Consider the following 144,179-nt stretch of genomic DNA (forward strand, 5'->3'; position numbering starts at 1 on the left):
TGACCTGAAACAACATGAAATGTTGTAAAATTGCATTTGTAAGCATATGTAATGCAATTGAGCACATCTAACTTCACAGAATGAAGATATTGCAAAACCATCCAAATCAAGCTTCGTTCTCCTTGATATGCTTCCACACTGTACATAAGGTCATTCTCTATCATAGGTGAAGAGTTTACATGTGTATTTGCAAGTATACATTACATTTCATCAAACTCTTGAAACCAAGTCAGTTCTGACCTGAAACAACATGAAATGTTGTAAAATTGCATTTGAAAGCATATGTAATGCAGATGAGCACATCTATCTTTACAGAATGAAGATATTGCAAAACCATCCAAATCAAGCTTCGTTCTCCTTGATATGCTTCCACACTGTACATAAGGTCATTCTCTATCATAGGTGAAGAGTTTACATGTGTATTTGCAAGTATACATTACATTTCATCAAACTCTTGAAACCAAGTCAGTTCTGACCTGAAACAACATGAAATGTTGTAAAATTGCATTTGAAAGCATATGTAATGCATATGAGCACATCTAACTTTACAGAATGAAGATATTGCAAAACCATCCAAATCAAGCTTCTTTCTGCTTGATATGCTTCCACACTGTACTTAAGGGCATTTTCTATCATAGGTGAAGAGATTACATGTGTATTTGCAAGTTAACATTACATTTCATCAAACTCTTGAAACCAAGTCAGTTCTGACCTGAAACAACATGAAATGTTGTAAAATTGCATTTGTAAGCATATGTAATGCAATTGAGCACATCTATCTTTACAGAATGAAGATATTGGAAAACCATCCAAATCAAGCTTCTCTCAGCTTGATATGCTTCCACACTGTACATAAGGGCATTCTCTATCATAGGTGAAGAGTTTACATGTGTATTTGCAAGTATACATTATAATTAATCAAACTCTTGAAACCAAGTCAGTTCTGACCTGAAACACCATGAAATGTTGTAAAATTGCATTTGTAAGCATATGTAATACAGTTGAGCACATCTATCTTTACAGAATGAAGATATTGCAAAACCATCCAAATCAAGCTTCTCTCAGCTTGATATGCTTCCACACTGTACTTAAGGGCATTCTCTATCATAGGTGAAGAGTTTACATGTGTATTTGCAAGTATGCATTACAATTCACCAAACTCTTGAAACCAAGTCAGTTCTGACCTGAAACAACATGAAATGTTGTAAAATTGCATTTGTGAGCATATGTAATGCAATTGAGCACATCTAACTTCACAGAATGAAGATATTGCAAAACCATCCAAATCAAGCTTCTTTCTCCTTGATATGCTTCAACACTGTACATAAGGGCATTCTCTATCATAGGTGAAGAGTTTACATGTGTATTTGCAAGTATACATTACAATTAATCAAACTCTTGAAACCAAGTCAGTTCTGACCTGAAACACCATGAAATGTTGTAGAATTGCATTTGTAAGCATATGTAATGCAGTTGAGCACATCTATCTTTACAGAATGAAGATATTGCAAAACCATCCAAATCAAGCTTCGTTCTCCTTGATATGCTTCCACACTGTACATAAGGTCATTCTCTATCATAGGTGAAGAGTTTACATGTGTATTTGCAAGTATACATTACAATTCATCAAACTCTTGAAACCAAGTCAATTCTGACCTGAAACAACATGAAATGTTGTTAAATTGCATTTGTAAGCATATGTAATGCAGTTGAGCACATCCAACTTTACAGAATGAAGATATTGCAAAACCATCCTAATCAAGCTTCTTTCTCCTTGATATGCTTCCACACTGTACATAAGGTCATTCTCTATCATAGGTGAAGAGTTTACATGTGTATTTGCAAGTATACATTACATTTCATCAAACTCTTGAAACCAAGTTTGTTCTGACCTGAAACAACATGAAATGTTGTAAAATTGCATTTGTAAGCATATGTAATGCAGTTGAGCACATCTAGCTTTGCAGAATGAAGATATTGCAAAACCATCCAAATCAAGCTTCTCTCAGCTTGATATGCTTCCACACTGTACTTAAGGGTATTCTCTATCATAGGTGAAGAGTTTACATGTGTATTTACAAGTATACATTACATTTCATCAAACTCTTGAAACCAAGTCAGTTCTGACCTGAAACAACATGAAATGTTGTAAAATTGCATTTGAAAGCATATGTAATGCAGATGAGCACATCTAACTTTACAGAATGAAGATATTGCAAAACCATCCAAATCATGCTTCTTTCTGCTTGATATGCTTCCACACTGTACTTAAGGGCATTCTCTATCATAGGTGAAGAGTTTACATGTGTATTTGCAAGTTAACATTACAATTCATCAAACTCTTGAAACCAAGTCAGTTCTGACCTGAAACAACATGAAATGTTGTAAAATTGCATTTGTAAGCATATGTAATGCAGATGAGCACATCTAACTTTACAGAATGAATATATTGCAAAACCATCCAAATCAAGCGTCTTTCTGCTTGATATGCTTCCACACTGTACTTAAGGATATTCTCTATCATAGGTGAAGAGATTACATGTGTATTTGCAAGTTTACATTACATTTCATCAAACTCTTGAAACCAAGTCAGTTCTGACCTGAAACAACATGAAATGTTGTAAAATTGCATTTGTAAGCATATGTAATGCAATTGAGCACATCTAACTTCACAGAATGAAGATATTGCAAAACCATCCAAATCAAGCTTCGTTCTCCTTGATATGCTTCCACACTGTACATAAGGTCATTCTCTATCATAGGTGAAGAGTTTACATGTGTATTTGCAAGTATACATTACATTTCATCAAACTCTTGAAACCAAGTCAGTTCTGACCTGAAACAACAAGAAATGTTGTTAAATTGCATTTGTAAGCATATGTAATGCAATTGAGCACATCTAACTTTACAGAATGAAGATATTGCAAAACCATCCAAATCAATCTTCTTTCTCCTTGATATGCTTCCACACTGTACATAAGGGCATTCTCTATCATAGGTGAAGAGTTTACATGTGTATTTGCAAGTATACATTATAATTAATCAAACTTTTGAAACCAAGTCAGTTCTGACCTGAAACACCATGAAATGTTGTAAAATTGCATTTGTAAGCATATGTAATACAGTTGAGCACATCTATCTTTACAGAATGAAGATATTGCAAAACCATCCAAATCAAGCTTCTCTCAGCTTGATATGCTTCCACACTGTACTTAAGGGTATTCTCTATCATAGGTGAAGAGTTTACATGTGTATTTGCAAGTTAACATTACATTTCATCAAACTCTTGATACCAAGTCAGTTCTGACCTGAAACAACATGAAATGTTGTAAAATTGCATTTGTAAGCATATGTAATGCAATTGAGCACATCTAACTTCACAGAATGAAGATTTTGCAAAACCATCCAAATCAAGCTTCTTTCTCCTTGATATGCTTCCACACTGTACTTAAGGGCATTCTCTGTATAAGGTGAAGAGTTTACATGTGTATTTGCAAGTATACATTACATTTCATCAAACTCTTGAAACCAAGTCAGTTCTGACCTGAAACAACATGAAATGTTGTAAAATTGCATTTGAAAGCATATGTAATGCAGATGAGCACATCTAACTTTACAGAATGAAGATATTGCAAAACCATCCAAATCAAGCTTCTTTCTGCTTGATATGCTTCCACACTGTACTTAAGGGCATTCTCTATCATAGGTGAAGAGTTTACATGTGTATTTGCAAGTATACATTACAATTCATCAAACTCTTGAAACCAAGTCAGTTCTGACCTGAAACAACATGAAAAGTTGTAAAATTGCATTTGTAAGCATATGTAATGCAGATGAGCACATCTAACTTTACAGAATGAATATATTGCAAAACCATCCAAATCAAGCTTCTTTCTGCTTGATATGCTTCCACACTGTACTTAAGGATATTCTCTATCATAGGTGAAGAGATTACATGTGTATTTGCAAGTTTACATTACATTTCATCAAACTCTTGAAACCAAGTCAGTTCTGACCTGAAACAACATGAAATGTTGTAAAATTGCATTTGAAAGCATATGTAATGCAGATGAGCACATCTATCTTTACAGAATGAAGATATTGCAAAACCATCCAAATCAAGCTTCGTTCTCCTTGATATGCTTCCACACTGTACATAAGGTCATTCTCTATCATAGGTGAAGAGTTTACATGTGTATTTGCAAGTATACATTACATTTCATCAAACTCTTGAAACCAAGTCAGTTCTGACCTGAAACAACATGAAATGTTGTAAAATTGCATTTGTAAGCATATGTAATGCAATTGAGCACATCTATCTTTACAGAATGAAGATATTGGAAAACCATCCAAATCAAGCTTCTCTCAGCTTGATATGCTTCCACACTGTACATAAGGGCATTCTCTATCATAGGTGAAGAGTTTACATGTGTATTTGCAAGTATACATTATAATTAATCAAACTCTTGAAACCAAGTCAGTTCTGACCTGAAACACCATGAAATGTTGTAAAATTGCATTTGTAAGCATATGTAATACAGTTGAGCACATCTATCTTTACAGAATGAAGATATTGCAAAACCATCCAAATCAAGCTTCTCTCAGCTTGATATGCTTCCACACTGTACTTAAGGGCATTCTCTATCATAGGTGAAGAGTTTACATGTGTATTTGCAAGTATGCATTACAATTCACCAAACTCTTGAAACCAAGTCAGTTCTGACCTGAAACAACATGAAATGTTGTAAAATTGCATTTGTGAGCATATGTAATGCAATTGAGCACATCTAACTTCACAGAATGAAGATATTGCAAAACCATACAAATCAAGCTTCTTTCTCCTTGATATGCTTCAACACTGTACATAAGGGCATTCTCTATCATAGGTGAAGAGTTTACATGTGTATTTGCAAGTATACATTACAATTAATCAAACTCTTGAAACCACGTCAGTTCTGACCTGAAACACCATGAAATGTTGTAGAATTGCATTTGTAAGCATATGTAATGCAGTTGAGCACATCTATCTTTACAGAATGAAGATATTGCAAAACCATCCAAATCAAGCTTCGTTCTCCTTGATATGCTTCCACACTGTACATAAGGTCATTCTCTATCATAGGTGAAGAGTTTACATGTGTATTTGCAAGTATACATTACAATTCATCAAACTCTTGAAACCAAGTCAATTCTGACCTGAAACAACATGAAATGTTGTTAAATTGCATTTGTAAGCATATGTAATGCAGTTGAGCACATCCAACTTTACAGAATGAAGATATTGCAAAACCATCCTAATCAAGCTTCTTTCTCCTTGATATGCTTCCACACTGTACATAAGGTCATTCTCTATCATAGGTGAAGAGTTTACATGTGTATTTGCAAGTATACATTACATTTCATCAAACTCTTGAAACCAAGTTTGTTCTGACCTGAAACAACATGAAATGTTGTAAAATTGCATTTGTAAGCATATGTAATGCAGTTGAGCACATCTAGCTTTGCAGAATGAAGATATTGCAAAACCATCCAAATCAAGCTTCTCTCAGCTTGATATGCTTCCACACTGTACTTAAGGGTATTCTCTATCATAGGTGAAGAGTTTACATGTGTATTTGCAAGTATACATTACATTTCATCAAACTCTTGAAACCAAGTCAGTTCTGACCTGAAACAACATGAAATGTTGTAAAATTGCATTTGAAAGCATATGTAATGCAGATGAGCACATCTAACTTTACAGAATGAAGATATTGCAAAACCATCCAAATCAAGCTTCTTTCTGCTTGATATGCTTCCACACTGTACTTAAGGGCATTCTCTATCATAGGTGAAGAGTTTACATGTGTATTTGCAAGTTAACATTACAATTCATCAAACTCTTGAAACCAAGTCAGTTCTGACCTGAAACAACATGAAATGTTGTAAAATTGCATTTGTAAGCATATGTAATGCAGATGAGCACATCTAACTTTACAGAATGAATATATTGCAAAACCATCCAAATCAAGCGTCTTTCTGCTTGATATGCTTCCACACTGTACTTAAGGATATTCTCTATCATAGGTGAAGAGATTACATGTGTATTTGCAAGTTTACATTACATTTCATCAAACTCTTGAAACCAAGTCAGTTCTGACCTGAAACAACATGAAATGTTGTAAAATTGCATTTGTAAGCATATGTAATGCAATTGAGCACATCTAACTTCACAGAATGAAGATATTGCAAAACCATCCAAATCAAGCTTCGTTCTCCTTGATATGCTTCCACACTGTACATAAGGTCATTCTCTATCATAGGTGAAGAGTTTACATGTGTATTTGCAAGTATACATTACATTTCATCAAACTCTTGAAACCAAGTCAGTTCTGACCTGAAACAACAAGAAATGTTGTTAAATTGCATTTGTAAGCATATGTAATGCAATTGAGCACATCTAACTTTACAGAATGAAGATATTGCAAAACCATCCAAATCAATCTTCTTTCTCCTTGATATGCTTCCACACTGTACATAAGGGCATTCTCTATCATAGGTGAAGAGTTTACATGTGTATTTGCAAGTATACATTATAATTAATCAAACTTTTGAAACCAAGTCAGTTCTGACCTGAAACACCATGAAATGTTGTAAAATTGCATTTGTAAGCATATGTAATACAGTTGAGCACATCTATCTTTACAGAATGAAGATATTGCAAAACCATCCAAATCAAGCTTCTCTCAGCTTGATATGCTTCCACACTGTACTTAAGGGTATTCTCTATCATAGGTGAAGAGTTTACATGTGTATTTGCAAGTTAACATTACATTTCATCAAACTCTTGATACCAAGTCAGTTCTGACCTGAAACAACATGAAATGTTGTAAAATTGCATTTGTAAGCATATGTAATGCAATTGAGCACATCTAACTTCACAGAATGAAGATTTTGCAAAACCATCCAAATCAAGCTTCTTTCTCCTTGATATGCTTCCACACTGTACTTAAGGGCATTCTCTGTATAAGGTGAAGAGTTTACATGTGTATTTGCAAGTATACATTACATTTCATCAAACTCTTGAAACCAAGTCAGTTCTGACCTGAAACAACATGAAATGTTGTAAAATTGCATTTGAAAGCATATGTAATGCAGATGAGCACATCTAACTTTACAGAATGAAGATATTGCAAAACCATCCAAATCAAGCTTCTTTCTGCTTGATATGCTTCCACACTGTACTTAAGGGCATTCTCTATCATAGGTGAAGAGTTTACATGTGTATTTGCAAGTATACATTACAATTCATCAAACTCTTGAAACCAAGTCAGTTCTGACCTGAAACAACATGAAAAGTTGTAAAATTGCATTTGTAAGCATATGTAATGCAGATGAGCACATCTAACTTTACAGAATGAATATATTGCAAAACCATCCAAATCAAGCTTCTTTCTGCTTGATATGCTTCCACACTGTACTTAAGGATATTCTCTATCATAGGTGAAGAGATTACATGTGTATTTGCAAGTTTACATTACATTTCATCAAACTCTTGAAACCAAGTCAGTTCTGACCTGAAACAACATGAAATGTTGTAAAATTGCATTTGTAAGCATATGTAATGCAATTGAGCACATCTAACTTCACAGAATGAAGATATTGCAAAACCATCCAAATCAAGCTTCGTTCTCCTTGATATGCTTCCACACTGTACATAAGGTCATTCTCTATCATAGGTGAAGAGTTTACATGTGTATTTGCAAGTATACATTACATTTCATCAAACTCTTGAAACCAAGTCAGTTCTGACCTGAAACAACATGAAATGTTGTAAAATTGCATTTGAAAGCATATGTAATGCAGATGAGCACATCTATCTTTACAGAATGAAGATATTGCAAAACCATCCAAATCAAGCTTCGTTCTCCTTGATATGCTTCCACACTGTACATAAGGTCATTCTCTATCATAGGTGAAGAGTTTACATGTGTATTTGCAAGTATACATTACATTTCATCAAACTCTTGAAACCAAGTCAGTTCTGACCTGAAACAACATGAAATGTTGTAAAATTGCATTTGAAAGCATATGTAATGCATATGAGCACATCTAACTTTACAGAATGAAGATATTGCAAAACCATCCAAATCAAGCTTCTTTCTGCTTGATATGCTTCCACACTGTACTTAAGGGCATTTTCTATCATAGGTGAAGAGATTACATGTGTATTTGCAAGTTAACATTACATTTCATCAAACTCTTGAAACCAAGTCAGTTCTGACCTGAAACAACATGAAATGTTGTAAAATTGCATTTGTGAGCATATGTAATGCAATTGAGCACATCTAACTTCACAGAATGAAGATATTGCAAAACCATCCAAATCAAGCTTCTTTCTCCTTGATATGCTTCAACACTGTACATAAGGGCATTCTCTATCATAGGTGAAGAGTTTACATGTGTATTTGCAAGTATACATTACAATTAATCAAACTCTTGAAACCAAGTCAGTTCTGACCTGAAACACCATGAAATGTTGTAGAATTGCATTTGTAAGCATATGTAATGCAGTTGAGCACATCTATCTTTACAGAATGAAGATATTGCAAAACCATCCAAATCAAGCTTCGTTCTCCTTGATATGCTTCCACACTGTACATAAGGTCATTCTCTATCATAGGTGAAGAGTTTACATGTGTATTTGCAAGTATACATTACAATTCATCAAACTCTTGAAACCAAGTCAATTCTGACCTGAAACAACATGAAATGTTGTTAAATTGCATTTGTAAGCATATGTAATGCAGTTGAGCACATCCAACTTTACAGAATGAAGATATTGCAAAACCATCCTAATCAAGCTTCTTTCTCCTTGATATGCTTCCACACTGTACATAAGGTCATTCTCTATCATAGGTGAAGAGTTTACATGTGTATTTGCAAGTATACATTACATTTCATCAAACTCTTGAAACCAAGTTTGTTCTGACCTGAAACAACATGAAATGTTGTAAAATTGCATTTGTAAGCATATGTAATGCAGTTGAGCACATCTAGCTTTGCAGAATGAAGATATTGCAAAACCATCCAAATCAAGCTTCTCTCAGCTTGATATGCTTCCACACTGTACTTAAGGGTATTCTCTATCATAGGTGAAGAGTTTACATGTGTATTTGCAAGTATACATTACATTTCATCAAACTCTTGAAACCAAGTCAGTTCTGACCTGAAACAACATGAAATGTTGTAAAATTGCATTTGAAAGCATATGTAATGCAGATGAGCACATCTAACTTTACAGAATGAAGATATTGCAAAACCATCCAAATCAAGCTTCTTTCTGCTTGATATGCTTCCACACTGTACTTAAGGGCATTCTCTATCATAGGTGAAGAGTTTACATGTGTATTTGCAAGTTAACATTACAATTCATCAAACTCTTGAAACCAAGTCAGTTCTGACCTGAAACAACATGAAATGTTGTAAAATTGCATTTGTAAGCATATGTAATGCAGATGAGCACATCTAACTTTACAGAATGAATATATTGCAAAACCATCCAAATCAAGCGTCTTTCTGCTTGATATGCTTCCACACTGTACTTAAGGATATTCTCTATCATAGGTGAAGAGATTACATGTGTATTTGCAAGTTTACATTACATTTCATCAAACTCTTGAAACCAAGTCAGTTCTGACCTGAAACAACATGAAATGTTGTAAAATTGCATTTGTAAGCATATGTAATGCAATTGAGCACATCTAACTTCACAGAATGAAGATATTGCAAAACCATCCAAATCAAGCTTCGTTCTCCTTGATATGCTTCCACACTGTACATAAGGTCATTTTCTATCATAGGTGAAGAGTTTACATGTGTATTTGCAAGTATACATTACATTTCATCAAACTCTTGAAACCAAGTCAGTTCTGACCAGAAACAACATGAAATGTTGTAAAATTGCATTTGAAAGCATATGTAATGCAGATGAGCACATCTATCTTTACAGAATGAAGATATTGCAAAACCATCCAAATCAAGCTTCGTTCTCCTTGATATGCTTCCACACTGTACATAAGGTCATTCTCTATCATAGGTGAAGAGTTTACATGTGTATTTGCAAGTATACATTACATTTCATCAAACTCTTGAAACCAAGTCAGTTCTGACCTGAAACAACATGAAATGTTGTAAAATTGCATTTGAAAGCATATGTAATGCAGATGAGCACATCTAACTTTACAGAATGAAGATATTGCAAAACCATCCAAATCAAGCTTCTTTCTGCTTGATATGCTTCCACACTGTACTTAAGGGCATTCTCTATCATAGGTGAAGAGTTTACATGTGTATTTGCAAGTTAACATTACAATTCATCAAACTCTTGAAACCAAGTCAGTTCTGACCTGAAACAACATGAAATGTTGTAAAATTGCATTTGTAAGCATATGTAATGCAGATGAGCACATCTAACTTTACAGAATGAATATATTGCAAAACCATCCAAATCAAGCTTCTTTCTGCTTGATATGCTTCCACACTGTACTTAAGGATATTCTCTATCATAGGTGAAGAGATTACATGTGTATTTGCAAGTTTACATTACATTTCATCAAACTCTTGAAACCAAGTCAGTTCTGACCTGAAACAACATGAAATGTTGTAAAATTGCATTTGTAAGCATATGTAATGCAATTGAGCACATCTAACTTCACAGAATGAAGATATTGCAAAACCATCCAAATCAAGCTTCGTTCTCCTTGATATGCTTCCACACTGTACATAAGGTCATTCTCTATCATAGGTGAAGAGTTTACATGTGTATTTGCAAGTATACATTACATTTCATCAAACTCTTGAAACCAAGTCAGTTCTGACCAGAAACAACATGAAATGTTGTAAAATTGCATTTGAAAGCATATGTAATGCAGATGAGCACATCTATCTTTACAGAATGAAGATATTGCAAAACCATCCAAATCAAGCTTCGTTCTCCTTGATATGCTTCCACACTGTACATAAGGTCATTCTCTATCATAGGTGAAGAGTTTACATGTGTATTTGCAAGTATACATTACATTTCATCAAACTCTTGAAACCAAGTCAGTTCTGACCTGAAACAACAAGAAATGTTGTTAAATTGCATTTGTAAGCATATGTAATGCAATTGAGCACATCTAACTTTACAGAATGAAGATATTGCAAAACCATCCAAATCAATCTTCTTTCTCCTTGATATGCTTCCACACTGTACATAAGGGCATTCTCTATCATAGGTGAAGAGTTTACATGTGTATTTGCAAGTATACATTATAATTAATCAAACTCTTGAAACCAAGTCAGTTCTGACCTGAAACACCATGAAATGTTGTAATATTGCATTTGTAAGCATATGTAATACAGTTGAGCACATCTATCTTTACAGAATGAAGATATTGCAAAACCATCCAAATCAAGCTTCTCTCAGCTTGATATGCTTCCACACTGTACTTAAGGGTATTCTCTATCATAGGTGAAGAGTTTACATGTGTATTTGCAAGTTAACATTACATTTCATCAAACTCTTGATACCAAGTCAGTTCTGACCTGAAACAACATGAAATGTTGTAAAATTGCATTTGTAAGCATATGTAATGCAATTGAGCACATCTAACTTCACAGAATGAAGATATTGCAAAACCATCCAAATCAAGCTTCTTTCTCCTTGATATGCTTCCACACTGTACTTAAGGGCATTCTCTGTATAAGGTGAAGAGTTTACATGTGTATTTGCAAGTATACATTACATTTCATCAAACTCTTGAAACCAAGTCAGTTCTGACCTGAAACAACATGAAATGTTGTAAAATTGCATTTGAGAGCATATGTAATGCAGATGAGCACATCTAACTTTACAGAATGAAGATATTGCAAAACCATCCAAATCAAGCTTCTTTCTCCTTGATATGCTTCCACACTGTACATAAGGGCATTCTCTATCATAGGTGAAGAGTTTACATGTGTATTTGCAAGTATACATTACAATTAATCAAACTCTTGAAACCAAGTCAGTTCTGACCTGAAACACCATGAAATGTTGTAGAATTGCATTTGTAAGCATATGTAATGCAGTTGAGCACATCTATCTTTACAGAATGAAGATATTGCAAAACCATCCAAATCAAGCTTCGTTCTCCTTGATATGCTTCCACACTGTACATAAGGTCATTCTCTATCATAGGTGAAGAGTTTACATGTGTATTTGCAAGTATACATTACAATTCATCAAACTCTTGAAACCAAGTCAATTCTGACCTGAAACAACATGAAATGTTGTTAAATTGCATTTGTAAGCATATGTAATGCAGTTGAGCACATCCAACTTTACAGAATGAAGATATTGCAAAACCATCCTAATCAAGCTTCTTTCTCCTTGATATGCTTCCACACTGTACATAAGGTCATTCTCTATCATAGGTGAAGAGTTTACATGTGTATTTGCAAGTATACATTACATTTCATCAAACTCTTGAAACCAAGTTTGTTCTGACCTGAAACAACATGAAATGTTGTAAAATTGCATTTGTAAGCATATGTAATGCAGTTGAGCACATCTAGCTTTGCAGAATGAAGATATTGCAAAACCATCCAAATCAAGCTTCTCTCAGCTTGATATGCTTCCACACTGTACTTAAGGGTATTCTCTATCATAGGTGAAGAGTTTACATGTGTATTTGCAAGTATACATTACATTTCATCAAACTCTTGAAACCAAGTCAGTTCTGACCTGAAACAACATGAAATGTTGTAAAATTGCATTTGAAAGCATATGTAATGCAGATGAGCACATCTAACTTTACAGAATGAAGATATTGCAAAACCATCCAAATCAAGCTTCTTTCTGCTTGATATGCTTCCACACTGTACTTAAGGGCATTCTCTATCATAGGTGAAGAGTTTACATGTGTATTTGCAAGTTAACATTACAATTCATCAAACTCTTGAAACCAAGTCAGTTCTGACCTGAAACAACATGAAATGTTGTAAAATTGCATTTGTAAGCATATGTAATGCAGATGAGCACATCTAACTTTACAGAATGAATATATTGCAAAACCATCCAAATCAAGCGTCTTTCTGCTTGATATGCTTCCACACTGTACTTAAGGATATTCTCTATCATAGGTGAAGAGATTACATGTGTATTTGCAAGTTTACATTACATTTCATCAAACTCTTGAAACCAAGTCAGTTCTGACCTGAAACAACATGAAATGTTGTAAAATTGCATTTGTAAGCATATGTAATGCAATTGAGCACATCTAACTTCACAGAATGAAGATATTGCAAAACCATCCAAATCAAGCTTCGTTCTCCTTGATATGCTTCCACACTGTACATAAGGTCATTTTCTATCATAGGTGAAGAGTTTACATGTGTATTTGCAAGTATACATTACATTTCATCAAACTCTTGAAACCAAGTCAGTTCTGACCAGAAACAACATGAAATGTTGTAAAATTGCATTTGAAAGCATATGTAATGCAGATGAGCACATCTATCTTTACAGAATGAAGATATTGCAAAACCATCCAAATCAAGCTTCGTTCTCCTTGATATGCTTCCACACTGTACATAAGGTCATTCTCTATCATAGGTGAAGAGTTTACATGTGTATTTGCAAGTATACATTACATTTCATCAAACTCTTGAAACCAAGTCAGTTCTGACCTGAAACAACATGAAATGTTGTAAAATTGCATTTGAAAGCATATGTAATGCAGATGAGCACATCTAACTTTACAGAATGAAGATATTGCAAAACCATCCAAATCAAGCTTCTTTCTGCTTGATATGCTTCCACACTGTACTTAAGGATATTCTCTATCATAGGTGAAGAGTTTACATGTGTATTTGCAAGTTAACATTACAATTCATCAAACTCTTGAAACCAAGTCAGTTCTGACCTGAAACAACATGAAATGTTGTAAAATTGCATTTGTAAGCATATGTAATGCAATTGAGCACATCTAACTTCACAGAATGAAGATATTGCAAAACCATCCAAATCAAGCTTCGTTCTCCTTGATATGCTTCCACACTGTACATAAGGTCATTCTCTATCATAGGTGAAGAGTTTACATGTGTATTTGCAAGTATACATTACATTTCATCAAACTCTTGAAACCAAGTCAGTTCTGACCAGAAACAACATGAAATGTTGTAAAATTGCATTTGAAAGCATATGTAATGCAGATGAGCACATCTATCTTTACAGAATGAAGATATTGCAAAACCATCCAAATCAAGCTTCGTTCTCCTTGATATGCTTCCACACTGTACATAAGGTCATTCTCTATCATAGGTGAAGAGTTTACATGTGTATTTGCAAGTATACATTACATTTCATCAAACTCTTGAAACCAAGTCAGTTCTGACCTGAAACAACAAGAAATGTTGTTAAATTGCATTTGTAAGCATATGTAATGCAATTGAGCACATCTAACTTTACAGAATGAAGATATTGCAAAACCATCCAAATCAATCTTCTTTCTCCTTGATATGCTTCCACACTGTACATAAGGGCATTCTCTATCATAGGTGAAGAGTTTACATGTGTATTTGCAAGTATACATTATAATTAATCAAACTCTTGAAACCAAGTCAGTTCTGACCTGAAACACCATGAAATGTTGTAATATTGCATTTGTAAGCATATGTAATACAGTTGAGCACATCTATCTTTACAGAATGAAGATATTGCAAAACCATCCAAATCAAGCTTCTCTCAGCTTGATATGCTTCCACACTGTACTTAAGGGTATTCTCTATCATAGGTGAAGAGTTTACATGTGTATTTGCAAGTTAACATTACATTTCATCAAACTCTTGATACCAAGTCAGTTCTGACCTGAAACAACATGAAATGTTGTAAAATTGCATTTGTAAGCATATGTAATGCAATTGAGCACATCTAACTTCACAGAATGAAGATATTGCAAAACCATCCAAATCAAGCTTCTTTCTCCTTGATATGCTTCCACACTGTACTTAAGGGCATTCTCTGTATAAGGTGAAGAGTTTACATGTGTATTTGCAAGTATACATTACATTTCATCAAACTCTTGAAACCAAGTCAGTTCTGACCTGAAACAACATGAAATGTTGTAAAATTGCATTTGAAAGCATATGTAATGCAGATGAGCACATCTAACTTTACAGAATGAAGATATTGCAAAACCATCCAAATCAAGCTTCTTTCTCCTTGATATGCTTCCACACTGTACTTAAGGGCATTCTCTATCATAGGTGAAGAGTTTACATGTGTATTTGCAAGTATACATTACAATTCATCAAACTCTTGAAACCAAGTCAGTTCTGACCTGAAACAACATGAAAAGTTGTAAAATTGCATTTGTAAGCATATGTAATGCAGATGAGCACATCTAACTTTACAGAATGAATATATTGCAAAACCATCCAAATCAAGCTTCTTTCTGCTTGATATGCTTCCACACTGTACTTAAGGATATTCTCTATCATAGGTGAAGAGATTACATGTGTATTTGCAAGTTTACATTACATTTCATCAAACTCTTGAAACCAAGTCAGTTCTGACCTGAAACAACAAGAAATGTTGTTAAATTGCATTTGTAAGCATATGTAATGCAATTGAGCACATCTAACTTTACAGAATGAAGATATTGCAAAACCATCCAAATCAATCTTCTTTCTCCTTGATATGCTTCCACACTGTACATAAGGGCATTCTCTATCATAGGTGAAGAGTTTACATGTGTATTTGCAAGTATACATTATAATTAATCAAACTCTTGAAACCAAGTCAGTTCTGACCTGAAACACCATGAAATGTTGTAAAATTGCATTTGTAAGCATATGTAATACAGTTGAGCACATCTATCTTTACAGAATGAAGATATTGCAAAACCATCCAAATCAAGCTTCTCTCAGCTTGATATGCTTCCACACTGTACTTAAGGGTATTCTCTATCATAGGTGAAGAGTTTACATGTGTATTTGCAAGTTAACATTACATTTCATCAAACTCTTGATACCAAGTCAGTTCTGACCTGAAACAACATGAAATGTTGTAAAATTGCATTTGTAAGCATATGTAATGCAATTGAGCACATCTAACTTCACAGAATGAAGATATTGCAAAACCATCCAAATCAAGCTTCTTTCTCCTTGATATGCTTCCACACTGTACTTAAGGGCATTCTCTGTATAAGGTGAAGAGTTTACATGTGTATTTGCAAGTATACATTACATTTCATCAAACTCTTGAAACCAAGTCAGTTCTGACCTGAAACAACATGAAATGTTGTAAAATTGCATTTGAAAGCATATGTAATGCAGATGAGCACATCTAACTTTACAGAATGAAGATATTGCAAAACCATCCAAATCAAGCTTCTTTCTCCTTGATATGCTTCCACACTGTACTTAAGGGCATTCTCTATCATAGGTGAAGAGTTTACATGTGTATTTGCAAGTATACATTACAATTCATCAAACTCTTGAAACCAAGTCAGTTCTGACCTGAAACAACATGAAAAGTTGTAAAATTGCATTTGTAAGCATATGTAATGCAGATGAGCACATCTAACTTTACAGAATGAATATATTGCAAAACCATCCAAATCAAGCTTCTTTCTGCTTGATATGCTTCCACACTGTACTTAAGGATATTCTCTATCAAAGGTGAAGAGATTACATGTGTATTTGCAAGTTTACATTACATTTCATCAAACTCTTGAAACCAAGTCAGTTCTGACCTGAAACAACATGAAATGTTGTAAAATTGCATTTGAAAGCATATGTAATGCAGATGAGCACATCTATGTTTACAGAATGAAGATATTTCAATACCATCCAAATCAAGCTTCGTTCTCCTTGATATGCTTCCACACTGTACATAAGGTCATTCTCTATCATAGGTGAAGAGTTTACATGTGTATTTGCATGTATACATTACATTTCATCAAACTCTTGAAACCAAGTCAGTTCTGACCTGAAACAACATGAAATGTTGTAAAATTGCATTTGAAAGCATATGTAATGCAATTGAGCACATCTATCTTTACAGAATGAAGATATTGGAAAACCATCCAAATCAAGCTTCTCTCAGCTTGATATGCTTCCACACTGTACATAAGGGCATTCTCTATCATAGGTGAAGAGTTTACATGTGTATTTGCAAGTATACATTATAATTAATCAAACTCTTGAAACCAAGTCAGTTCTGACCTGAAACACCATGAAATGTTGTAAAATTGCATTTGTAAGCATATGTAATACAGTTGAGCACATCTATCTTTACAGAATGAAGATATTGCAAAACCATCCAAATCAAGCTTCTTTCTCCTTGATATGCTTCCACACTGTACTTAAGGGCATTCTCTGTATAAGGTGAAGAGTTTACATGTGTATTTGCAAGTATACATTACATTTCATCAAACTCTTGAAACCAAGTCAGTTCTGACCTGAAACAACATGAAATGTTGTAAAATTGCATTTGAAAGCATATGTAATGCAGATGAGCACATCTAACTTTACAGAATGAAGATATTGCAAAACCATCCAAATCAAGCTTCTTTCTCCTTGATATGCTTCCACACTGTACTTAAGGGCATTCTCTATCATAGGTGAAGAGTTTACATGTGTATTTGCAAGTATACATTACAATTCATCAAACTCTTGAAACCAAGTCAGTTCTGACCTGAAACAACATGAAAAGTTGTAAAATTGCATTTGTAAGCATATGTAATGCAGATGAGCACATCTAACTTTACAGAATGAATATATTGCAAAACCATCCAAATCAAGCTTCTTTCTGCTTGATATGCTTCCACACTGTACTTAAGGATATTCTCTATCATAGGTGAAGAGATTACATGTGTATTTGCAAGTTTACATTACATTTCATCAAACTCTTGAAACCAAGTCAGTTCTGACCTGAAACAACAAGAAATGTTGTTAAATTGCATTTGTAAGCATATGTAATGCAATTGAGCACATCTAACTTTACAGAATGAAGATATTGCAAAACCATCCAAATCAAGCTTCTTTCTCCTTGATATGCTTCCACACTGTACTTAAGGGCATTCTCTGTATAAGGTGAAGAGTTTACATGTGTATTTGCAAGTATACATTACATTTCATCAAACTCTTGAAACCAAGTCAGTTCTGACCTGAAACAACATGAAATGTTGTAAAATTGCATTTGAAAGCATATGTAATGCAGATGAGCACATCTAACTTTACAGAATGAAGATATTGCAAAACCATCCAAATCAAGCTTCTTTCTCCTTGATATGCTTCCACACTGTACTTAAGGGCATTCTCTATCATAGGTGAAGAGATTACATGTGTATTTGCAAGTTTACATTACATTTCATCAAACTCTTGAAACCAAGTCAGTTCTGACCTGAAACAACATGAAATGTTGTAAAATTGCATTTGAAAGCATATGTAATGCAGATGAGCACATCTATCTTTACAGAATGAAGATATTTCAAAACCATCCAAATCAAGCTTCGTTCTCCTTGATATGCTTCCACACTGTACATAAGGTCATTCTCTATCATAGGTGAAGAGTTTACATGTGTATTTGCATGTATACATTACATTTCATCAAACTCTTGAAACCAAGTCAGTTCTGACCTGAAACAACATGAAATGTTGTAAAATTGCATTTGAAAGCATATGTAATGCAATTGAGCACATCTATCTTTACAGAATGAAGATATTGGAAAACCATCCAAATCAAGCTTCTCTCAGCTTGATATGCTTCCACACTGTACATAAGGGCATTCTCTATCATAGGTGAAGAGTTTACATGTGTATTTGCAAGTATACATTATAATTAATCAAACTCTTGAAACCAAGTCAGTTCTGACCTGAAACACCATGAAATGTTGTAAAATTGCATTTGTAAGCATATGTAATACAGTTGAGCACATCTATCTTTACAGAATGAAGATATTGCAAAACCATCCAAATCAAGCTTCTCTCAGCTTGATATGCTTCCACACTGTACTTAAGGGCATTCTCTATCATAGGTGAAGAGTTTACATGTGTATTTGCAAGTATGCATTACAATTCACCAAACTCTTGAAACCAAGTCAGTTCTGACCTGAAACAACATGAAATGTTGTAAAATTGCATTTGTGAGCATATGTAATGCAATTGAGCACATCTAACTTCACAGAATGAAGATATTGCAAAACCATCCAAATCAAGCTTCTTTCTCCTTGATATGCTTCAACACTGTACATAAGGGCATTCTCTATCATAGGTGAAGAGTTTACATGTGTATTTGCAAGTATACATTACAATTAATCAAACTCTTGAAACCAAGTCAGTTCTGACCTGAAACACCATGAAATGTTGTAGAATTGCATTTGTAAGCATATGTAATGCAGTTGAGCACATCTATCTTTACAGAATGAAGATATTGCAAAACCATCCAAATCAAGCTTCGTTCTCCTTGATATGCTTCCACACTGTACATAAGGTCATTCTCTATCATAGGTGAAGAGTTTACATGTGTATTTGCAAGTTAACATTACAATTCATCAAACTCTTGAAACCAAGTCAGTTCTGACCTGAAACAACATGAAATGTTGTAAAATTGCATTTGAAAGCATATGTAATGCAGATGAGCACATCTATCTTTACAGAATGAAGATATTGCAAAACCATCCAAATCAAGCTTCTCTCAGCTTGATATGCTTCCACACTGTACTTAAGGGTATTCTCTATCATAGGTGAAGAGTTTACATGTGTATTTGCAAGTATCCATTACATTTCTTCAAACTCTTGAAACCAAGTCAGTTCTGACCTGAAACACCATGAAATGTTGTAGAATTGCATTTGTAAGCATATGTAATGCAGTTGAGCACATCTATCTTCATAGAATGAAGATATTGCAAAACCATCCAAATCAAGCTTCGTTCTCCTTGATATGCTTCCACACTGTACATAAGGTCATTCTCTATCATAGGTGAAGAGTTTACATGTGTATTTGCATGTATACATTACATTTCATCAAACTCTTGAAACCAAGTCAGTTCTGACCTGAAACAACATGAAATGTTGTAAAATTGCATTTGAAAGCATATGTAATGCAATTGAGCACATCTATCTTTACAGAATGAAGATATTGGAAAACCATCCAAATCAAGCTTCTCTCAGCTTGATATGCTTCCACACTGTACATAAGGGCATTCTCTATCATAGGTGAAGAGTTTACATGTGTATTTGCAAGTATACATTATAATTAATCAAACTCTTGAAACCAAGTCAGTTCTGACCTGAAACACCATGAAATGTTGTAAAATTGCATTTGTAAGCATATGTAATACAGTTGAGCACATCTATCTTTACAGAATGAAGATATTGCAAAACCATCCAAATCAAGCTTCTCTCAGCTTGATATGCTTCCACACTGTACTTAAGGGCATTCTCTATCATAGGTGAAGAGTTTACATGTGTATTTGCAAGTATGCATTACAATTCACCAAACTCTTGAAACCAAGTCAGTTCTGACCTGAAACAACATGAAATGTTGTAAAATTGCATTTGTGAGCATATGTAATGCAATTGAGCACATCTAACTTCACAGAATGAAGATATTGCAAAACCATCCAAATCAAGCTTCTTTCTCCTTGATATGCTTCAACACTGTACATAAGGGCATTCTCTATCATAGGTGAAGAGTTTACATGTGTATTTGCAAGTATACATTACAATTAATCAAACTCTTGAAACCAAGTCAGTTCTGACCTGAAACACCATGAAATGTTGTAGAATTGCATTTGTAAGCATATGTAATGCAGTTGAGCACATCTATCTTTACAGAATGAAGATATTGCAAAACCATCCAAATCAAGCTTCGTTCTCCTTGATATGCTTCCACACTGTACATAAGGTCATTCTCTATCATAGGTGAAGAGTTTACATGTGTATTTGCAAGTTAACATTACAATTCATCAAACTCTTGAAACCAAGTCAGTTCTGACCTGAAACAACATGAAATGTTGTAAAATTGCATTTGAAAGCATATGTAATGCAGATGAGCACATCTATCTTTACAGAATGAAGATATTGCAAAACCATCCAAATCAAGCTTCTCTCAGCTTGATATGCTTCCACACTGTACTTAAGGGTATTCTCTATCATAGGTGAAGAGTTTACATGTGTATTTGCAAGTATCCATTACATTTCTTCAAACTCTTGAAACCAAGTCAGTTCTGACCTGAAACACCATGAAATGTTGTAGAATTGCATTTGTAAGCATATGTAATGCAGTTGAGCACATCTATCTTCATAGAATGAAGATATTGCAAAACCATCCAAATCAAGCTTCGTTCTCCTTGATATGCTTCCACACTGTACATAAGGTCATTCTCTATCATAGGTGAAGAGTTTACATGTGTATTTGCAAGTATACATTACATTTCATCAAACTCTTGAAACCAAGTCAGTTCTGACCTGAAACAACATGAAATGTTGTAAAATTGCATTTGTAAGCATATGTAATGCAGTTGAGCACATCTATCTTTACAGAATGAAGATATTGCAAAACCATCCAAATCAAGCTTCTCTCAGCTTGATATGCTTCCACACTGTACTTAAGGGTATTCTCTATCATAGGTGAAGAGTTTACATGTGTATTTGCAAGTTAACATTACATTTCATCAAACTCTTGAAACCAAGTCAGTTCTGACCTGAAACAACATGAAATGTTGTAAAATTGCATTTGTAAGCATATGTAATGCAATTGAGCACATCTATCTTTACAGAATGAAGATATTGGAAAACCATCCAAATCAAGCTTCTCTCAGCTTGATATGCTTCCACACTGTACTTAAGGGTATTCTCTATCATAGGTGAAGAGTTTACATGTGTATTTGCAAGTTAACATTTACATTTCATCAAACTCTTGAAACCAAGTCAGTTCTGACCTGAAACAACATGAAATGTTGTAAAATTGCATTTGAAAGCATATGTAATGCAATTGAGCACATCTATCTTTACAGAATGAAGATATTGGAATACCATCCAAATCAAGCTTCTCTCAGCTTGATATGCTTCCACACTGTACTTAAGGGCATTCTCTGTATAAGGTGAAGAGTTTACATGTGTATTTGCAAGTATACATTACAATTCACCAAACTCTTGAAACCAAGTCAGTTCTGACCTGAAACAACATGAAATGTTGTTAAATTGCATTTGTAAGCATATGTAATGCAATTGAGCACATCTAACTTTACAGAATGAAGATATTGCAAAACCATCCAAATCAATCTTCTTTCTCCTTGATATGCTTCCACACTGTACATAAGGGCATTCTCTATCATAGGTGAAGAGTTTACATGTGTATTTGCAAGTATACATTATAATTAATCAAACTCTTGAAACCAAGTCAGTTCTGACCTGAAACACCATGAAATGTTGTAATATTGCATTTGTAAGCATATGTAATACAGTTGAGCACATCTATCTTTACAGAATGAAGATATTGCAAAACCATCCAAATCAAGCTTCTCTCAGCTTGATATGCTTCCACACTGTACTTAAGGGTATTCTCTATCATAGGTGAAGAGTTTACATGTGTATTTGCAAGTTAACATAACATTTCATCAAACTCTTGTTACCAAGTCAGTTCTGACCTGAAACAACATGAGATGTTGTTAAATTGCATTTGTAAGCATATGTAATGCAATTGAGCACATCTAACTTTACAGAATGAAGATATTGCAAAACCATCCAAATCAATCTTCTTTCTCCTTGATATGCTTCCACACTGTACTTAAGGGCATTCTCTGTATAAGGTGAAGAGTTTACATGTGTATTTGCAAGTTTACATTACATTTCATCAAACTCTTGAAACCAAGTCAGTTCTGACCTGAAACAACATGAAATGTTGTAAAATTGCATTTGAAAGCATATGTAATGCAGATGAGCACATCTAACTTTACAGAATGAAGATATTGGAAAACCATCCAAATCAAGCTTCTCTCAGCTTGATATGCTTCCACACTGTACTTAAGGGTATTCTCTATCATAGGTGAAGAGTTTACATGTGTATTTGCAAGTTAACATTACATTTCATCAAACTCTTGAAACCAAGTCAGTTCTGACCTGAAACACCATGAAATGTTGTAAAATTGCATTTGTAAGCATATGTAATACAGTTGAGCACATCTATCTTTACAGAATGAAGATATTGCAAAACCATCCAAATCAAGCTTCTCTCAGCTTGATATGCTTCCACACTGTACTTAAGGGCATTCTCTATCATAGGTGAAGAGTTTACATGTGTATTTGCAAGTATGCATTACAATTCACCAAACTCTTGAAACCAAGTCAGTTCTGACCTGAAACAACATGAAATGTTGTAAAATTGCATTTGTGAGCATATGTAATGCAATTGAGCACATCTAACTTCACAGAATGAAGATATTGCAAAACCATCCAAATCAAGCTTCTTTCTCCTTGATATGCTTCAACACTGTACTTAAGGGTATTCTCTATCATAGGTGAAGAGTTTACATGTGTATTTGCAAGTTAACATTACATTTCATCAAACTCTTGATACCAAGTCAGTTCTGACCTGAAACAACATGAAATGTTGTAAAATTGCATTTGTAAGCATATGTAATGCAATTGAGCACATCTAACTTTACAGAATGAATATATTGCAAAACCATCCAAATCAAGCTTCTTTCTGCTTGATATGCTTCCACACTGTACTTAAGGATATTCTCTATCATAGGTGAAGAGATTACATGTGTATTTGCAAGTTTACATTACATTTCATCAAACTCTTGAAACCAAGTCAGTTCTGACCTGAAACAACAAGAAATGTTGTTAAATTGCATTTGTAAGCATATGTAATGCAATTGAGCACATCTAACTTTACAGAATGAAGATATTGCAAAACCATCCAAATCAAGCTTCTTTCTCCTTGATATGCTTCCACACTGTACTTAAGGGCATTCTCTGTATAAGGTGAAGAGTTTACATGTGTATTTGCAAGTATACATTACATTTCATCAAACTCTTGAAACCAAGTCAGTTCTGACCTGAAACAACATGAAATGTTGTAAAATTGCATTTGAAAGCATATGTAATGCAGATGAGCACATCTAACTTTACAGAATGAAGATATTGCAAAACCATCCAAATCAAGCTTCTTTCTCCTTGATATGCTTCCACACTGTACTTAAGGGCATTCTCTATCATAGGTGAAGAGATTACATGTGTATTTGCAAGTTTACATTACATTTCATCAAACTCTTGAAACCAAGTCAGTTCTGACCTGAAACAACATGAAATGTTGTAAAATTGCATTTGAAAGCATATGTAATGCAGATGAGCACATCTATCTTTACAGAATGAAGATATTTCAAAACCATCCAAATCAAGCTTCGTTCTCCTTGATATGCTTCCACACTGTACATAAGGTCATTCTCTATCATAGGTGAAGAGTTTACATGTGTATTTGCATGTATACATTACATTTCATCAAACTCTTGAAACCAAGTCAGTTCTGACCTGAAACAACATGAAATGTTGTAAAATTGCATTTGAAAGCATATGTAATGCAATTGAGCACATCTATCTTTACAGAATGAAGATATTGGAAAACCATCCAAATCAAGCTTCTCTCAGCTTGATATGCTTCCACACTGTACATAAGGGCATTCTCTATCATAGGTGAAGAGTTTACATGTGTATTTGCAAGTATACATTATAATTAATCAAACTCTTGAAACCAAGTCAGTTCTGACCTGAAACACCATGAAATGTTGTAAAATTGCATTTGTAAGCATATGTAATACAGTTGAGCACATCTATCTTTACAGAATGAAGATATTGCAAAACCATCCAAATCAAGCTTCTCTCAGCTTGATATGCTTCCACACTGTACTTAAGGGCATTCTCTATCATAGGTGAAGAGTTTACATGTGTATTTGCAAGTATGCATTACAATTCACCAAACTCTTGAAACCAAGTCAGTTCTGACCTGAAACAACATGAAATGTTGTAAAATTGCATTTGTGAGCATATGTAATGCAATTGAGCACATCTAACTTCACAGAATGAAGATATTGCAAAACCATCCAAATCAAGCTTCTTTCTCCTTGATATGCTTCAACACTGTACATAAGGGCATTCTCTATCATAGGTGAAGAGTTTACATGTGTATTTGCAAGTATACATTACAATTAATCAAACTCTTGAAACCAAGTCAGTTCTGACCTGAAACACCATGAAATGTTGTAGAATTGCATTTGTAAGCATATGTAATGCAGTTGAGCACATCTATCTTTACAGAATGAAGATATTGCAAAACCATCCAAATCAAGCTTCGTTCTCCTTGATATGCTTCCACACTGTACATAAGGTCATTCTCTATCATAGGTGAAGAGTTTACATGTGTATTTGCAAGTTAACATTACAATTCATCAAACTCTTGAAACCAAGTCAGTTCTGACCTGAAACAACATGAAATGTTGTAAAATTGCATTTGAAAGCATATGTAATGCAGATGAGCACATCTATCTTTACAGAATGAAGATATTGCAAAACCATCCAAATCAAGCTTCTCTCAGCTTGATATGCTTCCACACTGTACTTAAGGGTATTCTCTATCATAGGTGAAGAGTTTACATGTGTATTTGCAAGTATCCATTACATTTCTTCAAACTCTTGAAACCAAGTCAGTTCTGACCTGAAACACCATGAAATGTTGTAGAATTGCATTTGTAAGCATATGTAATGCAGTTGAGCACATCTATCTTCATAGAATGAAGATATTGCAAAACCATCCAAATCAAGCTTCGTTCTCCTTGATATGCTTCCACACTGTACATAAGGTCATTCTCTATCATAGGTGAAGAGTTTACATGTGTATTTGCAAGTATACATTACATTTCATCAAACTCATGAAACCAAGTCAGTTCTGACCTGAAACAACATGAAATGTTGTAAAATTGCATTTGTAAGCATATGTAATGCAGTTGAGCACATCTATCTTTACAGAATGAAGATATTGCAAAACCATCCAAATCAAGCTTCTCTCAGCTTGATATGCTTCCACACTGTACTTAAGGGTATTCTCTATCATAGGTGAAGAGTTTACATGTGTATTTGCAAGTTAACATTACATTTCATCAAACTCTTGAAACCAAGTCAGTTCTGACCTGAAACAACATGAAATGTTGTAAAATTGCATTTGTAAGCATATGTAATGCAATTGAGCACATCTATCTTTACAGAATGAAGATATTGGAAAACCATCCAAATCAAGCTTCTCTCAGCTTGATATGCTTCCACACTGTACTTAAGGGTATTCTCTATCATAGGTGAAGAGTTTACATGTGTATTTGCAAGTTAACATTTACATTTCATCAAACTCTTGAAACCAAGTCAGTTCTGACCTGAAACAACATGAAATGTTGTAAAATTGCATTTGAAAGCATATGTAATGCAATTGAGCACATCTATCTTTACAGAATGAAGATATTGGAATACCATCCAAATCAAGCTTCTCTCAGCTTGATATGCTTCCACACTGTACTTAAGGGCATTCTCTGTATAAGGTGAAGAGTTTACATGTGTATTTGCAAGTATACATTACAATTCACCAAACTCTTGAAACCAAGTCAGTTCTGACCTGAAACAACATGAAATGTTGTTAAATTGCATTTGTAAGCATATGTAATGCAATTGAGCACATCTAACTTTACAGAATGAAAATATTGCAAAACCATCCAAATCAATCTTCTTTCTCCTTGATATGCTTCCACACTGTACATAAGGGCATTCTCTATCATAGGTGAAGAGTTTACATGTGTATTTGCAAGTATACATTATAATTAATCAAACTCTTGAAACCAAGTCAGTTCTGACCTGAAACACCATGAAATGTTGTAATATTGCATTTGTAAGCATATGTAATACAGTTGAGCACATCTATCTTTACAGAATGAAGATATTGCAAAACCATCCAAATCAAGCTTCTCTCAGCTTGATATGCTTCCACACTGTACTTAAGGGTATTCTCTATCATAGGTGAAGAGTTTACATGTGTATTTGCAAGTTAACATAACATTTCATCAAACTCTTGTTACCAAGTCAGTTCTGACCTGAAACAACATGAGATGTTGTTAAATTGCATTTGTAAGCATATGTAATGCAATTGAGCACATCTAACTTTACAGAATGAAGATATTGCAAAACCATCCAAATCAATCTTCTTTCTCCTTGATATGCTTCCACACTGTACTTAAGGGCATTCTCTGTATAAGGTGAAGAGTTTACATGTGTATTTGCAAGTTTACATTACATTTCATCAAACTCTTGAAACCAAGTCAGTTCTGACCTGAAACAACATGAAATGTTGTAAAATTGCATTTGAAAGCATATGTAATGCAGATGAGCACATCTAACTTTACAGAATGAAGATATTGGAAAACCATCCAAATCAAGCTTCTCTCAGCTTGATATGCTTCCACACTGTACTTAAGGGTATTCTCTATCATAGGTGAAGAGTTTACATGTGTATTTGCAAGTTAACATTACATTTCATCAAACTCTTGAAACCAAGTCAGTTCTGACCTGAAACACCATGAAATGTTGTAAAATTGCATTTGTAAGCATATGTAATGCAGTTGAGCACATCTAACTTCACAGAATGAAGATATTGCAAAACCATCCAAATCAAGCTTCTTTCTCCTTGATATGCTTCCACACTGTACTTAAGGGCATTCTCTATCATAGGTGAAGAGTTTGCATGTGTATTTGCAAGTATACATTACAATTCATCAAACTCTTGAAACCAAGTCAGTTCTGACCTGAAACAACATGAAAAGTTGTAAAATTGCATTTGTAAGCATATGTAATGCAGATGAGCACATCTAACTTTACAGAATGAATATATTGCAAAACCATCCAAATCAAGCTTCTTTCTGCTTGATATGCTTCCACACTGTACTTAAGGATATTCTCTATCATAGGTGAAGAGATTACATGTGTATTTGCAAGTTTACATTACATTTCATCAAACTCTTGAAACCAAGTCAGTTCTGACCTGAAACAACAAGAAATGTTGTTAAATTGCATTTGTAAGCATATGTAATGCAATTGAGCACATCTAACTTTACAGAATGAAGATATTGCAAAACCATCCAAATCAATCTTCTTTCTCCTTGATATGCTTCCACACTGTACATAAGGGCATTCTCTATCATAGGTGAAGAGTTTACATGTGTATTTGCAAGTATACATTATAATTAATCAAACTCTTGAAACCAAGTCAGTTCTGACCTGAAACACCATGAAATGTTGTAAAATTGCATTTGTAAGCATATGTAATACAGTTGAGCACATCTATCTTTACAGAATGAAGATATTGCAAAACCATCCAAATCAAGCTTCTCTCAGCTTGATATGCTTCCACACTGTACTTAAGGGTATTCTCTATCATAGGTGAAGAGTTTACATGTGTATTTGCAAGTTAACATTACATTTCATCAAACTCTTGATACCAAGTCAGTTCTGACCTGAAACAACATGAAATGTTGTAAAATTGCATTTGTAAGCATATGTAATGCAATTGAGCACATCTAACTTCACAGAATGAAGATATTGCAAAACCATCCAAATCAAGCTTCTTTCTCCTTGATATGCTTCCACACTGTACTTAAGGGCATTCTCTGTATAAGGTGAAGAGTTTACATGTGTATTTGCAAGTATACATTACATTTCATCAAACTCTTGAAACCAAGTCAGTTCTGACCTGAAACAACATGAAATGTTGTAAAATTGCATTTGAAAGCATATGTAATGCAGATGAGCACATCTAACTTTACAGAATGAAGATATTGCAAAACCATCCAAATCAAGCTTCTCTCAGCTTGATATGCTTCCACACTGTACTTAAGGGTATTCTCTATCATAGGTGAAGAGTTTACATGTGTATTTGCAAGTTAACATAACATTTCATCAAACTCTTGTTACCAAGTCAGTTCTGACCTGAAACAACATGAGATGTTGTTAAATTGCATTTGTAAGCATATGTAATGCAATTGAGCACATCTAACTTTACAGAATGAAGATATTGCAAAACCATCCAAATCAATCTTCTTTCTCCTTGATATGCTTCCACACTGTACTTAAGGGCATTCTCTGTATAAGGTGAAGAGTTTACATGTGTATTTGCAAGTTTACATTACATTTCATCAAACTCTTGAAACCAAGTCAGTTCTGACCTGAAACAACATGAAATGTTGTAAAATTGCATTTGAAAGCATATGTAATGCAGATGAGCACATCTAACTTTACAGAATGAAGATATTGGAAAACCATCCAAATCAAGCTTCTCTCAGCTTGATATGCTTCCACACTGTACTTAAGGGTATTCTCTATCATAGGTGAAGAGTTTACATGTGTATTTGCAAGTTAACATTACATTTCATCAAACTCTTGAAACCAAGTCAGTTCTGACCTGAAACACCATGAAATGTTGTAAAATTGCATTTGTAAGCATATGTAATACAGTTGAGCACATCTATCTTTACAGAATGAAGATATTGCAAAACCATCCAAATCAAGCTTCTCTCAGCTTGATATGCTTCCACACTGTACTTAAGGGCATTCTCTATCATAGGTGAAGAGTTTACATGTGTATTTGCAAGTATGCATTACAATTCACCAAACTCTTGAAACCAAGTCAGTTCTGACCTGAAACAACATGAAATGTTGTAAAATTGCATTTGTGAGCATATGTAATGCAATTGAGCACATCTAACTTCACAGAATGAAGATATTGCAAAACCATCCAAATCAAGCTTCTTTCTCCTTGATATGCTTCAACACTGTACTTAAGGGTATTCTCTATCATAGGTGAAGAGTTTACATGTGTATTTGCAAGTTAACATTACATTTCATCAAACTCTTGATACCAAGTCAGTTCTGACCTGAAACAACATGAAATGTTGTAAAATTGCATTTGTAAGCATATGTAATGCAATTGAGCACATCTAACTTTACAGAATGAATATATTGCAAAACCATCCAAATCAAGCTTCTTTCTGCTTGATATGCTTCCACACTGTACTTAAGGATATTCTCTATCATAGGTGAAGAGATTACATGTGTATTTGCAAGTTTACATTACATTTCATCAAACTCTTGAAACCAAGTCAGTTCTGACCTGAAACAACAAGAAATGTTGTTAAATTGCATTTGTAAGCATATGTAATGCAATTGAGCACATCTAACTTTACAGAATGAAGATATTGCAAAACCATCCAAATCAAGCTTCTTTCTCCTTGATATGCTTCCACACTGTACTTAAGGGCATTCTCTGTATAAGGTGAAGAGTTTACATGTGTATTTGCAAGTATACATTACATTTCATCAAACTCTTGAAACCAAGTCAGTTCTGACCTGAAACAACATGAAATGTTGTAAAATTGCATTTGAAAGCATATGTAATGCAGATGAGCACATCTAACTTTACAGAATGAAGATATTGCAAAACCATCCAAATCAAGCTTCTTTCTCCTTGATATGCTTCCACACTGTACTTAAGGGCATTCTCTATCATAGGTGAAGAGATTACATGTGTATTTGCAAGTTTACATTACATTTCATCAAACTCTTGAAACCAAGTCAGTTCTGACCTGAAACAACATGAAATGTTGTAAAATTGCATTTGAAAGCATATGTAATGCAGATGAGCACATCTATCTTTACAGAATGAAGATATTTCAAAACCATCCAAATCAAGCTTCGTTCTCCTTGATATGCTTCCACACTGTACATAAGGTCATTCTCTATCATAGGTGAAGAGTTTACATGTGTATTTGCATGTATACATTACATTTCATCAAACTCTTGAAACCAAGTCAGTTCTGACCTGAAACAACATGAAATGTTGTAAAATTGCATTTGAAAGCATATGTAATGCAATTGAGCACATCTATCTTTACAGAATGAAGATATTGGAAAACCATCCAAATCAAGCTTCTCTCAGCTTGATATGCTTCCACACTGTACATAAGGGCATTCTCTATCATAGGTGAAGAGTTTACATGTGTATTTGCAAGTATACATTATAATTAATCAAACTCTTGAAACCAAGTCAGTTCTGACCTGAAACACCATGAAATGTTGTAAAATTGCATTTGTAAGCATATGTAATACAGTTGAGCACATCTATCTTTACAGAATGAAGATATTGCAAAACCATCCAAATCAAGCTTCTCTCAGCTTGATATGCTTCCACACTGTACTTAAGGGCATTCTCTATCATAGGTGAAGAGTTTACATGTGTATTTGCAAGTATGCATTACAATTCACCAAACTCTTGAAACCAAGTCAGTTCTGACCTGAAACAACATGAAATGTTGTAAAATTGCATTTGTGAGCATATGTAATGCAATTGAGCACATCTAACTTCACAGAATGAAGATATTGCAAAACCATCCAAATCAAGCTTCTTTCTCCTTGATATGCTTCAACACTGTACATAAGGGCATTCTCTATCATAGGTGAAGAGTTTACATGTGTATTTGCAAGTATACATTACAATTAATCAAACTCTTGAAACCAAGTCAGTTCTGACCTGAAACACCATGAAATGTTGTAGAATTGCATTTGTAAGCATATGTAATGCAGTTGAGCACATCTATCTTTACAGAATGAAGATATTGCAAAACCATCCAAATCAAGCTTCGTTCTCCTTGATATGCTTCCACACTGTACATAAGGTCATTCTCTATCATAGGTGAAGAGTTTACATGTGTATTTGCAAGTTAACATTACAATTCATCAAACTCTTGAAACCAAGTCAGTTCTGACCTGAAACAACATGAAATGTTGTAAAATTGCATTTGAAAGCATATGTAATGCAGATGAGCACATCTATCTTTACAGAATGAAGATATTGCAAAACCATCCAAATCAAGCTTCTCTCAGCTTGATATGCTTCCACACTGTACTTAAGGGTATTCTCTATCATAGGTGAAGAGTTTACATGTGTATTTGCAAGTATCCATTACATTTCTTCAAACTCTTGAAACCAAGTCAGTTCTGACCTGAAACACCATGAAATGTTGTAGAATTGCATTTGTAAGCATATGTAATGCAGTTGAGCACATCTATCTTCATAGAATGAAGATATTGCAAAACCATCCAAATCAAGCTTCGTTCTCCTTGATATGCTTCCACACTGTACATAAGGTCATTCTCTATCATAGGTGAAGAGTTTACATGTGTATTTGCAAGTATACATTACATTTCATCAAACTCTTGAAACCAAGTCAGTTCTGACCTGAAACAACATGAAATGTTGTAAAATTGCATTTGTAAGCATATGTAATGCAGTTGAGCACATCTATCTTTACAGAATGAAGATATTGCAAAACCATCCAAATCAAGCTTCTCTCAGCTTGATATGCTTCCACACTGTACTTAAGGGTATTCTCTATCATAGGTGAAGAGTTTACATGTGTATTTGCAAGTTAACATTACATTTCATCAAACTCTTGAAACCAAGTCAGTTCTGACCTGAAACAACATGAAATGTTGTAAAATTGCATTTGTAAGCATATGTAATGCAATTGAGCACATCTATCTTTACAGAATGAAGATATTGGAAAACCATCCAAATCAAGCTTCTCTCAGCTTGATATGCTTCCACACTGTACTTAAGGGTATTCTCTATCATAGGTGAAGAGTTTACATTTGTATTTGCAAGTTAACATTTACATTTCATCAAACTCTTGAAACCAAGTCAGTTCTGACCTGAAACAACATGAAATGTTGTAAAATTGCATTTGAAAGCATATGTAATGCAATTGAGCACATCTATCTTTACAGAATGAAGATATTGGAATACCATCCAAATCAAGCTTCTCTCAGCTTGATATGCTTCCACACTGTACTTAAGGGCATTCTCTGTATAAGGTGAAGAGTTTACATGTGTATTTGCAAGTATACATTACAATTCACCAAACTCTTGAAACCAAGTCAGTTCTGACCTGAAACAACATGAAATGTTGTTAAATTGCATTTGTAAGCATATGTAATGCAATTGAGCACATCTAACTTTACAGAATGAAGATATTGCAAAACCATCCAAATCAATCTTCTTTCTCCTTGATATGCTTCCACACTGTACATAAGGGCATTCTCTATCATAGGTGAAGAGTTTACATGTGTATTTGCAAGTATACATTATAATTAATCAAACTCTTGAAACCAAGTCAGTTCTGACCTGAAACACCATGAAATGTTGTAATATTGCATTTGTAAGCATATGTAATACAGTTGAGCACATCTATCTTTACAGAATGAAGATATTGCAAAACCATCCAAATCAAGCTTCTCTCAGCTTGATATGCTTCCACACTGTACTTCAGGGTATTCTCTATCATAGGTGAAGAGTTTACATGTGTATTTGCAAGTTAACATAACATTTCATCAAACTCTTGTTACCAAGTCAGTTCTGACCTGAAACAACATGAGATGTTGTTAAATTGCATTTGTAAGCATATGTAATGCAATTGAGCACATCTAACTTTACAGAATGAAGATATTGCAAAACCATCCAAATCAATCTTCTTTCTCCTTGATATGCTTCCACACTGTACTTAAGGGCATTCTCTGTATAAGGTGAAGAGTTTACATGTGTATTTGCAAGTTTACATTACATTTCATCAAACTCTTGAAACCAAGTCAGTTCTGACCTGAAACAACATGAAATGTTGTAAAATTGCATTTGAAAGCATATGTAATGCAGATGAGCACATCTAACTTTACAGAATGAAGATATTGGAAAACCATCCAAATCAAGCTTCTCTCAGCTTGATATGCTTCCACACTGTACTTAAGGGTATTCTCTATCATAGGTGAAGAGTTTACATGTGTATTTGCAAGTTAACATTACATTTCATCAAACTCTTGAAACCAAGTCAGTTCTGACCTGAAACACCATGAAATGTTGTAAAATTGCATTTGTAAGCATATGTAATACAGTTGAGCACATCTATCTTTACAGAATGAAGATATTGCAAAACCATCCAAATCAAGCTTCTCTCAGCTTGATATGCTTCCACACTGTACTTAAGGGCATTCTCTATCATAGGTGAAGAGTTTACATGTGTATTTGCAAGTATGCATTACAATTCACCAAACTCTTGAAACCAAGTCAGTTCTGACCTGAAACAACATGAAATGTTGTAAAATTGCATTTGTGAGCATATGTAATGCAATTGAGCACATCTAACTTCACAGAATGAAGATATTGCAAAACCATCCAAATCAAGCTTCTTTCTCCTTGATATGCTTCAACACTGTACATAAGGGCATTCTCTATCATAGGTGAAGAGTTTACATGTGTATTTGCAAGTATACATTACAATTAATCAAACTCTTGAAACCAAGTCAGTTCTGACCTGAAACACCATGAAATGTTGTAGAATTGCATTTGTAAGCATATGTAATGCAGTTGAGCACATCTAACTTCACAGAATGAAGATATTGCAAAACCATCCAAATCAAGCTTCTTTCTCCTTGATATGCTTCCACACTGTACTTAAGGGCATTCTCTATCATAGGTGAAGAGTTTGCATGTGTATTTGCAAGTATACATTACAATTCATCAAACTCTTGAAACCAAGTCAGTTCTGACCTGAAACAACATGAAAAGTTGTAAAATTGCATTTGTAAGCATATGTAATGCAGATGAGCACATCTAACTTTACAGAATGAATATATTGCAAAACCATCCAAATCAAGCTTCTTTCTGCTTGATATGCTTCCACACTGTACTTAAGGATATTCTCTATCATAGGTGAAGAGATTACATGTGTATTTGCAAGTTTACATTACATTTCATCAAACTCTTGAAACCAAGTCAGTTCTGACCTGAAACAACAAGAAATGTTGTTAAATTGCATTTGTAAGCATATGTAATGCAATTGAGCACATCTAACTTTACAGAATGAAGATATTGCAAAACCATCCAAATCAATCTTCTTTCTCCTTGATATGCTTCCACACTGTACATAAGGGCATTCTCTATCATAGGTGAAGAGTTTACATGTGTATTTGCAAGTATACATTATAATTAATCAAACTCTTGAAACCAAGTCAGTTCTGACCTGAAACACCATGAAATGTTGTAAAATTGCATTTGTAAGCATATGTAATACAGTTGAGCACATCTATCTTTACAGAATGAAGATATTGCAAAACCATCCAAATCAAGCTTCTCTCAGCTTGATATGCTTCCACACTGTACTTAAGGGTATTCTCTATCATAGGTGAAGAGTTTACATGTGTATTTGCAAGTTAACATTACATTTCATCAAACTCTTGATACCAAGTCAGTTCTGACCTGAAACAACATGAAATGTTGTAAAATTGCATTTGTAAGCATATGTAATGCAATTGAGCACATCTAACTTCACAGAATGAAGATATTGCAAAACCATCCAAATCAAGCTTCTTTCTCCTTGATATGCTTCCACACTGTACTTAAGGGCATTCTCTGTATAAGGTGAAGAGTTTACATGTGTATTTGCAAGTATACATTACATTTCATCAAACTCTTGAAACCAAGTCAGTTCTGACCTGAAACAACATGAAATGTTGTAAAATTGCATTTGAAAGCATATGTAATGCAGATGAGCACATCTAACTTTACAGAATGAAGATATTGCAAAACCATCCAAATCAAGCTTCTTTCTCCTTGATATGCTTCCACACTGTACTTAAGGGCATTCTCTATCATAGGTGAAGAGTTTACATGTGTATTTGCAAGTATACATTACAATTCATCAAACTCTTGAAACCAAGTCAGTTCTGACCTGAAACAACATGAAAAGTTGTAAAATTGCATTTGTAAGCATATGTAATGCAGATGAGCACATCTTACTTTACAGAATTAATATATTGCAAAACCATCCAAATCAAGCTTCTTTCTGCTTGATATGCTTCCACACTGTACTTAAGGATATTCTCTATCATAGGTGAAGAGATTACATGTGTATTTGCAAGTATACATTACATTTCATCAAACTCTTGAAACCAAGTCAGTTCTGACCTGAAACAACATGAAATGTTGTAAAATTGCATTTGAAAGCATATGTAATGCAGATGAGCACATCTAACTTTACAGAATGAAGATATTGCAAAACCATCCAAATCAAGCTTCTCTCAGCTTGATATGCTTCCACACTGTACTTAAGGGCATTCTCTATCATAGGTGAAGAGTTTACATGTGTATTTGCAAGTATACATTACAATTCATCAAACTCTTGAAACCAAGTCAGTTCTGACCTGAAACAACATGAAAAGTTGTAAAATTGCATTTGTAAGCATATGTAATGCAGATGAGCACATCTTACTTTACAGAATGAATATATTGCAAAACCATCCAAATCAAGCTTCTTTCTGCTTGATATGCTTCCACACTGTACTTAAGGATATTCTCTATCATAGGTGAAGAGATTACATGTGTATTTGCAAGTTTACATTACATTTCATCAAACTCTTGAAACCAAGTCAGTTCTGACCTGAAACAACAAGAAATGTTGTTAAATTGCATTTGTAAGCATATGTAATGCAATTGAGCACATCTAACTTTACAGAATGAAGATATTGCAAAACCATCCAAATCAATCTTCTTTCTCCTTGATATGCTTCCACACTGTACATAAGGGCATTCTCTATCATAGGTGAAGAGTTTACATGTGTATTTGCAAGTATACATTATAATTAATCAAACTCTTGAAACCAAGTCAGTTCTGACCTGAAACAACATGAAATGTTGTAAAATTGCATTTGTAAGCATATGTAATGCAATTGAGCACATCTAACTTCACAGAATGAAGATATTGCAAAACCATCCAAATCAAGCTTCTTTCTCCTTGATATGCTTCCACACTGTACTTAAGGGCATTCTCTGTATAAGGTGAAGAGTTTACATGTGTATTTGCAAGTATACATTACATTTCATCAAACTCTTGAAACCAAGTCAGTTCTGACCTGAAACAACATGAAATGTTGTAAAATTGCATTTGAAAGCATATGTAATGCAGATGAGCACATCTAACTTTACAGAATGAAGATATTGCAAAACCATCCAAATCAAGCTTCTCTCAGCTTGATATGCTTCCACACTGTACTTAAGGGCATTCTCTATCATAGGTGAAGAGTTTACATGTGTATTTGCAAGTATACATTACAATTCATCAAACTCTTGAAACCAAGTCAGTTCTGACCTGAAACAACATGAAAAGTTGTAAAATTGCATTTGTAAGCATATGTAATGCAGATGAGCACATCTTACTTTACAGAATGAATATATTGCAAAACCATCCAAATCAAGCTTCTTTCTGCTTGATATGCTTCCACACTGTACTTAAGGATATTCTCTATCATAGGTGAAGAGATTACATGTGTATTTGCAAGTTTACATTACATTTCATCAAACTCTTGAAACCAAGTCAGTTCTGACCTGAAACAACAAGAAATGTTGTTAAATTGCATTTGTAAGCATATGTAATGCAATTGAGCACATCTAACTTTACAGAATGAAGATATTGCAAAACCATCCAAATCAATCTTCTTTCTCCTTGATATGCTTCCACACTGTACATAAGGGCATTCTCTATCATAGGTGAAGAGTTTACATGTGTATTTGCAAGTATACATTATAATTAATCAAACTCTTGAAACCAAGTCAGTTCTGACCTGAAACACCATGAAATGTTGTAAAATTGCATTTGTAAGCATATGTAATACAGTTGAGCACATCTATCTTTACAGAATGAAGATATTGCAAAACCATCCAAATCAAGCTTCTCTCAGCTTGATATGCTTCCACACTGTACTTAAGGGTATTCTCTATCATAGGTGAAGAGTTTACATGTGTATTTGCAAGTTAACATTACATTTCATCAAACTCTTGATACCAAGTCAGTTCTGACCTGAAACAACATGAAATGTTGTAAAATTGCATTTGTGAGCATATGTAATGCAATTGAGCACATCTAACTTCACAGAATGAAGATATTGCAAAACCATCCAAATCAAGCTTCTTTCTCCTTGATATGCTTCCACACTGTACTTAAGGGCATTCTCTGTATAAGGTGAAGAGTTTACATGTGTATTTGCAAGTATACATTACATTTCATCAAACTCTTGAAACCAAGTCAGTTCTGACCTGAAACAACATGAAATGTTGTAAAATTGCATTTGAAAGCATATGTAATGCAGATGAGCACATCTAACTTTACAGAATGAAGATATTGCAAAACCATCCAAATCAAGCTTCTTTCTCCTTGATATGCTTCCACACTGTACTTAAGGGCATTCTCTATCATAGGTGAAGAGTTTACATGTGTATTTGCAAGTATACATTACAATTCATCAAACTCTTGAAACCAAGTCAGTTCTGACCTGAAACAACATGAAAAGTTGTAAAATTGCATTTGTAAGCATATGTAATGCAGATGAGCACATCTAACTTTACAGAATGAATATAATGCAAAACCATCCAAATCAAGCTTCTTTCTGCTTGATATGCTTCCACACTGTACTTAAGGATATTCTCTATCATAGGTGAAGAGATTACATGTGTATTTGCAAGTTTACATTACATTTCATCAAACTCTTGAAACCAAGTCAGTTCTGACCTGAAACAACATGAAATGTTGTAAAATTGCATTTGAAAGCATATGTAATGCAGATGAGCACATCTATCTTTACAGAATGAAGATATTTCAATACCATCCAAATCAAGCTTCGTTCTCCTTGATATGCTTCCACACTGTACATAAGGTCATTCTCTATCATAGGTGAAGAGTTTACATGTGTATTTGCATGTATACATTACATTTCATCAAACTCTTGAAACCAAGTCAGTTCTGACCTGAAACAACATGAAATGTTGTAAAATTGCATTTGAAAGCATATGTAATGCAATTGAGCACATCTATCTTTACAGAATGAAGATATTGGAAAACCATCCAAATCAAGCTTCTCTCAGCTTGATATGCTTCCACACTGTACATAAGGGCATTCTCTATCATAGGTGAAGAGTTTACATGTGTATTTGCAAGTATACATTATAATTAATCAAACTCTTGAAACCAAGTCAGTTCTGACCTGAAACACCATGAAATGTTGTAAAATTGCATTTGTAAGCATATGTAATACAGTTGAGCACATCTATCTTTACAGAATGAAGATATTGCAAAACCATCCAAATCAAGCTTCTCTCAGCTTGATATGCTTCCACACTGTACTTAAGGGCATTCTCTATCATAGGTGAAGAGTTTACATGTGTATTTGCAAGTATGCATTACAATTCACCAAACTCTTGAAACCAAGTCAGTTCTGACCTGAAACAACATGAAATGTTGTAAAATTGCATTTGTGAGCATATGTAATGCAATTGAGCACATCTAACTTCACAGAATGAAGATATTGCAAAACCATCCAAATCAAGCTTCTTTCTCCTTGATATGCTTCAACACTGTACATAAGGGCATTCTCTATCATAGGTGAAGAGTTTACATGTGTATTTGCAAGTATACATTACAATTAATCAAACTCTTGAAACCAAGTCAGTTCTGACCTGAAACACCATGAAATGTTGTAGAATTGCATTTGTAAGCATATGTAATGCAGTTGAGCACATCTATCTTTACAGAATGAAGATATTGCATAACCATCCAAATCAAGCTTCGTTCTCCTTGATATGCTTCCACACTGTACATAAGGTCATTCTCTATCATAGGTGAAGAGTTTACATGTGTATTTGCAAGTTAACATTACAATTCATCAAACTCTTGAAACCAAGTCAGTTCTGACCTGAAACAACATGAAATGTTGTAAAATTGCATTTGAAAGCATATGTAATGCAGATGAGCACATCTATCTTTACAGAATGAAGATATTGCAAAACCATCCAAATCAAGCTTCTCTCAGCTTGATATGCTTCCACACTGTACTTAAGGGTATTCTCTATCATAGGTGAAGAGTTTACATGTGTATTTGCAAGTATCCATTACATTTCTTCAAACTCTTGAAACCAAGTCAGTTCTGACCTGAAACACCATGAAATGTTGTAGAATTGCATTTGTAAGCATATGTAATGCAGTTGAGCACATCTATCTTCATAGAATGAAGATATTGCAAAACCATCCAAATCAAGCTTCGTTCTCCTTGATATGCTTCCACACTGTACATAAGGTCATTCTCTATCATAGGTGAAGAGTTTACATGTGTATTTGCAAGTATACATTACATTTCATCAAACTCTTGAAACCAAGTCAGTTCTGACCTGAAACAACATGAAATGTTGTAAAATTGCATTTGTAAGCATATGTAATGCAGTTGAGCACATCTATCTTTACAGAATGAAGATATTGCAAAACCATCCAAATCAAGCTTCTCTCAGCTTGATATGCTTCCACACTGTACTTAAGGGTATTCTCTATCATAGGTGAAGAGTTTACATGTGTATTTGCAAGTTAACATTACATTTCATCAAACTCTTGAAACCAAGTCAGTTCTGACCTGAAACAACATGAAATGTTGTAAAATTGCATTTGTAAGCATATGTAATGCAATTGAGCACATCTATCTTTACAGAATGAAGATATTGGAAAACCATCCAAATCAAGCTTCTCTCAGCTTGATATGCTTCCACACTGTACTTAAGGGTATTCTCTATCATAGGTGAAGAGTTTACATGTGTATTTGCAAGTTAACATTACATTTCATCAAACTCTTGAAACCAAGTCAGTTCTGACCTGAAACAACATGAAATGTTGTAAAATTGCATTTGAAAGCATATGTAATGCAATTGAGCACATCTATCTTTACAGAATGAAGATATTGGAATACCATCCAAATCAAGCTTCTCTCAGCTTGATATGCTTCCACACTGTACTTAAGGGCATTCTCTGTATAAGGTGAAGAGTTTACATGTGTATTTGCAAGTATACATTACAATTCACCAAACTCTTGAAACCAAGTCAGTTCTGACCTGAAACAACATGAAATGTTGTAAAATTGCATTTGAAAGCATATGTAATGCAGATGAGCACATCTAACTTTACAGAATGAAGATATTGCAAAACCATCCAAATCAAGCTTCTTTCTCCTTGATATGCTTCCACACTGTACTTAAGGGCATTCTCTATCATAGGTGAAGAGTTTACATGTGTATTTGCAAGTATACATTACAATTCATCAAACTCTTGAAACCAAGTCAGTTCTGACCTGAAACAACATGAAAAGTTGTAAAATTGCATTTGTAAGCATATGTAATGCAGATGAGCACATCTAACTTTACAGAATGAATATATTGCAAAACCATCCAAATCAAGCTTCTTTCTGCTTGATATGCTTCCACACTGTACTTAAGGATATTCTCTATCATAGGTGAAGAGATTACATGTGTATTTGCAAGTTTACATTACATTTCATCAAACTCTTGAAACCAAGTCAGTTCTGACCTGAAACAACATGAAATGTTGTAAAATTGCATTTGAAAGCATATGTAATGCAGATGAGCACATCTATCTTTACAGAATGAAGATATTTCAAAACCATCCAAATCAAGCTTCGTTCTCCTTGATATGCTTCCACACTGTACATAAGGTCATTCTCTATCATAGGTGAAGAGTTTACATGTGTATTTGCATGTATACATTACATTTCATCAAACTCTTGAAACCAAGTCAGTTCTGACCTGAAACAACATGAAATGTTGTAAAATTGCATTTGAAAGCATATGTAATGCAATTGAGCACATCTATCTTTACAGAATGAAGATATAGGAAAACCATCCAAATCAAGCTTCTCTCAGCTTGATATGCTTCCACACTGTACATAAGGTCATTCTCTATCATAGGTGAAGAGTTTACATGTGTATTTGCAAGTTAACATTACAATTCATCAAACTCTTGAAACCAAGTCAGTTCTGACCTGAAACAACATGAAATGTTGTAAAATTGCATTTGAAAGCATATGTAATGCAGATGAGCACATCTATCTTTACAGAATGAAGATATTGCAAAACCATCCAAATCAAGCTTCTCTCAGCTTGATATGCTTCCACACTGTACTTAAGGGTATTCTCTATCATAGGTGAAGAGTTTACATGTGTATTTGCAAGTATCCATTACATTTCTTCAAACTCTTGAAACCAAGTCAGTTCTGACCTGAAACACCATGAAATGTTGTAGAATTGCATTTGTAAGCATATGTAATGCAGTTGAGCACATCTATCTTCATAGAATGAAGATATTGCAAAACCATCCAAATCAAGCTTCGTTCTCCTTGATATGCTTCCACACTGTACATAAGGTCATTCTCTATCATAGGTGAAGAGTTTACATGTGTATTTGCAAGTATACATTACATTTCATCAAACTCTTGAAACCAAGTCAGTTCTGACCTGAAACAACATGAAATGTTGTAAAATTGCATTTGTAAGCATATGTAATGCAGTTGAGCACATCTATCTTTACAGAATGAAGATATTGCAAAACCATCCAAATCAAGCTTCTCTCAGCTTGATATGCTTCCACACTGTACTTAAGGGTATTCTCTATCATAGGTGAAGAGTTTACATGTGTATTTGCAAGCTAACATTACATTTCATCAAACTCTTGAAACCAAGTCAGTTCTGACCTGAAACAACATGAAATGTTGTAAAATTGCATTTGTAAGCATATGTAATGCAATTGAGCACATCTATCTTTACAGAATGAAGATATTGGAAAACCATCCAAATCAAGCTTGTCTCAGCTTGATATGCTTCCACACTGTACTTAAGGGTATTCTCTATCATAGGTGAAGAGTTTACATGTGTATTTGCAAGTTAACATTACATTTCATCAAACTCTTGAAACCAAGTCAGTTCTGACCTGAAACAACATGAAATGTTGTAAAATTGCATTTGAAAGCATATGTAATGCAATTGAGCACATCTATCTTTACAGAATGAAGATATTGGAATACCATCCAAATCAAGCTTCTCTCAGCTTGATATGCTTCCACACTGTACTTAAGGGCATTCTCTGTATAAGGTGAAGAGTTTACGTGTGTATTTGCAAGTATACATTACAATTCACCAAACTCTTGAAACCAAGTCAGTTCTGACCTGAAACAACATGAAATGTTGTTAAATTGCATTTGTAAGCATATGTAATGCAATTGAGCACATCTAACTTTACAGAATGAAGATATTGCAAAACCATCCAAATCAATCTTCTTTCTCCTTGATATGCTTCCACACTGTACATAAGGGCATTCTCTATCATAGGTGAAGAGTTTACATGTGTATTTGCAAGTATACATTATAATTAATCAAACTCTTGAAACCAAGTCAGTTCTGACCTGAAACACCATGAAATGTTGTAAAATTGCATTTGTAAGCATATGTAATACAGTTGAGCACATCTATCTTTACAGAATGAAGATATTGCAAAACCATCCAAATCAAGCTTCTCTCAGCTTGATATGCTTCCACACTGTACTTAAGGGTATTCTCTATCATAGGTGAAGAGTTTACATGTGTATTTGCAAGTTAACATTACATTTCATCAAACTCTTGTTACCAAGTCAGTTCTGACCTGAAACAACATGAAATGTTGTAAAATTGCATTTGTAAGCATATGTAATGCAATTGAGCACATCTAACTTCACAGAATGAAGATATTGCAAAACCATCCAAATCAAGCTTCTTTCTCCTTGATATGCTTCCACACTGTACTTAAGGTCATTCTCTATCATAGGTGAAGAGTTTACATGTGTATTTGCAAGTATACATTACATTTCATCAAACTCTTGAAACCAAGTTTGTTCTGACCTGAAACAACATGAAATGTTGTAAAATTGCATTTGTAAGCATATGTAATGCAGTTGAGCACATCTAGCTTTGCAGAATGAAGATATTGCAAAACCATCCAAATCAAGCTTCTCTCAGCTTGATATGCTTCCACACTGTACTTAAGGGTATTCTCTATCATAGGTGAAGAGTTTACATGTGTATTTGCAAGTATACATTACATTTCATCAAACTCTTGAAACCAAGTCAGTTCTGACCTGAAACAACATGAAATGTTGTAAAATTGCATTTGAAAGCATATGTAATGCAGATGAGCACATCTAACTTTACAGAATGAAGATATTGCAAAACCATCCAAATCAAGCTTCTTTCTGCTTGATATGCTTCCACACTGTACTTAAGGGCATTCTCTATCATAGGTGAAGAGTTTACATGTGTATTTGCAAGTTAACATTACAATTCATCAAACTCTTGAAACCAAGTCAGTTCTGACCTGAAACAACATGAAATGTTGTAAAATTGCATTTGTAAGCATATGTAATGCAGATGAGCACATCTAACTTTACAGAATGAATATATTGCAAAACCATCCAAATCAAGCGTCTTTCTGCTTGATATGCTTCCACACTGTACTTAAGGATATTCTCTATCATAGGTGAAGAGATTACATGTGTATTTGCAAGTTAACATTACAATTCATCAAACTCTTGAAACCAAGTCAGTTCTGACCTGAAACAACATGAAATGTTGTAAAATTGCATTTGTAAGCATATGTAATGCAGATGAGCACATCTAACTTTACAGAATGAATATATTGCAAAACCATCCAAATCAAGCTTCTTTCTGCTTGATATGCTTCCACACTGTACTTAAGGATATTCTCTATCATAGGTGAAGAGATTACATGTGTATTTGCAAGTTTACATTACATTTCATCAAACTCTTGAAACCAAGTCAGTTCTGACCTGAAACAACATGAAATGTTGTAAAATTGCATTTGTAAGCATATGTAATGCAATTGAGCACATCTAACTTCACAGAATGAAGATATTGCAAAACCATCCAAATCAAGCTTCGTTCTCCTTGATATGCTTCCACACTGTACATAAGGTCATTCTCTATCATAGGTGAAGAGTTTACATGTGTATTTGCAAGTATACATTACATTTCATCAAACTCTTGAAACCAAGTCAGTTCTGACCAGAAACAACATGAAATGTTGTAAAATTGCATTTGAAAGCATATGTAATGCAGATGAGCACATCTATCTTTACAGAATGAAGATATTGCAAAACCATCCAAATCAAGCTTCTTTCTCCTTGATATGCTTCCACACTGTACTTAAGGGCATTCTCTGTATAAGGTGAAGAGTTTACATGTGTATTTGCAAGTATACATTACATTTCATCAAACTCTTGAAACCAAGTCAGTTCTGACCTGAAACAACATGAAATGTTGTAAAATTGCATTTGAAAGCATATGTAATGCAGATGAGCACATCTAACTTTACAGAATGAAGATATTGCAAAACCATCCAAATCAATCTTCTTTCTCCTTGATATGCTTCCACACTGTACATAAGGGCATTCTCTATCATAGGTGAAGAGTTTACATGTGTAGTTGCAAGTATACATTACAATTCATCAAACTCTTGAAACCAAGTCAGTTCTGACCTGAAACAACATGAAAAGTTGTAAAATTGCATTTGTAAGCATATGTAATGCAGATGAGCACATCTAACTTTACAGAATGAATATATTGCAAAACCATCCAAATCAAGCTTCTTTCTGCTTGATATGCTTCCACACTGTACTTAAGGATATTCTCTATCATAGGTGAAGAGATTACATGTGTATTTGCAAGTTTACATTACATTTCATCAAACTCTTGAAACCAAGTCAGTTCTGACCTGAAACAACAAGAAATGTTGTTAAATTGCATTTGTAAGCATATGTAATGCAATTGAGCACATCTAACTTTACAGAATGAAGATATTGCAAAACCATCCAAATCAATCTTCTTTCTCCTTGATATGCTTCCACACTGTACATAAGGGCATTCTCTATCATAGGTGAAGAGTTTACATGTGTATTTGCAAGTATACATTATAATTAATCAAACTCTTGAAACCAAGTCAGTTCTGACCTGAAACACCATGAAATGTTGTAAAATTGCATTTGTAAGCATATGTAATATAGTTGAGCACATCTATCTTTACAGAATGAAGATATTGCAAAACCATCCAAATCAAGCTTCTCTCAGCTTGATATGCTTCCACACTGTACTTAAGGGTATTCTCTATCATAGGTGAAGAGTTTACATGTGTATTTGCAAGTTAACATTACATTTCATCAAACTCTTGATACCAAGTCAGTTCTGACCTGAAACAACATGAAATGTTGTAAAATTGCATTTGTAAGCATATGTAATGCAATTGAGCACATCTAACTTTACAGAATGAAGATATTGCAAAACCATCCAAATCAAGCTTCTCTCAGCTTGATATGCTTCCACACTGTACTTAAGGGTATTCTCTATCATAGGTGAAGAGTTTACATGTGTATTTGCAAGTATACATTACATTTCATCAAACTCTTGAAACCAAGTCAGTTCTGACCTGAAACACCATGACATGTTGTAGAATTGCATTTGTAAGCATATGTAATGCAGTTGAGCACATCTATCTTTACAGAATGAAGATATTGCAAAACCATCCAAATCAAGCTTCTCTCAGCTTGATATGCTTCCACACTGTACTTAAGGGTATTCTCTATCATAGGTGAAGAGTTTACATGTGTATTTGCAAGTTAACATTACATTTCATCAAACTCTTGAAACCAAGTCAGTTCTGACCTGAAACAACATGAAATGTTGTAAAATTGCATTTGTAAGCATATGTAATGCAATTGAGCACATCTATCTTTACAGAATGAAGATATTGGAAAACCATCCAAATCAAGCTTGTCTCAGCTTGATATGCTTCCACACTGTACTTAAGGGTATTCTCTATCATAGGTGAAGAGTTTACATGTGTATTTGCAAGTTAACATTACATTTCATCAAACTCTTGAAACCAAGTCAGTTCTGACCTGAAACAACATGAAATGTTGTAAAATTGCATTTGAAAGCATATGTAATGCAATTGAGCACATCTATCTTTACAGAATGAAGATATTGGAATACCATCCAAATCAAGCTTCTCTCAGCTTGATATGCTTCCACACTGTACTTAAGGGCATTCTCTGTATAAGGTGAAGAGTTTACGTGTGTATTTGCAAGTATACATTACAATTCACCAAACTCTTGAAACCAAGTCAGTTCTGACCTGAAACAACATGAAATGTTGTAAAATTGCATTTGTGAGCATATGTAATACAATTGAGCACATCTAACTTCACAGAATGAAGATATTGCAAAACCATCCAAATCAAGCTTCTTTCTGCTTGATATGCTTCCACACTGTACTTAAGGATATTCTCTATCATAGGTGAAGAGATTACATGTGTATTTGCAAGTTTACATTACATTTCATCAAACTCTTGAAACCAAGTCAGTTCTGACCTGAAACAACATGAAATGTTGTAAAATTGCATTTGTAAGCATATGTAATGCAGATGAGCACATCTAACTTTACAGAATGAAGATATTGCAAAACCATCCAAATCAAGCTTCTTTCTGCTTGATATGCTTCCACACTGTACTTAAGGATATTCTCTATCATAGGTGAAGAGATTACATGTGTATTTGCAAGTTAACATTACATTTCATCAAACTCTTGAAACCAAGTCAGTTCTGACCTGAAACAACATGAAATGTTGTAAAATTGCATTTGTAAGCATATGTAATGCAATTGAGCACATCTATCTTTACAGAATGAAGATATTGGAAAACCATCCAAATCAAGCTTCTCTCAGCTTGATATGCTTCCACACTGTACTTAAGGGTATTCTCTATCATAGGTGAAGAGTTTACATGTGTATTTGCAAGTTAACATTACATTTCATCAAACTCTTGAAACCAAGTCAGTTCTGACCTGAAACAACATGAAATGTTGTAAAATTGCATTTGTAAGCATATGTAATGCAATTGAGCACATCTATCTTTACAGAATGAAGATATTGGAAAACCATCCAAATCAAGCTTCTCTCAGCTTGATATGCTTCCACACTGTACTTAAGGGTATTCTCTATCATAGGTGAAGAGTTTACATGTGTATTTGCAAGTTAACATTACATTTCATCAAACTCTTGAAACCAAGTCAGTTCTGACCTGAAACAACATGAAATGTTGTAAAATTGCATTTGTAAGCATATGTAATGCAATTGAGCACATCTATCTTTACAGAATGAAGATATTGGAATACCATCCAAATCAAGCTTCTCTCAGCTTGATATGCTTCCACACTGTACTTAAGGGCATTCTCTGTATAAGGTGAAGAGTTTACATGTGTATTTGCAAGTATACATTACAATTCACCAAACTCTTGAAACCAAGTCAGTTCTGACCTGAAACAACATGAAATGTTGTTAAATTGCATTTGTAAGCATATGTAATGCAATTGAGCACATCTAACTTTACAGAATGAATATATTGCAAAACCATGCAAATCAATCTTCTTTCTCCTTGATATGCTTCCACACTGTACATAAGGGCATTCTCTATCATAGGTGAAGAGTTTACATGTGTATTTGCAAGTATACATTATAATTAATCAAACTCTTGAAACCAAGTCAGTTCTGACCTGAAACACCATGAAATGTTGTAAAATTGCATTTGTAAGCATATGTAATACAGTTGAGCACATCTATCTTTACAGAATGAAGATATTGCAAAACCATCCAAATCAAGCTTCTCTCAGCTTGATATGCTTCCACACTGTACTTAAGGGTATTCTCTATCATAGGTGAAGAGTTTACATGTGTATTTGCAAGTTAACATTACATTTCATCAAACTCTTGATACCAAGTCAGTTCTGACCTGAAACAACATGAAATGTTGTAAAATTGCATTTGTAAGCATATGTAATGCAATTGAGCACATCTAACTTCACAGAATGAAGATATTGCAAAACCATCCAAATCAAGCTTCTTTCTCCTTGATATGCTTCCACACTGTACTTAAGGGCATTCTCTGTATAAGGTGAAGAGTTTACATGTGTATTTGCAAGTTTACATTACATTTCATCAAACTCTTGAAACCAAGTCAGTTCTGACCTGAAACAACATGAAATGTTGTAAAATTGCATTTGAAAGCATATGTAATGCAGATGAGCACATCTAACTTTACAGAATGAAGATATTGGAAAACCATCCAAATCAAGCTTCTCTCAGCTTGATATGCTTCCACACTGTACCTAAGGGTATTCTCTATCATAGGTGAAGAGTTTACATGTGTATTTGCAAGTTAACATTACATTTCATCAAACTCTTGAAACCAAGTCAGTTCTGACCTGAAACAACATGAAATGTTGTAAAATTGCATTTGTAAGCATATGTAATGCAATTGAGCACATCTAACTTCACAGAATGAAGATATTGCAAAACCATCCAAATCAAGCTTCTTTCTCCTTGATATGCTTCCACACTGTACTTAAGGGCATTCTCTGTATAAGGTGAAGAGTTTACATGTGTATTTGCAAGTATGCATTACAATTCACCAAACTCTTGAAACCAAGTCAGTTCTGACCTGAAACAACATGAAATGTTGTAAAATTGCATTTGTGAGCATATGTAATACAATTGAGCACATCTAACTTCACAGAATGAAGATATTGCAAAACCATCCAAATCAAGCTTCTTTCTGCTTGATATGCTTCCACACTGTACTTAAGGATATTCTCTATCATAGGTGAAGAGATTACATGTGTATTTGCAAGTTTACATTACATTTCATCAAACTCTTGAAACCAAGTCAGTTCTGACCTGAAACAACATGAAATGTTGTAAAATTGCATTTGAAAGCATATGTAATGCAGATGAGCACATCTAACTTTACAGAATGAAGATATTGGAAAACCATCCAAATCAAGATTCTCTCAGCTTGATATGCTTCCACACTGTACTTAAGGGTATTCTCTATCATAGGTGAAGAGTTTACATGTGTATTTGCAAGTTAACATTACATTTCATCAAACTCTTGAAACCAAGTCAGTTCTGACCTGAAACAACATGAAATGTTGTAAAATTGCATTTGTAAGCATATGTAATGCAATTGAGCACATCTAACTTCACAGAATGAAGATATTGCAAAACCATCCAAATCAAGCTTCTTTCTCCTTGATATGCTTCCACACTGTACTTAAGGGCATTCTCTGTATAAGGTGAAGAGTTTACATGTGTATTTGCAAGTATGCATTACAATTCACCAAACTCTTGAAACCAAGTCAGTTCTGACCTGAAACAACATGAAATGTTGTAAAATTGCATTTGTGAGCATATGTAATACAATTGAGCACATCTAACTTCACAGAATGAAGATATTGCAAAACCATCCAAATCAAGCTTCTTTCTGCTTGATATGCTTCCACACTGTACTTAAGGATATTCTCTATCATAGGTGAAGAGATTACATGTGTATTTGCAAGTTTACATTACATTTCATCAAACTCTTGAAACCAAGTCAGTTCTGACCTGAAACAACATGAAATGTTGTAAAATTGCATTTGTGAGCATATGTAATACAATTGAGCACATCTAACTTCACAGAATGAAGATATTGCAAAACCATCCAAATCAAGCTTCTTTCTGCTTGATATGCTTCCACACTGTACTTAAGGATATTCTCTATCATAGGTGAAGAGATTACATGTGTATTTGCAAGTTTACATTACATTTCATCAAACTCTTGAAACCAAGTCAGTTCTGACCTGAAACAACATGAAATGTTGTAAAATTGCATTTGAAAGCATATGTAATGCAGATGAGCACATCTAACTTTACAGAATGAAGATATTGGAAAACCATCCAAATCAAGATTCTCTCAGCTTGATATGCTTCCACACTGTACTTAAGGGTATTCTCTATCATAGGTGAAGAGTTTACATGTGTATTTGCAAGTTAACATTACATTTCATCAAACTCTTGAAACCAAGTCAGTTCTGACCTGAAACAACATGAAATGTTGTAAAATTGCATTTGTAAGCATATGTAATGCAATTGAGCACATCTAACTTCACAGAATGAAGATATTGCAAAACCATCCAAATCAAGCTTCTTTCTCCTTGATATGCTTCCACACTGTACTTAAGGGCATTCTCTGTATAAGGTGAAGAGTTTACATGTGTATTTGCAAGTATGCATTACAATTCACCAAACTCTTGAAACCAAGTCAGTTCTGACCTGAAACAACATGAAATGTTGTAAAATTGCATTTGTGAGCATATGTAATACAATTGAGCACATCTAACTTCACAGAATGAAGATATTGCAAAACCATCCAAATCAAGCTTCTTTCTGCTTGATATGCTTCCACACTGTACTTAAGGATATTCTCTATCATAGGTGAAGAGATTACATGTGTATTTGCAAGTTTACATTACATTTCATCAAACTCTTGAAACCAAGTCAGTTCTGACCTGAAACAACATGAAATGTTGTAAAATTGCATTTGTAAGCATATGTAATGCAGATGAGCACATCTAACTTTACAGAATGAAGATATTGCAAAACCATCCAAATCAAGCTTCTTTCTGCTTGATATACTTCCACACTGTACTTAAGGGCATTCTCTGTATAAGGTGAAGAGTTTACATGTGTATTTGCAAGTTTACATTACATTTCATCAAACTCTTGAAACCAAGTCAGTTCTGACCTGAAACAACATGAAATGTTGTAAAATTGCATTTGTAAGCATATGTAATGCAGATGAGCACATCTAACTTTACAGAATGAAGATATTGGAAAACCATCCAAATCAAGCTTCTCTCAGCTTGATATGCTTCCACACTGTACTTAAGGGTATTCTCTATCATAGGTGAAGAGTTTACATGTGTATTTGCAAGTTAACATTACATTTCATCAAACTCTTGAAACCAAGTCAGTTCTGACCTGAAACAACATGAAATGTTGTAAAATTGCATTTGTAAGCATATGTAATGCAATTGAGCACATCTAACTTCACAGAATGAAGATATTGCAAAACCATCCAAATCAAGCTTCTTTCTCCTTGATATGCTTCCACACTGTACTTAAGGGCATTCTCTGTATAAGGTGAAGAGTTTACATGTGTATTTGCAAGTATGCATTACAATTCACCAAACTCTTGAAACCAAGTCAGTTCTGACCTGAAACAACATGAAATGTTGTAAAATTGCATTTGAAAGCATATGTAATGCAGATGAGCACATCTAACTTTACAGAATGAAGATATTGGAAAACCATCCAAATCAAGCTTCTCTCAGCTTGATATGCTTCCACACTGTACTTAAGGGTATTCTCTATCATAGGTGAAGAGTTTACATGTGTATTTGCAAGTTAACATTACATTTCATCAAACTCTTGAAACCAAGTCAGTTCTGACCTGAAACAACATGAAATGTTGTAAAATTGCATTTGTAAGCATATGTAATGCAATTGAGCACATCTAACTTCACAGAATGAAGATATTGCAAAACCATCCAAATCAAGCTTCTTTCTGCTTGATATGCTTCCACACTGTACTTAAGGATATTCTCTATCATAGGTGAAGAGATTACATGTGTATTTGCAAGTTTACATTACATTTCATCAAACTCTTGAAACCAAGTCAGTTCTGACCTGAAACAACATGAAATGTTGTAAAATTGCATTTGTAAGCATATGTAATGCAGATGAGCACATCTAACTTTACAGAATGAAGATATTGCAAAACCATCCAAATCAAGCTTCTTTCTGCTTGATATGCTTCCACACTGTACTTAAGGATATTCTCTATCATAGGTGAAGAGATTACATGTGTATTTGCAAGTTAACATTACATTTCATCAAACTCTTGAAACCAAGTCAGTTCTGACCTGAAACAACATGAAATGTTGTAAAATTGCATTTGTGAGCATATGTAATACAATTGAGCACATCTAACTTCACAGAATGAAGATATTGCAAAACCATCCAAATCAAGCTTCTTTCTGCTTGATATGCTTCCACACTGTACTTAAGGATATTCTCTATCATAGGTGAAGAGATTACATGTGTATTTGCAAGTTTACAATACATTTCATGAAACTCTTGAAACCAAGTCAGTTCTGACCTGAAACAACATGAAATGTTGTAAAATTGCATTTGTAAGCATATGTAAAGCAGGTGAGCACATCTATCTTTACAGAATGAAGATATTGCAAAACCATCCAAATCAAGCTTCTTTCTGCTTGATATGCTTCCACACTGTACTTAAGGATATTCTCTATCATAGGTGAAGAGATTACATGTGTATTTGCAAGTTTACATTACATTTCATCAAACTCTTGAAACCAAGTCAGTTCTGACCTGAAACAACATGAAATGTTGTAGAATTGCATTTGTAAGCATATGTAATGCAGATGAGCACATCTAACTTTACAGAATGAAGATATTGCAAAACCATCCAAATCAAGCTTCTTTCTGCTTGATATGCTTCCACACTGTACTTAAGGATATTCTCTATCATAGGTGAAGAGATTACATGTGTATTTGCAAGTTAACATTACATTTCATCAAACTCTTGAAACCAAGTCAGTTCTGACCTGAAACAACATGAAATGTTGTAAAATTGCATTTGTGAGCATATGTAATACAATTGAGCACATCTAACTTCACAGAATGAAGATATTGCAAAACCATCCAAATCAAGCTTCTTTCTGCTTGATATGCTTCCACACTGTACTTAAGGATATTCTCTATCATAGGTGAAGATATTACATGTGTATTTGCAAGTTTACATTACATTTCATCAAACTCTTGAAACCAAGTCAGTTCTGACCTGAAACAACATGAAATGTTGTAAAATTGCATTTGTAAGCATATGTAATGCAGTTGAGCACATCTATCTTTACAGAATGAAGATATTGCAAAACCATCCAAATCAAGCTTCTTTCTGCTTGATATGCTTCCACACTGTACTTAAGGATATTCTCTATCATAGGTGAAGAGATTACATGTGTATTTGCAAGTTAACATTACATTTCATCAAACTCTTGAAACCAAGTCAGTTCTGACCTGAAACAACATGAAATGTTGTAAAATTGCATTTGTAAGCATATGTAATGCAATTGAGCTCATCTATCTTTACAGAATGAAGATATTGGAAAACCATCCAAATCAAGCTTCTCTCAGCTTGATATGCTTCCACACTGTACTTAAGGGTATTCTCTATCATAGGTGAAGAGTTTACATGTGTATTTGCAAGTTAACATTACATTTCATCAAACTCTTGAAACCAAGTCAGTTCTGACCTGAAACAACATGAAATGTTGTAAAATTGCATTTGTAAGCATATGTAATGCAATTGAGCACATCTATCTTTACAGAATGAAGATATTGGAATACCATCCAAATCAAGCTTCTCTCAGCTTGATATGCTTCCACACTGTACTTAAGGGCATTCTCTGTATAAGGTGAAGAGTTTACATGTGTATTTGCAAGTATACATTACAATTCACCAAACTCTTGAAACCAAGTCAGTTCTGACCTGAAACACCATGAAATGTTGTAAAATTGCATTTGTAAGCATATGTAATACAGTTGAGCACATCTATCTTTACAGAATGAAGATATTGCAAAACCATCCAAATCAAGCTTCTCTCAGCTTGATATGCTTCCACACTGTACTTAAGGGCATTCTCTGTATAAGGTGAAGAGTTTACATGTGTATTTGCAAGTTTACATTACATTTCATCAAACTCTTGAAACCAAGTCAGTTCTGACCTGAAACAACATGAAATGTTGTAAAATTGCATTTGAAAGCATATGTAATGCAGATGAGCACATCTAACTTTACAGAATGAAGATATTGCAAAACCATCCAAATCAAGCTTCTCTCAGCTTGATATGCTTCCACACTGTACTTAAGGGTATTCTCTATCATAGGTGAAGAGTTTACATGTGTATTTGCAAGTTAACATTACATTTCATCAAACTCTTGAAACCAAGTCAGTTCTGACCTGAAACAACATGAAATGTTGTAAAATTGCATTTGTAAGCATATGTAATGCAGTTGAGCACATCTATCTTTACAGAATGAAGATATTGCAAAACCATCCAAATCAAGCTTCTTTCTGCTTGATATGCTTCCACACTGTACTTAAGGATATTCTCTATCATAGGTGAAGAGATTACATGTGTATTTGCAAGTTAACATTACATTTCATCAAACTCTTGAAACCAAGTCAGTTCTGACCTGAAACAACTTGAAATGTTGTAAAATTGCATTTGTAAGCATATGTAATGCAATTGAGCTCATCTATCTTTACAGAATGAAGATATTGGAAAACCATCCAAATCAAGCTTCTCTCAGCTTGATATGCTTCCACACTGTACTTAAGGGTATTCTCTATCATAGGTGAAGAGTTTACATGTGTATTTGCAAGTTAACATTACATTTCATCAAACTCTTGAAACCAAGTCAGTTCTGACCTGAAACAACATGAAATGTTGTAAAATTGCATTTGTAAGCATATGTAATGCAATTGAGCACATCTATCTTTACAGAATGAAGATATTGGAATACCATCCAAATCAAGCTTCTCTCAGCTTGATATGCTTCCACACTGTACTTAAGGGCATTCTCTGTATAAGGTGAAGAGTTTACATGTGTATTTGCAAGTATACATTACAATTCACCAAACTCTTGAAACCAAGTCAGTTCTGACCTGAAACAACATGAAATGTTGTTAAATTGCATTTGTAAGCATATGTAATGCAATTGAGCACATCTAACTTTACAGAATGAATATATTGCAAAACCATGCAAATCAATCTTCTTTCTCCTTGATATGCTTCCACACTGTACATAAGGGCATTCTCTATCATAGGTGAAGAGTTTACATGTGTATTTGCAAGTATACATTATAATTAATCAAACTCTTGAAACCAAGTCAGTTCTGACCTGAAACACCATGAAATGTTGTAAAATTGCATTTGTAAGCATATGTAATACAGTTGAGCACATCTATCTTTACAGAATGAAGATATTGCAAAACCATCCAAATCAAGCTTCTCTCAGCTTGATATGCTTCCACACTGTACTTAAGGGCATTCTCTGTATAAGGTGAAGAGTTTACATGTGTATTTGCAAGTTTACATTACATTTCATCAAACTCTTGAAACCAAGTCAGTTCTGACCTGAAACAACATGAAATGTTGTAAAATTGCATTTGAAAGCATATGTAATGCAGATGAGCACATCTAACTTTACAGAATGAAGATATTGGAAAACCATCCAAATCAAGCTTCTCTCAGCTTGATATGCTTCCACACTGTACTTAAGGGTATTCTCTTTCATAGGTGAAGAGTTTACATGTGTATTTGCAAGTTAACATTACATTTCATCAAACTCTTGAAACCAAGTCAGTTCTGACCTGAAACAACATGAAATGTTGTAAAATTGCATTTGTAAGCATATGTAATGCAATTGAGCACATCTAACTTCACAGAATGAAGATATTGCAAAACCATCCAAATCAAGCTTCTTTCTCCTTGATATGCTTCCACACTGTACTTAAGGGCATTCTCTGTATAAGGTGAAGAGTTTACATGTGTATTTGCAAGTATGCATTACAATTCACCAAACTCTTGAAACCAAGTCAGTTCTGACCTGAAACAACATGAAATGTTGTAAAATTGCATTTGTGAGCATATGTAATACAGTTGAGCACATCTATCTTTACAGAATGAAGATATTGCAAAACCATCCAAATCAAGCTTCTCTCAGCTTGATATGCTTCCACACTGTACTTAAGGGCATTCTCTGTATAAGGTGAAGAGTTTACATGTGTATTTGCAAGTTTACATTACATTTCATCAAACTCTTGAAACCAAGTCAGTTCTGACCTGAAACAACATGAAATGTTGTAAAATTGCATTTGAAAGCATATGTAATGCAGATGAGCACATCTAACTTTACAGAATGAAGATATTGGAAAACCATCCAAATCAAGCTTCTCTCAGCTTGATATGCTTCCACACTGTACTTAAGGGTATTCTCTATCATAGGTGAAGAGTTTACATGTGTATTTGCAAGTTAACATTACATTTCATCAAACTCTTGAAACCAAGTCAGTTCTGACCTGAAACAACATGAAATGTTGTAAAATTGCATTTGTAAGCATATGTAATGCAGTTGAGCACATCTATCTTTACAGAATGAAGATATTGCAAAACCATCCAAATCAAGCTTCTTTCTGCTTGATATGCTTCCACACTGTACTTAAGGATATTCTCTATCATAGGTGAAGAGATTACATGTGTATTTGCAAGTTAACATTACATTTCATCAAACTCTTGAAACCAAGTCAGTTCTGACCTGAAACAACTTGAAATGTTGTAAAATTGCATTTGTAAGCATATGTAATGCAATTGAGCTCATCTATCTTTACAGAATGAAGATATTGGAAAACCATCCAAATCAAGCTTCTCTCAGCTTGATATGCTTCCACACTGTACTTAAGGGTATTCTCTATCATAGGTGAAGAGTTTACATGTGTATTTGCAAGTTAACATTACATTTCATCAAACTCTTGAAACCAAGTCAGTTCTGACCTGAAACAACATGAAATGTTGTAAAATTGCATTTGTAAGCATATGTAATGCAATTGAGCACATCTATCTTTACAGAATGAAGATATTGGAATACCATCCAAATCAAGCTTCTCTCAGCTTGATATGCTTCCACACTGTACTTAAGGGCATTCTCTGTATAAGGTGAAGAGTTTACATGTGTATTTGCAAGTATACATTACAATTCACCAAACTCTTGAAACCAAGTCAGTTCTGACCTGAAACAACATGAAATGTTGTTAAATTGCATTTGTAAGCATATGTAATGCAATTGAGCACATCTAACTTTACAGAATGAATATATTGCAAAACCATGCAAATCAATCTTCTTTCTCCTTGATATGCTTCCACACTGTACATAAGGGCATTCTCTATCATAGGTGAAGAGTTTACATGTGTATTTGCAAGTATACATTATAATTAATCAAACTCTTGAAACCAAGTCAGTTCTGACCTGAAACACCATGAAATGTTGTAAAATTGCATTTGTAAGCATATGTAATACAGTTGAGCACATCTATCTTTACAGAATGAAGATATTGCAAAACCATCCAAATCAAGCTTCTCTCAGCTTGATATGCTTCCACACTGTACTTAAGGGCATTCTCTGTATAAGGTGAAGAGTTTACATGTGTATTTGCAAGTTTACATTACATTTCATCAAACTCTTGAAACCAAGTCAGTTCTGACCTGAAACAACATGAAATGTTATAAAATTGCATTTGAAAGCATATGTAATGCAGATGAGCACATCTAACTTTACAGAATGAAGATATTGGAAAACCATCCAAATCAAGCTTCTCTCAGCTTGATATGCTTCCACACTGTACTTAAGGGTATTCTCTTTCATAGGTGAAGAGTTTACATGTGTATTTGCAAGTTAACATTACATTTCATCAAACTCTTGAAACCAAGTCAGTTCTGACCTGAAACAACATGAAATGTTGTAAAATTGCATTTGTAAGCATATGTAATGCAATTGAGCACATCTAACTTCACAGAATGAAGATATTGCAAAACCATCCAAATCAAGCTTCTTTCTCCTTGATATGCTTCCACACTGTACTTAAGGGCATTCTCTGTATAAGGTGAAGAGTTTACATGTGTATTTGCAAGTATGCATTACAATTCACCAAACTCTTGAAACCAAGTCAGTTCTGACCTGAAACAACATGAAATGTTGTAAAATTGCATTTGTGAGCATATGTAATACAATTGAGCACATCTAACTTCACAGAATGAAGATATTGCAAAACCATCCAAATCAAGCTTCTTTCTGCTTGATATGCTTCCACACTGTACTTAAGGATATTCTCTATCATAGGTGAAGAGATTACATGTGTATTTGCAAGTTTACATTACATTTCATCAAACTCTTGAAACCAAGTCAGTTCTGACCTGAAACAACATGAAATGTTGTAAAATTGCATTTGTAAGCATATGTAATGCAGATGAGCACATCTAACTTCACAGAATGAAGATATTGCAAAACCATCCAAATCAAGCTTCTTTCTGCTTGATATGCTTCCACACTGTACTTAAGGATATTCTCTATCATAGGTGAAGAGATTACATGTGTATTTGCAAGTTTACATTACATTTCATCAAACTCTTGAAAACAAGTCAGTTCTGACCTGAAACAACATGAAATGTTGTAAAATTGCATTTGTAAGCATATGTAATGCAGTTGAGCACATCTATCTTTACAGAATGAAGATATTGCAAAACCATCCAATTCAAGCTTCTTTCTGCTTGATATGCTTCCACACTGTACTTAAGGATATTCTCTATCATAGGTGAAGAGATTACATGTGTATTTGCAAGTTAACATTACATTTCATCAAACTCTTGAAACCAAGTCAGTTCTGACCTGAAACAACATGAAATGTTGTAAAATTGCATATGTAATGCAATTGAGCTCATCTATCTTTACAGAATGAAGATATTGGAAAACCATCCAAATCAAGCTTCTCTCAGCTTGATATGCTTCCACACTGTACTTAAGGGCATTCTCTGTATAAGGTGAAGAGTTTACATGTGTATTTGCAAGTATACATTACAATTCACCAAACTCTTGAAACCAAGTCAGTTCTGACCTGAAACAACATGAAATGTTGTTAAATTGCATTTGTAAGCATATGTAATGCAATTGAGCACATCTAACTTTACAGAATGAATATATTGCAAAACCATGCAAATCAATCTTCTTTCTCCTTGATATGCTTCCACACTGTACATAAGGGCATTCTCTATCATAGGTGAAGAGTTTACATGTGTATTTGCAAGTATACATTATAATTAATCAAACTCTTGAAACCAAGTCAGTTCTGACCTGAAACACCATGAAATGTTGTAAAATTGCATTTGTAAGCATATGTAATGCAATTGAGCACATCTAACTTCACAGAATGAAGATATTGCAAAACCATCCAAATCAAGCTTCTTTCTCCTTGATATGCTTCCTCACTGTACTTAAGGGCATTCTCTGTATAAGGTGAAGAGTTTACATGTGTATTTGCAAGTTTACATTACATTTCATCAAACTCTTGAAACCAAGTCAGTTCTGACCTGAAACAACATGAAATGTTGTAAAATTGCATTTGAAAGCATATGTAATGCAGATGAGCACATCTAACTTTACAGAATGAAGATATTGGAAAACCATCCAAATCAAGCTTCTCTCAGCTTGATATGCTTCCACACTGTACTTAAGGGTATTCTCTATCATAGGTGAAGAGTTTACATGTGTATTTGCAAGTTAACATTACATTTCATCAAACTCTTGAAACCAAGTCAGTTCTGACCTGAAACAACATGAAATGTTGTAAAATTGCATTTGTAAGCATATGTAATGCAATTGAGCACATCTAACTTCACAGAATGAAGATTTTGCAAAACCATCCAAATCAAGCTTCTTTCTCCTTGATATGCTTCCACACTGTACTTAAGGGCATTCTCTGTATAAGGTGAAGAGTTTACATGTGTATTTGCAAGTATGCATTACAATTCACCAAACTCTTGAAACCAAGTCAGTTCTGACCTGAAACAACATGAAATGTTGTAAAATTGCATTTGTGAGCATATGTAATACAATTGAGCACATCTAACTTCACAGAATGAAGATATTGCAAAACCATCCAAATCAAGCTTCTTTCTGCTTGATATGCTTCCACACTGTACTTAAGGATATTCTCTATCATAGGTGAAGAGATTACATGTGTATTTGCAAGTTTACATTACATTTCATCAAACTCTTGAAACCAAGTCAGTTCTGACCTGAAACAACATGAAATGTTGTAAAATTGCATTTGTAAGCATATGTAATGCAGATGAGCACATCTAACTTTACAGAATGAAGATATTGCAAAACCATCCAAATCAAGCTTCTTTCTGCTTGATATGCTTCCACACTGTACTTAAGGATATTCTCTATCATAGGTGAAGAGATTACATGTGTATTTGCAAGTTAACATTACATTTCATCAAACTCTTGAAACCAAGTCAGTTCTGACCTGAAACAACATGAAATGTTGTAAAATTGCATTTGTAAGCATATGTAATGCAATTGAGCACATCTATCTTTACAGAATGAAGATATTGGAAAACCATCCAAATCAAGCTTCTCTCAGCTTGATATGCTTCCACACTGTACTTAAGGGTATTCTCTATCATAGGTGAAGAGTTTACATGTGTATTTGCAAGTTAACATTACATTTCATCAAACTCTTGAAACCAAGTCAGTTCTGACCTGAAACAACATGAAATGTTGTAAAATTGCATTTGTAAGCATATGTAATGCAATTGAGCACATCTATCTTTACAGAATGAAGATATTGGAATACCATCCAAATCAAGCTTCTCTCAGCTTGATATGCTTCCACACTGTACTTAAGGGCATTCTCTGTATAAGGTGAAGAGTTTACATGTGTATTTGCAAGTATACATTACAATTCACCAAACTCTTGAAACCAAGTCAGTTCTGACCTGAAACAACATGAAATGTTGTTAAATTGCATTTGTAAGCATATGTAATGCAATTGAGCACATCTAACTTTACAGAATGAAGATATTGCAAAACCATCCAAATCAATTTTCTTTCTCCTTGATATGCTTCCACACTGTACATAAGGGCATTCTCTATCATAGGTGAAGAGTTTACATGTGTATTTGCAAGTATACATTATAATTAATCAAACTCTTGAAACCAAGTCAGTTCTGACCTGAAACACCATGAAATGTTGTAAAATTGCATTTGTAAGCATATGTAATGCAATTGAGCACATCTAACTTCACAGAATGAAGATATTGCAAAACCATCCAAATCAAGCTTCTTTCTCCTTGATATGCTTCCTCACTGTACTTAAGGGCATTCTCTGTATAAGGTGAAGAGTTTACATGTGTATTTGCAAGTTTACATTACATTTCATCAAACTCTTGAAACCAAGTCAGTTCTGACCTGAAACAACATGAAATGTTGTAAAATTGCATTTGAAAGCATATGTAATGCAGATGAGCACATCTAACTTTACAGAATGAAGATATTGGAAAACCATCCAAATCAAGCTTCTCTCAGCTTGATATGCTTCCACACTGTACTTAAGGGTATTCTCTATCATAGGTGAAGAGTTTACATGTGTATTTGCAAGTTAACATTACATTTCATCAAACTCTTGAAACCAAGTCAGTTCTGACCTGAAACAACATGAAATGTTGTAAAATTGCATTTGTAAGCATATGTAATGCAATTGAGCACATCTATCTTTACAGAATGAAGATATTGGAAAACCATCCAAATCAAGCTTCTTTCTGCTTGATATGCTTCCACACTGTACTTAAGGATATTCTCTATCATAGGTGAAGAGATTACATGTGTATTTGCAAGTTTACATTACATTTCATCAAACTCTTGAAACCAAGTCAGTTCTGACCTGAAACAACATGAAATGTTGTAAAATTGCATTTGTAAGCATATGTAATGCAGATGAGCACATCTAACTTCACAGAATGAAGATATTGCAAAACCATCCAAATCAAGCTTCTTTCTGCTTGATATGCTTCCACACTGTACTTAAGGATATTCTCTATCATAGGTGAAGAGATTACATGTGTATTTGCAAGTTTACATTACATTTCATCAAACTCTTGAAAACAAGTCAGTTCTGACCTGAAACAACATGAAATGTTGTAAAATTGCATTTGTAAGCATATGTAATGCAGTTGAGCACATCTATCTTTACAGAATGAAGATATTGCAAAACCATCCAAATCAAGCTTCTTTCTGCTTGATATGCTTCCACACTGTACTTAAGGATATTCTCTATCATAGGTGAAGAGATTACATGTGTATTTGCAAGTTAACATTACATTTCATCAAACTCTTGAAACCAAGTCAGTTCTGACCTGAAACAACATGAAATGTTGTAAAATTGCATATGTAATGCAATTGAGCTCATCTATCTTTACAGAATGAAGATATTGGAAAACCATCCAAATCAAGCTTCTCTCAGCTTGATATGCTTCCACACTGTACTTAAGGGCATTCTCTGTATAAGGTGAAGAGTTTACATGTGTATTTGCAAGTATACATTACAATTCACCAAACTCTTGAAACCAAGTCAGTTCTGACCTGAAACAACATGAAATGTTGTTAAATTGCATTTGTAAGCATATGTAATGCAATTGAGCACATCTAACTTTACAGAATGAATATATTGCAAAACCATGCAAATCAATCTTCTTTCTCCTTGATATGCTTCCACACTGTACATAAGGGCATTCTCTATCATAGGTGAAGAGTTTACATGTGTATTTGCAAGTATACATTATAATTAATCAAACTCTTGAAACCAAGTCAGTTCTGACCTGAAACACCATGAAATGTTGTAAAATTGCATTTGTAAGCATATGTAATGCAATTGAGCACATCTAACTTCACAGAATGAAGATATTGCAAAACCATCCAAATCAAGCTTCTTTCTCCTTGATATGCTTCCTCACTGTACTTAAGGGCATTCTCTGTATAAGGTGAAGAGTTTACATGTGTATTTGCAAGTATACATTACATTTCATCAAACTCTTGAAACCAAGTCAGTTCTGACCTGAAACAACATGAAATGTTGTAAAATTGCATTTGAAAGCATATGTAATGCAGATGAGCACATCTAACTTTACAGAATGAAGATATTGGAAAACCATCCAAATCAAGCTTCTCTCAGCTTGATATGCTTCCACACTGTACTTAAGGGTATTCTCTATCATAGGTGAAGAGTTTACATGTGTATTTGCAAGTTAACATTACATTTCATCAAACTCTTGAAACCAAGTCAGTTCTGACCTGAAACAACATGAAATGTTGTAAAATTGCATTTGTAAGCATATGTAATGCAATTGAGCACATCTAACTTCACAGAATGAAGATATTGCAAAACCATCCAAATCAAGCTTCTTTCTCCTTGATATGCTTCCACACTGTACTTAAGGGCATTCTCTGTATAAGGTGAAGAGTTTACATGTGTATTTGCAAGTATGCATTACAATTCACCAAACTCTTGAAACCAAGTCAGTTCTGACCTGAAACAACATGAAATGTTGTAAAATTGCATTTGTGAGCATATGTAATACAATTGAGCACATCTAACTTCACAGAATGAAGATATTGCAAAACCATCCAAATCAAGCTTCTTTCTGCTTGATATGCTTCCACACTGTACTTAAGGATATTCTCTATCATAGGTGAAGAGATTACATGTGTATTTGCAAGTTAACATTACATTTCATCAAACTCTTGAAACCAAGTCAGTTCTGACCTGAAACAACATGAAATGTTGTAAAATTGCATTTGTAAGCATATGTAATGCAATTGAGCACATCTATCTTTACAGAATGAAGATATTGGAATACCATCCAAATCAAGCTTCTCTCAGCTTGATATGCTTCCACACTGTACTTAAGGGCATTCTCTGTATAAGGTGAAGAGTTTACATGTGTATTTGCAAGTATACATTACAATTCACCAAACTCTTGAAACCAAGTCAGTTCTGACCTGAAACAACATGAAATGTTGTTAAATTGCATTTGTAAGCATATGTAATGCAATTGAGCACATCTAACTTTACAGAATGAAGATATTGCAAAACCATCCAAATCAATTTTCTTTCTCCTTGATATGCTTCCACACTGTACATAAGGGCATTCTCTATCATAGGTGAAGAGTTTACATGTGTATTTGCAAGTATACATTATAATTAATCAAACTCTTGAAACCAAGTCAGTTCTGACCTGAAACACCATGAAATGTTGTAAAATTGCATTTGTAAGCATATGTAATGCAATTGAGCACATCTAACTTCACAGAATGAAGATATTGCAAAACCATCCAAATCAAGCTTCTTTCTCCTTGATATGCTTCCTCACTGTACTTAAGGGCATTCTCTGTATAAGGTGAAGAGTTTACATGTGTATTTGCAAGTTTACATTACATTTCATCAAACTCTTGAAACCAAGTCAGTTCTGACCTGAAACAACATGAAATGTTGTAAAATTGCATTTGAAAGCATATGTAATGCAGATGAGCACATCTAACTTTACAGAATGAAGATATTGGAAAACCATCCAAATCAAGCTTCTCTCAGCTTGATATGCTTCCACACTGTACTTAAGGGTATTCTCTATCATAGGTGAAGAGTTTACATGTGTATTTGCAAGTTAACATTACATTTCATCAAACTCTTGAAACCAAGTCAGTTCTGACCTGAAACAACATGAAATGTTGTAAAATTGCATTTGTAAGCATATGTAATGCAATTGAGCACATCTAACTTCACAGAATGAAGATATTGCAAAACCATCCAAATCAAGCTTCTTTCTCCTTGATATGCTTCCACACTGTACTTAAGGGCATTCTCTGTATAAGGTGAAGAGTTTACATGTGTATTTGCAAGTATGCATTACAATTCACCAAACTCTTGAAACCAAGTCAGTTCTGACCTGAAACAACATGAAATGTTGTAAAATTGCATTTGTGAGCATATGTAATACAATTGAGCACATCTAACTTCACAGAATGAAGATATTGCAAAACCATCCAAATCAAGCTTCTTTCTGCTTGATATGCTTCCACACTGTACTTAAGGATATTCTCTATCATAGGTGAAGAGATTACATGTGTATTTGCAAGTTTACATTACATTTCATCAAACTCTTGAAACCAAGTCAGTTCTGACCTGAAACAACATGAAATGTTGTAAAATTGCATTTGTAAGCATATGTAATGCAGATGAGCACATCTAACTTTACAGAATGAAGATATTGCAAAACCATCCAAATCAAGCTTCTTTCTGCTTGATATGCTTCCACACTGTACTTAAGGATATTCTCTATCATAGGTGAAGAGATTACATGTGTATTTGCAAGTTAACATTACATTTCATCAAACTCTTGAAACCAAGTCAGTTCTGACCTGAAACAACATGAAATTTTGTAAAATTGCATTTGTAAGCATATGTAATGCAATTGAGCACATCTATCTTTACAGAATGAAGATATTGGAAAACCATCCAAATCAAGCTTCTCTCAGCTTGATATGCTTCCACACTGTACTTAAGGGCATTCTCTGTATAAGGTGAAGAGTTTACATGTGTATTTGCAAGTATACATTACAATTCACCAAACTCTTGAAACCAAGTCAGTTCTGACCTGAAACAACATGAAATGTTGTTAAATTGCATTTGTAAGCATATGTAATGCAATTGAGCACATCTAACTTTACAGAATGAAGATATTGCAAAACCATCCAAATCAATCTTCTTTCTCCTTGATATGCTTCCACACTGTACATAAGGGCATTCTCTATCATAGGTGAAGAGTTTACATGTGTATTTGCAAGTATACATTATAATTAATCAAACTCTTGAAACCAAGTCAGTTCTGACCTGAAACACCATGAAATGTTGTAAAATTGCATTTGTAAGCATATGTAATACAGTTGAGCACATCTATCTTTACAGAATGAAGATATTGCAAAACCATCCAAATCAAGCTTCTCTCAGCTTGATATGCTTCCACACTGTACTTAAGGGTATTCTCTATCATAGGTGAAGAGTTTACATGTGTATTTGCAAGTTAACATTACATTTCATCAAACTCTTGATACCAAGTCAGTTCTGACCTGAAACAACATGAAATGTTGTAAAATTGCATTTGTAAGCATATGTAATGCAATTGAGCACATCTAACTTCACAGAATGAAGATATTGCAAAACCATCCAAATCAAGCTTCTTTCTCCTTGATATGCTTCCACACTGTACTTAAGGGCATTCTCTGTATAAGGTGAAGAGTTTACATGTGTATTTGCAAGTATACATTACAATTCACCAAACTCTTGAAACCAAGTCAGTTCTGACCTGAAACAACATGAAATGTTGTTAAATTGTATTTGTAAGCATATGTAATGCAATTGAGCACATCTAACTTTACAGAATGAAGATATTGCAAAACCATCCAAATCAATCTTCTTTCTCCTTGATATGCTTCCACACTGTACATAAGGGCATTCTCTATCATAGGTGAAGAGTTTACATGTGTATTTGCAAGTATACATTATAATTAATCAAACTCTTGAAACCAAGTCAGTTCTGACCTGAAACACCATGAAATGTTGTAAAATTGCATTTGTAAGCATATGTAATGCAATTGAGCACATCTAACTTCACAGAATGAAGATATTGCAAAACCATCCAAATCAAGCTTCTTTCTCCTTGATATGCTTCCTCACTGTACTTAAGGGCATTCTCTGTATAAGGTGAAGAGTTTACATGTGTATTTGCAAGTTTACATTACATTTCATCAAACTCTTGAAACCAAGTCAGTTCTGACCTGAAACAACATGAAATGTTGTAAAATTGCATTTGAAAGCATATGTAATGCAGATGAGCACATCTAACTTTACAGAATGAAGATATTGGAAAACCATCCAAATCAAGCTTCTCTCAGCTTGATATGCTTCCACACTGTACTTAAGGGTATTCTCTATCATAGGTGAAGAGTTTACATGTGTATTTGCAAGTTAACATTACATTTCATCAAACTCTTGAAACCAAGTCAGTTCTGACCTGAAACAACATGAAATGTTGTAAAATTGCATTTGTAAGCATATGTAATGCAATTGAGCACATCTAACTTCACAGAATGAAGATATTGCAAAACCATCCAAATCAAGCTTCTTTCTCCTTGATATGCTTCCACACTGTACTTAAGGGCATTCTCTGTATAAGGTGAAGAGTTTACATGTGTATTTGCAAGTATGCATTACAATTCACCAAACTCTTGAAACCAAGTCAGTTCTGACCTGAAACAACATGAAATGTTGTAAAATTGCATTTGTGAGCATATGTAATACAATTGAGCACATCTAACTTCACAGAATGAAGATATTGCAAAACCATCCAAATCAAGCTTCTTTCTGCTTGATATGCTTCCACACTGTACTTAAGGATATTCTCTATCATAGGTGAAGAGATTACATGTGTATTTGCAAGTTTACATTACATTTCATCAAACTCTTGAAACCAAGTCAGTTCTGACCTGAAACAACATGAAATGTTGTAAAATTGCATTTGTAAGCATATGTAATGCAGATGAGCACATCTAACTTTACAGAATGAAGATATTGCAAAACCATCCAAATCAAGCTTCTTTCTGCTTAATATGCTTCCACACTGTACTTAAGGATATTCTCTATCATAGGTGAAGAGATTACATGTGTATTTGCAAGTTAACATTACATTTCATCAAACTCTTGAAACCAAGTCAGTTCTGACCTGAAACAACATGAAATGTTGTAAAATTGCATTTGTAAGCATATGTAATGCAATTGAGCACATCTAACTTCACAGAATGAAGATATTGCAAAACCATCCAAATCAAGCTTCTTTCTCCTTGATATGCTTCCACACTGTACTTAAGGGCATTCTCTGTATAAGGTGAAGAGTTTACATGTGTATTTGCAAGTATACATTACAATTCACCAAACTCTTGAAACCAAGTCAGTTCTGACCTGAAACAACATGAAATGTTGTTAAATTGTATTTGTAAGCATATGTAATGCAATTGAGCACATCTAACTTTACAGAATGAAGATATTGCAAAACCATCCAAATCAATCTTCTTTCTCCTTGATATGCTTCCACACTGTACATAAGGGCATTCTCTATCATAGGTGAAGAGTTTACATGTGTATTTGCAAGTATACATTATAATTAATCAAACTCTTGAAACCAAGTCAGTTCTGACCTGAAACACCATGAAATGTTGTAAAATTGCATTTGTAAGCATATGTAATGCAATTGAGCACATCTAACTTCACAGAATGAAGATATTGCAAAACCATCCAAATCAAGCTTCTTTCTCCTTGATATGCTTCCACACTGTACTTAAGGGCATTCTTTGTATAAGGTGAAGAGTTTACATGTGTATTTGCAAGTTTACATTACATTTCATCAAACTCTTGAAACCAAGTCAGTTCTGACCTGAAACAACATGAAATGTTGTAAAATTGCATTTGAAAGCATATGTAATGCAGATGAGCACATCTAACTTTACAGAATGAAGATATTGGAAAACCATCCAAATCAAGCTTCTCTCAGCTTGATATGCTTCCACACTGTACTTAAGGGTATTCTCTATCATAGGTGAAGAGTTTACATGTGTATTTGCAAGTTAACATTACATTTCATCAAACTCTTGAAACCAAGTCAGTTCTGACCTGAAACAACATGAAATGTTGTAAAATTGCATTTGTAAGCATATGTAATGCAGTTGAGCACATCTAACTTCACAGAATGAAGATATTGCAAAACCATCCAAATCAAGCTTCTTTCTCCTTGATATGCTTCCACACTGTACTTAAGGGTATTCTCTATCATAGGTGAAGAGTTTACATGTGTATTTGCAAGTTTACATTACATTTCATCAAACTCTTGAAACCAAGTCAGTTCTGACCTGAAACAACATGAAATGTTGTAAATTTGCATTTGAAAGCATATGTAATGCAGATGAGCACATCTAACTTTACAGAATGAAGATATTGGAAAACCATCCAAATCAAGCTTCTCTCAGCTTGATATGCTTCCACACTGTACTTAAGGGTATTCTCTATCATAAGTGAAGAGTTTACATGTGTATTTGCAAGTTAACATTACATTTCATCAAACTCTTGAAACCAAGTCAGTTCTGACCTGAAACAACATGAAATGTTGTAAAATTGCATTTGTAAGCATATGTAATGCAATTGAGCACATCTAACTTCACAGAATGAAGATATTGCAAAACCATCCAAATCAAGCTTCTTTCTCCTTGATATGCTTCCACACTGTACTTAAGGGCATTCTCTATCATAGGTGAAGAGTTTACATGTGTATTTGCAAGTTAACATTACATTTAATCAAACTCTTGATACCAAGTCAGTTCTGACCTGAAACAACATGAAATGTTGTTAAATTGTATTTGTAAGCATATGTAATGCAATTGAGCACATCTAACTTTACAGAATGAAGATATTGCAAAACCATCCAAATCAATCTTCTTTCTCCTTGATATGCTTCCACACTGTACATAAGGGCATTCTCTATCATAGGTGAAGAGTTTACATGTGTATTTGCAAGTATACATTATAATTAATCAAACTCTTGAAACCAAGTCAGTTCTGACCTGAAACACCATGAAATGTTGTAAAATTGCATTTGTAAGCATATGTAATGCAATTGAGCACATCTAACTTCACAGAATGAAGATATTGCAAAACCATCCAAATCAAGCTTCTTTCTCCTTGATATGCTTCCTCACTGTACTTAAGGGCATTCTCTGTATAAGGTGAAGAGTTTACATGTGTATTTGCAAGTTTACATTACATTTCATCAAACTCTTGAAACCAAGTCAGTTCTGACCTGAAACAACATGAAATGTTGTAAAATTGCATTTGAAAGCATATGTAATGCAGATGAGCACATCTAACTTTACAGAATGAAGATATTGGAAAACCATCCAAATCAAGCTTCTCTCAGCTTGATATGCTTCCACACTGTACTTAAGGGTATTCTCTATCATAGGTGAAGAGTTTACATGTGTATTTGCAAGTTAACATTACATTTCATCAAACTCTTGAAACCAAGTCAGTTCTGACCTGAAACAACATGAAATGTTGTAAAATTGCATTTGTAAGCATATGTAATGCAATTGAGCACATCTAACTTCACAGAATGAAGATATTGCAAAACCATCCAAATCAAGCTTCTTTCTCCTTGATATGCTTCCACACTGTACTTAAGGGCATTCTCTGTATAAGGTGAAGAGTTTACATGTGTATTTGCAAGTATGCATTACAATTCACCAAACTCTTGAAACCAAGTCAGTTCTGACCTGAAACAACATGAAATGTTGTAAAATTGCATTTGTGAGCATATGTAATACAATTGAGCACATCTAACTTCACAGAATGAAGATATTGCAAAACCATCCAAATCAAGCTTCTTTCTGCTTGATATGCTTCCACACTGTACTTAAGGATATTCTCTATCATAGGTGAAGAGATTACATGTGTATTTGCAAGTTTACATTACATTTCATCAAACTCTTGAAACCAAGTCAGTTCTGACCTGAAACAACATGAAATGTTGTAAAATTGCATTTGTAAGCATATGTAATGCAGATGAGCACATCTAACTTTACAGAATGAAGATATTGCAAAACCATCCAAATCAAGCTTCTTTCTGCTTAATATGCTTCCACACTGTACTTAAGGATATTCTCTATCATAGGTGAAGAGATTACATGTGTATTTGCAAGTTAACATTACATTTCATCAAACTCTTGAAACCAAGTCAGTTCTGACCTGAAACAACATGAAATGTTGTAAAATTGCATTTGTAAGCATATGTAATGCAATTGAGCACATCTAACTTCACAGAATGAAGATATTGCAAAACCATCCAAATCAAGCTTCTTTCTCCTTGATATGCTTCCACACTGTACTTAAGGGCATTCTCTGTATAAGGTGAAGAGTTTACATGTGTATTTGCAAGTATGCATTACAATTCACCAAACTCTTGAAACCAAGTCAGTTCTGACCTGAAACAACATGAAATGTTGTAAAATTGCATTTGTGAGCATATGTAATACAATTGAGCACATCTAACTTCACAGAATGAAGATATTGCAAAACCATCCAAATCAAGCTTCTTTCTGCTTGATATGCTTCCACACTGTACTTAAGGATATTCTCTATCATAGGTGAAGAGATTACATGTGTATTTGCAAGTTTACATTACATTTCATCAAACTCTTGAAACCAAGTCAGTTCTGACCTGAAACAACATGAAATGTTGTAAAATTGCATTTGTAAGCATATGTAATGCAGATGAGCACATCTAACTTTACAGAATGAAGATATTGCAAAACCATCCAAATCAAGCTTCTTTCTGCTTAATATGCTTCCACACTGTACTTAAGGATATTCTCTATCATAGGTGAAGAGATTACATGTGTATTTGCAAGTTAACATTACATTTCATCAAACTCTTGAAACCAAGTCAGTTCTGACCTGAAACAACATGAAATGTTGTAAAATTGCATTTGTAAGCATATGTAATGCAATTGAGCACATCTAACTTCACAGAATGAAGATATTGCAAAACCATCCAAATCAAGCTTCTTTCTCCTTGATATGCTTCCACACTGTACTTAAGGGCATTCTCTGTATAAGGTGAAGAGTTTACATGTGTATTTGCAAGTATACATTACAATTCACCAAACTCTTGAAACCAAGTCAGTTCTGACCTGAAACAACATGAAATGTTGTTAAATTGTATTTGTAAGCATATGTAATGCAATTGAGCACATCTAACTTTACAGAATGAAGATATTGCAAAACCATCCAAATCAATCTTCTTTCTCCTTGATATGCTTCCACACTGTACATAAGGGCATTCTCTATCATAGGTGAAGAGTTTACATGTGTATTTGCAAGTATACATTATAATTAATCAAACTCTTGAAACCAAGTCAGTTCTGACCTGAAACACCATGAAATGTTGTAAAATTGCATTTGTAAGCATATGTAATGCAATTGAGCACATCTAACTTCACAGAATGAAGATATTGCAAAACCATCCAAATCAAGCTTCTTTCTCCTTGATATGCTTCCACACTGTACTTAAGGGCATTCTTTGTATAAGGTGAAGAGTTTACATGTGTATTTGCAAGTTTACATTACATTTCATCAAACTCTTGAAACCAAGTCAGTTCTGACCTGAAACAACATGAAATGTTGTAAAATTGCATTTGAAAGCATATGTAATGCAGATGAGCACATCTAACTTTACAGAATGAAGATATTGGAAAACCATCCAAATCAAGCTTCTCTCAGCTTGATATGCTTCCACACTGTACTTAAGGGTATTCTCTATCATAGGTGAAGAGTTTACATGTGTATTTGCAAGTTAACATTACATTTCATCAAACTCTTGAAACCAAGTCAGTTCTGACCTGAAACAACATGAAATGTTGTAAAATTGCATTTGTAAGCATATGTAATGCAATTGAGCACATCTAACTTCACAGAATGAAGATATTGCAAAACCATCCAAATCAAGCTTCTTTCTCCTTGATATGCTTCCACACTGTACTTAAGAGTATTCTCTATCATAGGTGAAGAGATTACATGTGTATTTGCAAGTTTACATTACATTTCATCAAACTCTTGAAACCAAGTCAGTTCTGACCTGAAACAACATGAAATGTTGTAAAATTGCATTTGTAAGCATATGTAATGCAGTTGAGCACATCTATCTTTACAGAATGAAGATATTGCAAAACCATCCAAATCAAGCTTCTCTCAGCTTGATATGCTTCCACACTGTACTTAAGGGTATTCTCTATCATAGGTGAAGAGTTTACATGTGTATTTGCAAGTTTACATTACATTTCATCAAACTCTTGAAACCAAGTCAGTTCTGACCTGAAACAACATGAAATGTTGTAAATTTGCATTTGAAAGCATATGTAATGCAGATGAGCACATCTAACTTTACAGAATGAAGATATTGGAAAACCATCCAAATCAAGCTTCTCTCAGCTTGATATGCTTCCACACTGTACTTAAGGGTATTCTCTATCATAAGTGAAGAGTTTACATGTGTATTTGCAAGTTAACATTACATTTCATCAAACTCTTGAAACCAAGTCAGTTCTGACCTGAAACAACATGAAATGTTGTAAAATTGCATTTGTAAGCATATGTAATGCAATTGAGCACATCTAACTTCACAGAATGAAGATATTGCAAAACCATCCAAATCAAGCTTCTTTCTCCTTGATATGCTTCCACACTGTACTTAAGGGCATTCTCTATCATAGGTGAAGAGTTTACATGTGTATTTGCAAGTTAACATTACATTTAATCAAACTCTTGATACCAAGTCAGTTCTGACCTGAAACAACATGAAATGTTGTAAAATTGCATTTGTAAGCATATGTAATGCAATTGAGCACATCTAACTTCACAGAATGAAGATATTGCAAAACCATCCAAATCAAGCTTCTTTCTCCTTGATATGCTTCCACACTGTACTTAAGGGCATTCTCTGTATAAGGTGAAGAGTTTACATGTGTATTTGCAAGTTTACATTACATTTCATCAAACTCTTGAAACCAAGTCAGTTCTGACCTGAAACACCATGAAATGTTGTAAAATTGCATTTGTAAGCATATGTAATGCAATTGAGCACATCTAACTTCACAGAATGAAGATATTGCAAAACCATCCAAATCAAGCTTCTTTCTCCTTGATATGCTTCCACACTGTACTTAAGGGCATTCTTTGTATAAGGTGAAGAGTTTACATGTGTATTTGCAAGTTTACATTACATTTCATCAAACTCTTGAAACCAAGTCAGTTCTGACCTGAAACAACATGAAATGTTGTAAAATTGCATTTGAAAGCATATGTAATGCAGATGAGCACATCTAACTTTACAGAATGAAGATATTGGAAAACCATCCAAATCAAGCTTCTCTCAGCTTGATATGCTTCCACACTGTACTTAAGGGTATTCTCTATCATAGGTGAAGAGTTTACATGTGTATTTGCAAGTTAACATTACATTTCATCAAACTCTTGAAACCAAGTCAGTTCTGACCTGAAACAACATGAAATGTTGTAAAATTGCATTTGTAAGCATATGTAATGCAATTGAGCACATCTAACTTCACAGAATGAAGATATTGCAAAACCATCCAAATCAAGCTTCTTTCTCCTTGATATGCTTCCACACTGTACTTAAGAGTATTCTCTATCATAGGTGAAGAGATTACATGTGTATTTGCAAGTTTACATTACATTTCATCAAACTCTTGAAACCAAGTCAGTTCTGACCTGAAACAACATGAAATGTTGTAAAATTGCATTTGTAAGCATATGTAATGCAGTTGAGCACATCTATCTTTACAGAATGAAGATATTGCAAAACCATCCAAATCAAGCTTCTCTCAGCTTGATATGCTTCCACACTGTACTTAAGGGTATTCTCTATCATAGGTGAAGAGTTTACATGTGTATTTGCAAGTTTACATTACATTTCATCAAACTCTTGAAACCAAGTCAGTTCTGACCTGAAACAACATGAAATGTTGTAAATTTGCATTTGAAAGCATATGTAATGCAGATGAGCACATCTAACTTTACAGAATGAAGATATTGGAAAACCATCCAAATCAAGCTTCTCTCAGCTTGATATGCTTCCACACTGTACTTAAGGGTATTCTCTATCATAAGTGAAGAGTTTACATGTGTATTTGCAAGTTAACATTACATTTCATCAAACTCTTGAAACCAAGTCAGTTCTGACCTGAAACAACATGAAATGTTGTAAAATTGCATTTGTAAGCATATGTAATGCAATTGAGCACATCTAACTTCACAGAATGAAGATATTGCAAAACCATCCAAATCAAGCTTCTTTCTCCTTGATATGCTTCCACACTGTACTTAAGGGCATTCTCTATCATAGGTGAAGAGTTTACATGTGTATTTGCAAGTTAACATTACATTTAATCAAACTCTTGATACCAAGTCAGTTCTGACCTGAAACAACATGAAATGTTGTAAAATTGCATTTGTAAGCATATGTAATGCAGTTGAGCACATCTATCTTTACAGAATGAAGATATTGCAAAACCATCCAAATCAAGCTTCTCTCAGCTTGATATGCTTCCACACTGTACTTAAGGGTATTCTCTATCATAGGTGAAGAGTTTACATGTGTATTTGCAAGTTTACATTACATTTCATCAAACTCTTGAAACCAAGTCAGTTCTGACCTGAAACAACATGAAATGTTGTAAATTTGCATTTGAAAGCATATGTAATGCAGATGAGCACATCTAACTTTACAGAATGAAGATATTGGAAAACCATCCAAATCAAGCTTCTCTCAGCTTGATATGCTTCCACACTGTACTTAAGGGTATTCTCTATCATAAGTGAAGAGTTTACATGTGTATTTGCAAGTTAACATTACATTTCATCAAACTCTTGAAACCAAGTCAGTTCTGACCTGAAACAACATGAAATGTTGTAAAATTGCATTTGTAAGCATATGTAATGCAATTGAGCACATCTAACTTCACAGAATGAAGATATTGCAAAACCATCCAAATCAAGCTTCTTTCTCCTTGATATGCTTCCACACTGTACTTAAGGGCATTCTCTATCATAGGTGAAGAGTTTACATGTGTATTTGCAAGTTAACATTACATTTAATCAAACTCTTGATACCAAGTCAGTTCTGACCTGAAACAACATGAAATGTTGTAAAATTGCATTTGTAAGCATATGTAATGCAATTGAGCACATCTAACTTCACAGAATGAAGATATTGCAAAACCATCCAAATCAAGCTTCTTTCTCCTTGATATGCTTCCACACTGTACTTAAGGGCATTCTCTGTATAAGGTGAAGAGTTTACATGTGTATTTGCAAGTTTACATTACATTTCATCAAACTCTTGAAACCAAGTCAGTTCTGACCTGAAACAACATGAAATGTTGTAAAATTGCATTTGAAAGCATATGTAATGCAGATGAGCACATCTAACTTTACAGAATGAAGATATTGGAAAACCATCCAAATCAAGCTTCTTTCTCCTTGATATGCTTCCACACTGTACTTAAGGGCATTCTCTGTATAAGGTGAAGAGTTTACATGTGTATTTGCAAGTTTACATTACATTTCATCAAACTCTTGAAACCAAGTCAGTTCTGACCTGAAACAACATGAAATGTTGTAAAATTGCATTTGAAAGCATATGTAATGCAGATGAGCACATCTAACTTTACAGAATGAAGATATTGGAAAACCATCCAAATCAAGCTTCTCTCAGCTTGATATGCTTCCACACTGTACTTAAGGGTATTCTCTATCATAGGTGAAGAGTTTACATGTGTATTTGCAAGTTAACATTACATTTCATCAAACTCTTGAAACCAAGTCAGTTCTGACCTGAAACAACATGAAATGTTGTAAAATTGCATTTGTAAGCATATGTAATGCAATTGAGCACATCTAACTTCACAGAATGAAGATTTTGCAAAACCATCCAAATCAAGCTTCTTTCTCCTTGATATGCTTCCACACTGTACTTAAGGGCATTCTCTGTATAAGGTGAAGAGATTACATGTGTATTTGCAAGTATGCATTACAATTCACCAAACTCTTGAAACCAAGTCAGTTCTGACCTGAAACAACATGAAATGTTGTAAAATTGCATTTGTGAGCATATGTAATACAATTGAGCACATCTAACTTCACAGAATGAAGATATTGCAAAACCATGCAAATCAAGCTTCTTTCTGCTTGATATGCTTCCACACTGTACTTAAGGATATTCTCTATCATAGGTGAAGAGATTACATGTGCATTTGCAAGTTTACATTACATTTCATCAAACTCTTGAAACCAAGTCAGTTCTGACCTGAAACAACATGAAATGTTGTAAAATTGCATTTGTAAGCATATGTAATGCAGATGAGCACATCTAACTTTACAGAATGAAGATATTGCAAAACCATCCAAATCAAGCTTCTTTCTGCTTGATATGCTTCCACACTGTACTTAAGGATATTCTCTATCATAGGTGAAGAGATTACATGTGTATTTGCAAGTTAACATTACATTTCATCAAACTCTTGAAACCAAGTCAGTTCTGACCTGAAACAACATGAAATGTTGTAAAATTGCATTTGTAAGCATATGTAATGCAATTGAGCACATCTATCTTTACAGAATGAAGATATTGGAAAACCATCCAAATCAAGCTTCTCTCAGCTTGATATGCTTCCACACTGTACTTAAGGGTATTCTCTATCATAGGTGAAGAGTTTACATGTGTATTTGCAAGTTAACATTACATTTCATCAAACTCTTGAAACCAAGTCAGTTCTGACCTGAAACAACATGAAATGTTGTAAAATTGCATTTGTAAGCATATGTAATGCAATTGAGCACATCTATCTTTACAGAATGAAGATATTGGAATACCATCCAAATCAAGCTTCTCTCAGCTTGATATGCTTCCACACTGTACTTAAGGGCATTCTCTGTATAAGGTGAAGAGTTTACATGTGTATTTGCAAGTATACATTACAATTCACCAAACTCTTGAAACCAAGTCAGTTCTGACCTGAAACAACATGAAATGTTGTTAAATTGCATTTGTAAGCATATGTAATGCAATTGAGCACATCTAACTTTACAGAATGAAGATATTGCAAAACCATCCAAATCAATCTTCTTTCTCCTTGATATGCTTCCACACTGTACATAAGGGCATTCTCTATCATAGGTGAAGAGTTTACATGTGTATTTGCAAGTATACATTATAATTAATCAAACTCTTGAAACCAAGTCAGTTCTGACCTGAAACACCATGAAATGTTGTAAAATTGCATTTGTAAGCATATGTAATGCAATTGAGCACATCTAACTTCACAGAATGAAGATATTGCAAAACCATCCAAATCAAGCTTCTTTCTCCTTGATATGCTTCCACACTGTACTTAAGGGCATTCTTTGTATAAGGTGAAGAGTTTACATGTGTATTTGCAAGTTTACATTACATTTCATCAAACTCTTGAAACCAAGTCAGTTCTGACCTGAAACAACATGAAATGTTGTAAAATTGCATTTGAAAGCATATGTAATGCAGATGAGCACATCTAACTTTACAGAATGAAGATATTGGAAAACCATCCAAATCAAGCTTCTCTCAGCTTGATATGCTTCCACACTGTACTTAAGGGTATTCTCTATCATAGGTGAAGAGTTTACATGTGTATTTGCAAGTTAACATTACATTTCATCAAACTCTTGAAACCAAGTCAGTTCTGACCTGAAACAACATGAAATGTTGTAAAATTGCATTTGTAAGCATATGTAATGCAATTGAGCACATCTAACTTCACAGAATGAAGATATTGCAAAACCATCCAAATCAAGCTTCTTTCTCCTTGATATGCTTCCACACTGTACTTAAGAGTATTCTCTATCATAGGTGAAGAGATTACATGTGTATTTGCAAGTTTACATTACATTTCATCAAACTCTTGAAACCAAGTCAGTTCTGACCTGAAACAACATGAAATGTTGTAAAATTGCATTTGTAAGCATATGTAATGCAGTTGAGCACATCTATCTTTACAGAATGAAGATATTGCAAAACCATCCAAATCAAGCTTCTCTCAGCTTGATATGCTTCCACACTGTACTTAAGGGTATTCTCTATCATAGGTGAAGAGTTTACATGTGTATTTGCAAGTTTACATTACATTTCATCAAACTCTTGAAACCAAGTCAGTTCTGACCTGAAACAACATGAAATGTTGTAAATTTGCATTTGAAAGCATATGTAATGCAGATGAGCACATCTAACTTTACAGAATGAAGATATTGGAAAACCATCCAAATCAAGCTTCTCTCAGCTTGATATGCTTCCACACTGTACTTAAGGGTATTCTCTATCATAAGTGAAGAGTTTACATGTGTATTTGCAAGTTAACATTACATTTCATCAAACTCTTGAAACCAAGTCAGTTCTGACCTGAAACAACATGAAATGTTGTAAAATTGCATTTGTAAGCATATGTAATGCAATTGAGCACATCTAACTTCACAGAATGAAGATATTGCAAAACCATCCAAATCAAGCTTCTTTCTCCTTGATATGCTTCCACACTGTACTTAAGGGCATTCTCTATCATAGGTGAAGAGTTTACATGTGTATTTGCAAGTTAACATTACATTTAATCAAACTCTTGATACCAAGTCAGTTCTGACCTGAAACAACATGAAATGTTGTAAAATTGCATTTGTAAGCATATGTAATGCAATTGAGCACATCTAACTTCACAGAATGAAGATATTGCAAAACCATCCAAATCAAGCTTCTTTCTCCTTGATATGCTTCCACACTGTACTTAAGGGCATTCTCTGTATAAGGTGAAGAGTTTACATGTGTATTTGCAAGTTTACATTACATTTCATCAAACTCTTGAAACCAAGTCAGTTCTGACCTGAAACAACATGAAATGTTGTAAAATTGCATTTGAAAGCATATGTAATGCAGATGAGCACATCTAACTTTACAGAATGAAGATATTGGAAAACCATCCAAATCAAGCTTCTTTCTCCTTGATATGCTTCCACACTGTACTTAAGGGCATTCTCTGTATAAGGTGAAGAGTTTACATGTGTATTTGCAAGTTTACATTACATTTCATCAAACTCTTGAAACCAAGTCAGTTCTGACCTGAAACAACATGAAATGTTGTAAAATTGCATTTGAAAGCATATGTAATGCAGATGAGCACATCTAACTTTACAGAATGAAGATATTGGAAAACCATCCAAATCAAGCTTCTCTCAGCTTGATATGCTTCCACACTGTACTTAAGGGTATTCTCTATCATAGGTGAAGAGTTTACATGTGTATTTGCAAGTTAACATTACATTTCATCAAACTCTTGAAACCAAGTCAGTTCTGACCTGAAACAACATGAAATGTTGTAAAATTGCATTTGTAAGCATATGTAATGCAATTGAGCACATCTAACTTCACAGAATGAAGATTTTGCAAAACCATCCAAATCAAGCTTCTTTCTCCTTGATATGCTTCCACACTGTACTTAAGGGCATTCTCTGTATAAGGTGAAGAGATTACATGTGTATTTGCAAGTATGCATTACAATTCACCAAACTCTTGAAACCAAGTCAGTTCTGACCTGAAACAACATGAAATGTTGTAAAATTGCATTTGTGAGCATATGTAATACAATTGAGCACATCTAACTTCACAGAATGAAGATATTGCAAAACCATGCAAATCAAGCTTCTTTCTGCTTGATATGCTTCCACACTGTACTTAAGGATATTCTCTATCATAGGTGAAGAGATTACATGTGCATTTGCAAGTTTACATTACATTTCATCAAACTCTTGAAACCAAGTCAGTTCTGACCTGAAACAACATGAAATGTTGTAAAATTGCATTTGTAAGCATATGTAATGCAGATGAGCACATCTAACTTTACAGAATGAAGATATTGCAAAACCATCCAAATCAAGCTTCTTTCTGCTTGATATGCTTCCACACTGTACTTAAGGATATTCTCTATCATAGGTGAAGAGATTACATGTGTATTTGCAAGTTAACATTACATTTCATCAAACTCTTGAAACCAAGTCAGTTCTGACCTGAAACAACATGAAATGTTGTAAAATTGCATTTGTAAGCATATGTAATGCAATTGAGCACATCTATCTTTACAGAATGAAGATATTGGAAAACCATCCAAATCAAGCTTCTCTCAGCTTGATATGCTTCCACACTGTACTTAAGGGTATTCTCTATCATAGGTGAAGAGTTTACATGTGTATTTGCAAGTTAACATTACATTTCATCAAACTCTTGAAACCAAGTCAGTTCTGACCTGAAACAACATGAAATGTTGTAAAATTGCATTTGTAAGCATATGTAATGCAATTGAGCACATCTATCTTTACAGAATGAAGATATTGGAATACCATCCAAATCAAGCTTCTCTCAGCTTGATATGCTTCCACACTGTACTTAAGGGCATTCTCTGTATAAGGTGAAGAGTTTACATGTGTATTTGCAAGTATACATTACAATTCACCAAACTCTTGAAACCAAGTCAGTTCTGACCTGAAACAACATGAAATGTTGTTAAATTGCATTTGTAAGCATATGTAATGCAATTGAGCACATCTAACTTTACAGAATGAAGATATTGCAAAACCATCCAAATCAATCTTCTTTCTCCTTGATATGCTTCCACACTGTACATAAGGGCATTCTCTATCATAGGTGAAGAGTTTACATGTGTATTTGCAAGTATACATTATAATTAATCAAACTCTTGAAACCAAGTCAGTTCTGACCTGAAACACCATGAAATGTTGTAAAATTGCATTTGTAAGCATATGTAATGCAATTGAGCACATCTAACTTCACAGAATGAAGATATTGCAAAACCATCCAAATCAAGCTTCTTTCTCCTTGATATGCTTCCACACTGTACTTAAGGGCATTCTTTGTATAAGGTGAAGAGTTTACATGTGTATTTGCAAGTTTACATTACATTTCATCAAACTCTTGAAACCAAGTCAGTTCTGACCTGAAACAACATGAAATGTTGTAAAATTGCATTTGAAAGCATATGTAATGCAGATGAGCACATCTAACTTTACAGAATGAAGATATTGGAAAACCATCCAAATCAAGCTTCTCTCAGCTTGATATGCTTCCACACTGTACTTAAGGGTATTCTCTATCATAGGTGAAGAGTTTACATGTGTATTTGCAAGTTAACATTACATTTCATCAAACTCTTGAAACCAAGTCAGTTCTGACCTGAAACAACATGAAATGTTGTAAAATTGCATTTGTAAGCATATGTAATGCAATTGAGCACATCTAACTTCACAGAATGAAGATATTGCAAAACCATCCAAATCAAGCTTCTTTCTCCTTGATATGCTTCCACACTGTACTTAAGAGTATTCTCTATCATAGGTGAAGAGATTACATGTGTATTTGCAAGTTTACATTACATTTCATCAAACTCTTGAAACCAAGTCAGTTCTGACCTGAAACAACATGAAATGTTGTAAAATTGCATTTGTAAGCATATGTAATGCAGTTGAGCACATCTATCTTTACAGAATGAAGATATTGCAAAACCATCCAAATCAAGCTTCTCTCAGCTTGATATGCTTCCACACTGTACTTAAGGGTATTCTCTATCATAGGTGAAGAGTTTACATGTGTATTTGCAAGTTTACATTACATTTCATCAAACTCTTGAAACCAAGTCAGTTCTGACCTGAAACAACATGAAATGTTGTAAATTTGCATTTGAAAGCATATGTAATGCAGATGAGCACATCTAACTTTACAGAATGAAGATATTGGAAAACCATCCAAATCAAGCTTCTCTCAGCTTGATATGCTTCCACACTGTACTTAAGGGTATTCTCTATCATAAGTGAAGAGTTTACATGTGTATTTGCAAGTTAACATTACATTTCATCAAACTCTTGAAACCAAGTCAGTTCTGACCTGAAACAACATGAAATGTTGTAAAATTCCATTTGTAAGCATATGTAATGCAATTGAGCACATCTAACTTCACAGAATGAAGATATTGCAAAACCATCCAAATCAAGCTTCTTTCTCCTTGATATGCTTCCACACTGTACTTAAGGGCATTCTCTATCATAGGTGAAGAGTTTACATGTGTATTTGCAAGTTAACATTACATTTAATCAAACTCTTGATACCAAGTCAGTTCTGACCTGAAACAACATGAAATGTTGTAAAATTGCATTTGTAAGCATATGTAATGCAATTGAGCACATCTAACTTCACAGAATGAAGATATTGCAAAACCATCCAAATCAAGCTTCTTTCTCCTTGATATGCTTCCACACTGTACTTAAGGGCATTCTCTGTATAAGGTGAAGAGTTTACATGTGTATTTGCAAGTTTACATTACATTTCATCAAACTCTTGAAACCAAGTCAGTTCTGACCTGAAACAACATGAAATGTTGTAAAATTGCATTTGAAAGCATATGTAATGCAGATGAGCACATCTAACTTTACAGAATGAAGATATTGGAAAACCATCCAAATCAAGCTTCTCTCAGCTTGATATGCTTCCACACTGTACTTAAGGGTATTCTCTATCATAGGTGAAGAGTTTACATGTGTATTTGCAAGTTAACATTACATTTCATCAAACTCTTGAAACCAAGTCAGTTCTGACCTGAAACAACATGAAATGTTGTAAAATTGCATTTGTAAGCATATGTAATGCAATTGAGCACATCTAACTTCACAGAATGAAGATTTTGCAAAACCATCCAAATCAAGCTTCTTTCTCCTTGATATGCTTCCACACTGTACTTAAGGGCATTCTCTGTATAAGGTGAAGAGATTACATGTGTATTTGCAAGTATGCATTACAATTCACCAAACTCTTGAAACCAAGTCAGTTCTGACCTGAAACAACATGAAATGTTGTAAAATTGCATTTGTGAGCATATGTAATACAATTGAGCACATCTAACTTCACAGAATGAAGATATTGCAAAACCATCCAAATCAAGCTTCTTTCTGCTTGATATGCTTCCACACTGTACTTAAGGGTATTCTCTATCATAGGTGAAGAGTTTACATGTGTATTTGCAAGTATGCATTACAATTCACCAAACTCTTGAAACCAAGTCAGTTCTGACCTGAAACACCATGAAATGTTGTAAAATTGCATTTGTAAGCATATGTAATACAGTTGAGCACATCTATCTTTACAGAATGAAGATATTGCAAAACCATCCAAATCAAGCTTCTCTCAGCTTGATATGCTTCCACACTGTACTTAAGGGTATTCTCTATCATAGGTGAAGAGTTTACATGTGTATTTGCAAGTTAACATTACATTTCATCAAACTCTTGATACCAAGTCAGTTCTGACCTGAAACAACATGAAATGTTGTAAAATTGCATTTGTAAGCATATGTAATGCAATTGAGCACATCTAACTTCACAGAATGAAGATATTGCAAAACCATCCAAATCAAGCTTCTTTCTCCTTGATATGCTTCCACACTGTACTTAAGGGCATTCTCTGTATAAGGTGAAGAGTTTACATGTGTATTTGCAAGTTTACATTACATTTCATCAAACTCTTGAAACCAAGTCAGTTCTGACCTGAAACAACATGAAATGTTGTAAAATTGCATTTGAAAGCATATGTAATGCAGATTAGCACATCTAACTTTACAGAATGAAGATATTGGAAAACCATCCAAATCAAGCTTCTCTCAGCTTGATATGCTTCCACACTGTACTTAAGGGTATTCTCTATCATAGGTGAAGAGTTTACATGTGTATTTGCAAGTTAACATTACATTTCATCAAACTCTTGAAACCAAGTCAGTTCTGACCTGAAACAACATGAAATGTTGTAAAATTGCATTTGTAAGCATATGTAATGCAATTGAGCACATCTAACTTCACAGAATGAAGATTTTGCAAAACCATCCAAATCAAGCTTCTTTCTCCTTGATATGCTTCCACACTGTACTTAAGGGCATTCTCTGTATAAGGTGAAGAGTTTACATGTGTATTTGCAAGTATGCATTACAATTCACCAAACTCTTGAAACCAAGTCAGTTCTGACCTGAAACACCATGAAATGTTGTAAAATTGCATTTGTAAGCATATGTAATACAGTTGAGCACATCTATCTTTACAGAATGAAGATATTGCATAACCATCCAAATCAAGCTTCTCTCAGCTTGATATGCTTCCACACTGTACTTAAGGGTATTCTCTATCATAGGTGAAGAGTTTACATGTGTATTTGCAAGTTAACATTACATTTCATCAAACTCTTGAAACCAAGTCAGTTCTGACCTGAAACAACATGAAATGTTGTAAAATTGCATTTGTAAGCATATGTAATGCAATTGAGCACATCTAACTTCACAGAATGAAGATTTTGCAAAACCATCCAAATCAAGCTTCTTTCTCCTTGATATGCTTCCACACTGTACTTAAGGGCATTCTCTGTATAAGGTGAAGAGATTACATGTGTATTTGCAAGTATGCATTACAATTCACCAAACTCTTGAAACCAAGTCAGTTCTGACCTGAAACAACATGAAATGTTGTAAAATTGCATTTGTGAGCATATGTAATACAATTGAGCACATCTAACTTCACAGAATGAAGATATTGCAAAACCATGCAAATCAAGCTTCTTTCTGCTTGATATGCTTCCACACTGTACTTAAGGATATTCTCTATCATAGGTGAAGAGATTACATGTGCATTTGCAAGTTTACATTACATTTCATCAAACTCTTGAAACCAAGTCAGTTCTGACCTGAAACAACATGAAATGTTGTAAAATTGCATTTGTAAGCATATGTAATGCAGATGAGCACATCTAACTTTACAGAATGAAGATATTGCAAAACCATCCAAATCAAGCTTCTTTCTGCTTGATATGCTTCCACACTGTACTTAAGGATATTCTCTATCATAGGTGAAGAGATTACATGTGTATTTGCAAGTTAACATTACATTTCATCAAACTCTTGAAACCAAGTCAGTTCTGACCTGAAACAACATGAAATGTTGTAAAATTGCATTTGTAAGCATATGTAATGCAATTGAGCACATCTATCTTTACAGAATGAAGATATTGGAAAACCATCCAAATCAAGCTTCTCTCAGCTTGATATGCTTCCACACTGTACTTAAGGGTATTCTCTATCATAGGTGAAGAGTTTACATGTGTATTTGCAAGTTAACATTACATTTCATCAAACTCTTGAAACCAAGTCAGTTCTGACCTGAAACAACATGAAATGTTGTAAAATTGCATTTGTAAGCATATGTAATGCAATTGAGCACATCTATCTTTACAGAATGAAGATATTGGAATACCATCCAAATCAAGCTTCTCTCAGCTTGATATGCTTCCACACTGTACTTAAGGGCATTCTCTGTATAAGGTGAAGAGTTTACATGTGTATTTGCAAGTATACATTACAATTCACCAAACTCTTGAAACCAAGTCAGTTCTGACCTGAAACAACATGAAATGTTGTTAAATTGCATTTGTAAGCATATGTAATGCAATTGAGCACATCTAACTTTACAGAATGAAGATATTGCAAAACCATCCAAATCAATCTTCTTTCTCCTTGATATGCTTCCACACTGTACATAAGGGCATTCTCTATCATAGGTGAAGAGTTTACATGTGTATTTGCAAGTATACATTATAATTAATCAAACTCTTGAAACCAAGTCAGTTCTGACCTGAAACACCATGAAATGTTGTAAAATTGCATTTGTAAGCATATGTAATGCAATTGAGCACATCTAACTTCACAGAATGAAGATATTGCAAAACCATCCAAATCAAGCTTCTTTCTCCTTGATATGCTTCCACACTGTACTTAAGGGCATTCTTTGTATAAGGTGAAGAGTTTACATGTGTATTTGCAAGTTTACATTACATTTCATCAAACTCTTGAAACCAAGTCAGTTCTGACCTGAAACAACATGAAATGTTGTAAAATTGCATTTGAAAGCATATGTAATGCAGATGAGCACATCTAACTTTACAGAATGAAGATATTGGAAAACCATCCAAATCAAGCTTCTCTCAGCTTGATATGCTTCCACACTGTACTTAAGGGTATTCTCTATCATAGGTGAAGAGTTTACATGTGTATTTGCAAGTTAACATTACATTTCATCAAACTCTTGAAACCAAGTCAGTTCTGACCTGAAACAACATGAAATGTTGTAAAATTGCATTTGTAATCATATGTAATGCAATTGAGCACATCTAACTTCACAGAATGAAGATATTGCAAAACCATCCAAATCAAGCTTCTTTCTCCTTGATATGCTTCCACACTGTACTTAAGAGTATTCTCTATCATAGGTGAAGAGATTACATGTGTATTTGCAAGTTTACATTACATTTCATCAAACTCTTGAAACCAAGTCAGTTCTGACCTGAAACAACATGAAATGTTGTAAAATTGCATTTGTAAGCATATGTAATGCAGTTGAGCACATCTATCTTTACAGAATGAAGATATTGCAAAACCATCCAAATCAAGCTTCTCTCAGCTTGATATGCTTCCACACTGTACTTAAGGGTATTCTCTATCATAGGTGAAGAGTTTACATGTGTATTTGCAAGTTTACATTACATTTCATCAAACTCTTGAAACCAAGTCAGTTCTGACCTGAAACAACATGAAATGTTGTAAATTTGCATTTGAAAGCATATGTAATGCAGATGAGCACATCTAACTTTACAGAATGAAGATATTGGAAAACCATCCAAATCAAGCTTCTCTCAGCTTGATATGCTTCCACACTGTACTTAAGGGTATTCTCTATCATAAGTGAAGAGTTTACATGTGTATTTGCAAGTTAACATTACATTTCATCAAACTCTTGAAACCAAGTCAGTTCTGACCTGAAACAACATGAAATGTTGTAAAATTGCATTTGTAAGCATATGTAATGCAATTGAGCACATCTAACTTCACAGAATGAAGATATTGCAAAACCATCCAAATCAAGCTTCTTTCTCCTTGATATGCTTCCACACTGTACTTAAGGGCATTCTCTATCATAGGTGAAGAGTTTACATGTGTATTTGCAAGTTAACATTACAATTCATCAAACTCTTGAAACCAAGTCAGTTCTGACCTGAAACAACATGAAATGTTGTAAAATTGCATTTGTAAGCATATGTAATGCAGATGAGCACATCTAACTTTACAGAATGAAGATATTGCAAAACCATCCAAATCAAGCTTCTTTCTGCTTGATATGCTTCCACACTGTACTTAAGGGTATTCTCTATCATAGGTGAAGAGTTAACATGTGTATTTGCAAGTTAACATTACATTTCATCAAACTCTTGAAACCAAGTCAGTTCTGACCTGAAACAACATGAAATGTTGTAAAATTGCATTTGTAAGCATATGTAATGCAGATGAGCACATCTAACTTTACAGAATGAAGATATTGCAAAACCATCCAAATCAAGCTTCTTTCTGCTTGATATGCTTCCACACTGTACTTAAGGATATTCTCTATCATAGGTGAAGAGATTACATGTGTATTTGCAAGTTTACATTACATTTCATCAAACTCTTGAAACCAAGTCAGTTCTGACCTGAAACAACATGAAATGTTGTAAAATTGCATTTGTAAGCATATGTAATGCAATTGAGCACATCTAACTTCACAGAATGAAGATATTGCAAAACCATCCAAATCAAGCTTCTTTCTCCTTGATATGCTTCCACACTGTACTTAAGAGTATTCTCTATCATAGGTGAAGAGATTACATGTGTATTTGCAAGTTTACATTACATTTCATCAAACTCTTGAAACCAAGTCAGTTCTGAACTGAAACAACATGAAATGTTGTAAAATTGCATTTGTAAGCATATGTAATGCAGTTGAGCACATCTATCTTTACAGAATGAAGATATTGCAAAACCATCCAAATCAAGCTTCTCTCAGCTTGATATGCTTCCACACTGTACTTAAGGGTATTCTCTATCATAGGTGAAGAGTTTACATGTGTATTTGCAAGTTTACATTACATTTCATCAAACTCTTGAAACCAAGTCAGTTCTGACCTGAAACAACATGAAATGTTGTAAAATTGCATTTGAAAGCATATGTAATGCAGATGAGCACATCTAACTTTACAGAATGAAGATATTGGAAAACCATCCAAATCAAGCTTCTCTCAGCTTGATATGCTTCCACACTGTACTTAAGGGTATTCTCTATCATAGGTGAAGAGTTTACATGTGTATTTGCAAGTTAACATTACATTTCATCAAACTCTTGAAACCAAGTCAGTTCTGACCTGAAACAACATGAAATGTTGTAAAATTGCATTTGTAAGCATATGTAATGCAATTGAGCACATCTAACTTCACAGAATGAAGATATTGCAAAACCATCCAAATCAAGCTTCTTTCTCCTTGATATGCTTCCACACTGTACTTAAGGGCATTCTCTGTATAAGGTGAAGAGTTTACATGTGTATTTGCAAGTTTACATTACAATTCATCAAACTCTTGAAACCAAGTCAGTTCTGACCTGAAACACCATGAAATGTTGTAGAATTGCATTTGTAAGCATATGTAATGCAGTTGAGCACATCTATCTTTACAGAATGAAGATATTGCAAAACCATCCAAATCAAGCTTCGTTCTCCTTGATATGCTTCCACACTGTACATAAGGTCATTCTCTATCATAGGTGAAGAGTTTACATGTGTATTTGCAAGTATACATTACATTTCATCAAACTCTTGAAACCAAGTCAGTTCTGACCTGAAACAACATGAAATGTTGTAAAATTGCATATGAAAGCATATGTAATGCAGATGAGCACATCTAACTTTACAGAATGAAGATATTGCAAAACCATCCAAATCAAGCTTCTTTCTGCTTGATATGCTTCCACACTGTACTTAAGGGTATTCTCTATCATAGGTGAAGAGTTTACATGTGTATTTGCAAGTTAACATTACATTTCATCAAACTCTTGAAACCAAGTCAGTTCTGACCTGAAACAACATGAAATGTTGTAAAATTGCATTTGTAAGCATATGTAATGCAATTGAGCACATCTAACTTTAAAGAATGAAGATATTGGAAAACAATCCAAATCAAGCTTCTCTCAGCTTGATATGCTTCCACACTGTACTTAAGGGTATTCTCTATCATAGGTGAAGAGTTTACATGTGTATTTGCAAGTTAACATTACATTTCATCAAACTCTTGAAACCAAGTCAGTTCTGACCTGAAACAACATGAAATGTTGTAAAATTGCATTTGTAAGCATATGTAATGCAATTGAGCACATCTAACTTCACAGAATGAAGATATTGCAAAACCATCCAAATCAAGCTTCTTTCTCCTTGATATGCTTCCACACTGTACTTAAGGGCATTCTCTATCATAGGTGAAGAGTTTACATGTGTATTTGCAAGATAAAATTACAATTCATCAAACTCTTGAAACCAAGTCAGTTCTGACCTGAAACAACATGAAATGTTGTAAAATTGCATTTGTAAGCATATGTAATGCAGATGAGCACATCTAACTTTACAGAATGAAGATATTGCAAAACCATCCAAATCAAGCTTCTTTCTGCTTGATATGCTTCCACACTGTACTTAAGGGTATTCTCTATCATAGGTGAAGAGTTAACATGTGTATTTGCAAGTTAACATTACATTTCATCAAACTCTTGAAACCAAGTCAGTTCTGACCTGAAACAACATGAAATGTTGTAAAATTGCATTTGTAAGCATATGTAATGCAGATGAGCACATCTAACTTTACAGAATGAAGATATTGCAAAACCATCCAAATCAAGCTTCTTTCTGCTTGATATGCTTCCACACTGTACTTAAGGATATTCTCTATCATAGGTGAAGAGATTACATGTGTATTTGCAAGTTTACATTACATTTCATCAAACTCTTGAAACCAAGTCAGTTCTGACCTGAAACAACATGAAATGTTGTAAAATTGCATTTGTAAGCATATGTAATGCAATTGAGCACATCTAACTTCACAGAATGAAGATATTGCAAAACCATCCAAATCAAGCTTCTTTCTCCTTGATATGCTTCCACACTGTACTTAAGAGTATTCTCTATCATAGGTGAAGAGATTACATGTGTATTTGCAAGTTTACATTACATTTCATCAAACTCTTGAAACCAAGTCAGTTCTGAACTGAAACAACATGAAATGTTGTAAAATTGCATTTGTAAGCATATGTAATGCAGTTGAGCACATCTATCTTTACAGAATGAAGATATTGCAAAACCATCCAAATCAAGCTTCTCTCAGCTTGATATGCTTCCACACTGTACTTAAGGGTATTCTCTATCATAGGTGAAGAGTTTACATGTGTATTTGCAAGTTTACATTACATTTCATCAAACTCTTGAAACCAAGTCAGTTCTGACCTGAAACAACATGAAATGTTGTAAAATTGCATTTGAAAGCATATGTAATGCAGATGAGCACATCTAACTTTACAGAATGAAGATATTGGAAAACCATCCAAATCAAGCTTCTCTCAGCTTGATATGCTTCCACACTGTACTTAAGGGTATTCTCTATCATAGGTGAAGAGTTTACATGTGTATTTGCAAGTTAACATTACATTTCATCAAACTCTTGAAACCAAGTCAGTTCTGACCTGAAACAACATGAAATGTTGTAAAATTGCATTTGTAAGCATATGTAATGCAATTGAGCACATCTAACTTCACAGAATGAAGATATTGGAAAACCATCCAAATCAAGCTTCTTTCTCCTTGATATGCTTCCACACTGTACTTAAGGGCATTCTCTGTATAAGGTGAAGAGTTTACATGTGTATTTGCAAGTTTACATTACATTTCATCAAACTCTTGAAACCAAGTCAGTTCTGACCTGAAACACCATGAAATGTTGTAGAATTGCATTTGTAAGCATATGTAATGCAGTTGAGCACATCTATCTTTACAGAATGAAGATATTGCAAAACCATCCAAATCAAGCTTCGTTCTCCTTGATATGCTTCCACACTGTACATAAGGTCATTCTCTATCATAGGTGAAGAGTTTACATGTGTATTTGCAAGTATACATTACATTTCATCAAACTCTTGAAACCAAGTCAGTTCTGACCTGAAACAACATGAAATGTTGTAAAATTGCATATGAAAGCATATGTAATGCAGATGAGCACATCTAACTTTACAGAATGAAGATATTGCAAAACCATCCAAATCAAGCTTCTTTCTGCTTGATATGCTTCCACACTGTACTTAAGGGCATTCTCTATCATAGGTGAAGAGTTTACATGTGTATTTGCAAGTTAACATTACAATTCATCAAACTCTTGAAACCAAGTCAGTTCTGACCTGAAACAACATGAAATGTTGTAAAATTGCATTTGTAAGCATATGTAATGCAGATGAGCACATCTAACTTTACAGAATGAAGATATTGCAAAACCATCCAAATCAAGCTTCTTTCTGCTTGATATGCTTCCACACTGTACTTAAGGATATTCTCTATCATAGGTGAAGAGATTACATGTGTATTTGCAAGTTTACATTACATTTCATCAAACTCTTGAAACCAAGTCAGTTCTGACCTGAAACAACATGAAATGTTGTAAAATTGCATTTGAAAGCATATGTAATGCAGATGAGCACATCTAACTTTACAGAATGAAGATATTGGAAAACCATCCAAATCAAGCTTCTCTCAGCTTGATATGCTTCCACACTGTACTTAAGGGTATTCTCTATCATAGGTGAAGAGTTTACATGTGTATTTGCAAGTTAACATTACATTTCATCAAACTCTTGAAACCAAGTCAGTTCTGACCTGAAACAACATGAAATGTTGTAAAATTGCATTTGTAAGCATATGTAATGCAATTGAGCACATCTAACTTCACAGAATGAAGATATTGCAAAACCATCCAAATCAAGCTTCTTTCTCCTTGATATGCTTCCACACTGTACTTAAGGGCATTCTCTGTATAAGGTGAAGAGTTTACATGTGTATTTGCAAGTTTACATTACAATTCATCAAACTCTTGAAACCAAGTCAGTTCTGACCTGAAACACCATGAAATGTTGTAGAATTGCATTTGTAAGCATATGTAATGCAGTTGAGCACATCTATCTTTACAGAATGAAGATATTGCAAAACCATCCAAATCAAGCTTCGTTCTCCTTGATATGCTTCCACACTGTACATAAGGTCATTCTCTATCATAGGTGAAGAGTTTACATGTGTATTTGCAAGTATACATTACATTTCATCAAACTCTTGAAACCAAGTCAGTTCTGACCTGAAACAACATGAAATGTTGTAAAATTGCATATGAAAGCATATGTAATGCAGATGAGCACATCTAACTTTACAGAATGAAGATATTGCAAAACCATCCAAATCAAGCTTCTTTCTGCTTGATATGCTTCCACACTGTACTTAAGGGTATTCTCTATCATAGGTGAAGAGTTTACATGTGTATTTGCAAGTTAACATTACATTTCATCAAACTCTTGAAACCAAGTCAGTTCTGACCTGAAACAACATGAAATGTTGTAAAATTGCATTTGTAAGCATATGTAATGCAATTGAGCACATCTAACTTTACAGAATGAAGATATTGGAAAACAATCCAAATCAAGCTTCTCTCAGCTTGATATGCTTCCACACTGTACTTAAGGGTATTCTCTATCATAGGTGAAGAGTTTACATGTGTATTTGCAAGTTAACATTACATTTCATCAAACTCTTGAAACCAAGTCAGTTCTGACCTGAAACAACATGAAATGTTGTAAAATTGCATTTGTAAGCATATGTAATGCAATTGAGCACATCTAACTTCACAGAATGAAGATATTGCAAAACCATCCAAATCAAGCTTCTTTCTCCTTGATATGCTTCCACACTGTACTTAAGGGCATTCTCTATCATAGGTGAAGAGTTTACATGTGTATTTGCAAGATAAAATTACAATTCATCAAACTCTTGAAACCAAGTCAGTTCTGACCTGAAACAACATGAAATGTTGTAAAATTGCATTTGTAAGCATATGTAATGCAGATGAGCACATCTAACTTTACAGAATGAAGATATTGCAAAACCATCCAAATCAAGCTTCTTTCTGCTTGATATGCTTCCACACTGTACTTAAGGGTATTCTCTATCATAGGTGAAGAGTTAACATGTGTATTTGCAAGTTAACATTACATTTCATCAAACTCTTGAAACCAAGTCAGTTCTGACCTGAAACAACATGAAATGTTGTAAAATTGCATTTGTAAGCATATGTAATGCAGATGAGCACATCTAACTTTACAGAATGAAGATATTGCAAAACCATCCAAATCAAGCTTCTTTCTGCTTGATATGCTTCCACACTGTACTTAAGGATATTCTCTATCATAGGTGAAGAGATTACATGTGTATTTGCAAGTTTACATTACATTTCATCAAACTCTTGAAACCAAGTCAGTTCTGACCTGAAACAACATGAAATGTTGTAAAATTGCATTTGTAAGCATATGTAATGCAATTGAGCACATCTAACTTCACAGAATGAAGATATTGCAAAACCATCCAAATCAAGCTTCTTTCTCCTTGATATGCTTCCACACTGTACTTAAGAGTATTCTCTATCATAGGTGAAGAGATTACATGTGTATTTGCAAGTTTACATTACATTTCATCAAACTCTTGAAACCAAGTCAGTTCTGAACTGAAACAACATGAAATGTTGTAAAATTGCATTTGTAAGCATATGTAATGCAGTTGAGCACATCTATCTTTACAGAATGAAGATATTGCAAAACCATCCAAATCAAGCTTCTCTCAGCTTGATATGCTTCCACACTGTACTTAAGGGTATTCTCTATCATAGGTGAAGAGTTTACATGTGTATTTGCAAGTTTACATTACATTTCATCAAACTCTTGAAACCAAGTCAGTTCTGACCTGAAACAACATGAAATGTTGTAAAATTGCATTTGAAAGCATATGTAATGCAGATGAGCACATCTAACTTTACAGAATGAAGATATTGGAAAACCATCCAAATCAAGCTTCTCTCAGCTTGATATGCTTCCACACTGTACTTAAGGGTATTCTCTATCATAGGTGAAGAGTTTACATGTGTATTTGCAAGTTAACATTACATTTCATCAAACTCTTGAAACCAAGTCAGTTCTGACCTGAAACAACATGAAATGTTGTAAAATTGCATTTGTAAGCATATGTAATGCAATTGAGCACATCTAACTTCACAGAATGAAGATATTGGAAAACCATCCAAATCAAGCTTCTTTCTCCTTGATATGCTTCCACACTGTACTTAAGGGCATTCTCTGTATAAGGTGAAGAGTTTACATGTGTATTTGCAAGTTTACATTACATTTCATCAAACTCTTGAAACCAAGTCAGTTCTGACCTGAAACACCATGAAATGTTGTAGAATTGCATTTGTAAGCATATGTAATGCAGTTGAGCACATCTATCTTTACAGAATGAAGATATTGCAAAACCATCCAAATCAAGCTTCGTTCTCCTTGATATGCTTCCACACTGTACATAAGGTCATTCTCTATCATAGGTGAAGAGTTTACATGTGTATTTGCAAGTATACATTACATTTCATCAAACTCTTGAAACCAAGTCAGTTCTGACCTGAAACAACATGAAATGTTGTAAAATTGCATATGAAAGCATATGTAATGCAGATGAGCACATCTAACTTTACAGAATGAAGATATTGCAAAACCATCCAAATCAAGCTTCTTTCTGCTTGATATGCTTCCACACTGTACTTAAGGGCATTCTCTATCATAGGTGAAGAGTTTACATGTGTATTTGCAAGTTAACATTACAATTCATCAAACTCTTGAAACCAAGTCAGTTCTGACCTGAAACAACATGAAATGTTGTAAAATTGCATTTGTAAGCATATGTAATGCAGATGAGCACATCTAACTTTACAGAATGAAGATATTGCAAAACCATCCAAATCAAGCTTCTTTCTGCTTGATATGCTTCCACACTGTACTTAAGGATATTCTCTATCATAGGTGAAGAGATTACATGTGTATTTGCAAGTTTACATTACATTTCATCAAACTCTTGAAACCAAGTCAGTTCTGACCTGAAACAACATGAAATGTTGTAAAATTGCATTTGTAAGCATATGTAATGCAGTTGAGCACATCTATCTTTACAGAATGAAGATATTGCAAAACCATCCAAATCAAGCTTCTCTCAGCTTGATATGCTTCCACACTGTACTTAAGGGTATTCTCTATCATAGGTGAAGAGTTTACATGTGTATTTGCAAGTTAACATTACATTTCATCAAACTCTTGAAACCAAGTCAGTTCTGACCTGAAACAACATGAAATGTTGTAAAATTGCATTTGTAAGCATATGTAATGCAATTGAGCACATCTATCTTTACAGAATGAAGATATTGGAAAACCATCCAAATCAAGCTTCTCTCAGCTTGATATGCTTCCACACTGTACTTAAGGGCATTCTCTGTATAAGGTGAAGAGTTTACATGTGTATTTGCAAGTATACATTACAATTCACCAAACTCTTGAAACCAAGTCAGTTCTGACCTGAAACAACATGAAATGTTGTTAAATTGCATTTGTAAGCATATGTAATGCAATTGAGCACATCTAACTTTACAGGTTGAAGATATTGCAAAACCATCCAAATCAAGCGTCTTTCTCCTTGATATGCTTCCACACTGTACTTAAGGGCATTCTCTGTATAAGGTGAAGAGTTTACATGTGTATTTGCAAGTTAACATTACATTTCATCAAACTCTTGAAACCAAGTCAGTTCTGACCTGAAACAACATGAAATGTTGTAAAATTGCATTTGTAAGCATATGTAATGCAATTGAGCACATCTAACTTCACAGAATGAAGATATTGCAAAACCATCCAAATCAAGCTTCTTTCTCCTTGATATGCTTCCACACTGTACTTAAGGGCATTCTCTATCATAGGTGAAGAGTTTACATGTGTATTTGCAAGTTAAAATTACAATTCATCAAACTCTTGAAACCAAGTCAGTTCTGACCTGAAACAACATGAAATGTTGTAAAATTGCATTTGTAAGCATATGTAATGCAATTGAGCACATCTAACTTTACAGAATGAAGATATTGCAAAACCATCCAAATCAAGCTTCTTTCTCCTTGATATGCTTCAACACTGTACATAAGGGCATTCTCTATCATAGGTGAAGAGTTTACATGTGTATTTGCAAGTATACATTATAATTAAACTCTTGAAACCATGTCAGTTCTGACCTGAAACAACATGAAATGTTGTAAAATTGCATTTGTAAGCATATGTAATACAGTTGAGCACATCTATCTTTACAGAATGAAGATACTGCAAAACCATCCAAATCAAGCTTCTCTCAGCTTGATATGCTTCCACACTGTACTTAAGGGTATTCTCTATCATAGGTGAAGAGTTTACATGTGTATTTGCAAGTTAACATTACATTTCATCAAACTCTTGATACCAAGTCAGTTCTGACCTGAAACAACATGAAATGTTGTAAAATTGCATTTGTAAGCATATGTAATGCAATTGAGCACATCTAACTTCACAGAATGAAGATATTGCAAAACCATCCAAATCAAGCTTCTTTCTCCTTGATATGCTTCCACACTGTACTTAAGAGCATTCTCTGTATAAGGTGAAGAGTTTACATGTGTATTTGCAAGTTTACATTACATTTCATCAAACTCTTGAAACCAAGTCAGTTCTGACCTGAAACAACATGAAATGTTGTAAAATTGCATTTGAAAGCATATGTAATGCAGATGAGCACATCTAACTTTACAGAATGAATATATTGGAAAACCATCCAAATCAAGCTTCTCTCAGCTTGATATGCTTCCACACTGTACTTAAGGGTTTTCTCTATCATAGGTGAAGAGTTTACATGTGTATTTGCAAGTTAACATTACAATTCATCAAACTCTTGAAACCAAGTCAGTTCTGACCTGAAATAACATGAAATGTTGTAAAATTGCATTTGTAAGCATATGTAATGCAGATGAGCACATCTAACTTTACAGAATGAAGATATTGCAAAACCATCCAAATCAAGCTTCTTTCTGCTTGATATGCTTCCACACTGTACTTAAGGGTATTCTCTATCATAGGTGAAGAGTTAACATGTGTATTTGCAAGTTAACATTACATTTCATCAAACTCTTGAAACCAAGTCAGTTCTGACCTGAAACAACATGAAATGTTGTAAAATTGCATTTGTAAGCATATGTAATGCAATTGAGCACATCTAACTTCACAGAATGAAGATATTGCAAAACCATCCAAATCAAGCTTCTTTCTCCTTGATATGCTTCCACACTGTACTTAAGAGCATTCTCTATCATAGGTGAAGAGATTACATGTGTATTTGCAAGTTTACATTACATTTCATCAAACTCTTGAAACCAAGTCAGTTCTGATCTGAAACAACATGAAATGTTGTAAAATTGCATTTGTAAGCATATGTAATGCAGTTGAGCACATCTATCTTTACAGAATGAAGATATTGCAAAACCATCCAAATCAAGCTTCTCTCAGCTTGATATGCTTCCACACTGTACTTAAGGGTATTCTCTATCATAGGTGAAGAGTTTACATGTGTATTTGCAAGTTAACATTACATTTCATCAAACTCTTGAAACCAAGTCAGTTCTGACCTGAAACAACATGAAATGTTGTAAAATTGCATTTGTAAGCATATGTAATGCAATTGAGCACATCTATCTTTACAGAATGAAGATATTGGAAAACCATCCAAATCAAGCTTCTCTCAGCTTGATATGCTTCCACACTGTACTTAAGGGTATTCTCTATCATAGGTGAAGAGTTTACATGTGTATTTGCAAGTTAACATTACAATTCATCAAACTCTTGAAACCAAGTCAGTTCTGACCTGAAATAACATGAAATGTTGTAAAATTGCATTTGTAAGCATATGTAATGCAGATGAGCACATCTAACTTTACAGAATGAAGATATAGCAAAACCATCCAAATCAAGCTTCTTTCTGCTTGATATGCTTCCACACTGTACTTAAGGGTATTCTCTATCATAGGTGAAGAGATTACAATGTGTATTTGCAAGTTTACATTACATTTCATCAAACTCTTGAATCCAAGTCAGTTCTGACCTGAAACAACATGAAATGTTGTAAAATTGCATTTGTAAGCATATGTAATGCAATTGAGCACATCTAACTTCACAGAATGAAGATATTGCAAAACCATCCAAATCAAGCTTTTTTCTGCTTGATATACTTCCACACTGTACATAAGGTCATTCTCTATCATAGGTGAATAGTTTACATGTGTATTTGCAAGTATACATTATAATTAATCAAACTCTTGAAACCAAGTCAGTTCTGACCTGAAACACCATGAAATGTTGTAGAATTGCATTTGTAAGCATATGTAATGCAGTTGAGCACATCTATCTTTACAGAATGAAGATATTGCAAAACCATCCAAATCAAGCTTCGTTCTCCTTGATATGCTTCCACACTGTACATAAGGTCATTCTCTATCATAGGTGAAGAGTTTACATGTGTATTTGCAAGTATACATTACATTTCATCAAACTCTTGAAACCAAGTCAGTTCTGACCTGAAACAACATGAAATGTTGTAAAATTGCATTTGAAAGCATATGTAATGCAGATGAGCACATCCAACTTTACAGAATGAAGATATTGCAAAACCATCCAAATCAAGCTTCTTTCTGCTTGATATGCTTCCACACTGTACTTAAGGGCATTCTCTATCATAGGTGAAGAGTTTACATGTGTATTTGCAAGTTAACATTACAATTCATCAAACTCTTGAAACCAAGTCAGTTCTGACCTGAAACAACATGAAATGTTGTAAAATTGCATTTGTAAGCATATGTAATGCAGATGAGCACATCTAACTTTACAGAATGAAGATATTGCAAAACCATCCAAATCAAGCTTCTTTCTGCTTGATATGCTTCCACACTGTACTTAAAGGTATTCTCTATCATAGGAGAAGAGTTAACATGTGTATTTGCAAGTTAACATTACATTTCATCAAACTCTTGAAACCAAGTCAGTTCTGACCTGAAACAACATGAAATGTTGTAAAATTGCATTTGTAAGCATATGTAATGCAGATGAGCACATCTAACTTTACAGAATGAAGATATTGCAAAACCATCCAAATCAAGCTTCTTTCTGCTTGATATGCTTCCACACTGTACTTAAGGATATTCTCTATCATAGGTGAAGAGATTACATGTGTATTTGCAAGTTTACATTACATTTCATCAAACTCTTGAAACCAAGTCAGTTCTGACCTGAAACAACATGAAATGTTGTAAAATTGCATTTGTAAGCATATGTAATGCAGATGAGCACATCTAACTTTACAGAATGAAGATATTGCAAAACCATCCAAATCAAGCTTCTTTCTGCTTGATATGCTTCCACACTGTACTTAAGGGTATTCTCTATCATAGGTGAAGAGTTAACATGTGTATTTGCAAGTTAACATTACATTTCATCAAACTCTTGAAACCAAGTCAGTTCTGACCTGAAACAACATGAAATGTTGTAAAATTGCATTTGTAAGCATATGTAATGCAATTGAGCACATCTATCTTTACAGAATGAAGATATTGGAAAACCATCCAAATCAAGCTTCTCTCAGCTTGATATGCTTCCACACTGTACTTAAGGGTATTCTCTATCATAGGTGAAGAGTTTACATGTGTATTTGCAAGTTAACATTACAATTCATCAAACTCTTGAAACCAAGTCAGTTCTGACCTGAAACAACATGAAATGTTGTAAAATTGCATTTGTAAGCATATGTAATGCAATTGAGCACATCTAACTTCACAGAATGAAGATATTGCAAAACCATCCAAATCAAGCTTTTTTCTGCTTGATATACTTCCACACTGTACATAAGGTCATTCTCTATCATAGGTGAATAGTTTACATGTGTATTTGCAAGTATACATTACAATTAATCAAACTCTTGAAACCAAGTCAGTTCTGACCTGAAACACCATGAAATGTTGTAAAATTGCATTTGTAAGCATATGTAATGCAGTTGAGCACATCTATCTTTACAGAATGAAGATATTGCAAAACCATCCAAATCAAGCTTCACTCAGCTTGATATGCTTCCACACTGTACTTAAGGGTATTCTCTATCATAGGTGAAGAGATTACATGTGTATTTGCAAGTTAACATTACAATTCATCAAACTCTTGAAACCAAGTCAGTTCTGACCTGAAATAACATGAAATGTTGTAAAATTGCATTTGTAAGCATATGTAATGCAGATGAGCACATCTAACTTTACAGAATGTAGATATTGCAAAACCATCCAAATCAAGCTTCTTTCTGCTTGATATGCTTCCACACTGTACTTAAGGGTATTCTCTATCATAGGTGAAGAGTTAACATGTGTATTTGCAAGTTAACATTACATTTCATCAAACTCTTGAATCCAAGTCAGTTCTGACCTGAAACAACATGAAATGTTGTAAAATTGCATTTGTAAGCATATGTAATGCAGATGAGCACATCTAACTTTACAGAATGAAGATATTGCAAAACCATCCAAATCAAGCTTCTTTCTGCTTGATATGCTTCCACACTGTACTTAAGGATATTCTCTATCATAGGTGAAGAGATTACATGTGTATTTGCAAGTTTACATTACATTTCAACAAACTCTTGAAACCAAGTCAGTTCTGACCTGAAACAACATGAAATGTTGTAAAATTGCATTTGTAAGCATATGTAATGCAATTGAGCACATCTAACTTCACAGAATGAAGATATTGCAAAACCATCCAAATCAAGCTTCTTTCTCCTTGATATGCTTCCACACTGTACTTAAGAGCATTCTCTATCATAGGTGAAGAGATTACATGTGTATTTGCAAGTTTACATTACATTTCATCAAACTCTTGAAACCAAGTAAGTTCTGACCTGAAACAACATGAAATGTTGTAAAATTGCATTTGTAAGCATATGTAATGCAGTTGAGCACATCTATCTTTACAGAATGATGATATTGCAAAACCATCCAAATCAAGCTTCTTTCTCCTTGATATGCTTCAACACTGTTCATAAGGGCATTCTCTGTATAAGGTGAAGAGTTTACATGTGTATTTGCAAGTTTACATTACATTTCATCAAACTCTTGAAACCAAGTCAGTTCTGACCTGAAACAACATGAAATGTTGTAATATTGCATTTGAAAGCATATGTAATGCAGATGAGCACATCTAACTTTACAGAATGAAGATATTGGAAAACCATCCAAATCAAGCTTCTCTCAGCTTGATATGCTTCCACACTGTACTTAAGGGTATTCTCTATCATAGGTGAAGAGTTTACATGTGTATTTGCAAGTTAACATTACATTTCATCAAACTCTTGAAACCAAGTCAGTTCTGACCTGAAACAACATGAAATGTTGTAAAATTGCATTTGTAAGCATATGTAATGCAATTGAGCACATCTATCTTTACAGAATGAAGATATTGGAAAACCATCCAAATCAAGCTTCTCTCAGCTTGATATGCTCCCACACTGTACATAAGGTCATTCTCTATCATAGGTGAAGAGTTTACATGTGTATTTGCAAGTATACATTACATTTCATCAAACTCTTGAAACCAAGTCAGTTCTGACCTGAAACAACATGAAATGTTGTAAAATTGCATTTGAAAGCATATGTAATGCAGATGAGCACATCTAACTTTACAGAATGAAGATATTGCAAAACCATCCAAATCAAGCTTCTTTCTGCTTGATATGCTTCCACACTGTACTTAAGTGCATTCTCTATCATAGGTGAAGAGTTTACATGTGTATTTGCAAGTTAACATTACATTTCATCAAACTCTTGAAACCAAGTCAGTTCTGACCTGAAACAACATGAAATGTTGTAAAATTGCATTTGTAAGCATATGTAATGCAATTGAGCACATCTAACTTCACAGAATGAAGATATTGCAAAACCATCCAAATCAAGCTTCTTTCTGCTTGATATGCTTCCACACTGTACTTAAGAGCATTCTCTGTATAAGGTGAAGAGATTACATGTGTATTTGCAAGTATACATTACAATTCATCAAACTCTTGAAACCAAGTCAGTTCTGACCTGAAACAACATGAAATGTTGTAAAATTGCATTTGAAAGCATATGTAATGCAGATGAGCACATCTAACTTTACAGAATGAAGATATTGCAAAACCATCCAAATCAAGCTTCTTTCTGCTTGATATGCTTCCACACTGTACTTAAGTGCATTCTCTATCATAGGTGAAGAGTTTACATGTGTATTTGCAAGTTAACATTACATTTCATCAAACTCTTGAAACCAAGTCAGTTCTGACCTGAAACAACATGAAATGTTGTAAAATTGCATTTGTAAGCATATGTAATGCAATTGAGCACATCTAACTTCACAGAATGAAGATATTGCAAAACCATCCAAATCAAGCTTCTTTCTGCTTGATATGCTTCCACACTGTACTTAAGAGCATTCTCTGTATAAGGTGAAGAGATTACATGTGTATTTGCAAGTATACATTACAATTCACGAAACTCTTGAAACCAAGTCAATTCTGACCTGAAACAACATGAAATGTTGTAAAATTGCATTTGTAAGCATATGTAATGCAGTTGAGCACATCTAACTTTACAGAATGAAGATATTGCAAAACCATCAAAATCAAGCTTCTTTCTGCTTGATATACTTCCACACTGTACATAAGGTCATTCTCTATCATAGGTGAATAGTTTACATGTGTATTTGCAAGTATACATTACAATTAATCAAACTCTTGAAACCAAGTCAGTTCTGACCTGAAACACCATGAAATGTTGTAGAATTGCATTTGTAAGCATATGTAATGCAGTTGAGCACATCTATCTTTACAGAATGAAGATATTGCAAAACCATCCAAATCAAGCTTCGTTCTCCTTGATATGCTTCCACACTGTACATAAGGTCATTCTCTATCATAGGTGAAGAGTTTACATGTGTATTTGCAAGTATACATTACATTTCATCAAACTCTTGAAACCAAGTCAGTTCTGACCTGAAACAACATGAAATGTTGTAAAATTGCATTTGAAAGCATATGTAATGCAGATGAGCACATCCAACTTTACAGAATGAAGATATTGCAAAACCATCCAAATCAAGCTTCTTTCTGCTTGATATGCTTCCACACTGTACTTAAGGGCATTCTCTATCATAGGTGAAGAGTTAAAATGTGTATTTGCAAGTTAACATTACATTTCATCAAACTCTTGAATCCAAGTCAGTTCTGACCTGAAACAACATGAAATGTTGTAAAATTGCATTTGTAAGCATATGTAATGCAGATGAGCACATCTATCTATACAGAATGAAGATATTGGAAAACCATCCAAATCAAGCTTCTTTCTGCTTGATATGCTTCCACACTGTACTTAAGGATATTCTCTATCATAGGTGAAGAGATTACATGTGTATTTGCAAGTTTACATTACATTTCATCAAACTCTTGAAACCAAGTCAGTTCTGACCTGAAACAACATGAAATGTTGTAAAATTGCATTTGTAAGCATATGTAATGCAATTGAGCACATCTAACTTCACAGAATGAAGATATTGCAAAACCATCCAAATCAAGCTTCTTTCTCCTTGATATGCTTCCACACTGTACTTAAGAGCATTCTCTATCATAGGTGAAGAGATTACATGTGTATTTGCAAGTTTACATTACATTTCATCAAACTCTTGAAACCAAGTAAGTTCTGACCTGAAACAACATGAAATGTTGTAAAATTGCATTTGTAAGCATATGTAATGCAGTTGAGCACATCTATCTTTACAGAATGAAGATATTGCAAAACCATCCCAATCAAGCTTCTTTCTCCTTGATATGCTTCAACACTGTACATAAGGGCATTCTCTGTATAAGGTGAAGAGTTTACATGTGTATTTGTAAGTTTACATTACATTTCATCAAACTCTTGAAACCAAGTCAGTTCTGACCTGAAACAACATGAAATGTTGTAATATTGCATTTGAAAGCATATGTAATGCAGATGAGCACATCTAACTTTACAGAATGAAGATATTGCAAAACCATCCAAATCAAGCTTCTCTCAGCTTGATATGCTTCCACACTGTACTTAAGGGTATTCTCTATCATAGGTGAAGAGTTTACATGTGTATTTGCAAGTATACATTACAATTAATCAAACTCTTGAAACCAAGTCAGTTCTGACCTGAAACACCATGAAATGTTGTAGAATTGCATTTGTAAGCATATGTAATGCAGATGAGCACATCTAACTTTACAGAATGAAGATATTGCAAAACCATCCAAATCAAGCTTCTTTCTGCTTGATATGCTTCCACACTGTACTTAAAGGTATTCTCTATCATAGGAGAAGAGTTAACATGTGTATTTGCAAGTTAACATTACATTTCATCAAACTCTTGAAACCAAGTCAGTTCTGACCTGAAACAACATGAAATGTTGTAAAATTGCATTTGTAAGCATATGTAATGCAGATGAGCACATCTAACTTTACAGAATGAAGATATTGCAAAACCATCCAAATCAAGCTTCTTTCTGCTTGATATGCTTCCACACTGTACTTAAGGATATTCTCTATCATAGGTGAAGAGATTACATGTGTATTTGCAAGTTTACATTACATTTCATCAAACTCTTGAAACCAAGTCAGTTCTGACCTGAAACAACATGAAATGTTGTAAAATTGCATTTGTAAGCATATGTAATGCAGATGAGCACATCTAACTTTACAGAATGAAGATATTGCAAAACCATCCAAATCAAGCTTCTTTCTGCTTGATATGCTTCCACACTGTACTTAAGGGTATTCTCTATCATAGGTGAAGAGTTAACATGTGTATTTGCAAGTTAACATTACATTTCATCAAACTCTTGAAACCAAGTCAGTTCTGACCTGAAACAACATGAAATGTTGTAAAATTGCATTTGTAAGCATATGTAATGCAATTGAGCACATCTATCTTTACAGAATGAAGATATTGGAAAACCATCCAAATCAAGCTTTTCTCAGCTTGATATGCTTCCACACTGTACTTAAGGGTATTCTCTATCATAGGTGAAGAGTTTACATGTGTATTTGCAAGTTAACATTACAATTCATCAAACTCTTGAAACCAAGTCAGTTCTGACCTGAAACAACATGAAATGTTGTAAAATTGCATTTGTAAGCATATGTAATGCAATTGAGCACATCTAACTTCACAGAATGAAGATATTGCAAAACCATCCAAATCAAGCTTTTTTCTGCTTGATATACTTCCACACTGTACATAAGGTCATTCTCTATCATAGGTGAATAGTTTACATGTGTATTTGCAAGTATACATTACAATTAATCAAACTCTTGAAACCAAGTCAGTTCTGACCTGAAACACCATGAAATGTTGTAAAATTGCATTTGTAAGCATATGTAATGCAGTTGAGCACATCTATCTTTACAGAATGAAGATATTGCAAAACCATCCAAATCAAGCTTCACTCAGCTTGATATGCTTCCACACTGTACTTAAGGGTATTCTCTATCATAGGTGAAGAGATTACATGTGTATTTGCAAGTTAACATTACAATTCATCAAACTCTTGAAACCAAGTCAGTTCTGACCTGAAATAACATGAAATGTTGTAAAATTGCATTTGTAAGCATATGTAATGCAGATGAGCACATCTAACTTTACAGAATGTAGATATTGCAAAACCATCCAAATCAAGCTTCTTTCTGCTTGATATGCTTCCACACTGTACTTAAGGGTATTCTCTATCATAGGTGAAGAGTTAACATGTGTATTTGCAAGTTAACATTACATTTCATCAAACTCTTGAATCCAAGTCAGTTCTGACCTGAAACAACATGAAATGTTGTAAAATTGCATTTGTAAGCATATGTAATGCAGATGAGCACATCTAACTTTACAGAATGAAGATATTGCAAAACCATCCAAATCAAGCTTCTTTCTGCTTGATATGCTTCCACACTGTACTTAAGGATATTCTCTATCATAGGTGAAGAGATTACATGTGTATTTGCAAGTTTACATTACATTTCAACAAACTCTTGAAACCAAGTCAGTTCTGACCTGAAACAACATGAAATGTTGTAAAATTGCATTTGTAAGCATATGTAATGCAATTGAGCACATCTAACTTCACAGAATGAAGATATTGCAAAACCATCCAAATCAAGCTTCTTTCTCCTTGATATGCTTCCACACTGTACTTAAGAGCATTCTCTATCATAGGTGAAGAGATTACATGTGTATTTGCAAGTTTACATTACATTTCATCAAACTCTTGAAACCAAGTAAGTTCTGACCTGAAACAACATGAAATGTTGTAAAATTGCATTTGTAAGCATATGTAATGCAGTTGAGCACATCTATCTTTACAGAATGATGATATTGCAAAACCATCCAAATCAAGCTTCTTTCTCCTTGATATGCTTCAACACTGTTCATAAGGGCATTCTCTGTATAAGGTGAAGAGTTTACATGTGTATTTGCAAGTTTACATTACATTTCATCAAACTCTTGAAACCAAGTCAGTTCTGACCTGAAACAACATGAAATGTTGTAATATTGCATTTGAAAGCATATGTAATGCAGATGAGCACATCTAACTTTACAGAATGAAGATATTGGAAAACCATCCAAATCAAGCTTCTCTCAGCTTGATATGCTTCCACACTGTACTTAAGGGTATTCTCTATCATAGGTGAAGAGTTTACATGTGTATTTGCAAGTTAACATTACATTTCATCAAACTCTTGAAACCAAGTCAGTTCTGACCTGAAACAACATGAAATGTTGTAAAATTGCATTTGTAAGCATATGTAATGCAATTGAGCACATCTATCTTTACAGAATGAAGATATTGGAAAACCATCCAAATCAAGCTTCTCTCAGCTTGATATGCTCCCACACTGTACATAAGGTCATTCTCTATCATAGGTGAAGAGTTTACATGTGTATTTGCAAGTATACATTACATTTCATCAAACTCTTGAAACCAAGTCAGTTCTGACCTGAAACAACATGAAATGTTGTAAAATTGCATTTGAAAGCATATGTAATGCAGATGAGCACATCTAACTTTACAGAATGAAGATATTGCAAAACCATCCAAATCAAGCTTCTTTCTGCTTGATATGCTTCCACACTGTACTTAAGTGCATTCTCTATCATAGGTGAAGAGTTTACATGTGTATTTGCAAGTTAACATTACATTTCATCAAACTCTTGAAACCAAGTCAGTTCTGACCTGAAACAACATGAAATGTTGTAAAATTGCATTTGTAAGCATATGTAATGCAATTGAGCACATCTAACTTCACAGAATGAAGATATTGCAAAACCATCCAAATCAAGCTTCTTTCTGCTTGATATGCTTCCACACTGTACTTAAGAGCATTCTCTGTATAAGGTGAAGAGATTACATGTGTATTTGCAAGTATACATTACAATTCACGAAACTCTTGAAACCAAGTCAATTCTGACCTGAAACAACATGAAATGTTGTAAAATTGCATTTGTAAGCATATGTAATGCAGTTGAGCACATCTAACTTTACAGAATGAAGATATTGCAAAACCATCAAAATCAAGCTTCTTTCTGCTTGATATACTTCCACACTGTACATAAGGTCATTCTCTATCATAGGTGAATAGTTTACATGTGTATTTGCAAGTATACATTACAATTAATCAAACTCTTGAAACCAAGTCAGTTCTGACCTGAAACACCATGAAATGTTGTAGAATTGCATTTGTAAGCATATGTAATGCAGTTGAGCACATCTATCTTTACAGAATGAAGATATTGCAAAACCATCCAAATCAAGCTTCGTTCTCCTTGATATGCTTCCACACTGTACATAAGGTCATTCTCTATCATAGGTGAAGAGTTTACATGTGTATTTGCAAGTATACATTACATTTCATCAAACTCTTGAAACCAAGTCAGTTCTGACCTGAAACAACATGAAATGTTGTAAAATTGCATTTGAAAGCATATGTAATGCAGATGAGCACATCCAACTTTACAGAATGAAGATATTGCAAAACCATCCAAATCAAGCTTCTTTCTGCTTGATATGCTTCCACACTGTACTTAAGGGCATTCTCTATCATAGGTGAAGAGTTAAAATGTGTATTTGCAAGTTAACATTACATTTCATCAAACTCTTGAATCCAAGTCAGTTCTGACCTGAAACAACATGAAATGTTGTAAAATTGCATTTGTAAGCATATGTAATGCAGATGAGCACATCTATCTATACAGAATGAAGATATTGGAAAACCATCCAAATCAAGCTTCTTTCTGCTTGATATGCTTCCACACTGTACTTAAGGATATTCTCTATCATAGGTGAAGAGATTACATGTGTATTTGCAAGTTTACATTACATTTCATCAAACTCTTGAAACCAAGTCAGTTCTGACCTGAAACAACATGAAATGTTGTAAAATTGCATTTGTAAGCATATGTAATGCAATTGAGCACATCTAACTTCACAGAATGAAGATATTGCAAAACCATCCAAATCAAGCTTCTTTCTCCTTGATATGCTTCCACACTGTACTTAAGAGCATTCTCTATCATAGGTGAAGAGATTACATGTGTATTTGCAAGTTTACATTACATTTCAACAAACTCTTGAAACCAAGTCAGTTCTGACCTGAAACAACATGAAATGTTGTAAAATTGCATTTGTAAGCATATGTAATGCAATTGAGCACATCTAACTTCACAGAATGAAGATATTGCAAAACCATCCAAATCAAGCTTCTTTCTCCTTGATATGCTTCCACACTGTACTTAAGAGCATTCTCTATCATAGGTGAAGAGATTACATGTGTATTTGCAAGTTTACATTACATTTCATCAAACTCTTGAAACCAAGTAAGTTCTGACCTGAAACAACATGAAATGTTGTAAAATTGCATTTGTAAGCATATGTAATGCAGTTGAGCACATCTATCTTTACAGAATGATGATATTGCAAAACCATCCAAATCAAGCTTCTTTCTCCTTGATATGCTTCAACACTGTTCATAAGGGCATTCTCTGTATAAGGTGAAGAGTTTACATGTGTATTTGCAAGTTTACATTACATTTCATCAAACTCTTGAAACCAAGTCAGTTCTGACCTGAAACAACATGAAATGTTGTAATATTGCATTTGAAAGCATATGTAATGCAGATGAGCACATCTAACTTTACAGAATGAAGATATTGGAAAACCATCCAAATCAAGCTTCTCTCAGCTTGATATGCTTCCACACTGTACTTAAGGGTATTCTCTATCATAGGTGAAGAGTTTACATGTGTATTTGCAAGTTAACATTACATTTCATCAAACTCTTGAAACCAAGTCAGTTCTGACCTGAAACAACATGAAATGTTGTAAAATTGCATTTGTAAGCATATGTAATGCAATTGAGCACATCTATCTTTACAGAATGAAGATATTGGAAAACCATCCAAATCAAGCTTCTCTCAGCTTGATATGCTCCCACACTGTACATAAGGTCATTCTCTATCATAGGTGAAGAGTTTACATGTGTATTTGCAAGTATACATTACATTTCATCAAACTCTTGAAACCAAGTCAGTTCTGACCTGAAACAACATGAAATGTTGTAAAATTGCATTTGAAAGCATATGTAATGCAGATGAGCACATCTAACTTTACAGAATGAAGATATTGCAAAACCATCCAAATCAAGCTTCTTTCTGCTTGATATGCTTCCACACTGTACTTAAGTGCATTCTCTATCATAGGTGAAGAGTTTACATGTGTATTTGCAAGTTAACATTACATTTCATCAAACTCTTGAAACCAAGTCAGTTCTGACCTGAAACAACATGAAATGTTGTAAAATTGCATTTGTAAGCATATGTAATGCAATTGAGCACATCTAACTTCACAGAATGAAGATATTGCAAAACCATCCAAATCAAGCTTCTTTCTGCTTGATATGCTTCCACACTGTACTTAAGAGCATTCTCTGTATAAGGTGAAGAGATTACATGTGTATTTGCAAGTATACATTACAATTCACGAAACTCTTGAAACCAAGTCAATTCTGACCTGAAACAACATGAAATGTTGTAAAATTGCATTTGTAAGCATATGTAATGCAGTTGAGCACATCTAACTTTACAGAATGAAGATATTGCAAAACCATCAAAATCAAGCTTCTTTCTGCTTGATATACTTCCACACTGTACATAAGGTCATTCTCTATCATAGGTGAATAGTTTACATGTGTATTTGCAAGTATACATTACAATTAATCAAACTCTTGAAACCAAGTCAGTTCTGACCTGAAACACCATGAAATGTTGTAGAATTGCATTTGTAAGCATATGTAATGCAGTTGAGCACATCTATCTTTACAGAATGAAGATATTGCAAAACCATCCAAATCAAGCTTCGTTCTCCTTGATATGCTTCCACACTGTACATAAGGTCATTCTCTATCATAGGTGAAGAGTTTACATGTGTATTTGCAAGTATACATTACATTTCATCAAACTCTTGAAACCAAGTCAGTTCTGACCTGAAACAACATGAAATGTTGTAAAATTGCATTTGAAAGCATATGTAATGCAGATGAGCACATCCAACTTTACAGAATGAAGATATTGCAAAACCATCCAAATCAAGCTTCTTTCTGCTTGATATGCTTCCACACTGTACTTAAGGGCATTCTCTATCATAGGTGAAGAGTTAAAATGTGTATTTGCAAGTTAACATTACATTTCATCAAACTCTTGAATCCAAGTCAGTTCTGACCTGAAACAACATGAAATGTTGTAAAATTGCATTTGTAAGCATATGTAATGCAGATGAGCACATCTATCTATACAGAATGAAGATATTGGAAAACCATCCAAATCAAGCTTCTTTCTGCTTGATATGCTTCCACACTGTACTTAAGGATATTCTCTATCATAGGTGAAGAGATTACATGTGTATTTGCAAGTTTACATTACATTTCATCAAACTCTTGAAACCAAGTCAGTTCTGACCTGAAACAACATGAAATGTTGTAAAATTGCATTTGTAAGCATATGTAATGCAATTGAGCACATCTAACTTCACAGAATGAAGATATTGCAAAACCATCCAAATCAAGCTTCTTTCTCCTTGATATGCTTCCACACTGTACTTAAGAGCATTCTCTATCATAGGTGAAGAGATTACATGTGTATTTGCAAGTTTACATTACATTTCATCAAACTCTTGAAACCAAGTAAGTTCTGACCTGAAACAACATGAAATGTTGTAAAATTGCATTTGTAAGCATATGTAATGCAGTTGAGCACATCTATCTTTACAGAATGAAGATATTGCAAAACCATCCCAATCAAGCTTCTTTCTCCTTGATATGCTTCAACACTGTACATAAGGGCATTCTCTGTATAAGGTGAAGAGTTTACATGTGTATTTGTAAGTTTACATTACATTTCATCAAACTCTTGAAACCAAGTCAGTTCTGACCTGAAACAACATGAAATGTTGTAATATTGCATTTGAAAGCATATGTAATGCAGATGAGCACATCTAACTTTACAGAATGAAGATATTGCAAAACCATCCAAATCAAGCTTCTCTCAGCTTGATATGCTTCCACACTGTACTTAAGGGTATTCTCTATCATAGGTGAAGAGTTTACATGTGTATTTGCAAGTATACATTACAATTAATCAAACTCTTGAAACCAAGTCAGTTCTGACCTGAAACACCATGAAATGTTGTAGAATTGCATTTGTAAGCATATGTAATGCAATTGAGCACATCTATCTTTACAGAATGAAGATATTGGAAAACCATCCAAATCAAGCTTCTTTCTGCTTGATATGCTTCCACACTGTACTTAAGGTCATTCTCTATCATAGGTGAAGAGTTTACATGTGTATTTGCAAGTTAACATTACAATTCATCAAACTCTTGAAACCAAGTCAGTTCTGACCTGAAACAACATGAAATGTTGTAAAATTGCATTTGTAAGCATATGTAATGCAGATGAGCACATCTAACTTTACAGAATGAAGATATTGCAAAACCATCCAAATCAAGCTTCTTTCTGCTTGATATGCTTCCACACTGTACTTAAGAGCATTCTCTGTATAAGGTGAGGAGATTACATGTGTATTTGCAAGTATACATTACAATTCACGAAACTCTTGAAACCAAGTCAATTCTGACCTGAAACAACATGAAATGTTGTAAAATTGCATTTGTAAGCATATGTAATGCAATTGAGCACATCTAACTTCACAGAATGAAGATATTGCAAAACCATCCAAATCAAGCTTCTTTCTCCTTGATATGCTTCCACACTGTACTTAAGTGCATTCTCTATCATAGGTGAAGAGATTACATGTGTATTTGCAAGTTTACATTACATTTCATCAAACTCTTGAAACCAAGTAAGTTCTGACCTGAAACAACATGAAATGTTGTAAAATTGCATTTGTAAGCATATGTAATGCAGTTGAGCACATCTATCTTTACAGAATGAAGATATTGCAAAACCATCCAAATCAAGCTTCTTTCTCCTTGATATGCTTCAACACTGTACATAAGGGCATTCTCTGTATAAGGTGAAGAGTTTACATGTGTATTTGCAAGTTTACATTACATTTCATCAAACTCTTGAAACCAAGTCAGTTCTGACCTGAAACAACATGAAATGTTGTAATATTGCATTTGAAAGCATATGTAATGCAGATGAGCACATCTAACTTTACAGAATGAAGATATTGGAAAACCATCCAAATCAAGCTTCTCTCAGCTTGATATGCTTCCACACTGTACTTAAGGGTATTCTCTGTCATAGGTGAAGAGTTTACATGTGTATTTGCAAGTTAACATTACATTTCATCAAACTCTTGAAACCAAGTCAGTTCTGACCTGAAACAACATGAAATGTTGTAAAATTGCATTTGTAAGCATATGTAATGCAATTGAGCACATCTATCTTTACAGAATGAAGATATTGGAAAACCATCCAAATCAAGCTTCTCTCAGCTTGATATGCTCCCACACTGTACATAAGGTCATTCTCTATCATAGGTGAAGAGTTTACATGTGTATTTGCAAGTATACATTACATTTCATCAAACTCTTGAAACCAAGTCAGTTCTGACCTGAAACAACATGAAATGTTGTAAAATTGCATTTGTAAGCATATGTAATGCAGATGAGCACATCTAACTTTACAGAATGAAGATATAGCAAAACCATCCAAATCAAGCTTCTTTCTGCTTGATATGCTTCCACACTGTACTTAAGGGTATTCTCTATCATAGGTGAAGAGATTACATGTGTATTTGCAAGTTTACATTACATTTCATCAAACTCTTGAATCCAAGTCAGTTCTGACCTGAAACAACATGAAATGTTGTAAAATGCATTTGTAAGCATATGTAATGCAATTGAGCACATCTAACTTCACAGAATGAAGATATTGCAAAACCATCCAAATCAAGCTTTTTTCTGCTTGATATACTTCCACACTGTACATAAGGTCATTCTCTATCATAGGTGAATAGTTTACATGTGTATTTGCAAGTATACATTATAATTAATCAAACTCTTGAAACCAAGTCAGTTCTGACCTGAAACACCATGAAATGTTGTAGAATTGCATTTGTAAGCATATGTAATGCAGTTGAGCACATCTATCTTTACAGAATGAAGATATTGCAAAACCATCCAAATCAAGCTTCGTTCTCCTTGATATGCTTCCACACTGTACATAAGGTCATTCTCTATCATAGGTGAAGAGTTTACATGTGTATTTGCAAGTATACATTACATTTCATCAAACTCTTGAAACCAAGTCAGTTCTGACCTGAAACAACATGAAATGTTGTAAAATTGCATTTGAAAGCATATGTAATGCAGATGAGCACATCCAACTTTACAGAATGAAGATATTGCAAAACCATCCAAATCAAGCTTCTTTCTGCTTGATATGCGTCCACACTGTACTTAAGGGCATTCTCTATCATAGGTGAAGAGTTTACATGTGTATTTGCAAGTTAACATTACAATTCATCAAACTCTTGAAACCAAGTCAGTTCTGACCTGAAACAACATGAAATGTTGTAAAATTGCATTTGTAAGCATATGTAATGCAGATGAGCACATCTAACTTTACAGAATGAAGATATTGCAAAACCATCCAAATCAAGCTTCTTTCTGCTTGATATGCTTCCACACTGTACTTAAAGGTATTCTCTATCATAGGAGAAGAGTTAACATGTGTATTTGCAAGTTAACATTACATTTCATCAAACTCTTGAAACCAAGTCAGTTCTGACCTGAAACAACATGAAATGTTGTAAAATTGCATTTGTAAGCATATGTAATGCAGATGAGCACATCTAACTTTACAGAATGAAGATATTGCAAAACCATCCAAATCAAGCTTCTTTCTGCTTGATATGCTTCCACACTGTACTTAAGGATATTCTCTATCATAGGTGAAGAGATTACATGTGTATTTGCAAGTTTACATTACATTTCATCAAACTCTTGAAACCAAGTCAGTTCTGACCTGAAACAACATGAAATGTTGTAAAATTGCATTTGTAAGCATATGTAATGCAGATGAGCACATCTAACTTTACAGAATGAAGATATTGCAAAACCATCCAAATCAAGCTTCTTTCTGCTTGATATGCTTCCACACTGTACTTAAGGGTATTCTCTATCATAGGTGAAGAGTTAACATGTGTATTTGCAAGTTAACATTACATTTCATCAAACTCTTGAAACCAAGTCAGTTCTGACCTGAAACAACATGAAATGTTGTAAAATTGCATTTGTAAGCATATGTAATGCAATTGAGCACATCTATCTTTACAGAATGAAGATATTGGAAAACCATCCAAATCAAGCTTCTCTCAGCTTGATATGCTTCCACACTGTACTTAAGGGTATTCTCTATCATAGGTGAAGAGTTTACATGTGTATTTGCAAGTTAACATTACAATTCATCAAACTCTTGAAACCAAGTCAGTTCTGACCTGAAACAACATGAAATGTTGTAAAATTGCATTTGTAAGCATATGTAATGCAGATGAGCACATCTAACTTTACAAAATGAAGATATTGCAAAACCATCCAAATCAAGCTTCTTTCTGCTTGATATGCTTCCACACTGTACTTAAGGATATTCTCTATCATAGGTGAAGAGATTACATGTGTATTTGCAAGTTTACATTACATTTCAACAAACTCTTGAAACCAAGTCAGTTCTGACCTGAAACAACATGAAATGTTGTAAAATTGCATTTGTAAGCATATGTAATGCAATTGAGCACATCTAACTTCACAGAATGAAGATATTGCAAAACCATCCAAATCAAGCTTCTTTCTCCTTGATATGCTTCCACACTGTACTTAAGAGCATTCTCTATCATAGGTGAAGAGATTACATGTGTATTTGCAAGTTTACATTACATTTCATCAAACTCTTGAAACCAAGTAAGTTCTGACCTGAAACAACATGAAATGTTGTAAAATTGCATTTGTAAGCATATGTAATGCAGTTGAGCACATCTATCTTTACAGAATGATGATATTGCAAAACCATCCAAATCAAGCTTCTTTCTCCTTGATATGCTTCAACACTGTTCATAAGGGCATTCTCTGTATAAGGTGAAGAGTTTACATGTGTATTTGCAAGTTTACATTACATTTCATCAAACTCTTGAAACCAAGTCAGTTCTGACCTGAAACAACATGAAATGTTGTAATATTGCATTTGAAAGCATATGTAATGCAGATGAGCACATCTAACTTTACAGAATGAAGATATTGGAAAACCATCCAAATCAAGCTTCTCTCAGCTTGATATGCTTCCACACTGTACTTAAGGGTATTCTCTATCATAGGTGAAGAGTTTACATGTGTATTTGCAAGTTAACATTACATTTCATCAAACTCTTGAAACCAAGTCAGTTCTGACCTGAAACAACATGAAATGTTGTAAAATTGCATTTGTAAGCATATGTAATGCAATTGAGCACATCTATCTTTACAGAATGAAGATATTGGAAAACCATCCAAATCAAGCTTCTCTCAGCTTGATATGCTCCCACACTGTACATAAGGTCATTCTCTATCATAGGTGAAGAGTTTACATGTGTATTTGCAAGTATACATTACATTTCATCAAACTCTTGAAACCAAGTCAGTTCTGACCTGAAACAACATGAAATGTTGTAAAATTGCATTTGAAAGCATATGTAATGCAGATGAGCACATCTAACTTTACAGAATGAAGATATTGCAAAACCATCCAATTCAAGCTTCTTTCTGCTTGATATGCTTCCACACTGTACTTAAGAGCATTCTCTGTATAAGGTGAAGAGATTACATGTGTATTTGCAAGTATACATTACAATTCACGAAACTCTTGAAACCAAGTCAATTCTGACCTGAAACAACATGAAATGTTGTAAAATTGCATTTGTAAGCATATGTAATGCAGTTGAGCACATCTAACTTTACAGAATGAAGATATTGCAAAACCATCAAAATCAAGCTTCTTTCTGCTTGATATACTTCCACACTGTACATAAGGTCATTCTCTATCATAGGTGAATAGTTTACATGTGTATTTGCAAGTATACATTACAATTAATCAAACTCTTGAAACCAAGTCAGTTCTGACCTGAAACACCATGAAATGTTGTAGAATTGCATTTGTAAGCATATGTAATGCAGTTGAGCACATCTATCTTTACAGAATGAAGATATTGCAAAACCATCCAAATCAAGCTTCGTTCTCCTTGATATGCTTCCACACTGTACATAAGGTCATTCTCTATCATAGGTGAAGAGTTTACATGTGTATTTGCAAGTATACATTACATTTCATCAAACTCTTGAAACCAAGTCAGTTCTGACCTGAAACAACATGAAATGTTGTAAAATTGCATTTGAAAGCATATGTAATGCAGATGAGCACATCCAACTTTACAGAATGAAGATATTGCAAAACCATCCAAATCAAGCTTCTTTCTGCTTGATATGCTTCCACACTGTACTTAAGGGCATTCTCTATCATAGGTGAAGAGTTAAAATGTGTATTTGCAAGTTAACATTACATTTCATCAAACTCTTGAATCCAAGTCAGTTCTGACCTGAAACAACATGAAATGTTGTAAAATTGCATTTGTAAGCATATGTAATGCAGATGAGCACATCTATCTTTACAGAATGAAGATATTGGAAAACCATCCAAATCAAGCTTCTTTCTGCTTGATATGCTTCCACACTGTACTTAAGGATATTCTCTATCATAGGTGAAGAGATTACATGTGTATTTGCAAGTTTACATTACATTTCATCAAACTCTTGAAACCAAGTCAGTTCTGACCTGAAACAACATGAAATGTTGTAAAATTGCATTTGTAAGCATATGTAATGCAATTGAGCACATCTAACTTCACAGAATGAAGATATTGCAAAACCATCCAAATCAAGCTTCTTTCTCCTTGATATGCTTCCACACTGTACTTAAGAGCATTCTCTATCATAGGTGAAGAGATTACATGTGTATTTGCAAGTTTACATTACATTTCATCAAACTCTTGAAACCAAGTAAGTTCTGACCTGAAACAACATGAAATGTTGTAAAATTGCATTTGTAAGCATATGTAATGCAGTTGAGCACATCTATCTTTACAGAATGAAGATATTGCAAAACCATCCCAATCAAGCTTCTTTCTCCTTGATATGCTTCAACACTGTACATAAGGGCATTCTCTGTATAAGGTGAAGAGTTTACATGTGTATTTGTAAGTTTACATTACATTTCATCAAACTCTTGAAACCAAGTCAGTTCTGACCTGAAACAACATGAAATGTTGTAATATTGCATTTGAAAGCATATGTAATGCAGATGAGCACATCTAACTTTACAGAATGAAGATATTGCAAAACCATCCAAATCAAGCTTCTCTCAGCTTGATATGCTTCCACACTGTACTTAAGGGTATTCTCTATCATAGGTGAAGAGTTTACATGTGTATTTGCAAGTATACATTACAATTAATCAAACTCTTGAAACCAAGTCAGTTCTGACCTGAAACACCATGAAATGTTGTAGAATTGCATTTGTAAGCATATGTAATGCAATTGAGCACATCTATCTTTACAGAATGAAGATATTGGAAAACCATCCAAATCAAGCTTCTTTCTGCTTGATATGCTTCCACACTGTACTTAAGGTCATTCTCTATCATAGGTGAAGAGTTTACATGTGTATTTGCAAGTTAACATTACAATTCATCAAACTCTTGAAACCAAGTCAGTTCTGACCTGAAACAACATGAAATGTTGTAAAATTGCATTTGTAAGCATATGTAATGCAGATGAGCACATCTAACTTTACAGAATGAAGATATTGCAAAACCATCCAAATCAAGCTTCTTTCTGCTTGATATGCTTCCACACTGTACTTAAGAGCATTCTCTGTATAAGGTGAAGAGATTACATGTGTATTTGCAAGTATACATTACAATTCACGAAACTCTTGAAACCAAGTCAATTCTGACCTGAAACAACATGAAATGTTGTAAAATTGCATTTGTAAGCATATGTAATGCAATTGAGCACATCTAACTTCACAGAATGAAGATATTGCAAAACCATCCAAATCAAGCTTCTTTCTCCTTGATATGCTTCCACACTGTACTTAAGTGCATTCTCTATCATAGGTGAAGAGATTACATGTGTATTTGCAAGTTTACATTACATTTCATCAAACTCTTGAAACCAAGTAAGTTCTGACCTGAAACAACATGAAATGTTGTAAAATTGCATTTGTAAGCATATGTAATGCAGTTGAGCACATCTATCTTTACAGAATGAAGATATTGCAAAACCATCCAAATCAAGCTTCTTTCTCCTTGATATGCTTCAACACTGTACATAAGGGCATTCTCTGTATAAGGTGAAGAGTTTACATGTGTATTTGCAAGTTTACATTACATTTCATCAAACTCTTGAAACCAAGTCAGTTCTGACCTGAAACAACATGAAATGTTGTAATATTGCATTTGAAAGCATATGTAATGCAGATGAGCACATCTAACTTTACAGAATGAAGATATTGGAAAACCATCCAAATCAAGCTTCTCTCAGCTTGATATGCTTCCACACTGTACTTAAGGGTATTCTCTGTCATAGGTGAAGAGTTTACATGTGTATTTGCAAGTTAACATTACATTTCATCAAACTCTTGAAACCAAGTCAGTTCTGACCTGAAACAACATGAAATGTTGTAAAATTGCATTTGTAAGCATATGTAATGCAATTGAGCACATCTATCTTTACAGAATGAAGATATTGGAAAACCATCCAAATCAAGCTTCTCTCAGCTTGATATGCTCCCACACTGTACATAAGGTCATTCTCTATCATAGGTGAAGAGTTTACATGTGTATTTGCAAGTATACATTACATTTCATCAAACTCTTGAATCCAAGTCAGTTCTGACCTGAAACAACATGAAATGTTGTAAAATTGCATTTGTAAGCATATGTAATGCAGATGAGCACATCTATCTTTACAGAATGAAGATATTGGAAAACCATCCAAATCAAGCTTCTTTCTGCTTGATATGCTTCCACACTGTACTTAAGGATATTCTCTATCATAGGTGAAGAGATTACATGTGTATTTGCAAGTTTACATTACATTTCATCAAACTCTTGAAACCAAGTCAGTTCTGACCTGAAACAACATGAAATGTTGTAAAATTGCATTTGTAAGCATATGTAATGCAATTGAGCACATCTAACTTCACAGAATGAAGATATTGCAAAACCATCCAAATCAAGCTTCTTTCTCCTTGATATGCTTCCACACTGTACTTAAGAGCATTCTCTATCATAGGTGAAGAGATTACATGTGTATTTGCAAGTTTACATTACATTTCATCAAACTCTTGAAACCAAGTAAGTTCTGACCTGAAACAACATGAAATGTTGTAAAATTGCATTTGTAAGCATATGTAATGAAGTTGAGCACATCTATCTTCACAGAATGAAGATATTGCAAAACCATCCCAATCAAGCTTCTTTCTCCTTGATATGCTTCAACACTGTACATAAGGGCATTCTCTGTATAAGGTGAAGAGTTTACATGTGTATTTGCAAGTTTACATTACATTTCATCAAACTCTTGAAACCAAGTCAGTTCTGACCTGAAACAACATGAAATGTTGTAATATTGCATTTGAAAGCATATGTAATGCAGATGAGCACATCTAACTTTACAGAATGAAGATATTGCAAAACCATCCAAATCAAGCTTCTCTCAGCTTGATATGCTTCCACACTGAACTTAAGGGTATTCTCTATCATAGGTGAAGAGTTTACATGTGTATTTGCAAGTATACATTACATTTCATCAAACTCTTGAAACCAAGTCAGTTCTGACCTGAAACAACATGAAATGTTGTAAAATTGCATTTGTAAGCATATGTAATGCAATTGAGCACATCTATCTTTACAGAATGAAGATATTGGAAAACCATCCAAATCAAGCTTCTCTCAGCTTGATATGCTCCCACACTGTACATAAGGTCATTCTCTATCATAGGTGAAGAGTTTACATGTGTATTTGCAAGTATACATTACATTTCATCAAACTCTTGAAACCAAGTCAGTTCTGACCTGAAACAACATGAAATGTTGTAAAATTGCATTTGAAAGCATATGTAATGCAGATGAGCACATCTAACTTTACAGAATGAAGATATTGCAAAACCATCCAAATCAAGCTTCTTTCTGCCTGATATGCTTCCACACTGTACTTAAGGATATTCTCTATCATAGGTGAAGAGATTACATGTGTATTTGCAAGTTTACATTACATTTCATCAAACTCTTGAAACCAAGTCAGTTCTGACCTGAAACAACATGAAATGTTGTAAAATTGCATTTGTAAGCATATGTAATGCAATTGAGCACATCTAACTTCACAGAATGAAGATATTGCAAAACCATCCAAATCAAGCTTCTTTCTCCTTGATATGCTTCCACACTGTACATAAGGTCATTCTCTATCATAGGTGAAGAGTTTACATGTGTATTTGCAAGTATACATTACATTTCATCAAAATCTTGAAACCAAGTCAGTTCTGACCTGAAACAACATGAAATGTTGTAAAATTGCATTTGTAAGCATATGTAATGCAATTGAGCACATCTAACTTCACAGAATGAAGATATTGCAAAACCATCCAAATCAAGCTTCTTTCTCCTTGATATGCTTCCACACTGTACTTAAGAGCATTCTCTATCATAGGTGAAGAGATTACATGTGTATTTGCAAGTTTACATTACATTTCATCAAACTCTTGAAACCAAGTCAGTTCTGATCTGAAACAACATGAAATGTTGTAAAATTGCATTTGTAAGCATATGTAATGCAGTTGAGCACATCTATCTTTACAGAATGAAGATATTGCAAAACCATCCAAATCAAGCTTCTCTCAGCTTGATATGCTTCCACACTGTACTTAAGGGTATTCTCTATCATAGGTGAAGAGTTAACATGTGTATTTGCAAGTTAACATTACATTTCATCAAACTCTTGAATCCAAGTCAGTTCTGACCTGAAACAACATGAAATGTTGTAAAATTGCATTTGTAAGCATATGTAATGCAGATGAGCACATCTATCTTTACAGAATGAAGATATTGGAAAACCATCCAAATCAAGCTTCTTTCTGCTTGATATGCTTCCACACTGTACTTAAGGATATTCTCTATCATAGGTGAAGAGATTACATGTGTATTTGCAAGTTTACATTACATTTCATCAAACTCTTGAAACCAAGTCAGTTCTGACCTGAAACAACATGAAATGTTGTAAAATTGCATTTGTAAGCATATGTAATGCAATTGAGCACATCTAACTTCACAGAATGAAGATATTGCAAAACCATCCAAATCAAGCTTCTTTCTCCTTGATATGCTTCCACACTGTACTTAAGAGCATTCTCTATCATAGGTGAAGAGATTACATGTGTATTTGCAAGTTTACATTACATTTCATCAAACTCTTGAAACCAAGTAAGTTCTGACCTGAAACAACATGAAATGTTGTAAAATTGCATTTGTAAGCATATGTAATGAAGTTGAGCACATCTATCTTCACAGAATGAAGATATTGCAAAACCATCCCAATCAAGCTTCTTTCTCCTTGATATGCTTCAACACTGTACATAAGGGCATTCTCTGTATAAGGTGAAGAGTTTACATGTGTATTTGCAAGTTTACATTACATTTCATCAAACTCTTGAAACCAAGTCAGTTCTGACCTGAAACAACATGAAATGTTGTAATATTGCATTTGAAAGCATATGTAATGCAGATGAGCACATCTAACTTTACAGAATGAAGATATTGCAAAACCATCCAAATCAAGCTTCTCTCAGCTTGATATGCTTCCACACTGAACTTAAGGGTATTCTCTATCATAGGTGAAGAGTTTACATGTGTATTTGCAAGTATACATTACATTTCATCAAACTCTTGAAACCAAGTCAGTTCTGACCTGAAACAACATGAAATGTTGTAAAATTGCATTTGTAAGCATATGTAATGCAATTGAGCACATCTATCTTTACAGAATGAAGATATTGGAAAACCATCCAAATCAAGCTTCTCTCAGCTTGATATGCTCCCACACTGTACATAAGGTCATTCTCTATCATAGGTGAAGAGTTTACATGTGTATTTGCAAGTATACATTACATTTCATCAAACTCTTGAAACCAAGTCAGTTCTGACCTGAAACAACATGAAATGTTGTAAAATTGCATTTGAAAGCATATGTAATGCAGATGAGCACATCTAACTTTACAGAATGAAGATATTGCAAAACCATCCAAATCAAGCTTCTTTCTGCTTGATATGCTTCCACACTGTACTTAAGTGCATTCTCTATCATAGGTGAAGAGTTTACATGTGTATTTGCAAGTTAACATTACATTTCATCAAACTCTTGAAACCAAGTCAGTTCTGACCTGAAACAACATGAAATGTTGTAAAATTGCATTTGTAAGCATATGTAATGCAATTGAGCACATCTAACTTCACAGAATGAAGATATTGCAAAACCATCCAAATCAAGCTTCTTTCTCCTTGATATGCTTCCACACTGTACTTAAGTGCATTCTCTATCATAGGTGAAGAGATTACATGTGTATTTGCAAGTTTACATTACATTTCATCAAACTCTTGAAACCAAGTAAGTTCTGACCTGAAACAACATGAAATGTTGTAAAATTGCATTTGTAAGCATATGTAATGCAGTTGAGCACATCTATCTTTACAGAATGAAGATATTGCAAAACCATCCAAATCAAGCTTCTTTCTCCTTGATATGCTTCAACACTGTACATAAGGGCATTCTCTGTATAAGGTGAAGAGTTTACATGTGTATTTGCAAGTTTACATTACATTTCATCAAACTCTTGAAACCAAGTCAGTTCTGACCTGAAACAACATGAAATGTTGTAAAATTGCATTTGAAAGCATATGTAATGCAGATGAGCACATCTAACTTTACAGAATGAAGATATTGCAAAACCATCCAAATCAAGCTTCTTTCTGCTTGATATGCTTCCACACTGTACTTAAGGATATTCTCTATCATAGGTGAAGAGATTACATGTGTATTTGCAAGTTTACATTACATTTCATCAAACTCTTGAAACCAAGTCAGTTCTGACCTGAAACAACATGAAATGTTGTAAAATTGCATTTGTAAGCATATGTAATGCAATTGAGCACATCTAACTTCACAGAATGAAGATATTGCAAAACCATCCAAATCAAGCTTCTTTCTCCTTGATATGCTTCCACACTGTACATAAGGTCATTCTCTATCATAGGTGAAGAGTTTACATGTGTATTTGCAAGTATACATTACATTTCATCAAAATCTTGAAACCAAGTCAGTTCTGACCTGAAACAACATTAAATGTTGTAAAATTGCATTTGTAAGCATATGTAATGCAGATGAGCACATCTAACTTTACAGAATGAAGATATTGCAAAACCATCCAAATCAAGCTTCTTTCTGCTTGATATGCTTCCACACTGTACTTAAGAGCATTCTCTGTATAAGGTGAAGAGATTACATGTGTATTTGCAAGTATACATTACAATTCACGAAACTCTTGAAACCAAGTCAATTCTGACCTGAAACAACATGAAATGTTGTAAAATTGCATTTGTAAGCATATGTAATGCAATTGAGCACATCTAACTTCACAGAATGAAGATATTGCAAAACCATCCAAATCAAGCTTCTTTCTCCTTGATATGCTTCCACACTGTACTTAAGTGCATTCTCTATCATAGGTGAAGAGATTACATGTGTATTTGCAAGTTTACATTACATTTCATCAAACTCTTGAAACCAAGTAAGTTCTGACCTGAAACAACATGAAATGTTGTAAAATTGCATTTGTAAGCATATGTAATGCAGTTGAGCACATCTATCTTTACAGAATGAAGATATTGCAAAACCATCCAAATCAAGCTTCTTTCTCCTTGATATGCTTCAACACTGTACATAAGGGCATTCTCTGTATAAGGTGAAGAGTTTACATGTGTATTTGCAAGTTTACATTACATTTCATCAAACTCTTGAAACCAAGTCAGTTCTGACCTGAAACAACATGAAATGTTGTAATATTGCATTTGAAAGCATATGTAATGCAGATGAGCACATCTAACTTTACAGAATGAAGATATTGGAAAACCATCCAAATCAAGCTTCTCTCAGCTTGATATGCTTCCACACTGTACTTAAGGGTATTCTCTGTCATAGGTGAAGAGTTTACATGTGTATTTGCAAGTTAACATTACATTTCATCAAACTCTTGAAACCAAGTCAGTTCTGACCTGAAACAACATGAAATGTTGTAAAATTGCATTTGTAAGCATATGTAATGCAATTGAGCACATCTATCTTTACAGAATGAAGATATTGGAAAACCATCCAAATCAAGCTTCTCTCAGCTTGATATGCTCCCACACTGTACATAAGGTCATTCTCTATCATAGGTGAAGAGTTTACATGTGTATTTGCAAGTATACATTACATTTCATCAAACTCTTGAAACCAAGTCAGTTCTGACCTGAAACAACATGAAATGTTGTAAAATTGCATTTGAAAGCATATGTAATGCAGATGAGCACATCTAACTTTACAGAATGAAGATATTGCAAAACCATCCAAATCAAGCTTCTTTCTGCCTGATATGCTTCCACACTGTACTTAAGGATATTCTCTATCATAGGTGAAGAGATTACATGTGTATTTGCAAGTTTACATTACATTTCATCAAACTCTTGAAACCAAGTCAGTTCTGACCTGAAACAACATGAAATGTTGTAAAATTGCATTTGTAAGCATATGTAATGCAATTGAGCACATCTAACTTCACAGAATTAAGATATTGCAAAACCATCCAAATCAAGCTTCTTTCTCCTTGATATGCTTCCACACTGTACATAAGGTCATTCTCTATCATAGGTGAAGAGTTTACATGTGTATTTGCAAGTATACATTACATTTCATCAAAATCTTGAAACCAAGTCAGTTCTGACCTGAAACAACATGAAATGTTGTAAAATTGCATTTGTAAGCATATGTAATGCAATTGAGCACATCTAACTTCACAGAATGAAGATATTGCAAAACCATCCAAATCAAGCTTCTTTCTCCTTGATATGCTTCCACACTGTACTTAAGAGCATTCTCTATCATAGGTGAAGAGATTACATGTGTATTTGCAAGTTTACATTACATTTCATCAAACTCTTGAAACCAAGTCAGTTCTGATCTGAAACAACATGAAATGTTGTAAAATTGCATTTGTAAGCATATGTAATGCAGTTGAGCACATCTATCTTTACAGAATGAAGATATTGCAAAACCATCCAAATCAAGCTTCTCTCAGCTTGATATGCTTCCACACTGTACTTAAGGGTATTCTCTATCATAGGTGAAGAGTTAACATGTGTATTTGCAAGTTAACATTACATTTCATCAAACTCTTGAATCCAAGTCAGTTCTGACCTGAAACAACATGAAATGTTGTAAAATTGCATTTGTAAGCATATGTAATGCAGATGAGCACATCTATCTTTACAGAATGAAGATATTGGAAAACCATCCAAATCAAGCTTCTTTCTGCTTGATATGCTTCCACACTGTACTTAAGGATATTCTCTATCATAGGTGAAGAGATTACATGTGTATTTGCAAGTTTACATTACATTTCATCAAACTCTTGAAACCAAGTCAGTTCTGACCTGAAACAACATGAAATGTTGTAAAATTGCATTTGTAAGCATATGTAATGCAATTGAGCACATCTAACTTCACAGAATGAAGATATTGCAAAACCATCCAAATCAAGCTTCTTTCTCCTTGATATGCTTCCACACTGTACTTAAGAGCATTCTCTATCATAGGTGAAGAGATTACATGTGTATTTGCAAGTTTACATTACATTTCATCAAACTCTTGAAACCAAGTAAGTTCTGACCTGAAACAACATGAAATGTTGTAAAATTGCATTTGTAAGCATATGTAATGAAGTTGAGCACATCTATCTTCACAGAATGAAGATATTGCAAAACCATCCCAATCAAGCTTCTTTCTCCTTGATATGCTTCAACACTGTACATAAGGGCATTCTCTGTATAAGGTGAAGAGTTTACATGTGTATTTGCAAGTTTACATTACATTTCATCAAACTCTTGAAACCAAGTCAGTTCTGACCTGAAACAACATGAAATGTTGTAATATTGCATTTGAAAGCATATGTAATGCAGATGAGCACATCTAACTTTACAGAATGAAGATATTGCAAAACCATCCAAATCAAGCTTCTCTCAGCTTGATATGCTTCCACACTGAACTTAAGGGTATTCTCTATCATAGGTGAAGAGTTTACATGTGTATTTGCAAGTATACATTACATTTCATCAAACTCTTGAAACCAAGTCAGTTCTGACCTGAAACAACATGAAATGTTGTAAAATTGCATTTGTAAGCATATGTAATGCAATTGAGCACATCTATCTTTACAGAATGAAGATATTGGAAAACCATCCAAATCAAGCTTCTCTCAGCTTGATATGCTCCCACACTGTACATAAGGTCATTCTCTATCATAGGTGAAGAGTTTACATGTGTATTTGCAAGTATACATTACATTTCATCAAACTCTTGAAACCAAGTCAGTTCTGACCTGAAACAACATGAAATGTTGTAAAATTGCATTTGAAAGCATATGTAATGCAGATGAGCACATCTAACTTTACAGAATGAAGATATTGCAAAACCATCCAAATCAAGCTTCTTTCTGCCTGATATGCTTCCACACTGTACTTAAGGATATTCTCTATCATAGGTGAAGAGATTACATGTGTATTTGCAAGTTTACATTACATTTCATCAAACTCTTGAAACCAAGTCAGTTCTGACCTGAAACAACATGAAATGTTGTAAAATTGCATTTGTAAGCATATGTAATGCAATTGAGCACATCTAACTTCACAGAATGAAGATATTGCAAAACCATCCAAATCAAGCTTCTTTCTCCTTGATATGCTTCCACACTGTACATAAGGTCATTCTCTATCATAGGTGAAGAGTTTACATGTGTATTTGCAAGTATACATTACATTTCATCAAAATCTTGAAACCAAGTCAGTTCTGACCTGAAACAACATGAAATGTTGTAAAATTGCATTTGTAAGCATATGTAATGCAATTGAGCACATCTAACTTCACAGAATGAAGATATTGCAAAACCATCCAAATCAAGCTTCTTTCTCCTTGATATGCTTCCACACTGTACTTAAGAGCATTCTCTATCATAGGTGAAGAGATTACATGTGTATTTGCAAGTTTACATTACATTTCATCAAACTCTTGAAACCAAGTCAGTTCTGATCTGAAACAACATGAAATGTTGTAAAATTGCATTTGTAAGCATATGTAATGCAGTTGAGCACATCTATCTTTACAGAATGAAGATATTGCAAAACCATCCAAATCAAGCTTCTCTCAGCTTGATATGCTTCCACACTGTACTTAAGGGTATTCTCTATCATAGGTGAAGAGTTAACATGTGTATTTGCAAGTTAACATTACATTTCATCAAACTCTTGAATCCAAGTCAGTTCTGACCTGAAACAACATGAAATGTTGTAAAATTGCATTTGTAAGCATATGTAATGCAGATGAGCACATCTATCTTTACAGAATGAAGATATTGGAAAACCATCCAAATCAAGCTTCTTTCTGCTTGATATGCTTCCACACTGTACTTAAGGATATTCTCTATCATAGGTGAAGAGATTACATGTGTATTTGCAAGTTTACATTACATTTCATCAAACTCTTGAAACCAAGTCAGTTCTGACCTGAAACAACATGAAATGTTGTAAAATTGCATTTGTAAGCATATGTAATGCAATTGAGCACATCTAACTTCACAGAATGAAGATATTGCAAAACCATCCAAATCAAGCTTCTTTCTCCTTGATATGCTTCCACACTGTACTTAAGAGCATTCTCTATCATAGGTGAAGAGATTACATGTGTATTTGCAAGTTTACATTACATTTCATCAAACTCTTGAAACCAAGTAAGTTCTGACCTGAAACAACATGAAATGTTGTAAAATTGCATTTGTAAGCATATGTAATGAAGTTGAGCACATCTATCTTCACAGAATGAAGATATTGCAAAACCATCCCAATCAAGCTTCTTTCTCCTTGATATGCTTCAACACTGTACATAAGGGCATTCTCTGTATAAGGTGAAGAGTTTACATGTGTATTTGCAAGTTTACATTACATTTCATCAAACTCTTGAAACCAAGTCAGTTCTGACCTGAAACAACATGAAATGTTGTAATATTGCATTTGAAAGCATATGTAATGCAGATGAGCACATCTAACTTTACAGAATGAAGATATTGCAAAACCATCCAAATCAAGCTTCTCTCAGCTTGATATGCTTCCACACTGAACTTAAGGGTATTCTCTATCATAGGTGAAGAGTTTACATGTGTATTTGCAAGTATACATTACATTTCATCAAACTCTTGAAACCAAGTCAGTTCTGACCTGAAACAACATGAAATGTTGTAAAATTGCATTTGTAAGCATATGTAATGCAATTGAGCACATCTATCTTTACAGAATGAAGATATTGGAAAACCATCCAAATCAAGCTTCTCTCAGCTTGATATGCTCCCACACTGTACATAAGGTCATTCTCTATCATAGGTGAAGAGTTTACATGTGTATTTGCAAGTATACATTACATTTCATCAAACTCTTGAAACCAAGTCAGTTCTGACCTGAAACAACATGAAATGTTGTAAAATTGCATTTGAAAGCATATGTAATGCAGATGAGCACATCTAACTTTACAGAATGAAGATATTGCAAAACCATCCAAATCAAGCTTCTTTCTGCTTGATATGCTTCCACACTGTACTTAAGTGCATTCTCTATCATAGGTGAAGAGTTTACATGTGTATTTGCAAGTTAACATTACATTTCATCAAACTCTTGAAACCAAGTCAGTTCTGACCTGAAACAACATGAAATGTTGTAAAATTGCATTTGTAAGCATATGTAATGCAATTGAGCACATCTAACTTCACAGAATGAAGATATTGCAAAACCATCCAAATCAAGCTTCTTTCTGCTTGATATGCTTCCACACTGTACTTAAGAGCATTCTCTGTATAAGGTGAAGAGATTACATGTGTATTTGCAAGTATACATTACAATTCACGAAACTCTTGAAACCAAGTCAATTCTGACCTGAAACAACATGAAATGTTGTAAAATTGCATTTGTAAGCATATGTAATGCAATTGAGCACATCTAACTTCACAGAATGAAGATATTGCAAAACCATCCAAATCAAGCTTCTTTCTCCTTGATATGCTTCCACACTGTACTTAAGTGCATTCTCTATCATAGGTGAAGAGATTACATGTGTATTTGCAAGTTTACATTACATTTCATCAAACTCTTGAAACCAAGTAAGTTCTGACCTGAAACAACATGAAATGTTGTAAAATTGCATTTGTAAGCATATGTAATGCAGTTGAGCACATCTATCTTTACAGAATGAAGATATTGCAAAACCATCCAAATCAAGCTTCTTTCTCCTTGATATGCTTCAACACTGTACATAAGGGCATTCTCTGTATAAGGTGAAGAGTTTACATGTGTATTTGCAAGTTTACATTACATTTCATCAAACTCTTGAAACCAAGTCAGTTCTGACCTGAAACAACATGAAATGTTGTAATATTGCATTTGAAAGCATATGTAATGCAGATGAGCACATCTAACTTTACAGAATGAAGATATTGGAAAACCATCCAAATCAAGCTTCTCTCAGCTTGATATGCTTCCACACTGTACTTAAGGGTATTCTCTGTCATAGGTGAAGAGTTTACATGTGTATTTGCAAGTTAACATTACATTTCATCAAACTCTTGAAACCAAGTCAGTTCTGACCTGAAACAACATGAAATGTTGTAAAATTGCATTTGTAAGCATATGTAATGCAATTGAGCACATCTATCTTTACAGAATGAAGATATTGGAAAACCATCCAAATCAAGCTTCTCTCAGCTTGATATGCTCCCACACTGTACATAAGGTCATTCTCTATCATAGGTGAAGAGTTTACATGTGTATTTGCAAGTATACATTACATTTCATCAAACTCTTGAAACCAAGTCAGTTCTGACCTGAAACAACATGAAATGTTGTAAAATTGCATTTGAAAGCATATGTAATGCAGATGAGCACATCTAACTTTACAAAATGAAGATATTGCAAAACCATCCAAATCAAGCTTCTTTCTGCTTGATATGCTTCCACACTGTACTTAAGGATATTCTCTATCATAGGTGAAGAGATTACATGTGTATTTGCAAGTTTACATTACATTTCATCAAACTCTTGAAACCAAGTCAGTTCTGACCTGAAACAACATGAAATGTTGTAAAATTGCATTTGTAAGCATATGTAATGCAATTGAGCACATCTAACTTCACAGAATGAAGATATTGCAAAACCATCCAAATCAAGCTTCTTTCTCCTTGATATGCTTCCACACTGTACATAAGGTCATTCTCTATCATAGGTGAAGAGTTTACATGTGTATTTGCAAGTATACATTACATTTCATCAAAATCTTGAAACCAAGTCAGTTCTGACCTGAAACAACATTAAATGTTGTAAAATTGCATTTGTAAGCATATGTAATGCAATTGAGCACATCTAACTTCACAGAATGAAGATATTGCAAAACCATCCAAATCAAGCTTCTTTCTCCTTGATATGCTTCCACACTGTACTTAAGAGCATTCTCTATCATAGGTGAAGAGATTACATGTGTATTTGCAAGTTTACATTACATTTCATCAAACTCTTGAAACCAAGTCAGTTCTGATCTGAAACAACATGAAATGTTGTAAAATTGAATTTGTAAGCATATGTAATGCAGTTGAGCACATCTATCTTTACAGAATGAAGATATTGCAAAACCATCCAAATCAAGCTTCTCTCAGCTTGATATGCTTCCACACTGTACTTAAGGGTATTCTCTATCATAGGTGAAGAGTTAACATGTGTATTTGCAAGTTAACATTACATTTCATCAAACTCTTGAATCCAAGTCAGTTCTGACCTGAAACAACATGAAATGTTGTAAAATTGCATTTGTAAGCATATGTAATGCAGATGAGCACATCTATCTTTACAGAATGAAGATATTGGAAAACCATCCAAATCAAGCTTCTTTCTGCTTGATATGCTTCCACACTGTACTTAAGGATATTCTCTATCATAGGTGAAGAGATTACATGTGTATTTGCAAGTTTACATTACATTTCATCAAACTCTTGAAACCAAGTCAGTTCTGACCTGAAACAACATGAAATGTTGTAAAATTGCATTTGTAAGCATATGTAATGCAATTGAGCACATCTAACTTCACAGAATGAAGATATTGCAAAACCATCCAAATCAAGCTTCTTTCTCCTTGATATGCTTCCACACTGTACTTAAGAGCATTCTCTATCATAGGTGAAGAGATTACATGTGTATTTGCAAGTTTACATTACATTTCATCAAACTCTTGAAACCAAGTAAGTTCTGACCTGAAACAACATGAAATGTTGTAAAATTGCATTTGTAAGCATATGTAATGAAGTTGAGCACATCTATCTTCACAGAATGAAGATATTGCAAAACCATCCCAATCAAGCTTCTTTCTCCTTGATATGCTTCAACACTGTACATAAGGGCATTCTCTGTATAAGGTGAAGAGTTTACATGTGTATTTGCAAGTTTACATTACATTTCATCAAACTCTTGAAACCAAGTCAGTTCTGACCTGAAACAACATGAAATGTTGTAATATTGCATTTGAAAGCATATGTAATGCAGATGAGCACATCTAACTTTACAGAATGAAGATATTGCAAAACCATCCAAATCAAGCTTCTCTCAGCTTGATATGCTTCCACACTGAACTTAAGGGTATTCTCTATCATAGGTGAAGAGTTTACATGTGTATTTGCAAGTATACATTACATTTCATCAAACTCTTGAAACCAAGTCAGTTCTGACCTGAAACAACATGAAATGTTGTAAAATTGCATTTGTAAGCATATGTAATGCAATTGAGCACATCTATCTTTACAGAATGAAGATATTGGAAAACCATCCAAATCAAGCTTCTCTCAGCTTGATATGCTCCCACACTGTACATAAGGTCATTCTCTATCATAGGTGAAGAGTTTACATGTGTATTTGCAAGTTAACATTACATTTCATCAAACTCTTGAAACCAAGTCAGTTCTGACCTGAAACAACATGAAATGTTGTAAAATTGCATTTGTAAGCATATGTAATGCAATTGAGCACATCTAACTTCACAGAATGAAGATATTGCAAAACCATCCAAATCAAGCTTCTTTCTGCTTGATATGCTTCCACACTGTACTTAAGAGCATTCTCTGTATAAGGTGAAGAGATTACATGTGTATTTGCAAGTATACATTACAATTCACGAAACTCTTGAAACCAAGTCAATTCTGACCTGAAACAACATGAAATGTTGTAAAATTGCATTTGTAAGCATATGTAATGCAGTTGAGCACATCTAACTTTACAGAATGAAGATATTGCAAAACCATCAAAATCAAGCTTCTTTCTGCTTGATATACTTCCACACTGTACATAAGGTCATTCTCTATCATAGGTGAATAGTTTACATGTGTATTTGCAAGTATACATTACAATTAATCAAACTCTTGAAACCAAGTCAGTTCTGACCTGAAACACCATGAAATGTTGTAGAATTGCATTTGTAAGCATATGTAATGCAGTTGAGCACATCTATCTTTACAGAATGAAGATATTGCAAAACCATCCAAATCAAGCTTCGTTCTCCTTGATATGCTTCCACACTGTACATAAGGTCATTCTCTATCATAGGTGAAGAGTTTACATGTGTATTTGCAAGTATACATTACATTTCATCAAACTCTTGAAACCAAGTCAGTTCTGACCTGAAACAACATGAAATGTTGTAAAATTGCATTTGAAAGCATATGTAATGCAGATGAGCACATCCAACTTTACAGAATGAAGATATTGCAAAACCATCCAAATCAAGCTTCTTTCTGCTTGATATGCTTCCACACTGTACTTAAGGTCATTCTCTATCATAGGTGAAGAGATTACATGTGTATTTGCAAGTATACATTACATTTCATCAAAATCTTGAAACCAAGTCAGTTCTGACCTGAAACAACATGAAATGTTGTAAAATTGCATTTGTAAGCATATGTAATGCAATTGAGCACATCTAACTTCACAGAATGAAGATATTGCAAAACCATCCAAATCAAGCTTCTTTCTCCTTGATATGCTTCCACACTGTACATAAGGTCATTCTCTATCATAGGTGAAGAGTTTACATGTGTATTTGCAAGTATACATTACATTTCATCAAAATCTTGAAACCAAGTCAGTTCTGACCTGAAACAACATGAAATGTTGTAAAATTGCATTTGTAAGCATATGTAATGCAATTGAGCACATCTAACTTCACAGAATGAAGATATTGCAAAACCATCCAAATCAAGCTTCTTTCTCCTTGATATGCTTCCACACTGTACTTAAGAGCATTCTCTATCATAGGTGAAGAGATTACATGTGTATTTGCAAGTTTACATTACATTTCATCAAACTCTTGAAACCAAGTCAGTTCTGATCTGAAACAACATGAAATGTTGTAAAATTGAATTTGTAAGCATATGTAATGCAGTTGAGCACATCTATCTTTACAGAATGAAGATATTGCAAAACCATCCAAATCAAGCTTCTCTCAGCTTGATATGCTTCCACACTGTACTTAAGGGTATTCTCTATCATAGGTGAAGAGTTAACATGTGTATTTGCAAGTTAACATTACATTTCATCAAACTCTTGAATCCAAGTCAGTTCTGACCTGAAACAACATGAAATGTTGTAAAATTGCATTTGTAAGCATATGTAATGCAGATGAGCACATCTATCTTTACAGAATGAAGATATTGGAAAACCATCCAAATCAAGCTTCTTTCTGCTTGATATGCTTCCACACTGTACTTAAGGATATTCTCTATCATAGGTGAAGAGATTACATGTGTATTTGCAAGTTTACATTACATTTCATCAAACTCTTGAAACCAAGTCAGTTCTGACCTGAAACAACATGAAATGTTGTAAAATTGCATTTGTAAGCATATGTAATGCAATTGAGCACATCTAACTTCACAGAATGAAGATATTGCAAAACCATCCAAATCAAGCTTCTTTCTCCTTGATATGCTTCCACACTGTACTTAAGAGCATTCTCTATCATAGGTGAAGAGATTACATGTGTATTTGCAAGTTTACATTACATTTCATCAAACTCTTGAAACCAAGTAAGTTCTGACCTGAAACAACATGAAATGTTGTAAAATTGCATTTGTAAGCATATGTAATGAAGTTGAGCACATCTATCTTCACAGAATGAAGATATTGCAAAACCATCCCAATCAAGCTTCTTTCTCCTTGATATGCTTCAACACTGTACATAAGGGCATTCTCTGTATAAGGTGAAGAGTTTACATGTGTATTTGCAAGTTTACATTACATTTCATCAAACTCTTGAAACCAAGTCAGTTCTGACCTGAAACAACATGAAATGTTGTAATATTGCATTTGAAAGCATATGTAATGCAGATGAGCACATCTAACTTTACAGAATGAAGATATTGCAAAACCATCCAAATCAAGCTTCTCTCAGCTTGATATGCTTCCACACTGAACTTAAGGGTATTCTCTATCATAGGTGAAGAGTTTACATGTGTATTTGCAAGTATACATTACATTTCATCAAACTCTTGAAACCAAGTCAGTTCTGACCTGAAACAACATGAAATGTTGTAAAATTGCATTTGTAAGCATATGTAATGCAATTGAGCACATCTATCTTTACAGAATGAAGATATTGGAAAACCATCCAAATCAAGCTTCTCTCAGCTTGATATGCTCCCACACTGTACATAAGGTCATTCTCTATCATAGGTGAAGAGTTTACATGTGTATTTGCAAGTTAACATTACATTTCATCAAACTCTTGAAACCAAGTCAGTTCTGACCTGAAACAACATGAAATGTTGTAAAATTGCATTTGTAAGCATATGTAATGCAATTGAGCACATCTAACTTCACAGAATGAAGATATTGCAAAACCATCCAAATCAAGCTTCTTTCTGCTTGATATGCTTCCACACTGTACTTAAGAGCATTCTCTGTATAAGGTGAAGAGATTACATGTGTATTTGCAAGTATACATTACAATTCACGAAACTCTTGAAACCAAGTCAATTCTGACCTGAAACAACATGAAATGTTGTAAAATTGCATTTGTAAGCATATGTAATGCAGTTGAGCACATCTAACTTTACAGAATGAAGATATTGCAAAACCATCAAAATCAAGCTTCTTTCTGCTTGATATACTTCCACACTGTACATAAGGTCATTCTCTATCATAGGTGAATAGTTTACATGTGTATTTGCAAGTATACATTACAATTAATCAAACTCTTGAAACCAAGTCAGTTCTGACCTGAAACACCATGAAATGTTGTAGAATTGCATTTGTAAGCATATGTAATGCAGTTGAGCACATCTATCTTTACAGAATGAAGATATTGCAAAACCATCCAAATCAAGCTTCGTTCTCCTTGATATGCTTCCACACTGTACATAAGGTCATTCTCTATCATAGGTGAAGAGTTTACATGTGTATTTGCAAGTATACATTACATTTCATCAAACTCTTGAAACCAAGTCAGTTCTGACCTGAAACAACATGAAATGTTGTAAAATTGCATTTGAAAGCATATGTAATGCAGATGAGCACATCCAACTTTACAGAATGAAGATATTGCAAAACCATCCAAATCAAGCTTCTTTCTGCTTGATATGCTTCCACACTGTACTTAAGGGCATTCTCTATCATAGGTGAAGAGTTTACATGTGTATTTGCAAGTTAACATTACAATTCATCAAACTCTTGAAACCAAGTCAGTTCTGACCTGAAACAACATGAAATGTTGTAAAATTGCATTTGTAAGCATATGTAATGCAGATGAGCACATCTAACTTTACAGAATGAAGATATTGCAAAACCATCCAAATCAAGCTTCTTTCTGCTTGATATGCTTCCACACTGTACTTAAAGGTATTCTCTATCATAGGAGAAGAGTTAACATGTGTATTTGCAAGTTAACATTACATTTCATCAAACTCTTGAAACCAAGTCAGTTCTGACCTGAAACAACATGAAATGTTGTAAAATTGCATTTGTAAGCATATGTAATGCAGATGAGCACATCTAACTTTACAGAATGAAGATATTGCAAAACCATCCAAATCAAGCTTCTTTCTGCTTGATATGCTTCCACACTGTACTTAAGGATATTCTCTATCATAGGTGAAGAGATTACATGTGTATTTGCAAGTTTACATTACATTTCATCAAACTCTTGAAACCAAGTCAGTTCTGACCTGAAACAACATGAAATGTTGTAAAATTGCATTTGTAAGCATATGTAATGCAATTGAGCACATCTAACTTCACAGAATGAAGATATTGCAAAACCATCCAAATCAAGCTTCTTTCTCCTTGATATGCTTCCACACTGTACATAAGGTCATTCTCTATCATAGGTGAAGAGTTTACATGTGTATTTGCAAGTATACATTACATTTCATCAAAATCTTGAAACCAAGTCAGTTCTGACCTGAAACAACATGAAATGTTGTAAAATTGCATTTGTAAGCATATGTAATGCAATTGAGCACATCTAATTTCACAGAATGAAGATATTGCAAAACCATCCAAATCAAGCTTCTTTCTCCTTGATATGCTTCAACACTGTACATAAGGGCATTCTCTATCATAGGTGAAGAGTTTACATGTGTATTTGCAAGTATACATTACAATTAATCAAACTCTTGAAACCAAGTCAGTTCTGACCTGAAACAACATGAAATGTTGTAAAATTGCATTTGTAAGCATATGTAATGCAATTGAGCACATCTAACTTCACAGAATGAAGATATTGCAAAACCATCCAAATCAAGCTTCTTTCTCCTTGATATGCTTCCACACTGTACATAAGGTCATTCTCTATCATAGGTGAAGAGTTTACATGTGTATTTGCAAGTATACATTACATTTCATCAAAATCTTGAAACCAAGTCAGTTCTGACCTGAAACAACATGAAATGTTGTAAAATTGCATTTGTAAGCATATGTAATGCAATTGAGCACATCTAACTTCACAGAATGAAGATATTGCAAAACCATCCAAATCAAGCTTCTTTCTCCTTGATATGCTTCCACACTGTACTTAAGAGCATTCTCTATCATAGGTGAAGAGATTACATGTGTATTTGCAAGTTTACATTACATTTCATCAAACTCTTGAAACCAAGTCAGTTCTGATCTGAAAAAACATGAAATGTTGTAAAATTGCATTTGTAAGCATATGTAATGCAGTTGAGCACATCTATCTTTACAGAATGAAGATATTGCAAAACCATCCAAATCAAGCTTCTTTCTCCTTGATATGCTTCCACACTGTACATAAGGTCATTCTCTATCATAGGTGAAGAGTTTACATGTGTATTTGCAAGTATACATTACATTTCATCAAAATCTTGAAACCAAGTCAGTTCTGACCTGAAACAACATGAAATGTTGTAAAATTGCATTTGTAAGCATATGTAATGCAATTGAGCACATCTAACTTCACAGAATGAAGATATTGCAAAACCATCCAAATCAAGCTTCTTTCTCCTTGATATGCTTCCACACTGTACTTAAGAGCATTCTCTATCATAGGTGAAGAGATTACATGTGTATTTGCAAGTTTACATTACATTTCATCAAACTCTTGAAACCAAGTCAGTTCTGATCTGAAACAACATGAAATGTTGTAAAATTGCATTTGTAAGCATATGTAATGCAGTTGAGCACATCTATCTTTACAGAATGAAGATATTATAAAACCATCCAAATCAAGCTTCTCTCAGCTTGATATGCTTCCACACTGTACTTAAGGGTATTCTCTATCATAGGTGAAGAGTTAACATGTGTATTTGCAAGTTAACATTACATTTCATCAAACTCTTGAATCCAAGTCAGTTCTGACCTGAAACAACATGAAATGTTGTAAAATTGCATTTGTAAGCATATGTAATGCAGATGAGCACATCTATCTTTACAGAATGAAGATATTGGAAAACCATCCAAATCAAGCTTCTTTCTGCTTGATATGCTTCCACACTGTACTTAAGGATATTCTCTATCATAGGTGAAGAGATTACATGTGTATTTGCAAGTTTACATTACATTTCATCAAACTCTTGAAACCAAGTCAGTTCTGACCTGAAACAACATGAAATGTTGTAAAATTGCATTTGTAAGCATATGTAATGCAATTGAGCACATCTAACTTCACAGAATGAAGATATTGCAAAACCATCCAAATCAAGCTTCTTTCTCCTTGATATGCTTCCACACTGTACTTAAGAGCATTCTCTATCATAGGTGAAGAGATTACATGTGTATTTGCAAGTTTACATTACATTTCATCAAACTCTTGAAACCAAGTAAGTTCTGACCTGAAACAACATGAAATGTTGTAAAATTGCATTTGTAAGCATATGTAATGCAGTTGAGCACATCTATCTTTACAGAATGAAGATATTGCAAAACCATCCCAATCAAGCTTCTTTCTCCTTGATATGCTTCAACACTGTACATAAGGGCATTCTCTGTATAAGGTGAAGAGTTTACATGTGTATTTGCAAGTTTACATTACATTTCATCAAACTCTTGAAACCAAGTCAGTTCTGACCTGAAACAACATGAAATGTTGTAATATTGCATTTGAAAGCATATGTAATGCAGATGAGCACATCTAACTTTACAGAATGAAGATATTGCAAAACCATCCAAATCAAGCTTCTCTTAGCTTGATATGCTTCCACACTGTACTTAAGGGTATTCTCTATCATAGGTGAAGAGTTTACATGTGTATTTGCAAGTATACATTACAATTAATCAAACTCTTGAAACCAAGTCAGTTCTGACCTGAAACACCATGAAATGTTGTAGAATTGCATTTGTAAGCATATGTAATGCAATTGAGCACATCTATCTTTACAGAATGAAGATATTGGAAAACCATCCAAATCAAGCTTCTTTCTGCTTGATATGCTTCCACACTGTACTTAAGGTCATTCTCTATCATAGGTGAAGAGTTTACATGTGTATTTGCAAGTTAACATTACAATTCATCAAACTCTTGAAACCAAGTCAGTTCTGACCTGAAACAACATGAAATGTTGTAAAATTGCATTTGTAAGCATATGTAATGCAGATGAGCACATCTAACTTTACAGAATGAAGATATTGCAAAACCATCCAAATCAAGCTTCTTTCTGCTTGATATGCTTCCACACTGTACTTAAGAGCATTCTCTGTATAAGGTGAAGAGATTACATGTGTATTTGCAAGTATACATTACAATTCACGAAACTCTTGAAACCAAGTCAATTCTGACCTGAAACAACATGAAATGTTGTAAAATTGCATTTGTAAGCATATGTAATGCAATTGAGCACATCTAACTTCACAGAATGAAGATATTGCAAAACCATCCAAATCAAGCTTCTTTCTCCTTGATATGCTTCCACACTGTACTTAAGTGCATTCTCTATCATAGGTGAAGAGATTACATGTGTATTTGCAAGTTTACATTACATTTCATCAAACTCTTGAAACCAAGTAAGTTCTGACCTGAAACAACATGAAATGTTGTAAAATTGCATTTGTAAGCATATGTAATGCAGTTGAGCACATCTATCTTTACAGAATGAAGATATTGCAAAACCATCCAAATCAAGCTTCTTTCTCCTTGATATGCTTCAACACTGTACATAAGGGCATTCTCTGTATAAGGTGAAGAGTTTACATGTGTATTTGCAAGTTTACATTACATTTCATCAAACTCTTGAAACCAAGTCAGTTCTGACCTGAAACAACATGAAATGTTGTAATATTGCATTTGAAAGCATATGTAATGCAGAGAGCACATCTAACTTTACAGAATGAAGATATTGGAAAACCATCCAAATCAAGCTTCTCTCAGCTTGATATGCTTCCACACTGTACTTAAGGGTATTCTCTATCATAGGTGAAGAGTTTACATGTGTATTTGCAAGTTAACATTACATTTCATCAAACTCTTGAAACCAAGTCAGTTCTGACCTGAAACAACATGAAATGTTGTAAAATTGCATTTGTAAGCATATGTAATGCAATTGAGCACATCTATCTTTACAGAATGAAGATATTGGAAAACCATCCAAATCAAGCTTCTCTCAGCTTGATATGCTCCCACACTGTACATAAGGTCATTCTCTATCATAGGTGAAGAGTTTACATGTGTATTTGCAAGTATACATTACATTTCATCAAACTCTTGAAACCAAGTCAGTTCTGACCTGAAACAACATGAAATGTTGTAAAATTGCATTTGAAAGCATATGTAATGCAGATGAGCACATCTAACTTTACAGAATGAAGATATTGCAAAACCATCCAAATCAAGCTTCTTTCTGCTTGATATGCTTCCACACTGTACTTAAGGATATTCTCTATCATAGGTGAAGAGATTACATGTGTATTTGCAAGTTTACATTACATTTCATCAAACTCTTGAAACCAAGTCAGTTCTGACCTGAAACAACATGAAATGTTGTAAAATTGCATTTGTAAGCATATGTAATGCAATTGAGCACATCTAACTTCACAGAATGAAGATATTGCAAAACCATCCAAATCAAGCTTCTTTCTCCTTGATATGCTTCCACACTGTACATAAGGTCATTCTCTATCATAGGTGAAGAGTTTACATGTGTATTTGCAAGTATACATTACATTTCATCAAAATCTTGAAACCAAGTCAGTTCTGACCTGAAACAACATGAAATGTTGTAAAATTGCATTTGTAAGCATATGTAATGCAATTGAGCACATCTAACTTCACAGAATGAAGATATTGCAAAACCATCCAAATCAAGCTTCTTTCTCCTTGATATGCTTCCACACTGTACTTAAGAGCATTCTCTATCATAGGTGAAGAGATTACATGTGTATTTGCAAGTTTACATTACATTTCATCAAACTCTTGAAACCAAGTCAGTTCTGATCTGAAAAAACATGAAATGTTGTAAAATTGCATTTGTAAGCATATGTAATGCAGTTGAGCACATCTATCTTTACAGAATGAAGATATTGCAAAACCATCCAAATCAAGCTTCTCTCAGCTTGATATGCTTCCACACTGTACTTAAGGGTATTCTCTATCATAGGTGAAGAGTTAACATGTGTATTTGCAAGTTAACATTACATTTCATCAAACTCTTGAATCCAAGTCAGTTCTGACCTGAAACAACATGAAATGTTGTAAAATTGCATTTGTAAGCATATGTAATGCAGATGAGCACATCTATCTTTACAGAATGAAGATATTGGAAAACCATCCAAATCAAGCTTCTTTCTGCTTGATATGCTTCCACACTGTACTTAAGGATATTCTCTATCATAGGTGAAGAGATTACATGTGTATTTGCAAGTTTACATTACATTTCATCAAACTCTTGAAACCAAATCAGTTCTGACCTGAAACAACATGAAATGTTGTAAAATTGCATTTGTAAGCATATGTAATGCAATTGAGCACATCTAACTTCACAGAATGAAGATATTGCAAAACCATCCAAATCAAGCTTCTTTCTCCTTGATATGCTTCCACACTGTACTTAAGAGCATTCTCTATCATAGGTGAAGAGATTACATGTGTATTTGCAAGTTTACATTACATTTCATCAAACTCTTGAAACCAAGTAAGTTCTGACC

This window comes from Amia ocellicauda, chromosome 13 (genome assembly GCF_036373705.1).
Source record: "Amia ocellicauda isolate fAmiCal2 chromosome 13, fAmiCal2.hap1, whole genome shotgun sequence".
Lineage (NCBI taxonomy): Eukaryota > Metazoa > Chordata > Actinopteri > Amiiformes > Amiidae > Amia > Amia ocellicauda.